At 37.3% G+C, this 144,179-nt stretch overlaps 7 protein-coding genes across 11 annotated transcripts; 3 read left to right on the forward strand and 4 right to left on the reverse strand.

The window, feature by feature from the left end:
* Window positions 1-5,607: 5,607 nt before the first annotated feature.
* LOC145805191 (uncharacterized) lies at window positions 5,608-8,106 on the reverse strand. Its single transcript, XM_082900249.1, has 4 exons — window positions 8,080-8,106; window positions 6,317-6,505; window positions 6,121-6,216; window positions 5,608-5,643 (listed from the first exon to the last, which is right to left on the reverse strand). The coding sequence occupies exons 1-4, from the start codon at window positions 8,104-8,106 to the stop codon at window positions 5,608-5,610; spliced, it is 348 nt and encodes a 115-aa protein (XP_082756375.1).
* A 5,709-nt stretch (window positions 8,107-13,815) lies between these two features.
* On the forward strand, window positions 13,816-14,370 carry MAPR2 (membrane-associated progesterone binding protein 2). The gene has a single exon (XM_028196346.2). It carries the CDS (start codon window positions 13,901-13,903, stop codon window positions 14,201-14,203), a length of 303 nt encoding a protein of 100 aa, XP_028052147.1. The 5' UTR covers window positions 13,816-13,900; the 3' UTR covers window positions 14,204-14,370.
* A 17,514-nt stretch (window positions 14,371-31,884) lies between these two features.
* On the reverse strand, window positions 31,885-37,268 carry LOC145805192 (uncharacterized). The gene is made up of 5 exons (XM_082900250.1): window positions 36,120-37,268; window positions 35,191-35,681; window positions 32,942-33,267; window positions 32,283-32,374; window positions 31,885-32,193 (listed from the first exon to the last, which is right to left on the reverse strand). The coding sequence occupies exons 1-5, from the start codon at window positions 37,266-37,268 to the stop codon at window positions 31,885-31,887; spliced, it is 2,367 nt and encodes a 788-aa protein (XP_082756376.1).
* A 6,094-nt stretch (window positions 37,269-43,362) lies between these two features.
* Window positions 43,363-50,484, forward strand: LOC114256676 (Major facilitator superfamily protein). Of its 2 annotated transcripts, XM_028196344.2 has the most exons (5): window positions 43,363-44,880; window positions 47,302-47,561; window positions 47,678-47,773; window positions 48,121-48,291; window positions 49,557-50,484. In XM_028196344.2, exons 1-5 carry the CDS (start codon window positions 44,517-44,519, stop codon window positions 50,175-50,177), a joined length of 1,512 nt encoding a protein of 503 aa, XP_028052145.2. In that variant the 5' UTR covers window positions 43,363-44,516; the 3' UTR covers window positions 50,178-50,484. The 2 variants fall into 2 exon arrangements, with proteins under 2 accessions (XP_028052145.2, XP_082757473.1); XM_082901347.1 differs by lacking the exon at window positions 47,678-47,773 and having other exon boundaries at window positions 43,898-44,880.
* Window positions 50,485-51,582: 1,098 nt separating this feature from the next.
* On the reverse strand, window positions 51,583-65,185 carry LOC114256675 (protein RRC1). Of its 4 annotated transcripts, XM_082901348.1 has the most exons (18): window positions 64,347-65,185; window positions 61,489-61,576; window positions 61,205-61,340; window positions 60,985-61,030; window positions 59,131-59,188; window positions 58,869-59,021; window positions 58,436-58,552; window positions 58,152-58,317; window positions 56,712-56,824; window positions 56,434-56,505; window positions 55,796-56,017; window positions 55,282-55,340; window positions 55,060-55,144; window positions 54,797-54,934; window positions 54,285-54,509; window positions 53,395-54,194; window positions 53,113-53,279; window positions 51,583-52,286 (listed from the first exon to the last, which is right to left on the reverse strand). In XM_082901348.1, exons 2-18 carry the CDS (start codon window positions 61,561-61,563, stop codon window positions 52,009-52,011), a joined length of 2,910 nt encoding a protein of 969 aa, XP_082757474.1. In that variant the 5' UTR covers window positions 61,564-61,576; window positions 64,347-65,185; the 3' UTR covers window positions 51,583-52,008. The 4 variants fall into 4 exon arrangements, with proteins under 4 accessions (XP_082757474.1, XP_082757476.1, XP_028052144.1 ...); XM_082901350.1 differs by lacking the exon at window positions 60,985-61,030 and having other exon boundaries at window positions 64,347-65,096; XM_028196343.2 differs by lacking the exon at window positions 64,347-65,185 and having other exon boundaries at window positions 61,489-63,730.
* A 56,745-nt stretch (window positions 65,186-121,930) lies between these two features.
* LOC114280882 (NAC transcription factor 25) lies at window positions 121,931-124,279 on the forward strand. Its single transcript, XM_028223292.2, has 3 exons — window positions 121,931-122,529; window positions 123,428-123,701; window positions 123,845-124,279. Exons 1-3 carry the CDS (start codon window positions 122,220-122,222, stop codon window positions 123,897-123,899), a joined length of 639 nt encoding a protein of 212 aa, XP_028079093.1. The 5' UTR covers window positions 121,931-122,219; the 3' UTR covers window positions 123,900-124,279.
* Window positions 124,280-126,452: 2,173 nt separating this feature from the next.
* On the reverse strand, window positions 126,453-131,197 carry LOC114280916 (enhancer of rudimentary protein). The gene is made up of 4 exons (XM_028223324.2): window positions 131,022-131,197; window positions 129,877-129,970; window positions 127,365-127,485; window positions 126,453-126,853 (listed from the first exon to the last, which is right to left on the reverse strand). Exons 1-4 carry the CDS (start codon window positions 131,022-131,024, stop codon window positions 126,763-126,765), a joined length of 309 nt encoding a protein of 102 aa, XP_028079125.1. The 5' UTR covers window positions 131,025-131,197; the 3' UTR covers window positions 126,453-126,762.
* Window positions 131,198-144,179: the final 12,982 nt, after the last annotated feature.

Genomic DNA, 144,179 nt, shown 5'->3' on the forward strand with positions numbered 1-144,179 from the left:
GCTCTGTAAAAATTGGCTCATAGTTTAGCATCCAAAATAACATGCTATAGTCTAGTACTTGCAGGGAAGCAATTGATGAAGCTATGTTGCCATATTAGCCTTCAGTACATCATAATGTGTTCTAAACAGAAACATGTATTGAAACTATATAAAGCTAGCCTTTTTAAATTAAGCAGTGAATCTAATTAATTCAAATCGAATAGTCCATGTAAATAAAACCCAGTAGCCTAAACACTTCAAGTAATTGTCTATATGCCTAAACACTTCATTCGTGACTCCATTGTTTTACTAATCCTTGGTGAATGTAGCTTAAGAAAACAAATAATTTAAAACACCTCTAATAGGTCAGATTTGTAGATTGCTGCCAATTTGTTTTCTTTAGTTTTTTCTTGATTTGGATTAAAATTTAGCAGAGTGATGCTACATTACTGAGAGATTTAACTCACATGTGAGTTGCAAAATTCCTTTCTAATCCCCCTGCTTTTTCTTTTCTTTTCTTTTGCTAGGCTAAGAAAATGCAAATTCAGGGAGGCCAAAGTTAACAGTAAATATCATATCTCTGGCAATGTTAAACATAGGGATGAGATAAAAATCCAATTTGAACCATAAACTTCCTCAACCAGTGATTTAGTAGAAACACCAAATTCAACACTTAAACTGAACATGTTTCACTGTTTAGTGAATCCTACCAAACACAACTTTGCTTTCCTAAAATGCAGCAACAAAATTCACAAATTCTGAACCACAAAACAACACCCAAAATATTTAAAAGCAAAAAATATCAAAACTTTCTTCTGGGTATTGTAGTAACCAATTGTTAAAAGCTGGGTTGCTGAGATTTCAATGTAACATTAAACTGTACTGTTTCTGTGATTGTTCATATGCATATATATGCGTGAATCCAACGAAACATAACTTTCCTAGTATGCAGCAACAAAATTCACAAATTCTGAACTACAACTGTTTGTGTGTGTCTATGAGTGAGTGAATCAATTGGGGATATTATTGAATTGGATTACCATTAGGATCTGGTTCAGGTGAACTGATCAAAGGGGCGTGAAGAGAAGGAGGGTAATATCGATCAGAAGAAGCAGTAGCAGATCGAATTTCATCGACGCTGACTTCAGTTCCAGCCAAGGAAGCTGTTGGAATTATAGAACCAGCCCTTTCCACGAACTGATACGAACTCCATCTCTCGAAGCTCTGTTTTTTTTCTACTACATCGCTCTTCTCTGTCAATCAGAACCCAAATTTACAAATCAAAACATTGGGGAAAACCAAAATTGAAAGCCTATGAAAGTGGAATTTTACCTGAGAGCAATGCCTCCTCCATTGTAGTTTGTTGTTCCATATTTCTTTGAAGAGAAAGAGAGATTGAGATTCAATTATGCAATGAAATCGTCATATAGGAGTGTATATACACTTAGTGGAGTCTGTAAGCCACTTCTGCAAACCAAATTTCATGCCAAAAGTGACTTCAACTATCTAGTTTTGAGATAATCATTAACCATGCTCAAGTCCACCGGGTATTCTTAGATTGCATCAATTTTTTCACACCATAATATCTAATATTGCATAACATAAACAAAAATGCCAGATAAAACTTTTTTAAGTTTTGGTTGGGTAGTCTTCGGTCTATAGAAGATTCTATCATTTGTGCTTTCAGAAAAAGAAATATAAACATCATGAGTTTTGCATGTGAGGGAATAGTTCCTTACCTATGTCTTTATGGGAGCTCCAATTGTATGAAGACCCTATGATATATTGATTTTCAATATAGATGAAATGCTGAGCAGCACGAATAGCCTTTACATATGCATGGCTACTAATAGAAATTTTTTTTTTTTAAAAAAAATTATAGAAAAAAAAAAGCAAAAAATCATATGCATAAGGTAACCATTCCCTTTAGAATTATACCACCGGGATTTTTGTTAACCCAAGAAAAACAAATTTAGTGATGTACTAATTTTGTTGTTAAAGTGGCAGATAACATCAAATTTTATTGCTAAGAATATAATTGAAACTACAAATATCTTCTGTTTATTCTCTACTACAAAAGTTTCTCTTTCTTTCTCCGATTCAAATCTTAGGGAAGTAAATGCAACATATCAGCCTATACCCATTTTTTATATAATAGGGATATGAAAATAGAACAGTTAATTTCATGAAATAGAGTACCCATAAATGGCACCTTAAACTTCACGAAAACATCAAAACAAACAAAACCCAGTAAAAATTATAACCCGATAGATATATATGAAATGAGAGGAGGTGAAATATGGGGTTTCATGAAACTGAGAAGAAAACAATTTATACACTGGACTATACATGAACCTGCTAAATGACACAGAATATACTGTCAATAAATTCAATATAACTGCATCCATTAACAGCTAATGAAAGTTAAGTAAACATAAAGGATAACCTGATAATCAAGAAAGAAAGAAAGAAAGAAAGAAAGAAAATAAATAAATAAAGGAAAGAATAGGTTCAGCTCTTGTACAAAATAAGAGATGATTTTCACCCAACGAAACTAAAATATATTGAGTTGAGTCACAGGGGTAAAGGGAAGAAGAAGAAAAAAATTGACTTTAACCCATCCAATCAAAATTTTAATTTATTATAATCATATTTGTTTGTCACCGGCACAGTGTAAATAATAATCTAGCGTATGCCCATGCCTAAAGGCACGGTGTAAATAATATTAAGATTAAAATACAGTTATAAAAATATATTTAACAGACTGTACTCTACAATTCCAAACAAATCAAATATAAAAAAAATTAAATATCAAATAATGCACACCAGTCAGTGCTCTGCAATTTAAAAGAAATTAAAACTAAAATGCATACCAGTTAGTGCTATTGCTGCCAATCAAATTGGTATCTTATATATATACATATATACATATATCTAATTGAAACAGGCCTAACTAAAGTTTTCATAATTGGTATCTTATATATATACATATATACCTATGGGATTGCAAGGCTTGCAATGGTGAGACCAGAGATGACATCAGACCTTAGAAGATTTAGACTATAATTGGGTCCCCACTGAAAAACAGGAAAGAAAAATTGAAGACCCAGAAGCAATTTTTGACAGCATGCTTTGTTCTTGAACCTGTGAAGAGGATCATCTGGGAAGAAAATCTCAGACAGTCTGTCTCTGAGTTTCTCAAGGGTGGTTTTGTGGGGTGGCAAGCACACTGCAATTCCCAAAGATGATATGAATAAAATTTATTGATACAAAGAAATTTTGTTTAATAAAATTTGATATGTACCAGCATATTTTATTTTATAACATATCAAATGTTGATCAGAAATGATGATAAACAAAAATGAACCCAAGTCAAGGATTTCAAAGCAAACTCAATATGTTCGCAATTAGAATCTCACCTGAAAACTTTCTGCTTTCTTCGCAAGCCTTTCAAGCCAAAATCTGAAATTTCAAGCGGAAATTGAAATCATTAGATTTTATTTTTTAACATATCAAATGTTGATCAGCAGATTTATACTATATAGCACAAAGAATCCCAATTGATGTGAATTCTCTATGGTTATTTGCATTGAGATTGTTTGTTCATCCTATTGTTGCTTTAATTGCTGAAAATTTAGTTAATTGTTTGTGGTTTTGACGATTTCTAATTGTGATGCGAAGTTCGGTGATTCTCTGTAAATTCATGTACACTATGTTTGTAAAAATATTTTGAATATCGTTTAATTAAAACCGGCTGCTATGAAGAATGAATAACGCCCCTGCTCTCATGAGTCATACCCCCAGTTTAAGGTGAGTACACAATGAAATCTATTGAAAATTTTATTACGCATGTATAGACTAACTATGCATTTTTGTGGGGGAGTATTTGAAAAAAAATGTGACAATTGTTGCTTTTGTTTTCATTTTTATATTTATTTTTTCTAAACTACATTATTTTATCATATATATTTATCTTAAAAAAATAGACGATAAGTATAATTTTAAAAATAATCCACAATTTTTTTTATATATAAAATCGCATAATTATAATTACTAAATTAATATAATTCTGTTTATGAATAATTTACAAATAACAAATAAACAAATTAAATAATTTTATGATATATCTACACCCCCACAAAGCCTCCAACTCACACAGTGGATTGGGAAGAATTCTCCCCCTACTATAAATAAGACAATAAAAGACTAATAAGGAGATTCAAACCGAAAAGCAAGTCCATTAAAATTATACTCACACCATACTAATAGATGCCGTTATTGTGTATCAAATTGTAACACCTATGAGATTACCATACTGAGCTATTCCACATAGCTTCACCTAGATGCCTCCTGAGAAAAACAGAAATGACCCAAATCCATGAATATTTGAAATTTCTACCTTTACCCATATCATAGTTTCAACAACAATAAAACTAATCATAAAATTAATCACAAAAGATACACGGGGAAAAAATATAACTACAGATATGAAACATTAGAGCTTGTCATTGAATAATTATAAACTACTACACTTAAATTTTGCCCCTCATAATTCTAAATTGTAACTGTATTTTAGTGGTCAATTCTGTATATAAATAAAACAATACTTCTCTTTGCATAGAAACCAATCTAAAAATCAGAGGCAATCGTTATATGATTAGTTTCTGTGTTTCTAAAAATCGGACATAATTTTCATATGATCAGTATATGTGTTTCTAGACTTTTTCATTAATAAAATTATGGAATTGAAATTTGAGAGGTGGGGCTACCCCTCTATTACAGCCCATCCCATTCTATTTGCTTTTGTGTTAGAAAAATGTGAGGTGCCTTCAGATGGTGTTCCCATGTGGGTTCATGACAGACCTGTCACTGGCTAACTGATTGTCTAACTGATCCAAACACCCATGTCTTCATCCCAAATGCAGTGTGGTATTGCCAACGAATTTGATTTACTGTCAATCTGGATTCTGTAGTTCTGAAAGTAGTTTGGGACAACACTAAAAACATACCTATAAAACCCATGAAGAAAAACACCTTTATGGAGTGTTCTTTCTTTGGCCATCACATCATTCACCAAACTTTAAATTTTCCCTCAGTCACCAAGTTATATTAAATCATAATTGAAAATGACAAAAATGAACAGCAAGAGAACCAAATATTGATCAGCAGATTTTTTGCCCCTCAATCAATGATATTTTTTCAATCAATGACATTTTAATGGTCCTAATCTATTATGATATTTTTAGGCAAAATGGCAAGAGAAGACAATGAAGGGGAACAGAGAGAGAAGGGGAATAGAGACAGAAATCTTACCTTGCACAGATGATATGAATAAACCGTGAACCAGAAATGATGATAAACAGAAATGAACCCAAGTCAAGGATTTCAAAGCAAACTCAACATGGCATTTTGTAACATTCTTGTTATGGCAGTTTGTGTGTTCCTGTTATGTTGATGCAGAATCTATAATATCTATAATGGCCATAAGTTATGGCAGTTTGTGTGTTCTTGTGTGTTCCTGTTAAACTACAAAATGCCATTACAGACAGGGGCCATAAGTTGATGCAGAATCTTCATAAACAGGGGCCACATGACAGGAACACACAAAAAATGTGAGCCATTATCGATCTACAGTATACCCCTAGCAACCCAATACTCCAACACCTGCAAATAATTGATTGAAATCAATCCAAGATAATGTGAGCTTTGTGATAAACCAAAGGGTTTCCAAGCTAAGGTTTTACCCAAAACTTGGCATGCAAAACCAATAACTACAGCGTAAGCTATGACGATATGTTTCATGTAAAATTATCGATTATATGAGTCAACATAGATAGCAAGTGAATAGGTTTTATGAAATTTGTAAAATTTCCACTATAATCTCATGTAACCAACCAAGATCACCTTGTGAAGGATAGTATGAAAAAGTGAAATCTGAAATTGATCCAGAATCCAGATACATAATCTCTAACAAATTAAAATTAAAATTTCTAACAAATTTCGTATACACTCGAATTTCAAATTTCGTATACACTCAAATTAAAATTAAAATTTCTAACAAATTTTGTGAAGGATACACTCGAATCTCTAACAGATTAAAATTTCGTAGAACAAATTAAAATCCAAAATTGGAAAGTAAACCTTCCAGAACTTGATGATGAATCCCCATTCTGTCTCGGCAACGACCACGAACATTGCAATCACAACTGCATAGCACCGAAATATGCCATCAAATATCTACAAATATCCACAAAACAATAAATTTACATACAAATCCAGAGGCATATATATATATATATAGAGGGAGAGAGAGAGAGAGGGAGGGGGGATTACATACATCAAATCCATCTTTGAAGGAACGAATGGCAGAGAGAATGTTGACAGAGATGCAGAGAATGGCAGCCGCAGAGGTTACGATGCTGAAGCATCGGCAAACGACCAAGAAAGGATCGGGTCTGGATCTAACTCTAATGGCGGCAGAGGGGGAGGTGGAGGCGGTTGAAGCGCTGGAGTGTTGTTTCTCGCCCTATGCGCTGTTTCTCGCCATTTTCTAGGACTTTCTCTGCCCTGAGGAAATTTTTGTGTAGCTCTCCCAAACATACACGGTAAAAGAAACCCTAAGCTTGAATCGAAGCCATCGAAACCATCACATACTGAGACGGAGAAGGAGTTGTAATTTTGAAATCAAAGATGTGAGAAAGAATGGAGGACGGCTGGAAATGAGAGTCTGAGGTGTGTTTGGTACTCTTTTCATGGGCGGGAAACCAAAGCATTAAGAACTACACATTTTGGTTAACAACACATTTTGACCATCTGATCTCGAGTCAAGAATCATCTCAGCCGTTAATGAATGCCACGTAGGACAAAAATATATGAAACATTCAAACTCACCATTCCATTGTTATATAGATTTTTTAAAAAAAAATATTTGATGGTACAATGTATGTTATAAAAGAATAGTTTTAATTTTAATTTAAAATTAAAATTAAAATTAAAGCATGGTTTTAATTATTTATTTTGATAATATTGACGCTATCATTCTATATATTTGTTATTTGAATACTTATATTTATTAATTTTAGTTAAATTATTTGTGTATTTTAATAATTTTAGTTCTATCATATTATAGAAGTGTAATTAACATATAATAATTTTTTATGATATATATTAAATTATAAAATAGTAAAATAAATACTTATTTTGATATTAAAAATAATAGTTAAATTAAAAGAAGAATTAATAACATAAAATTAAAAGTAACTCTAACTATTTAATTTTCTTTTATATTCATTTGGAAAATAAAATATGTATAAATTAAAATTATATCAACACTCTTAATTAAATTAAAATATCAATTATACAAAAGAAATTCAAAAACAGCTAATCAAAAAATAATCACGTAACATCTAAACTTAAAAAGAAAAAAATAATGAAAATATACAATCAATAGATACAACTCAGTTTGTGAAGTGATTAGTTATTTATAATATAATGTCAAAATATAAAAGAATTTATTGTTCAATAATTGAAAAAGTAACTCAGGCAGTAAATTCAAACTTTAAAGGTTCCTCAAGAATATTATTGTTGTGCAAGTTTTCTTTCTATGAGTTGTGACTATATAAAACAATATAATAAATGAAATATAATTTCATATACAGAATCACTATAAAATTTAAACAACAAATCCATAATATTGAATAATATGAAATTGGTATTGGATATAGAATAATGTACAGGAAACTAAGAAAGAAAGAAAAGAAAAAAAAAAAAAAAGGCAATTTAGTATTAAAAAAAAAATCCTAATACCCTTGAAAGAATTAAGAAGAAAAATGTGAAACACAAAATTAGTATTAGATTTGTGGATTATCTCAATTTACCATGAAAAATATATGAAAAATAAATATCTATCAAATATAGTCCATATAAAATCGGTAAAGTTAGTATAATTTAAATTAAGTTTGAATTTATGTAGAACTTAATTAAAAAATATACATACTGACGTGACTCTCTTAAAAAAAAAAAATCTTTATAACGTGCCACTTAAACATGAAAAAAACACTACTTTTAATAATATACCATTATGGTGCAAAACAAACGCACCGCAAGTGAATTAATGTCGTATTTCATTTAAAGATAACTTTGTCGTTTAAAAAGTCAAAATAATTTGATAAGCAATTTGCAACATATTATTCCCTAAGGACAAAGGTTAAGAAAGTAATAAATGACTTTTAAAGGTAAGAGAGAAATTAAGAGTGCTATTATTAGCTCTTGTTAAAATTTTTTGGACCTCTTAATTTATATATATATATATATATATATATATTTATTATATTTATAACTTAAAGTAAAATTATATTAAAAGACATTATTAAATAGAACACCCACCTATCAAATAAAAATTAATACTCTGTAATATTGGACCCCCACTCCCACCGCCACTACCAATTCTAACTCTAACACCAACTCTACGTATTCCGTATTTGTGAACCATAAACTTGTTACTCTTCATAACCAACCAACATAAACCCTAAATCTATTATTTTTCATAATCATCTTAAACCCTAAATGTGTCATCTTCATCACCATCATCAACCCTATTGAAACAGAAAGTTTTGCTTCAAGTATAACGTATACTTCATTAATTTATTTCACAGTGTAGAGCAATGGAGGACGAGGATAACAATTCTAATAAGATCGGCATTCCATTCATAAGTTTATCTGTCTTACATTAATATTTTCGGTCATTTTCAGTCGTTCTTCTTTTGTTTGAGCTATTCGGTACTGGTTTGCCGACTGTTAGGATTGTGTTCGGTAATACAATATTGAATATAATCCTTTCATTCAACAAATAAGTTCCGAACATTAATGCAAATAGTCAATACTATTGAACCGAATATAATCTTTATTTTTAACACTATTAAACTGAACAAAAGTCTACAGCTTTGTTGTGTGTAGCTCCACCACTAGCAAAAGACTGTAAGAAACAGAGAAGACAAAAAAAAAAAAAAAGCAATGAAACAGCAGCACTCTGTAAGAAATGGGTAGATTGGGTCGGTGCAGAGGAGACGAAACCAAGGAGACAGACAGTCAAGTAACAAGAAATGAGAGGGTATGAAAAATTGGATGGGTGTGCATTTGATTGTGGAAATATTGTGAGTGTTTGGGAAATGGATTTTTATGTAAGTTTTTTTAGTTGTAGGATATTATTGGATAAAAAAAATTTGGTGTTTGGAAAGATAGTTGGATTTTTTTGTGATTAGATGTGATGTGAGAGAAAAAGTGAAATGATTATGGGGTTGGATGTGATATTTTGTTTAGATTTATTTTTTTTTATTTTCCAAAAAGTTTGTCTTTTAGTGTAAAAAAAAAAAAAAAAACCCAACACACAAACTTCCCAAACACCACTGAATATGGGTAGATTTGGTAATAAGTGGGGGTGTCTAAAAAAATATTATTAAAATTTAGAATTTAGGGTGGGAGTCCAAAGAAAAAGGGGGTCCAAAGAATTTTGACAGATATTAATAACAACACTCAAAATTAATTATGATGATTTTTAATAATTAATTTTTTTTCCATATGGACATAAGTACCCTTGTTTTTTTAAGACAATTTTTTTAACAACTACTAAATAGTGTGATAAAATTAAAAATAAAAATAGAAACAGAAACTATCTTATATTTTTTATTTTATTTTATTTTTTTAACGGTTTTTAATAAGGTGAGAACCCCACCAAAATATATGTAGGTAATGTTGAAAAACTTTAGTTGCAAAATATTTTTATTCGATTTAATATTTAGAATTTATTTTTTTTAAAGTTATTTGCAAAAAATAAATAATGATATATATATATATATATATATATGAATTTAAAATATCATATGAAAATAATAGTATTTAATTTTTTTTTTCTTTTCACCAAACTAAAATAATATAAAATATTAAATTTGAAGAAAAAGTGAAGAGGCATAAAAGACCAGGGAAGAGAAGGGTGCAAAGCAAGAAAAAAAAAAGTGTTTGTCTTATTATAAATATAAAAAATTTAAAACACAAGTCTTAATTTATGAATTTATATTCTATTAAGTTTTAATTCAGATTTTTTAGATCTTCAAGTTTTAATTAATAGTCAGAATTGTCTTTCAAATAATGATTGTTCGTCATTTTTTATTATTAATAAAAGAATATGATAATTTGACATTTATTTTGATTTTTAAAACTTTTAAATGGAAAAAACTACACACACACAAAAAAATTATGTGTTGAAAAAATTGAAAAAACTTTTTTTTTTTTTTGATGTAAAACTGAAAATTTTGTGTCTATAAAGGAGCATGATGGTGGAAAATTGATCTGGCAATAACGTTCTTAGTTTTAAACCTATAAAAAAAACTAATAATATTCTCGATTTTATTGAATAGTTGAATCAAACTAATAAGTAGAAAGTCAAAAACGTTTTAATCTCATGTTTTCTTTTTTTTATTAGTTAATGAAACAATTATCTGGAACACTACTATATAAAATTGATAATATTATTAGTTTTAAAAATTGGGAAAAATTGATAATATTCTCAGTTTTATTAAATAGAGCTTATTGGTTTAAAAAATCTTAGATATGACCTAAGCTATTATAACATTTATAAATAAGATTTTTAGGTAATTAACTCAAATTTTAATTAAGATAACCTTTAAAATTATGTTATTTTCTATATAAAATGATATAAATATATTCATTTAATATCTTCTTAACCTGTGCCATAAGAACATATGTTAACAAAAAATAGGGGTGTTCGTTGTTCGATTGCGGTCGAAAAATATCTAATCTGCCATCCATCTATCGGGTGGGCGGATTAGAAAAAATCAATCCGTATCCGTCCACTGAATTGACGAATGCAGATTAAGCGGATTGGCAGATTTGATGAATAGATGCGAATTGGTTTAGCGGCTTAAACTTTTACAATTTTTGAACGTAATATAACAGCTTGTCAACATTTTTTTTTTTTTTTTTATGACAATCCAACTCAACATAACAAAAAAATTATCAAGTAAATTATCAAATATTAATAATAAATACATATAAGAAAATCATGCATTATCAAAACTATTTCATTGCTTTTTTTTTATTCAAAAACTATTTAATTTGATTTTTTTTTAAAAAGACAAAATTAAGCCTTATATTTTACAAACAAAAATACCAAATATCAACCATTTCCATTTGATAAAAAGATTTCTAAATTGAAAACAAATTGAAAACACAACAAAATATCTAAACTCTTTTTCAATTGAAAATACAAACAAAATATCTAAACAAATTGAAAACACAAAATCTTACAAATTACTAATGGTGCTTGCGGTTTGATGGTTCGGTTGCGATCAAAGGAATTTCAAATCCGTCATCCGTCCAAAATTAGGCTGATTGAAAAAAATCAATCCATAACTATCCGCTCGTCATCACATATCTGTCCAAAATATAACAGATCAGTTCGATTCAATTTGATCGGTGTGATCGGTTCAAATATTCATTACTCATCCTTAACAAAAAGTCATTTAAAAAACATTAGGCATTATTAGCAAATAGATTGAAAAACATAGGAAAAGTACGTAATTAATACAAATTTCATGTAGGGTAAATTACAAATATATCGTTTGAAGATTGCTTAAAATACGAATTGTTTTACAAATTTCATGTAGGGTACAAATACGGAAATGAGCCGTAGCTCGACAGGGGAGGCTCGAATTGGCTCGAAAGAGGGAGAGGAAAAAGAGAAGGGAGAGGAGGGAGAGGAAGAATGGAGGGAGGAGATCGTCGCGCAGCACCACCGCCGTCGCCTCGCCGCCGATCGTCGCAGCTTCAGACCGTTGGCGTCGTCGTCGCAGCACCTTTGCTCCTCACCGATCGTCGCAGGTGGAAGCTCCGCCACCGCCTCGCCCCACCTCCTCCTCCAACAGATTTTTATGGCCTCCTCCTCCTCCTCCTCCTCCTCCTCCTCCTCCCTTCTCTTCTCCCTTCTTCTCCTTCTCTTCTTCTCCCTTCTTCTTCATCTCCTTCTTCGTTCTGCAACAAAAAGACGGAAAAAAGAAAAAAAAAGAAAAAAAAAATCGACACCAAAACGACGTCATTTTGGTGTCGAGCCACGGGTTTCGAGCTACGTAGCACTACCGGTACAAATATATCCCCTGAAGATTGCTTAAAATACGAATTGCTCCTTGTAGTTTGAAAAATTACAAATACCTTCCTGTCATAATTTTTTATTTAATAGAATTAATTGAAAAAATAAAATTTCTAACTGTTTACCTATAAAATAATAAAATTATCTAAATTATTAATTAAAATAAATTTTTAACATTATTAAAAACTGTTAATTAACTTAATGATTTATTAATAAAATGATATATTTGTTATGAAATTAGAAATCTTAGGAGGCATAATGTTTTTTTTTTTTTTTTGTTACAGGAAAATCCTCCTTAGTCTCCCGCAGGTCCAAGGCAGCGCCCCTTGCAGAGATCACCAGGATGTCCTGTTAGCCGTTCTGAGCGAGGAGACTATAATCTGGAAACTTACCCCGATGAGGCATAATGTAATTTTTAAAATTACAGTGGTAATTTATAATTTAAGTAAATCTCAGAGAATATGATTGTAATTTACCCTTTTATGTAATTTGGAGAGATTATTTAGTATTTTCGGAATATAGACACAGAGTGCTTTATAAGATTTTGATTGATAGAGATGGATAAATGCTCAAAATTTATGTTGAGATAAAAGAATAATACGAGAGTTAAAAGTATGGAGACTTATTTATAAGTCCTTTTTCAGACACTTATGGTAGGCTAAGTCTTGTGTAATTTCTTATAGAGTCTCAAGTCCTATTTAGATAGGAATGTATTTCACAAGATCCTACATAAACGTAACGTGACGTGACACTTATATAAACGTAACATAACGTGACACCTACATAAACGTAACGTAACGTGTCACGTTACGTTTTGCAAACTTAATGAGTTTTTATTTTTTAAAATTTAATGTGAAAATGTTGCTGGTTTAAGTTGGTGTCACGTTACGTTTCATATAAATATGATCTATGGTAACATTCAATTTCCTATATAGGAAATTGAATGTTGCCATAGATCATAAGTGTCGCATTACATTTAAGTAGGTGTCACGTTATATATAAGTGTCACGTTACGTTTATGTAGGTGTCACGTTATGTTACGTTTATATATATATGATTTATAGTAACATTTAATTTCCTATATATGATTTTACTTTTATTTATGATATTAACAACTAATATTTAGGGTAAATGTGTCAACAAACTTCCCATAAAACTTATGGGAATATAAATTTTTTAATAGGATCATATGTAGGACAAGTCTCCCGAATAAGACTTGTAAATAATTTTCCCTTACAAGTAAGTATGATGTTACGGGATTATTAAATAATTTTCTGTAATTTGTCTTCTTTCTCATCTCACCTACCAATAATGGTACAGAGCCCGAATATAGGGGCTCGAATTTGACTCGAAATTAGAGGGAAGAAGAAGGAGGAGGATGAGGAGGAGGAGGAGAACTAGACAGAAGGGGCCAACAAAATCGGGCGGAGGTGGAGGTGGAGGTGGAGGTGGCGGCGGCGGCGGGCGGAGGCAGAGGTGGAGGCGGGGCTGCGATGCCGACAAGCGACGAGCTGGGACGCCGACGAGCTGCGACGATGTCTCTCTCGCCTCTGTGTTCTCTCTCTCAACTTTGTTCAACTCAACGAAGAGACAGAAAGAAAAGGAAGAAATAAAAAAACAAAAAAAAATCAAAACCCAAAACGATGTCGTTTTGGATTTTGAGCCAATTCGAACCCCTAATTTCGGGCCGTCAAACATTATTCTCTCACCTACTCACTCCACTCGAAAATCGAATCTATTCGATCGAGCGAGCGAGCATCAATGGAGTTCACGTTGCAGCAACTGAACCAGTACGACGGCTCAGTCCCCTCGAAGCCGATTTACATGGCGGTGAGGGGTCGGATCTTCGATGTCACCGCCGGAAAATCCTTCTACGGCCCCGGCGGCCCCTACGGCATGTTCGCCGGCAAGGACGCGAGCCGAGCCCTAGCCAAGATGAGCAAGAACGAGGAAGACGTCTGTGCCTCTCTCGATGGCCTTTCTGAGAAGGAGATCGGCGTTCTCAACGATTGGGAGAAGAAGTTCGAAGCTAAGTACCCCATTGTTGGCCGTGTTGTGTCTTGAATTCCTTAATTAACCCTATGAGAAGAAGTTATGTAATTTTGTTGAAATTTGGAACCTCTGTCTGCTACTGATGTGATTGATGATGGATTATTATGGTGTGTTGTTGGGTCAGATGTGTTTGTTTTTTTGTTGAATGGGTTGCATAAATAAATTGAGGGTTGTATGAATATTTTTAGTTTTGATTTTTCATGTCCTGTTTGCTACTCTGATCTTTTGTTTCTGGGTTACTAAAATTTGTGTGAAAGTAGAGCATCTCCAATCCTCCACCTTTTCAAAAAGTGCTCAAAATTCATGTGTAAGCCTTTCATCAAATGTTCATCAAATCAAAGGAGACATTTTTTTTCATCAAATTGAGAATTGGAGATGATTTTTAAAAAGATGAAGCATTGGAGATGATTTTTTATCATCAAATTTGATGAAGAGAAAATTTTGGGATAAGAGAGGAATTTTTAAAAAGATTTTGATGAAAGGATCAGAGTAGTTCATATCAAATCAAGTTTTTTACTCAAATTTGGAATCAAATCAGATGAAAAAATTGGTCAAGTGTTGGAGATGCTCTTATGGACTGTAACCCCTTTGTTGGCCTTGTTCTTTCTGAAATCCTCAACATACACACATACAGAGAAGACACGCATGTATGTATGTTATATACGCAGATGCAGTATGCTGAATTGTGAATTTGTGACCAACAAAACTCTGTAATTTGATGAACAGGCCTGGATCATTTGGTGTACTATTTGATGGTTTATGGGTGTTAGGTCACATTAGTGGTTTTTGATTGAATGGTGTAAGTGATTCATTGGTTGCATAATTAAATCAAGGCCTGTGGTATTTGTTGTGTCCTTAGGTTCTTGTACTTTTGTTAGAAATATAGCTTCATTGTTGCTAACACTAAATTAAGGTATTCATGAGATAAATGGAGCTTGTTCGAATCTATTTTTCTTCTTTTTTTGTGCGTACATTTTATTGATTATACATCTCTAGGTCCCCTAGTTCTTTGTAAGTGATTCCTACCAAATGGTGAAAGCTTCCTTTTTCGGCATGATACATTCATATTTGATGGTTGTTCCTTAGCTATGTTACATGGATTTGGGTGGGGTGTGGGTATGTAACTGTCGGATTTATCTAGTTCTCATGGCTAAGCATAGTAGAACACAACCATATTTTATATTCTTAAAAACTTGTTTTATTTTAGAATAAAATAGTGTTTAGAAACTAACGTTAGAGCCTTTTATGCATAATGAGAATCTTGTGCATATTTTATATAGTAAACTTGACTACTTAGGATAGTGAGTGAGTGCATGCCAAACACATCGCATAAGAGTATGACATCGCATAAGAGTATGGGATGTGTTTGGCATGCTTAAAAGCTCATAGACATGGAAAGAGTTTTTGCATGACTACCACTCTAGATAATGCAATTATAACCAAATGGTAATCATTATGAAGCACCGACACTTCAAAATAAGTGTCGTATTCATGTCGGACACACGGATATTTCGGGGACACATATGAGACACACTAGTACTACATGACGTGTCCTTTTATTTAATTTATTTATTTTCAAGGGACATGTCAAAGACACACTAGAGGCATGTCAAGTTGTTCTTTTCCCAATTTTTAGTGCTTTTGATGAATGTTGAATGTTTATTATTTTTTTCTTAAATTTAAATACTTAATAGATCATCCATTAAAAAAGATATAAACTGTAAGTGTTAATTTAAAAGTGTGTTTTTTTTTTAATAAAATAAAATTAGAGTTAGTTTTTGTTAATAGTGATTGCTTGTGCATGTAATATTAATTTAGATAGCAAATAAAAATATATGAAAACATATTTTATTGTTGCATCCATGCTGTGTCTGCATCTTCATTTTTTTGAAATCGCTGTGTCCTATGTCCGTATCCATATCCGTATCCGTATTCATACTTCTTAGATTCTTCCTGGTTTGAGATTTGCAATTGAGCATAATTTTAAGGATTTCTTGGTACATAGGAGTTTTTTTCATTGTCATATTTTGCTCCACATGATGTCTATGAGCATTTTATTGACCTCACTTGTTCTTAGTGTGGTTGCTTGTAATAATTTAGTGATTGCTTTCCTTGTATTAACATTTCTAGAATTTCTTCCTCTATCTAGTATGTATGACTTCATTAGGTTAATGAGATTTTCTTTATAAATGATGTATGCATATTTGCATGTGCTTGTTCACATGCATTTTGGATTTGGGATGTGTGTTTGTGTGTACGGATGCATAAACATTTGTTTATATCTTGAAGTAGATATGTATACCTATTTCTTTTAATTTATGATGAATACTTTTCTACTACTTTTGGAAGTGCTCTTTCGTTTTGTTTTGTAGTAAAAGATCCAAGAGGGTGTTAAGATCCTAATAGGAAAGTTGAGCTACTATATACATATATGTATGCATAATTTGGTTTGGTTTCTTTCTTAATTTATATTAGTTCCAGTTCACCAAAAAAAAATATATATATATATATGGATAATTGGGTTGTATAGTGAGTACAAGGATATGATATGCTTATTAGGGGATGGAGACTTTGTCACCTGAGTTTGAGGCTAATTTACCCTCTTATAGTTTAGGTTATGTGCAGTTTACACCTAACGTTTAGAAAGGACCACATAATCCACACGTGATTTGTGGACTAAAAGTACACCGTTAAACATTCCGTCTAACTTAACAAAAAGTGTGAAACACGTGACAGACATAAGAGGGTTATATACTTATTTTTAAATTTCAACGGGGTAAATCACATATGGAATAAAGCACAGAGGATTAAATCGCACATAGAATAAAACACAGGGGATTAAAGTGCATTTTGTTTTCCAAACAAATAACGAAATACAGGAGTGTTTTCATTAAATCGCCAATGAGCCTAATGGTACACTTTAGTCTACAAACCACGAGGGGATTATGTGATCATTTTCAAACATTAGAAAGATAAATTGCACATGACAAAAACTATAGAGTGTAAAGTGAAATTTGCCCTACATGATATGCTTATTAGTTTGAGATGCATCACTATCTACTATTTCTACTGTTTAATTTATGCCAATAGAAATTGGAGCTAAATCCATGTCCTGAGTTTCATGAAGTGTGTGGGGAGTGTAACTTTGAACCAAGTATACCATTTACTAGTTGAAGGACTACCTATATCTAGATTGCGAGTTCTATAATGCTAGAATGACCGCATTTGTATACCGTTTCATGTGTTATGATTGTGTTGGTTTAAAAGGTCCCACCACTTTTGTTTATTATTAATGCAATAATAAAACATGAGATGATTAGTAGTATAAAAATGTGGTTATTATAGCATTATTGTTGCAAGTATCACCAATTTTGAAAAGACTACCCAGATTAACACACAACTACCATATATTGAAGGGGAAAAGGTAAGTAGAATGCAATCTTCATACTCTGGTTTTTCTAGACATTAACAAAAATGAACAAGTAAATAATTATACGGTTAGTCGGGTCATTCATATTTCACGCCAATTTGGTGCTGATACAGAGCAGCCTGCTGTGGCATTGGTTTTTGTGAGGAAGTTTATCCTAATCATCTATTTCACTGGAGATTTGTACTAATATTTGTTTGGAACCCTTGCAAAGGAGGAGATCCTTACGAGTGTTGGTCAAATAGGAGTTAAAATGTGTCACCAGTATTTATAGAAGGGGGTAACAAAGGGAGATGAGTCAACTGCATTTTCCTCAAGGTTCTTTTTTCATGCTTCACTTTCCAACAATGTGATATTTTATTTTTTTTTTTGATTCAACTGAAGAGAAAAACTGTAGACGTCCCCGAACGCCCCGGGAGGGTGAGTCCCATTCTGTTCGTATTGGGGTCACTACAGCTCGGACTCAAATTGTCACGGTTCTCAATCTGAACCAAAGAGTCCAAATCCGGCAAATCGTTTTGAGAAAACAGATTTTGAAAGAAGGGCCAAACATGGACTGCTTTGCCAAATACAGAATTGCCACCTAAATATTTTATTTTGGGAAAATTTAGGAAACCCTGACTCGTTTGCCTAAGGCCACGTGTCCGTCATCACCAAAGTTGCCTCGGCTCGGGAACTTGGGTACGATTGGGGAAGGTCACTTCGTGAGCACCCCTGCTCGCCCAATCAAAGATCGGCCTCTACTAACCATGATATCTATTTTTGAAAACATTATGCGTTCTTATTCCGGTTATTAGCCTAAATTTACTATGTGATGCGCACAGCATACAAGTATAGACTGGATCGTCTGAATTGGAACAAAACATTTCATGTTTCTTTTTGAAAGTGGTTTGATGGTGCTACCCGCAAGTAGGCTAAGATGTGGATTTGCCACCCTCAGGTGGGCTTAGAAAATATGATTTTGCCACTATCTAGTGGGCTTAAAACACACATTTGATGAATTGTTCCAATTTAAATAATCCAACCTTCACCCACAGGCATTCAGGCAGTTATATCACATAAGCAATTAGCCTCATAGTAAGCATGCTATCATGGCAGTCACTCACACGCATGCAAGGATGCTAAAGCATAAAACTTACCGAGTACTCCAAGCCAAAACAGAAGCTAATTAGAAATCCATGCATGATCCTAATTATACAGACATGCCTAATGCAATACATGCAAAAGTGCAACTATAGCAGGCTCGGCTATTCTAAACATGGCATATGAAATGCTACAGCTAACATGTATTCAACTTGGAATTGAAATACAATGCAGTTAGTATGATGCGCCGAGCCCGGTGCATGCAAAACAGATGAATGAATGCAAACATGCTATCATACTGTATGCTAATTGAAACATGCCCTAATCTAACCATCATGAGCAGGTAAATAAAAGGGAGAAAGACGTGGGGTTGGAAGACATACACACACACACGCACACTTATTACAACATTGCCCTCGCGCAGAGGGTCCGAATAAATAATATACAGTCCCAAATAATTACAGTCCAAATATATACAAAACCCTAATTAATTAACAAATTAAATTAGGAAAGTAACAAATTGGCATGCAAGCCAAGGACTGCCTCAAATCTGTTCCGGGTGATGAATGATGCATACTCGGGTTGCCTTGTGCGGAGAATCCCTCGCGATGCCCCGGTTTGTCTCTGTTTGCAATTGTTCTTGGAATGCGTGCCAAGCTCCGGAAGGCTGTCGATTTCTGATTTGCTGCAACAGAGAGCAACAAAGGGGCATGGCAAAGTATTTTCACATATGTATGCATGACTACTCTTCGGGGAGTGTAATCCTCGATCCTCGTGCCACCAATCACGCATATCGATACATGATGGCCGAGGAGTCGAATTACACAACTCAATATGAAATGAATGCACATATAAACACAACAAGACCTAAACTCCATCATGGATAATCCGGAGTGTCGGTGACTGGGAATTGAGACACGTTCTATCACTCGAAGTATGAAACGTCCCCCGTTTCCCGTGCTCGGGCTAACTCCTATCCCAAACACAATGCAATATGCATGACATGCATGAATGCAATTCTAACATGCAACCTAGCATACACAATGCTATGAAATGGCATACACGATGCACGAGGTAACATGGCATACACAATGCGCTAACATACAACCTAGTATACACAATGCTATGAAATGAAATGGCATACACAATGCACAATGGACTTACACCAACATGAGTGGACCTCAGCCACACTCACATCAGTAGCCATGAGATGAAAATGAGACTCTCGAAGTATGCGCACGCATGCACGCAAACCGAGGACCGAACTTAAGACAACAAATGCCACTCTACAAAGCATGGCAAGGCATGTAATATGGTATGCAAACATGCAAATTTCAGCACTAAAATATGATGCTAAACAGCCCCAAAACATGGAAACATGGCACCCGATGCATGGAATGGCCCCGAAACACAAAACTAGGCATACGCATTGGCCTACAGCTATACAAAACATGCATTATTTTATCATGAAGCGTGAAGACAGATGCAATACAGTCCCAAAACATGCATATTTCCAGTTTATAACAAGCCTCAAAAATGAACACAAATAGGGCTAACCTATCATGCAAAAAGAGGCCCTAAAAGAGAGGTTAAACATAAAGGGACAGCATCTGGCTCCAAATGGCAAAGAGCCCTTCAACAAAGTTGAAGAGGGGCTCAAAACAAGGCACTTTACAGTTTACATCAAGCCACAAAAATAATCACAAATAAGGCCAAACTATCATGCAAGAAAAGGCCTAAAAGAGAGATAAAAGAGCAAGTGGTAGCAGGAGGCCTCAAACAGAGGAGAGCCCTTCAACAATGTTGAAGAGGGGCTCAAAAAAAGCTATTTTACAGTTTATAGAAAAGTCCAAAATAACTCAAAAATAGGCCTAAAATACTATGCAAAAATAAGGCCTAAAAGAGAGTTAAAGAAGCAAGTTGTAACAACCCTCATGCTGTTTACTGATTAATGACTGATTGATTACCGATAATCACCGATTACTGCTAAACGGAACTGATAATGACTGATAACTGACTGATAATTGAACTGATTAAAGTACTGAACTGACTGACCGAAATTTAAACTGAATTAAATGAATACATCTGTTTGAATTGCATTCTATCTGTTTGACTGTATGATTATCTGTTCATGCTTATATGTTTAAACTGCTAATTGAAGGCCTTATCGGCGGCCGAATCCGGAATTGGTCAGTGTTTTATGATCCTCATAATTAATGTAATTTTATAGTATAATTATCTGAAAACCGATTAGGTATGATTAAATTAGATTAAAATAAGCCAATTAAAGAGTTTGACATAATTACACTTTTGCCATCTAGTGAGGCCTTTGTTTACTCATATTTGAGCCTTGTGTATGCTTTATCAAAACATTTCTTCAGCCATATTTTGAGCACACCACCGAACTAGAGAGAGAGGAAGTGAGAGAGTGGAATTGTTCTAGAGAATTGGCTTGAAGAGATCATAGGAGATTTGCCTAATTGGACTCCTAAACCTTGAATACAAGCTCTAGGTAAGGATTTCATCTTCTCATTCTTGTGTTTGAACTGGTTCTTGCATGGTTCATGTCTAGTTGTAGAGCTAAGTCATGAATTGGTCCATTAATGGTGAATTGAAGCTCAATCTTTGCATGCATGTTAGTATTGTTGGATTTTGAGTTGAGTTCATGGCAAAAGGTTACATGCATGTTCATAATTTTGTAATGGTCCATGTTTTCACCATGTTTTGAAAAGAATTGGCTCCTTAGAGCATCACATTGGAGCTTCAAAATGGTTTGAATTCATGCATGTTTTGCATGTTCTTCTTCTTCTTGAAAATTGTTTGAAATTGGGTTTGAATAAAACACCCTTGGGCTTTGATTTCCCAAATTGAGTTTTGAATCATGTTATTCTATGTGTCTATAAATGTTTTCCAGAAAATGGGCCCAAGAGGATCGGTTTTAATGCTTTTGAACTTGGTTTTTGGCTTGGAGGTGCAATCTGGAATTTCCAGATTTTGCACTTCCGCTCGAGCGGAGGAAGTGCCGCTCGAGCGTAGAATTCGAGCATCCAGTATTTCTGCATTGTTTTGCAGTCCGCTCGAGCGGAGGATTGGGCGCTCGAGCGGAGTCATGTCTCACGCTCGAGCGGGCATCGAGCGGAGATTTCACCCATCCAGTACTTTTACAGTAAGCTCGAGCGGGAAAGTTTACGCTCGAGCGTGTACCTTTGTTGCATGTCCGCTCGAGGGGGGAAACCTGAGCTCGAGCGGAACTCTGTTTTTCTGAAAATGCTTTTAAATGTACATCTTTGCATCCTCATCCCATTCTAGGCATTCTTAGGCCTAGTTTAAGGCATCTTGTTGAGGATATAGATGTAGAACACACCGAGGCATTAGGAATTAAGTCATTACCGTTCCCAATTGGGTAGCTTAGCGTGTGTTCAATCTGTTAACTGTGTAGGGTTGGCGACTGGGGAGACACGCTCTAGCATACTGTAGCCCAAACTCTGTGCGTAACAATTGTGTAAAGATATGTTCAACTGATATCTTTTGAATACTGAACTGAACTGTTTACTGAACTGGTATTACTGAATGAATGTATGTCCTTTATTTCTGAACTGTACTGTGGCATCCTTAGTACCTACTGTTTACTGTTACTGTTACTGTTACAGAGATCTCTGTCGGTTCCCTCGTGGAGCCACTACTGTTTACTGACTGATGGCCATCATTACTGTTCGGTCTTTTAAGACCTACTGTTACTGTTATGCTAATGGATGTACCACATATGACTGTTTACTGTACTGAACAACTGAAATACTGATTGAATTGAACTGTTTTCATTACTGTAAGGACATTCATTCTAAACCCCTTTACGCTTTATGTTATTCACTGGGCTTTAGCTCACCGCTCATATATATATGTAGGTGTACAGGCACCAGATCGGAGCTAGGAGCGTCAGGGTAACTGCAGTTTTGTCAAGCCAGCCTTTGTGCCTCACTGCGAGGTTCCGAGTTGCCATGCTATGGCTTTGGGGTGTTTTGTTTGTTTTCCCCCGCCTGTCTTCATACTGTCTAACTGTTCTGTATGGACTGAATGTTTACCGTACTGTTATCAAGGGATTAGGTCCCTGTACTGTGTGACTGTAAATGCTGTATAGACCGTACTGTTTGTATGTATGAATGCATGAAAAATCTTTTTGGCATACAGACCGTCACAGCTCATTGGACATTGTTTAATTACTGTTTTGGCTTCCGCCAGGCCCTGTACTCTGTTTTACTGTATTACTGTTCAGCAGGCCTTCGGTAATCTCGGATTACTGGCCGGTTACGGTGCTAAACCCATAGGGCCGGGTTTCGGTCGTGACAGAGTGGTATCAGAGCGATACTTAACCACGAGTTATACCGCACACACGTGTCCAGATGAGCTATAGGGTGTCCTAGAAACGTAATTAGGGCATCTCATGAGCATGATAAGTGTGTGGTTATGTTATGACTGAGTTTTGACTGAATACATGCTAATGTGTTAAACTGTGAAACAATGACTGCTTGTGTTTAAAACTGTTATAACTGCTTATAGTGAAAATGGATAACGCAAACACTGCAAATGAACCTGAATCCTCATCTACTGAGGCCAGAATGGAAAGAATGATGGAACTGATAACTGCTAGACTTGATCAACAGAACCAACAGCCCCCACCTCCTCCTCCTCCGATACAACCGGAACCTAATGTGAATGTGAATGATGGGGATATTATTGCTCTCACCCATAAATTCAACAAGATGAAACCGCCATCCTTTCAGGGAGGCCTCGAACCGTTAAAGGCTGAAGCTTGGGTGCTTGAAACAGAAAAATTATTTGAAGTGTTTCCGTGCTCGGAAGCGAATAAGGTATTGCTAGCTACCTTCACCCTACAAGAAGAAGCTAGAAGGTGGTGGATGTTGATCCGCGATACAAGCACTGTTATGACTTGGGCTCAGTTCAAGGAGTCCTTCTTTGAAAAGTACTTCCCTCAGTGTGTCAGGGATAGAAAAGTGACTGAATTTGAACAGCTGAAGCAGGGCACAATGTCCGTTGCAGAGTATGAAACCAAATTTACTGAACTTGCCCGTTATGCACCGCACATGGTGGATACTGAATATAAGAAGGCCAGAAAATTTGAAGGTGGCCTTAATGTGGCAATACTTGACCGGATAAATGTTTTGAAACTACCGACTTTTGTGGGTGTTCTCGACCGGGCATTGATGGCCGAGTCGAACATTGCAGCAGTGAAACAATCTGAAACACCAACAACTGAATGGCATGGTAAAAGGCAGGGTTTCAAATTCAAGAAAGGCTAGCACAACCCGGCCAACAAGAAACAGAACACGGGATCAACGACTAGCCCCAGCCAAGGGAGTGGATTCATACCGCCCTGCTCTGTATGTGGCAACAAGCACAAGGGGGTTTGTCACAAATTATCTGGAGCCTGTTACAGGTGTGGCAAGGTGGGCCACATGGTTAAAGATTGTCCTTCTGCTCCTCAAGGCAATAGCAAAGCTGCAGCCAGCGGCGCAGCATCAAACGCTCCACCAAAACCGAACCCTAAGGCTACCGGGAAAGAGCCTGTGAGGCAAGGCCGAGTGTTCGCACTAGTACCGGGAGATGTGCAGAATAACGAGACCGTTGTGTCAGGTATTCTCTCTATTTGTACACAAAATGCATATGTATTGATTGATTCGGGGTCTACGCATTCTTATGTATCGCATGCTTTCTCACGGAAATTGAATAGACCCTTAGAACCCATGAACTATCTGCTAGCCGTATCATCACCCGTAGGGGGATCCATGACATGTGCTTATATGTACCCCACATGTGAAATTATTGTTGGGGATATGCATCTGTTTATTGATTTACTGCCATTAAACATTGATCATTTTGATGTTATATTGGGGATGGACTGGTTAACAAAACATCATGCCACTATTGACTGTGTGACCAAGCAAGTTGTTTTCCGTCCACCTAGTCTGCCTGAATTTGTGTTTAATGGGGTTGGAGTAGTACCTCCCCCGTATCTGATTTCATCTGTGAAGGCTGTGAAACTGATTAGAAAGGGCTGTAAGGGATATTTGTGTTCTGTACTGACTGTATCTACTGATGATAATGTTAATGTGAACTGTATTCCTATAGTCAGAGAATTCCCAGATGTTTTTCCAGATGATCTGCCAGGGGATTTGACTGACAGGGAGATTGAATTTACTGTTGATGTGATTCCCGGAACACAGCCGGTTTCTAAAGCTCCTTACCGAATGGCTCCAACTGAACTGAAAGAACTGAAAGTGCAACTGCAGGAACTGCTGGACAAGAAGTTTATCAGGCCTAGTACTTCACCGTGGGGTGCACCGGTTTTGTTTGTAAAGAAGAAAGATGGCTCACTGAGACTGTGCATTGGCTATCGTGAACTGAATAAGGTAACTGTAAAGAATAAATACCCATTACCGCGTATTGATGACCTGTTTGATCAGTTACAGGGTGCACAAGTGTTTTCTAAGATTGATCTCAGATCAAGGTATCATCAACTGAAGGTTAAACTGGAAGACATTGATAAAACTGCTTTTAGAACGAGGTATGGCCATTATGAATTTTTAGTTATGCCTTTTGGAGTCACGAATGCCCCTGCTGCATTTATAGACCTTATGAACAGAATCTTTAAACCGTACCTTGATGACTTCATTGTAGTGTTTATTGATGACATATTGATTTACTCCAAGAGTAAAGAAGAACATGAACATCATCTGAGACTTGCCCTGCAGACCCTAAGAGAACAGAAACTATATGCTAAACTGTCTAAATGTGAATTTTGGCTTGACCATGTTATGTTTTTAGGGCATGTTGTTAGCAAAAATGGAATTTCTGTTGATCCGCAGAAAATTGAAGCTGTAGTGAACTGGCCTAGACCAACAAATGTGACTGAAGTCCGAAGCTTTTTGGGATTGGCTGGATATTACAGAAGATTTGTTAAAGATTTCTCCAAAATTGCTTTACCGTTGACTCAACTGACTCAGAAGGGAATACCATTTGACTGGACTGACCAAAGCGAATCTGCTTTCCAGGAGTTGAAAACTCGACTTGTGACTGCACCAGTTTTGACTTTACCCTCAGGTACGGATGGGTATACTGTATTTAGTGATGCTTTTCATAAGGGTTTGGGGTGTGTTTTAATGCAGAATGGGAGAGTAATTGCCTATGTTTCCCGTCAACTGAGACCGCATGAAAAGAACTACCCGACCCATGATCTGGAACTTGCTGCAGTAGTATTTGCACTGAAAATCTGGCGTCACTATCTGTATGGGGTGACATGTGAAGTATACACTGATCACAAAAGTTTAAAATATTTCTTCACACAGAAAGAACTGAACATGAGACAGCGGAGATGGCTAGAACTGATTAAAGATTATGACCTACAGATACTGTACCATCCGGGAAAAGCCAATACCGTTGCCGATGCATTGAGCCAGAAATCGATTGGAAATCTAGCATGTTTGCTCACCGGACAGAAAGAGTTGCTTTGTGACCTTGAAAAATCTGAAATTGAAATTGTTTTACGAGAACAAGGTGGAACCTTAGCTGCTATTTCTGCTCAACCGGCACTGATTGAAGAGATTAAAGAGAAACAACAACTGGATGACTTCTTGAAGAAGATCATCGGAGAAAGAGAATCTAAACCGAGACCGGGATTCAAATTTGAGAACAATGTACTGAAATTTCATGAAAGACTGTGTGTACCGAATGATACTGAACTGAAAAGAAGAGTTCTGCAAGAGGGCCACAACTCAAGATTTTCTATTCACCTGGGAAATACGAAAATGTACCAAGATCTGAAACTGAATTTCTAGTGGCCGGGAATGAAGAAAGAAATTGCTGACTTTGTGTCCAAATGTCTTCATTGCCAACAAGTCAAAGCTGAACATCAACGACCCGCAGGCTTATTGCAGTCCTTATCCATACCAGAGTGGAAATGGGAGCATATCACCATAGATTTTATTGTGGGATTACCTCGCTCCAGAAAAGGTATGGATTCAATTTGGGTTATTGTTGATAGACTAACCAAATCTGCTCACTTCTTACCTGTCAAGACGATTTATAATGCAGACAAATTGGCTGTTATCTATATTGATGAAATTGTTAGACTGCATGGAGTGCCTGTGTCTATTGTTTCTGACAGGGATTCGAAGTTTACATCGAGGTTTTGGCAAAGCCTACAGACTGCACTGGGTACTGAACTGAGACTGAGTAGTGCCTATCATCCTCAGACAGATGGCCAATCAGAAAGGACCATCCAAACTCTGGAGGATTTACTGAGAATGTGTGTCCTTGATTTTCAAGGAGATTGGGAAAGTCATCTGCCATTAGTTGAATTCGCCTACAACAATAGCTACCATTCGAGTATTGGTATGGCGCCTTTCGAGGCATTGTATGGCAGAAAATGTAGATCTCCGATTTGCTGGGCAGAAGTCGGAGATGGGCCTTTGCTTGGGCCCGAGATTGTGTATGAAACAACTGAAAAAGTGAAACTGATACAACAGAGACTAAAAACTGCACAGAGTAGACAGAAAAGCTATGCAGATGTTAGAAGACGAGACAGAGAGTATGAAGTGGGTGATCACGTGTTTGTGAAAGTGACACTAATGAAAGGCCAGACTCGTTTTGGAGTCAAAGGCAAGTTAGCGCCAAGATACGTCGGACCGTATGAGATTATTGAGAAAATTAATCCGGTGGCGTATCAAGTTGCGCTCCCTCCTGAAATGGAGCATATGCATAACGTCTTCCACATTTCCATGTTGAGAGACTACCTCTGGGATCCCTTACATGTGATTGAGCCTACTCGGATAGTGTTGAGTGATGACTACACTTACGAGGAACGGCCTATACAGATTGTAAACCGACAGATCAAGAAACTGAGGAACAAAGAGATCCCGCTAGTAAAAGTTGACTGACAGAACCATGGTGGCGTGTATGCCACTTGGGAAAGGGAAGATGACATGGCCAAAAGATATCCTGAACTGTTTCCACTGAATCCTGTTTTCTTCCAGAATGAAGGTAACTCGAGTTTAGAGGACTAAACTCTTTATAAGGAGGGGAGACTGTAACAACCCTCATGCTGTTTACTGATTAATGACTGATTGATTACCGATAATCACCGATTACTGCTAAACGGAACTGATAATGACTGATAACTGACTGATAATTGAACTGATTAAAGTACTGAACTGACTGACCGAAATTTAAACTGAATTAAATGAATACATCTGTTTGAATTGCATTCTATCTGTTTGACTGTATGATTATCTGTTCATGCTTATATGTTTAAACTGCTAATTGAAGGCCTTATCGGCGGCCGAATCCGGAATTGGTCAGTGTTTTATGATCCTCATAATTAATGTAATTTTATAGTATAATTATCTGAAAACCGATTAGGTATGATTAAATTAGATTAAAATAAGCCAATTAAAGAGTTTGACATAATTACACTTTTGCCATCTAGTGAGGCCTTTGTTTACTCATATTTGAGCCTTGTGTATGCTTTATCAAAACATTTCTTCAGCCATATTTTGAGCACACCACCGAACTAGAGAGAGAGGAAGTGAGAGAGTGGAATTGTTCTAGAGAATTGGCTTGAAGAGATCATAGGAGATTTGCCTAATTGGACTCCTAAACCTTGAATACAAGCTCTAGGTAAGGATTTCATCTTCTCATTCTTGTGTTTGAACTGGTTCTTGCATGGTTCATGTCTAGTTGTAGAGCTAAGTCATGAATTGGTCCATTAATGGTGAATTGAAGCTCAATCTTTGCATGCATGTTAGTATTGTTGGATTTTGAGTTGAGTTCATGGCAAAAGGTTACATGCATGTTCATAATTTTGTAATGGTCCATGTTTTCACCATGTTTTGAAAAGAATTGGCTCCTTAGAGCATCACATTGGAGCTTCAAAATGGTTTGAATTCATGCATGTTTTGCATGTTCTTCTTCTTCTTGAAAATTGTTTGAAATTGGGTTTGAATAAAACACCCTTGGGCTTTGATTTCCCAAATTGAGTTTTGAATCATGTTATTCTATGTGTCTATAAATGTTTTCCAGAAAATGGGCCCAAGAGGATCGGTTTTAATGCTTTTGAACTTGGTTTTTGGCTTGGAGGTGCAATCTGGAATTTCCAGATTTTGCACTTCCGCTCGAGCGGAGGAAGTGCCGCTCGAGCGTAGAATTCGAGCATCCAGTATTTCTGCACTGTTTTGCAGTCCGCTCGAGCGGAGGATTGGGCGCTCGAGCGGAGTCATGTCTCACGCTCGAGCGGGCATCGAGCGGAGATTTCACCCATCCAGTACTTTTACAGTAAGCTCGAGCGGGAAAGTTTACGCTCGAGCGTGTACCTTTGTTGCATGTTCGCTCGAGCGGGGAAACCTGAGCTCGAGCGGAACTCTGTTTTTCTGAAAATGCTTTTAAATGTACATCTTTGCATCCTCATCCCATTCTAGGCATTCTTAGGCCTAGTTTAAGGCATCTTGTTGAGGATATAGATGTAGAACACACTGAGGCATTAGGAATTAAGTCATTACCGTTCCCAATTGGGTAGCTTAGTGTGTGTTCAATCTGTTAACTGTGTAGGGTTGGCGACTGGGGAGACACGCTCTAGCATACTGTAGCCCAAACTCTGTGAGTAACAATTGTGTAAAGATATGTTCAACTGATATCTTTTGAATACTGAACTGAACTGTTTACTGAACTGGTATTACTGAATGAATGTATGTCCTTTATTTCTGAACTGTACTGTGGCATCCTTAATACCTACTGTTTACTGTTACTGTTACTGTTACAGAGATCTCTGTCGGTTCCCTCGTGGAGCCACTACTGTTTACTGACTGATGGCCATCATTACTGTTCGGTCTTTTAAGACCTACTATTACTGTTATGCTAATGGATGTACCACATATGACTGTTTACTGTACTGAACAACTGAAATACTGATTGAATTGAACTGTTTTCATTACTGTAAGGACATTCATTTTAAACCCCTTTACGCTTTATGTTATTCACTGGGCTTTAGCTCACCGCTCATATATATATGTAGGTGTACAGGCACCAGATCGGAGCTAGGAGCGTCAGGGTAACTCCAGTTTTGTCAAGCCAGCCTTTGTGCCTCACTGCGAGGTTCCGAGTTGCCATGCTATGGCTTTGGGGTGTTTTGTTTGTTTTCCCCCGCCTGTCTTCATACTGTCTAACTGTTCTGTATGGACTGAATGTTTACCATACTGTTATCAAGGGATTAGGTCCCTGTACTGTGTGACTGTAAATGCTGTATAGACCGTACTATTTGTATGTATGAATGCATGAAAAATATTTTTGGCATACAGACCGTCACAGCTCATTGGACATTGTTTAATTACTGTTTTGGCTTCCGCCAGGCCCTGTACTCTGTTTTACTGTATTACTGTTCAGCAGGCCTTCGGTAATCTCGGATTACTGGCCGGTTACGGTGCTAAACCCATAGGGCCGGGTTTGGGTCGTGACACAAGTGATAGCTTCTGGCCTCAAATAGTGAGGAGCCTTTCTACAAAGTTGAAGAGGAGCTCAAAATAAGGTATTTTCCAGTTTTTCTCGAAGCCCAGAAATGCTTACAAATAGGGCTAACATATTATGCAAGAAAAGGGCCAAAAGAGAGATAAAAGGGAAAGGGACAGCAGATGGCCTCAATCTGAGAAAAACCCTTAATCAAACATGAATATTAGCTCAAAATAAGACTATTTACAGTTTGGGTTGTAGCCCGAAAATGTAAGCAAGTATGGCTTAGATACAAAGCAAAAAAAGACTAGAAAATGGAAGAAAATGACTCACCCTTGTAGAACCAAACTTCAGCAGCTTTTGGACCAAGGAAGGGTGCTCCTAAACTCTGAAAAATAGCCTCAAGTTTCTGGAAGTGGAGTGTGGATTTATAGGCTATGAGTTGGTGTAGAAATGGTGTAGGAACAAAGGTGTTTTGAGGCTTGGAAGAGAGAGAGAGAGAGATTTAATGCAAAGGCTCCAAACTAATTTTTTGTAACCCCTCAAAATACAGCTGAGGGGATGGTTATATAGGCAAAGGAGGGGAGGAAAATGGGGGAAAATGAATTCAAATTTCCCCCCAAAAGGGCACCCCCCGGATGCAGGATCTGGGGGGAAAAAGAGGTCACAGCTAGAAGGAACAGGGTGTGAGGGTCATGGCCGGCCAGGTTTTGGGGGTTTAGGTGGTCGGCCGACCACCTCCCATGGCCGGCCGACCAAGGGTCAAAGGGGTCAAGCAAAATTACTGGTCGGCCACCTCAAAAAGGTGGCCTCCCATGTGTGCACAACATAACTGTGTGGTTGAAACCCAGAAAAAGTGAACCAGGAGAGAGAAAAGACCATTTTTTAGAGGGGGTCAAAAGGGTCAAGAACAATTACTGGTCGGCCACCAAATATTGGTGGCCTCCCAGGTGTGTACAACACAAATATGGGGTTTAGGGTTCAAGAAAGTGGCTCTAGGGTGGTCAACATTGGCTTTCAAGTGAGGAAAACGGGCGTCGGAGAGCGATGAAGAAATAAAACTGGTTTTTTGGAACAATTTCTGGCCTCCCACCCTCCTATAGGCTTCCTAACTATGAAAATAAGGTCTCCACCAAAAATGAACCAAAACGGATGCAAAACGGAGGTTTGGGGACCGAAACGCGCGGCCCGAGGCCCCGAAAATGGGCTGTTAAGCACCGGAGGTGGCGTTTGACCACGAAGTTGGTCTCTCAGGCCACAGTGTTCCTCAAAAGGGAGGAAATAAAGTGTATACCAAAAACTGGAGCAAACGGAGGTGGTTAGGTGGTCCCGAACCGAGGCACACGGCCGTCGGCTCCGAAAAATTAGAAACTGGGCTCCAAATGGGAAAAATGGCCTACGACCGCGAAACGTAGCCTACGGCCACTGAGAGATGGTCTACGAGACCTCTCCCTCCCTCCGGGAAGAGAAAACAGAGAAAATAGAGCTTGGTTCGCAAACCGAGACAAGCCGCGAAAGAGTCCGGAAGTCCGGAGGCAAGGCTCGCAGCCGAGACTCTGAAACTTCTGAATGAGCACAATATCCAACATCACCAAGCGCTCAATTAGTGACGTCTGAGTCTTAAGGTTGGTGAAAAATGGGGTGTCTTCAAAAACATATTACAACACTAAAGTCATGGGATATTAGAATCCCTTCTTGAACCAACATTGATCATGTCAGTAGCTAGCAAAGAGAAAATAGAATTAGGTGGGTCTTCTAGAAAGAGGAGATGTTCCTGCTGATTCAATCCAAGATTAGCCATAGCATCTGCACTGTGATTTGCTTCCCTGGGAATTGTGGCAATAGTGCATTGACAGCTTCTGAGTATGAAGTTTGCGTCTTGAATAAGTGCTCGATAAGGCGAATTCTCTCCAGTTCCGTCTCGGATGAGTTCCCTGGACAAGTGGGAGTCAATTTCGATTTGGATGTTAGCCATTCCTTTCTGCATGATTATGGTGAGCTCTCTATATATGCCCCAAAGTTCAGCTTCAAGACTTGTACAGTTGCCTAAATAGCCATAATAGCCCAAACCCAGGTACCTATTTCATCTCGAAGTAACCCACCAAAACCAGATTGGCCAGGATCACCCTTGGAGCATCCATTGGTGTTGAGTTTAAGTTGACCTGCAATAGGACAAGACCAGAGCATTAGTGTAGGATCTTTAAAGTTTGGGTGAAGGATAGCTTGAAAAGCTTCCTAAGTTTCCATAGCCTTTTGGAGTATGGTATTAACACTGATATGAGGAGGTTAAGTAAAATTCTCGAACACTTCTTTGCTCCTGTCTGTCCAAATGATCCATAGGGCTGTTAAAAAAACTGTGGACCGGTGAGTATTGTTGAGATATTCCTTGCTTTGGATATTGGTTGTGATCCAATCCTTAAAGGTAGCACTGTTGCTGTGTTTCCACTAGGTAAAGTTCTGCAGATTCAGCCAGATGGCCTTAGCTTTTGTGCAGCTTTTGAGTAAATGTTGCATGTCTTCTCTGGATGAATGACATCTGGGACATAGATCTGTGTCTGACAGATTCCTGATGAGTCTCATATGATTAGTAAGTAATCTTTCATGCATGACAAGCCAGAGAAATGTTCTCAGTTTGTGAAGGGCCTTTAATTTCCAAATCCATTACCAGTTAGGTCCATCAGAATCTTGGATAGATAAGGCTTGGTAAGCTGCTGCAGTAGAGTACTTACCAGTGAGGGAGCTTCTCCAATGAGGAGTGTCATTATAGAGCACATATCTGGGTCTATGGATTCTTAGAATGGTATCTAAAGTCTGTTGAGGAAGTAGGTTATAAAGTGAAGTGAGGTCCCAGTTTCCATCATCATCAAGGATGGAATTGACTTTGGTTAGATCATCAGTGTGTACTCCCTGATTTGTCATGCATAGAGGTTGTTCACCACACCACCAGTCAGTCCATAGAGAGACATGCTCTCCAGTCCCAATATCCCATTTAATATTTCTATCTAAGACATCTCTGTTTTTAATAATGCTTTTCCAGGTATGAGAGGCTTGTCTCCTAATGAGCCAGTTGGATATAGAATGGGTTTTTAGTAGGGGTGGGCAACGGTTTATCCGAACCGCTCAAACCGCCCCGCAAACATAATGCGGGCGGATGCGGTTTGAAATATGACAAATTTGCAGGTTGCGGGCGGGTCACGGGTTAAAACCGCAACCCACAAAAACCGCCGTACTTTAATTAGTATTATTATTTTTTTTTTTTTATATACCAACTTTGTAACTTTAACAGGAGCACAGGGTTGCAGCTCATATGCTCTCCCATTGGAATGATGACACAGCTCATATGCTTGTCTACTGAAGTGTTGATATAGCTCATATGCTTATCTGTGGTAGTGTGATATAGCTCATATGCTTATCTGTTGAAGTACTGATATAGCTCATATGCTTATCTGTGGTAGTGTGATTTAGCTCATATGCTTATCTGTTGAAGTATTGATATGGCTCATATGCTTATCTGTGGTAATGTTGATATAGCTCATATGTTTATCTGTGGTAGTAGTGATATAGCTCATATGCTTGTCTATTGGGATGTTTGTTTAATTTGATATAGCACTAAAATGTATATCATCATCGTTTGTGAAGTATGGAAGTGGTTTATGTGTTTTTGATACAACACCAAAATGTGTATCCACCTTAAATTTTCGAAAGTGTTCTAGTGGTGAATTATAATCACATCAAAGGTTTTGGCCAGAGTACTGAGCCTTGTTTTCAAACTCAATGTTGAATAAGAAAAGGAAAGTGAATTGTAATTTAGACTTGATTGTCATGGAGTTATAATAAGATGTAAATGGATGTGTAAGTGTTGACCATGTATCTGTTGCTAATCTTTTAGTCATTGTTCATAGTTGGTTTAGTGTATTTCTACTGGGCTGTGGCTCACCCTTTATGGGACATCATTTTCAGGTACAGGTAGCGTGCCACCTCCAAGGACATAGCTTGGGAGGATAGAGGCAGACAGATTTCACTTGTTGTTTAGCTTTCTTGATATATTACCTGTAAATTCAAGTCAAGGGCTTAAGATGTATGGAGTTAGTACTTTTCTTTTTGTAACCAAGTATGTACTTGGAAAGCTGTAAGCCCGTAGGACATTTATTTATGTTGATTAGCATGTAATATTCTTGTAAGAACTACTCTGACGAATAGAAGTGTGGTTGATTTTCTCTTATATCTTGCATGTCTAATTGATGGGTTTTATGTATTATTTTGAGGGCGTTACAACAAATTTGCGGGTTGCGGGCGGGTCACGGGTTAAAACCGCAACCCGCAAAAACCGCCGCACTTTAATTAGTATTATTATTATTATTATTATTTATATACCAACTTTGTAACTTTAACAGGAGCACCATTATGTTCTCTATGACACTAGGATCCTTATTTTTAAGTATTTCTCAACTTTCTTAATGTCATAGAATTATCAAGTCCTAAACTTGGTTTCTTATATGATTTTCATTGATGATTCATCCACTTTTTCCTAATAAAATTTTTCTTCTGGTGATCGATGAAGCTTCTAGTTTGATTATTGATTATTGAATTGACAATTCTAATTGAGTACAACCTTTAATACATTGATATACATTTTTTTCATGACAAAAATGCTAGTGATATTAAATTTTTATTTGTAAACTCATCAGAAAATTGTTATCAAATGATCACAAATATATTAAATGAATCTAATACTTAAATTCGATGGGAAAAAAAAAACTTAAAAATTAATTTTTAAAGAAAAAAGTGTAAACCGCAAACCGCCCGCACATCTACAAACCCTATCCGCACAAACCGCAAACCGCACTGCGGGCGGTTGCGGGTTGACTTTTTCCTAAACCGCATAGATGTGGGCGGGTCAAAACCGAACCGCAAACCGCACAAAATCGATCCGCGAACACCCCTAGTTTTTAGGTACTTAATTTTGAGGACCTCATACCACAGCTCATTTGAGTTAGTGACAATTTTCCAACCAGGCTTAGAGAGAAAGGCAGAATTTTGGATTCTGGCTTGCTTAATACCTAAACTCCCATGTTTCTTACTTTTGCAGACCTGCTGCCAGTTTACTAGATGGACTTTTCTCCTAGTTTCAGTACTACCCCAGAGGAAATTTCTATTGAGTTTGTCAATTTGGTCACAAACTTTCCTAGGGATTTCCATAGTTCGCATAAGATGGTTAGGCATAGCAGAAGTGACAACCTTAATGAGGGTTGTTCCACAAGCTAGGGACAAGTTTTTTGCTTTCCATCCAGATAGTCTGTGGGCCATTTTATCAAGGATGGCAGTAAATTGGGATTTGGAAACTCTGCTATGGAGAAGGGGGGTACCCAGGTATTTACCTAGATCAGCAGTGAGGGAAATGCCAACATGAAAGTTGAGAGAAGTGGCTTCCCTTCTAGGGACATTAGAAGAAAAGAACAGCTTGGATTTCTAAAAATTGATTTTTTGACCAGACATAGCACAGAATTCAGAAAGAACATCCATGATACAATCACAATTTCTTTTAGTAGCTCTAGCAAATAAGATAAGATCATTAGCAAAAAATAAATCGGAAATGGGAGGGCTGTTTCTAGATGCTTGAAGGCCTGTCCATTCACCATTTTCAGATTTTTTCCTAATCATATTGGACGGATTTTCCATGCAAAGCACAAATAGGTAAGGGGATAGAGGATCCCCCTGTCTGAGTCCTCTGCCCATACTAATGCTGGGTAAGGTCTTACCATTCCAAATGATGGCCGAGTTAACGTTAGACACACAGTTCATAATAAGACTGATCCAATCAGGATTAAGATTAAGCTCTTTAAGCGAGTGGTGGATGAAATCCTAGGAAATGCGATCATAGGCTCTTTCCAAATCTATTTTGAGAACCATGCCTCCAACCTTGCCTTTCTTACCTCTAAGGGTGTGGAGAATTTCTTGGGTTATGATAATGTTATCAGTGGTAGTCCTCCCAGGGATAAAACTGCTTTGGTTGGAGCTGATGAGGTCAGAGAGAAGGGGCCGAAGGCGGTTGACAATAATTTTAGTAATGGTCTTGTAGGTGACATTACAGAGGCTTATGGGGCGAAATTGTTTGATAGACTCAGGGTTTTGAAGTTTGGGAATAAGGACAATTTGTGTTTCATTGATCTTAGTGGGGATAGTCTTGTGCTGGAAACAGTCTTTGACAAAATGGCAGACAGAATTACCTATTATGTTCCAGTTATTATGGTAAAAGACAGCTTGGAGCCCATCCTTACCAGGGGCTTTAAAAGCTTTAATGCTTTTAACGGCATTCCAGATTTCAGTGTTAGTCACAGGTAATTGAAGATTGGCATTATCATCTCTAGAAATGTCATTTCTAGCAAGATTAACCCAATTATCAAGCACATGAGTTTCTTCATAATGGAACAAATTGGTGAAATGGTTCAAAATATGGGCTTTAAGATCATCACTGTTAGAGATCCAGGTGCCACTCTCATCCCTTAATACTTGGATTTTTAATTTTCTTCTCTTGGTAAGGATAGAGGTGTAAAAGAATTTTGTATTCCCATCACCCATGGTGAGCCACTTATTACGGGATTTCTGGTACCACAAAATTTCTTCCTGGAACAGGGTCATGTTAAACTGCTTAATGAGATCTTTCTCAAGAAAATGAAGGCTATGAGAAAAATTACCAGCTTGGGATTTTTGTATGCCTTCAATACGAGCCAAAAGATTTCTTTTTCTTTTGAAGATGTTACCAAAAACTTCTTTATTCCATATTTTAGTATTGTGGGTGAAGTTGTCAATGGCTTCAAGAAGTTTAAACTCCATATTAAGCCAAGATTTATGGACAACATCAAAAAAACCAGGATGGCATAACCAAGCACCTTCAAGACGGAAAGGTCTATTAAGAGGGGTTGATGAATGCATACCTTGGGTATAAACCACCAGTGGAGAGTGATCCGAATAGGTTCTGGGAAGGGTCCGCACAGAACCTTCAGGGAACAAAGCTTGCCACTGCTCATTGCACATGGCTCTGTCTAGCCTTTCCATGGTGTTAGCCATGCCTTGTTTGTTATTGGTCTAAGTAAACCGAGGCCCTACACTTCCCAAGTCAATGAGATTACAGTTGTTGATGCGTTCTCTGAATCTTTGAGTTCTGTTCTGGTTCTAAGATTGTGTGAAACTCCTCCTCTCATTCTGGTGAGCATAGTCATTAAAATCTCCCATAACAAGCCAGGGTTTTTTCATATGGCTAGCTGTGTCCTCAAGGTTTTCCCAAAGAGTCTCCCGAGATAGAGGGTTGGGGCTGGCATAAACTGCATTAAGAACCCATTCTTCGAAATCCTCTTTGTGAATAGTGGCTTGAATAAATTGATTTGAGACTGCGGAAGCCCGAACATTAACCTGATCTGTATCCCAGATCAACTAGATGCCACCAGCACGGCCAGTTGGGTTAACAATGGTGGAAGCTGAAAAACCCATGTTGGTGAAAAAAATTCCCATAGAACTAAAAGGGACTTTGGTTTCCATGAGGTTGATGATCCCAGGTTTATGGATGTTGAGGAGTTCACGCATGTTTCTTCGAAAGGTATTATTACCTGCCCCTCGGCAGTTCCAAATCAGTATTTTGAGGGAATCCATAGACAATGGGAAGGGTAAAGGTTCAGTGGCAAGTTGGGGCAAGGTACTACGTATCCTTCGATGATTCTGATCGGTGGACCTCATGGATGCCATCTGGACAGAATGGACTGGTGTCCCTGGAATTTTGCTCCACCCTAGTTCGATTCTCATGCGTAGTTACTTGATCCACCAGATGGTGTCTATGCTGTGAATGGCTTCTGATCCTTTCTCTATCAATAGGCCCCGTGCTTCGCCTTCCATCCTGTGAATGGACGCTGTCTGTGGGGCTGTTTCTTCGTCCCCAATGTCTATTAGGAGGGTCAGGAGGTTTTCTAGCTCTGGATTTTTCAACTCTAAGCGAGCTGTTGCGATGTGAATTCAATGGGTTTCGGGATGGGGATGGAGAGCAATTTGCTTTTGGCTCTTCCATCGGGATTTCTGGGGATACCTTGAGTGGTTCCTTCAGACTAGGCTTTTCAGAAATTAAAGTATGAGAGGTCTCCATGTGTGAATTGTCCGTTGTGTTTTTGGCAGCTAGACCCACAGGGGATTGGACGTGTGAGACTGTAAGAGCATGTGAATTGGGATTTTCTTGGAGATGGGCTGGGTCAATGCTGTGGCTTGTGAGCGTAATGGTGGCGTTTATATGTTGTGGATCAGTGGGTATTTGTGGTCCAGTATGTGTTAAGGGAGTGGAGGAGGGAGAGGACGTATGTACGTTGACCATTTTAATGGATTGGGCTTCTATGTTGTCTAATTCAGCAAATCTATTTGGATTAGGCTGTGGCCCAGTGGTTTGGGGTTTTCTATGGGAGGTGGATCTGCAGTTCCTACGGGTGACCATCATCCAAGGCCCAAAATGGGTTTCGCCTTGCTCCAAATGTTGCAGGTTACCGTTGATTGGGAGCGATGTTGGCTGCGGGGTGTCTGTAACGGCTAGTCCGTCACCGGTCGGCGGTGTGTTTGGAGTAGAAGCCACGTGGGGGGTTCGAGCAGCAATTTTGTGTCTACATAGTTCTTTACGATAATCCACCCTATCACAATGGAAACAAAAAGAATGGATGGACTCGTACTCGATGGCGTAGCTTTTCTTACTAGTAAGAACCTGGGGCAGAGAGGTTTATTGAGGTCTATTTCAATACAAACTCTGGCAAACTTGCCTCTTGTAGCCATGGCTGTTGTTAGATCTATCTTGAGAGGTCGTCCTAATTGTTTAGCGATAGTATACAGAACCTTTTCTTGAAAATACTCAATCGGAAGCCCCGGAAACCTAACCCAAACCGCGGTTGTGGTTTCGAAAGCTTCCGATGCCTTGAAATCAGGCTCCCACTTGCAAACAGTAGGATAGTGGTCCGAAATTACCCACGGTCCCCCTGAGTACACATGGGCGCAGTCCTCCTGAGAGGAGAATTTGAAGAGAAAGTAATTGCTACCTAGATCTATAGCATTGAAGTCGTCTTGTAGGGCCCATAGATTTTTGACTTTAGTACAGAGCAATCTGTACCCAATGCTTTTGCCCAAAAGCCTTACAATAAGGGAGTTTGTCCACGGTTGTCGAATCTATTGCAGGAGCTTCTTTGGGAGGGAGATTTGAGGTATTCCATTTTGTACATCCTCAGGCATGAGGGTATCTCCATCAGCGTCGCCTTCATCTGAAGTTATGGTGTCCGTTATCTCATCAAAGTAAAAATCACTACTTTTCGGGGCTGCTAGCGCTTCTTTGAACAATTTTACCTTAGGACCTGCGGCTGAGTTTTCCACAGAAGGATGAGTGTCGTCATTCATGTCTATTTCTACTGGAGCGGAGAGGGTGAGATTGGGAACGACTCCAGATTCTACACTGGTTACCATGTCTCAATTCTCCAACGCCTCCCTACCCTTGATCTTTTTAGTGCTGCGTATCAAATGATCTTCCTATTCAAGAGAAAGACTAGTAGAATCGCTGGTGTTTGCAACGCTGGGCTCGCTGGTGTTCATTCTTTCCTCTCTTGAATTCGGTCGAATCCACTCAATGCCCACCTCTAACAATGTGATATTTAAGCTGCCCTAGCAGCTGCACATTGAGTTCAACATGAATTTCATGCTGCCAAACAGAACATGAGAAAATTAACCTGGGAGTCCTTGATCTCTTATGTTGTGTTTGGTTGGGGAATTTGAGAAAAGATTTGGAAAGGAAAATAAAAAAGATAGGTAAAATATGAATAAAACATGTCTATATTTTACTTAATTTCACATATTTTTTCCCTTACTCTTTTCAATCCCTCCCCAAAATCCCCAACCAAACACAAGTAGAGTAAGATCAGGTTTGAAGGTGAAAATGGAGAACCCGATCAAGTTTGGATTTAATACTAAAAATGTAAATTATAAGCCGAATTGGGGCGATCAAGAGTATAAGAGGGTAGGGTCCTAGTGGGTACGAAACAGGGCAATGTTCACTAGATAGAGATGGATAAGATTCTCCCAGTCCACAGCCCTATTATCATCTCTAAAAATGCATATCTTGATCTGCTTCACCATTTTGTAATCAACAATGCTAGAGACCTCTAAAAAGGCATCTCTAAACCCACCTCTAATGAGGTGAAAAAGCAAAAAAAAAAAACAAAAAAAAAATCAAGACACATGATTGGCTGTGGCAGTGGGGGACCCACTGCCACATCACTAGTGCTACCTCTAAATTAGAGGTCTAAAGCATTTTTGTTTTGTAATTGGTAGACCAACTCCAACTCCAACTCCAACTCCTAGAGACATCATATGAGCTTTTGACTAAAAGCTTGGTGGTTCACCAGATCAGACTATCTTAGATTGACCTACCTTGTTGAGCAGCAAACCTCAAGCCTAAGGCAACCAATAAATTATAGATCGAGGTACACCCGGGGTGTTAAAATAAAACAAATACACTATGACATAGTTGTTGAAATTTTTTAATTTTTTTATGACGTGGAACTCTACTCACATTCTACATATGCTATTTGCATACAAGTCATACCACACATAATATCAAGAAAGTCAAACCTAAATGTGTTGTTTGGTAATGTTTACAATTTAATAAAATATTTTTATATTTATTTTTTGTGTAAATAATAATAAAAAAATGTTTGGTATAAATGTGTTTCAAAAACTAGTTGGCAAAGGGTGGTTTTCTAATTACTGGAGGAGCTAGTAATTAGAGGTTGTTATTAGAAAAGATCACCAACGACGGTGGTCAAATGTGGTGGTCCGTAATAGTGGTGATGAGCAGTGGATGGTGGAGGGGATGGGAAAAGAAGGAATGAATGATTTTTTTTATTTTCTAAACAAGTAAAATTACCTTCTTTTTTTTTTGTTACAATAATTTAGTAAATTTTATAAACTATTTACAAATTTTAAAAAATAAAACCAAATATCAAATGAGTTTTTGTTTATATTTTTAAAATAGAAAATTGTAAACATAAATGTTATCAAACAAGCTCAAAACATTCCAATGTATTATTGTGACAGTTTTAATTTCTGTTATACAATTGCACAATTAATTATACTTTTTGGGTAAATACAATTAATTATAATTAAGCTAATTAAGCAAAGAGTTAGTTTAATTCACGAAAGATCGATGATTCTATTGCCAAAGAATTAGTAACTTATTTCAAAGCAATATGAAAATAATTTGAGGGCATGTATAGTTTGACAATAGCAATTTTAAACATATATATAATATTTTAAAAAATTATCAATTAGATAAGTGGAAATTAATATATACTACTGTATAACCAACCTTAAGTTAAATCTCATTCCGATTAGATTTAGATTGTTCAAGTTTGATGCAATTGTAATCCTAGTTTTTAATTGAAATTAAATTTCAATCGATAGATACAACTTGAAATTATATAATAATTTTTTAATTAAGTTTAATTTAAACTTGCAATGACATATGAACAGAATAGATATTGAGTGTAATGGTAATATCATACTTAGTGCTATCAATAAATAAAAAATCACAAATGAAATTAAATCTCATTTCCCACTAGTCCAATGATATAATTCCCATTGTTACGATGTTAAATTTTTCATTATTTGATAATATTTTTGACATGATATCACTATTATACTCAATATATTTATTCCGTGACATAAGAATCTATTCAATGCTTTCAATTTGAACTTATAATCTTTACAATAATATTTGTTATGCCATAAGATTCCAAAGGTACCCAAAAGTCCTTATCTATTGTGTCTTTTCTATATCTTTTATTTTTTGTTTTTTTGTGTTTTTTGTTCTTTGTTTTGTTTTTTTCATCCCCATGTGTTACGGCAATGCATATGCACCGTCACAACTGTGGTGTATTAAACGTCTTGTTGACTACGCCATTCAATTATTAAAACAAAAATTAAGCACAAAAATAAAGGTAAATATTATGAAATTAACATCATAAATGCTATTTAATAAAATTATTATAAAAAAATTAATTATTACACTTAAAGCACTCTAAAGGGTTCTTTATCATTACTCGTTAGTCAATGTTAATAATAAGAATTTTATTCAAGTATTTATTTTTTGTGCATATTTTAATTAAACAAAATAATAAAAATACCGAACAATATGTCATTTTCATAATGCCGTAGTAGTTGGTTCTTCATATTTATTAGCTTCATATTGTGGTCATTGTTTTTAGATGGGATTATTTATTTGTTGGGTTATTCCACCCCCATTGTTTTTGTGGGGAAAAAATGTTTTTTCAAAGAAAGTATTTTTCACATAATTTTTTTTTTTCTTACATCTAGTTATTATTCTAAAATTGATGTGCTAGCAGTTGTAGTAAACATGGTGTTAGTGGCAAAAATGGTGTTGTTGGGACGGCAGCGAGTGACAACTACAACAATGGTGTGTATGTTATGGAGAGGTGACGATAGTAGTTGTAGTAGAAAGGTGATAGTGATTGCAGTGGAAACAATGATAATGATAGTAGTGGTAAGGTAAGTATCAGTCAGGAATGACTTGCAAAAGTAGAGTTCAAGTCCCATGAGTGTGTTTGGTTTGAGTTTTTTGAATTAAATTTTTTGAAAGTTGAGTTTTTTAGTTTTCGTGTTTTTTTGTTTTTAGTGAATATTTTTTTAAATTTTTTGGATGCACCCCACTTAGATGTATCTAAAAAGTAAAAAATTTGTGAAAATATATTTTAAAAAATTAATAAATATATAAAAATACAAATAATGTTCATATTTTTTTTTGTATTTTTGGTATTTAGTGAATTTTTAAAAGATTTTTTCACAAATTTTTTACTTTTTAAGTATATTTATGTTAGGTATGTTTAAAAATTAAAAAAATTACTTAAAATATTAAAAAAAATAGTAAAAATAAAAAAATACGAAAAATAAGAAAGTAAATTTTTTTTAAAAAGTGTTTTTAAAAAACTCTAACCAATCGATTTTTTTTATTATTTATTTATAGCAAATCTGTGCCAACTTGACACAGAGACCAAACCTTAGGCCCAAGTCTTATCCAGCAGGCTTGGCCGAGTATATAAGCTCAAGCTGAGTGATGATGGACAACGGACCGGGCAAGCTTTGAGCCGAATGGTAAGTTAGTTATAGAGTGGCACTGGTAATAATTGAAGTGATGTTGATAAAATTTTAGTTTAAAAAATATTTTTAAATTTAAAAAAAAAAAAACATTTAAGCTTAAATAAGTTTTTATTTTTTATTGATTATGAAAAATATTTTTTATTAATTTTTATTTTCAATCATACCAAAAAAATAGAAAATATTTTTTAAAAATTATTGTTCTACCGAAACAAATATATCATTCATATTTATTAATTGTTTTGTGATTAGTTATTTCTAGAGAAAATTACAAATGATAGAATCTTTCTAAAAAAAAATCAAATTAATGAATAACTTTATTAACTTTAATTATTAAAATTATAAATATTTCATGAAGACACATTTGCAATTTTCCCTTATTTTTAGACAGAACATTTTGATCATTTTCCTGATTCCATAGTTTTTTGATTTAAAAAAATAAAAATAAAAATAAAAAATAAAAAGATTTCTTTGATACTTATCCATTTATTTGGACAATGGAAACCATAACTATGATGCTGTTGCAAGGAAAACTATTGTCTGAATACAAATTAGATTTGTCTATTGTTTATTTGATTAGTCAAATTATTCTCTTCTCTTCTCTTCTGGTTCTGGTTCTGGTTCTGGTGTTGGAGAGTCTACAGTTACCTACTACTACCTTGGAACTTCCTCATCTCTAGCCTTCCTTGAAACATTCTCTTTTGTCTTTGATTCTAATCTTCAGACACAATTCCATTTTTTCAGCTGCAAATTGTTTGAGGACTTGCTTAAAATATTCAAGTATTAGATAACAATACACACAAAGTCAGATGTGAAATTTCAAATGTTAGCCATTTGAGGATACATGGGTTTTCTTGGAGATTTTCGAGTTCAGGGTGAATCGAGCAAAACCCTGAACCTGTTTAATTAGAGATCTGAAAGTTTTTGGAGCCAGTTTATATGTGATCCCCATTTTAGGGAATATTGTTCTGTGAAATAAATGGGTTGTTGTTGTCATTGAGATATTCAGTTCATAGATTCAAGATTCTCAGAACAACTTGTGTCAGCATTGAAATACCCAGTTCATGAAACACTGATTTGCAAACTGGGTTGTTCTTGATTTCTGGAGATTTTACAAGATCAGTGATGGTGGAAGAAGTGGAACTTCCAACCCATGGTGAGATTGTGCAACAAAATGAACCCAGAAAAGGGATCTGTGGTTGTGTGTGGGCTCCAGTCTATTGGTTTAGAATGCTTGCCATGGAAATGCATTGGAGTTTTGTTTATGGTGTGGTGGTTATTTATGGAATAAGCCAGGGATTGGGTGGTGCTCTCAATCGGGTAGGCACCGCGTATTACATGAAGGATGTGCAGAAGGTTCAACCTTCTGCAGCACAGGTCTACTCTGGAATAACCGGCATTCCTTGGATTGTCAAGCCTATTTGGGGCATCCTCACAGATGTTGTTTCCATTTTTGGGTATCACCGGAAACCTTATTTCGTTTTAGCAGGTAATTTTACTATTGTGTTCTCTGTTTTTGTTCTCTGTTTTTCTATAGTTTTGATTGCTGCTTCAGATTGTAACTTTTCATTTTAAACAGTTGAATGAATGTATATGTTCTGTGTCATGGATGCTATTGCATCTTTCTTGTATGTGGTAATATTCATCCATATCTTTCGACATAAATTATTGATTTACAACACCTGTGTTTGGCATTGTGGAATCCAAGCCTTGGAATTGGAATTCAAGAATCAAGACTCTTAAGTCATGGCTGCCAAATCCAATGAGTTTTTTTGTTGGTTAAACAATTAACCTTTGCCTACTTTTTATGTTCTATTGGATTGTACTCAATATAGAGCCTGTGCAGTTTCAAAAGTTTGCTGGTAAAGGTCCATTCAATAATATCCTATTCTCAATCATTCATTTGAGGTGTGTGAACCAGATAAAGATGGAATGATGACAATGTGGTTCTAGAATCTACTTAGGAAGAGTGGCATACTCCACATTGAGGGTAATGCTAGGGAACAAGGAATACCAAAATTAATTAGTTTGTGGTTTAATGGACCTTGATTGAGCGGAATAGTGAACCTAGATTCACATAACCAATCCCAAGTAGGACGAGACCTTGAAGTTTGCACAAGAGGGAGTCACCATTGTTAACTAGTGGTTATCACCATGAATATGGACTTTCTAGGATTTGATTTCTGTTCTCCCTTTTTGTGATTAAGATCTACATGATTAGGTGAAAAACAAAGAGAAAAAAAAATAAAGAAGAGTGTTAGGGGCCTAGGTAGGGTTGTCACACATTGGTCACCCCGTAGAAAAAACGAAAGAGGCATAGAATAGAAGAAACTAGAAATGAAGAGAAACAACATAGCAAATCTAATAAATCTACACAAGAATAAGTTTTCAAAACATCAGGAATTTTAATTTAATAAATGTATCCTCTGCAATTTCATATAGGGAAGTTATATGGAGAATTGATGTTGTCCTTGTTTAAGTTCAGGAACATCTTCTGGTCTAGACAGTAGATAACCTTGAAGCGTTGCTATTTCAAACTTAGTTCTTTGTCTTAGTTTTAAGAAACAAGTGAGATATATATAAATTTGTCACACACTTCATTGGAGGACAAACTTGGTAAATCATATATCACACTTTACTTTCATGATCCACGAACTCCCGGCTGCATTTACAGTTAAATAACATTGAAGAGTTTGAGCATCAACAAGACAACAATAGCAATACAGCCCATCGACCCCAACTTGTGCTAGAGAGAGAGAGAGAGATTTGCAATGATAATTAAAGTTGTACAGCTGTGAAAATTCATGACAGTTTAGGACAGGGAAAGACGGCCGGCAAGCAAACTGAAAACCGCATTAATACATTATATAATTCACAAGTATATATACATACATCTAATAACCCATATTTCTAACCATAAATTAGTTAAAATCAACCCCAAAAGAGCTCCATTCTACGTCATGTTATCAAAGCTGGAAGGAGTGTGGCTTCCACATTTGCCTCAAATGACTGATAGGCCAATAACCGATGGTATGTTCATTTTAAAGTATTGCTTCGCCCCTAGATGAAATAGTGGAAAGGTTTTTGAGTTGCAGTGAACTTTCAATACCACTTTGGTTATGTCCATGTAAATTGGTGAGGCATTTGTTATTATGAAAGGACAAAATTTTTGTGTAACTATAGCGCAATCTATACCAAGAACAAATGGATTTAATATGAATATCAGACAACAATGAAATGAATTGTTATCCAGTCTTCTACATGAATAGACAACCTAGCTGACAGAATATGGTTAATGGATAACAAACGATCAAATTTTAACAGCTACTTGTTCATCCAAACAGGTTCTTTTTGACAAAATTCTGTCACCACAATTACTTCAGGTTAAAGACCAAAAATCTTGTGAGCTCAGCATTCTAAATAAGGTAAGGCAACAAAACCAATCTGAGGAGATGAGAACATGAAGGATGAAGCAAAATTGGTAGATGAGGGAATGCACCTTTTGTTGGGTAAATTGCATTGACCTCCCCTGCCTGAGGTTTTGAGAAAATATAGTTAGCCCCACACTTTTGACATAATTACACCAACATCCCCTAATGTTTTAATTCACATAACACTTAATTCCCTTTTCATCAGTAATTCGTTAGTTGTATATATAAAAAAATAATGATGTCATTTCTTTTATACTAAAATATATATTTACCCTTGTTTATTGTTGTGTACACCTCTACATTAGTTTTGGTAGTTTTAGCCTTATTAAATGGTTTGTCAGTGTAATTATGCTGAATTTGTGAGACTTATGGGTGATCAATGTAATTTACCTTGGTTGTTTGATGGGTTGAAAAAAAATATTGAAGTTGTTTGACTGATGCAGTTGTTTGATTGGATAGTTGCTTCATGTTCATTTCAGGTGTCATGGGTATTATCTCCATGCTCTATCTATCATTGCACGAAAAGCTGCATCTCTTCTTGGCTCTGTTGTTTTTAACAGGAGGAAGTGCCGGGGTTGCAATCGCAGATGTGACCATTGATGCATGTGTGGCACAAAACAGTGGTAGTCATCCGTTGCTTGCAGCTGACATGCAAAGCTTATGTGCCCTAAGTTCATCCATTGGGGCACTAGTGGGATTCTTGCTTAGTGGTATCTTGGTTCACTTAATTGGTCCAGTGGTTAGTTTCTGCTCCTTCATTTTGGCCAAAACTGCATATTTTTTGTTCAGTTTTAGTTTTGTACGATAGAAAATATGATGATTTACCTTGTGGAACATTTCTTCCTTTGCTCAAAGGGTGTGTTTGGCTTGCTGGCAATCCCATTTGGGCTTGTGTTGTCTGTTGGAGTTTTGCTTAAGGAACCCTACACAACCGATTTTACATGCAGACAGGTATTCCTGGTTTTGTGGTGATCTTTCGGTTATATTTGTTGGATAGCATCATATATAGCCCATTTCCTAACAGCTTAAGGTTTTGGGACAATTGGTGACTTAACACGGTATCAGAGTTCAGCTTGGGAGAGGTCTTGGATTCAAATCTCTCTGTTTGCATTCTTTCTTCTCATGCTTGCATCTTCTCTTGCAAGACTTTGCATGTGAAGGAGACAGGATTGCACATGAGGGTGTTGGATAGCATGATATACTTTGTTGGGGTCATGTCCTAACAGCTTAAGCTTTTGGGACAATTGTTGACTTGACAACATTAACATTCACGTTCTAATGTTCTATTCTGGTGTCAGGTAACCCAAAAGTTTACTGATGCTTGTAAGGCTATGTGGACAACCTTGAAATGCCCTGAAGTGTGGAGGCCATGTTTATACATGTATATATCCCTTACCTTGAGTTTGGATATCTATCAAGGGATGTTCTATTGGTTCACGGATTCAGAGGAAGGTCCTTCTTTCTCGAAGGTATTTGTCACTTCTGTATTCTAGTTGTTAACAACTTAGAACCGTCTGACAACTTTGTTTAAACAGAGCATACTACTAGGCTTGATGTGTGTATCTGGGTCCATGTATGTGTCTTTGTTTGGATGTGCGTTTGTATGTGTGCGTGCAGAGCTTGGGAGTCAACCAGGAAAATGCCATGAAGTAGTTTACTTCAGTATATCCTCTGGTACTGCATTGACAACAGCCAAGGCGAATCCAGGATTTGATTTTAAGAGGGCCAAGAATTATAATGAAATTGAAAAGTCTCATGCAAAAGCATAATTACGCCTCGTTTAGGAACAATTTATTTTAGTAACTTTTTGGTTTTTTGATTGAAATATGAGATTAAAAAAAATAGTATATTTGGAAAGACTTTTTGAATTTTTACGAAAAGATGTGCAAAAAGTAGAAGAAAAAAAAAAAAAAAAAAAAAAAATCTTTGACTTTTTTGTATAAGTTGTTGGCTTTTTAATTTTTTTGGTGACTTTTGACTTTTAGGCTAAAACAGTGAGTTGCCAAACGAGGCCTTAGTAAATGAAAATAAACATTAGTATATACATTAAATTTTTTAAAACAATGGGAATAAATCATTAAAAAGTTTTTTATGAATTCATATCAAGTGTATGTTCATGATAAAGACATCAAATAACATAATCGATATGCAATCATCAAATAATCATCCACAACTTTGTCCCTTAAAATATATAGACATCAAATCCCCTATGTCATGACAAGTAAGTTTTATAAATACCTGTCGAAACTTTCCTTAAAAACTATTTACATTAAAGCATGGATAGTGGAATGTCATTGTTGTAATACAACAGCAAAGCCTTAAGTCACTACTTGGTATTTATCATCTGAACTATATTTTTGCATTTTACTTGGGGCCATATGTGCTGTTGTATTTCAAGTGATGATATCTTTTCTCACTGCCTTTCACGAGTGCTTTCCCCTGCTTCCACTTGATTTTTCCGGACCTCCAAATCATACATTTACTTTATATCTCAATGCAATTGAGAAATAAACATTTGCACAACACAAAAATGAAGCATATGGTTTCTAATGCAATGCTGTACAACAAGAATTTCTCACTGAGTTCATTGTTTATTTTCAGAGGTTTTTGTAATTGTATTATATTATTATATGAAACAAATATTGATTACACTTAGTTCCAGTGTTGCACGCGACTTACAGATTCGCATGACTCTTGTAATAATGCTTGTACATCCTTTGATTGCTTTGTGCAGGAGGCTATAGGTTACATATGCTCAATTGGTTCAGTTGGCTCCCTTTTGGGGGCCATACTATATCAGTATGGTCTTAAAGACTACCCTTTTAGGGACCTATGCTTCTGGACCCAATTGCTGTTTGGTCTATCTGGAATGCTGGATTTGATGCTGGTGCTACGCTTAAATTTGAAATTTGGCATACCTGATTCTCTCTTTGTGGTAATCGATGCCAGTGTTTCTCAAATGATCTTACGGCTCAAATGGATGCCCCTTCTTGTACTCAGTTCCAAGCTTTGTCCCCCTGGCATTGAAGGCACGCTTTTTGCTTTACTGATGTCAATTGATAACGCGGGACTTCTCACGTCATCGTGGGGTGGAGGTCTTCTGCTCCATGTTTTGAAGGTTACTCGAACAGAATTTGATGAACTATGGCTGGCCATCTTGATCCGAAATATATTGAGAGTCTCTCCGCTTTGCCTTCTATTTTTGATTCCTGGAAGCGATCCCAATGCTTCCATTCTTCCAACTGAAATGATGCTGAATGCAGAAGAAGTTTCCGAAACTCCAGAACCTCAAAATATAGAACTTGCCCCCCTTGTTGATAATGTCGATGGTAGACACGATGACAAACCACAATGACACAAAGCACACATATATGCAAGAAAAACCAAGGCATTCCTCGACACTGAAAGGGGTTGATATTTCTATGAAGAACTTGTGCAGCATCATGGTCTCCTCTATGATTGTTTGTTGTATCTTCTTATTCTTTCCTTAAAATTTTCTAGTGTAGATGTTTTGTATTGTTGTTGAACAAGGTATTGTTCATGGAGAGCCTAAAATAAAGAGGGAAAAGTGATCAAAAGGAGAAAATATATTGCTTAGATAAACAGATTTTACCTTTTTTACACACAAAAAGTGGATAAATTTGTGTTTTGAATTTGTCTCATTAAAGTTCCACAACAAATGTGTTTATTAGAAAATAATGATGAGATTTTTTTTTTTTTTTTTTTTTAAATTTTATTATTATTTTAAAAATGACGAGTCTTTTATGTGGGTTTGTACATTGATTGCTATATATGCATGTAAGTGTGAAGCCAAACCCAATTCTATTTTGGAATGAGTGGTGTGGCTGCTGAAACCTACTTGCCCTGTCTTGAGCATAGGATTATAATTCATGTTCAGTTTGTTAGAAGTTTACTTGAGATTGCCTTACTATGTAAGCTATAAATAACATATTTTAAAATTTGTTACTCCCTCTATCCTATTTTATTGGTCCATTATTTCATATTTTGTTGTCCTAAAATATATACACTTTGAAAAGCCAAAACTTTGATTTTAAAAATTTTAAAAATTATCCTTTATAAAGTAATTATAAATGTATTTAAAAATAAGAATAGATGGGTAATTTTGAAATTAATTTTTTAAAATTTGCATTCAAAATGTAATAATTATATTTCTTTAAAAAGTTTGAATTTTCAATAGTAGTAATATGAGACGGAGGGATTATTTTTTTTTATGCTCGACTCAATAAATTTATATACATCTTAAAATTGTACAAAAATCTAAACTTCATATTCAGTTTGTTATCAGATTGATTGAAACTCAATTGTGATCAACTTGAAAGAAAATCAAACCAAATTTAGACTTGCTGAATTACCCTACTTGAGCATCGGATCACTACACTTTTTGAATGGCAAGTACAATGCTACTTGAGCATCGGATCGGTAAACTTTTTGAATGGCAAGTATATTGCTTTGGTTTGGACAGATTACAAGGTTAGTTTTGTTCACCCCCCTAAAAATTAGACACTAGTAACATTTTGAATTATGAATCATGATCATTATTTGCTAGGGTTTAAAATGGAGCATCTTGGTAAAAATAAAACAAATTTGCCACGGTAACTTCCATTTTCAAAGTGATTGTGCAAAAACCCAACCAAACATGTTGAAAATCCTACAAAGATTGGAGAAGTGGGACAATTATAATCTACCAAAATAAATTCTAGGAGATATAGCATAAAGCATGATTTAACCTCTTGGAAGAGTTGAGAAAATTGATGTGCATTAGAGGGTAGCAATGTGGAATCCTGAAAAGAATTTCACAATAGCATACAAGTAAATGAAAACTAAAATGCACATGCTTTGAACATTTTAGCATTGCAACACAACCAACATGACTGAAATTAAAAACGCAGAGAACAACATGCAACTGGCTAAAATACAGGCTTGTGGGAACTATATTCTGTCTTACAGACTTGTCCATCGAAAAGATAAATGTCGTTCCCAGTAAATAAACCAATCTCCCATGGTTTAATGTCCGAACTCAAGTCCATCTTAAGGAGATTAACTGAAATATCTTTTCATCATCAAACTATTCCAACCCAGTTTGGAAACCCACACCGCCAAATAATTTTGCTAGTGAGAAGCAAGTTCTAGGGCACTCAAGCTTTAATGTACTGCCATCAACAAACTCATTTCACTCTCCTCCTCCTATCCCTGTCTCTCTCTCTGCCTCTGTCGTGGTCATCCCTCTCCCTACTACCACTCTTCTCACGATCCCTTTTTCTCCCACTTTCTGAATCATGAGCTCTATCCCGGTGCCTTTCTCGATCCTTGTCTACATCATTTTCCTTCTCCCTATCTTTGCTGGATGATTTGCGCTGTGGGCTCTCACTTCCACTCTGGCTGCGGTGCCGTTTTCTCAAACATTCCCGGGAATCTTTTCTGTCCCTTCTTTCCAAAGATCTCTCTGCAGTTCCAAGGATTTGTAAGAAAATCATCTGACATTCACACTATGACACAAATACAATACTAAGAAGAGCAGTACACGAGACATGCACACATAAAACTGAATTAAGATTCTCAATTTTTTCTACGTCACCACATCCTTAGATATAGCATGAGAGCCCCAAAACACCTTAAAGATATTCGAACAGAACTGAAATCAGGACTGTTATGGCAATCAAAATCATAAAAAACTTCCCATACAACGAAGTCACGCTTCTCACAGAAGAAAAGGGAGGGGGGAAACACACAAACACCGTAACAATACCTACTTTAAAAAGTCTACAAAAAATGTAAAGAACACAGTGGGAACTGCAAGGACTAATTCCATGTCTCTCCTAGGTCTAGTTTATGTCCAGAAATGTGCTGGTTATACGAAAGGAGTAATCAGCTGATGCATCAACAATACATATAACATTGATAAAGCGCTTAGGCCAGAAAAGAGGCTAGTTGAGCTTTTAAGTCCTTCGTTTTTATGGGTTTTTTCTGTCGATTTTTTTCTTTTTTGCATAGCCGGACTTGAACCCCACACCTCCAACTATATAGTGGCAAAAGATAGAACTCTAGCAAAGAACACCCATGAACTAGAAATTAAGAAAAACAAGCGGAAAAAATTTTTGAAAAAAAAAAAAAGAAAGACAATTTTAAAAGCAAAAATCAAAGCCGCTAGAACTAACAAATGCATATGAAGCGAATGCTAGAAATGAGAAAGTAGATAACACATCAGTTCAATATATTCCAATGCTATAATTGCACTGTCAATCTTAAAGGTTCGCAGTATTAGCACTTACTGTTGGCTGTAACATTGTCATTAGAGTCCAATAATCCATATTCAGCTTCCAGGCGTCTCCGATGTATTGCAACTTTCTTCTCAATTTCCTCCAAATTTTTCAGTCCACGCTCTTCTAAAGATTCACGATATTCCATCGAAGCAACCTCAAGACGCCTCAACTTTTGTCTGTTCAAATTAACATATTCAACACAAGTTGATAAACAAAAGCTATGGAATTGTTTAAAATCCATCATCCTGAGAAAGAATACAACTATTGAATCTGTTGATAGTGACAGCATACCTCTGTTCCTCATTCATTCCACTATCAGGCAGCGCCGCAATGCTTGCTTCAGCTGCAAACTCCACCTCGTCAGCCCTATTAGGACCATCACCAGCATTTTCACTCCCAGAAGATGAGTAACTTAACCCCAGATCCCTAGGACTTTTCTTTTGTTCATCATCACTTCCTTCATCCTCTCTGGCCCATTTAGAGGCTGGCAAAACAGGATCATTTTTCCCTTTATTAGTAAGGCCTTTTAATTCAGGCTGTGGGGTAGGAATGGTTTGGGCCAAAGGTACTGACACACTGCCTTGTGAATGCATTTCATCCTCCCCATAACGACTCCATCCTGACAACCCCACTGGCTCCATTTCAACATTTGTTTCTTTTCGGCCACTTGAGTAACGACTTGAACTTGATTGGCTTTGTGCATATTTCAAGTCATCATCTAGTGCATAGCCCCTCTGCTTTTCTGCCTCCTCTAAATAAAGCAATCGTGCAACCATCGTTTCTCTACCACCAACAAGAGATAAGCCATTGTGTCTACATCGTCTTTCTAGCTCTGCAAGGGGAAGACTTAATAGCTCCTTCATGGCTGCTCCTTTACCCATTGCCAATGCAGCATCTTGATTAATTCCACCATCACTTGCATCCTCAGAGCTAGTCTTCTTTTCTATTTCTGGTGCATCACCACACACAGAATGAAAAGAAATCACACCAGAGTTCCCAGATCGAAGAAATGTAGCTCGTAATCCATTCATATAGGCATCAGAAAACAGAAACCAGTCAGCCCATACTTGGAGAACTTTCAGAACACGTTCCTGCAGAAAGTCAGAAATAATTTTAAATGAGAAACCTGTATAGGTAGCCAATACAAGGATCTAGAAACATGCCTTCAAATATAGACTTACCTTAAGGGCTTCAGCAGTGATTCTTCCAGTTATACTACGATACAAGTCATTAAAACTTTCAATTATGTCAGGAAGAGTTGCTTCAAATTTCGTGCGGTATGCAGATGCATTCTTTACAGGAGCACTACTATTGTGAAGAATGTCGGAAACAAGCATGAGCCTTGCAACTTTAGTAGGTATGGGGGTTTCTTTGAGCGTCAAAGACTCGGTTAAAACTTCAACTATCTGCAACACAACAGACCAATAAAGCACTTCAAATTCAAGAATTACAAAAATTCAAAACCCTAAAATCAATTTGCAGATTCAAACCTTCCATATTTCTTTTATTTTGTCTTACCTACTTTGCTAGATAGTATGTTTGTTAAGTTGAATATAGCTCTATAAACATCATATGTAAGTAACAACATAAATGAACATATTGTCAATAATGGGCAAAGCACAATCCATTGTGGGTTTTAATTATAAATAAATATGTAGCTCCACCCACGCCTAGAATACCAAAGCAGCATTACCTCCCCAGCTGCATCAGCATTATCTAAAGCAAAACCCATAGCTTCCTTTATCTGACTCCTCTCTAATGTCAAGGCACGGAGCATGTCCTCAAATTCATCTCTCTGTGCATCAGTAAGCGTTCTCTCTAGCTCCAAACGCTGCAAAGTTGATGAGTAAAAGGAACATGTTAAGAAGGAAAACACCATCTTCATTCACAATGATACCACGTCTGAATTTAAATGAAATCACTGAAGAGTGCAATAAGACCAGGATCAAAAAGTACCCTGCTTCTTCCTGCAGCATATGTAGATCCAGACTCTTTTTCGAGCTCTGGGCTTTTTGCCGTTGGTAGTGGGGGTGGCATCCATCTGGATAAACATGCATGAGTATCAACTTAGACATGAGGGTCTATTAAACCATCTTACATAAGAGACTGCTAGGACATACAAAATAACTAATTCCACAGGCAAAAACATTCGAACAAGATATAATCTGCATGCATTACCTCCCGCTACCAGTAATCATGATGAAAGGCTCTGTTCGCCACCGCTGAAGAGTATCACCCTGCATTTAACATGCATCAAAACTCTTTAGTTGTTTCTTTCCACCACACATGGATGGAACAAGACAAATGAGAAGAATTGATCTCAACTCTGAACTGATTATTAAGGATCTTAGAAATATATAATTTTAATTGGTGCTATGACCCTAACCCATGATCCATAACACCATTTTTTTTATATATAAATATGATCCATAACACCATATTATTAGTATACTCATTACAGAACTCCATCTGTATCGTGCTCAATGTTTTTAGTCACACCATATGAACGTATTGAGTCATGTCTTTACAACAACAAAAATGTTGAAATTCACTTGTTTACCGAGGACAAAACCAATAATAATAATTAAAGAAATAAAGGATAATTGCCAAATCAAACACAACTGCATGCAATAATAATGTAACAAAAGAAAAGTAACAGATACCATTCAGTTAGGCCTCGAATAGCATGTACCTGGGCAAAGGAATACAGCCTCCAAACATAGTAAGTATGCTCCTTTGAGCCAAGCTCAAACAAAAAACTAAAAAGAGGATTCCCACGGCCTCTTTCCATTATAGCTTGCTCAAAAGCACAGCCTCCATCAAGAACAAACAGCGCCATTGTATCAATTACGTGACGAAGATGACCATCTTCAGGTGGAACAACCGTTATATCAGGAACATTTGGAGTAAGTACCTAGGCAACCAGGTCAAGCAATCAATCAAATCTCGTATGGAAGTAAAAGTAAAACTACATGACCATTTTGATAAGAAAGCTTAGAAGCCAAGATTACAAGACATCTCATTTTCATGCAAGCTTGGGGTAACAAATGAAGGAAAGAATGAAATATATCAAATGATAGAAGGAAGCGCAAGTCCTTTCATGTAGTTCTGAGGTTAAATGTAGGAAAATATTTTTTGTACTGTATACATTCTATATACATGGGTTGTTTCCCTTGGTGCCTACACCTTTTGTCCATAATAATATTCACCTTACTGTCAAAAATAGATAAATAAAACTGCATCACAACAGCATTGCTCAAACTGAATTCTAAAATGCATTAATCAAAATGAACTCTAAAGTAAAACTGAGAGAATATTAAGTTGACCTACCAGCTCTGAATTCTGGCTTGGGACAGATGTAACTGGTGGTCCAGATGGACCAGACAAAATAACAGTGCTGCCCTGCCAATCACAAAATCATATATGACCAACTTGTATCATGAATCAAGGAAAGACTGTTGAATTTTCTATTTGAAGTATTAAGGAAATTATCCAACCATCTCTGAAATAAGGAATTAATCTTTAAGCAAGAGAGAGAATTCATGCTCATGCCCAAGATAAATATATCTACATGATTTCATTGCTTTAATTGATGCAATGTAACGGACCTCCTTGCTCCTGATGGCCATTTGTCCTGGAGGAGGAGCAGGCAGAGCTTGTGATGGAAGAGCCACAGATTTACCCCACCCAATCTTCAACTCATACTCGTAAACAACAACACCTGGAACACAAAAATTATCTTCAGTCCCTTTATCCCATTGCTTTGCTCAGCAATACACACGTTATAGATACAAAAATAAATGCTAGTACCCAGCGATAAGAAGATTTACACTAATTCAGAAATCAAACAATTGCTCAATTACGGTGAATTCAGAAGCTGCATAAAAACTAATCATTCATTGTGTTTTGGGAAGAATTCAAAATAAGCCCATTACTTCAGGGCTGTTATTTCTAAAGAAGATTGTGATTCAGAGTTCATTATAACCACCAGTTACTGACATCACAGTTTCATCATTTTCATGTACCAGATTTCACATCGCTTTCCCCCCCCCCCCCTTTTTTTATGAATCTTTTGGTGATAATCCCTTGTAACATTACTATTCAGAATAAACCCTTGGCTGCAATCTTCCCTGAGACAATATCTAAAAGGTGCCGTTATTTGAGTTTTGACTATTGTACCCAACTTGAACTAGTCCTCATCTGGAGAAAAAAAAAATTTGTGGCAAATAGATGGAAGTTTCTAGAAAAATTCTTTTATTTATTTTTGTTTATCTCCTCAATAGACAAGCAAACAAGGGAAAGGAAGTGATTTTAAAGATCTTTCACTTCTATCATTCTCTTCTCACGTACCAAACGGACTCTTAGTTCTTGAGGCTTAAAATGGAGACCACCATTTTTTTTGGGTACATGACTAATCTTCCAAACATTCCTGATCTGGAAAAAGGATTGTGGCAAATATAGGAAAGATTCTAGAAATATTCCTTATTTCTTTTCTTTTATCTCCTCATTAGACAACCAAACAAGGGAAAGGTAGTGATCTGAAAAAAAACTTTCATTTCTATCATTCTCTTCTCACGTACCAAATGTACTCTTAGTTCTTGCTGCTTTAGATGGAGGCAATTTATAAGAGCTCATTTCTACTTATTCTAGAGAACCTGTTTATGCCTACATATTTGCACGATGTATAAATATGAAACCATGATTAAATTCATATTCTTTTGAAGCTCCTCTTTGCAAATGGAAATCTCATAAAAAAAATGGAAACTTAATGGTGCATTAACTAATTCAAAGGCTTACTCATGGAAAAAGGCACCACCTGGATGTGACAAAACTTGATAAAGTTTCAGCTATTTTGGCAAACAATGAAAAATGGAAATACAAGTTATTCTTGCAGTAAAATATAATATGAGCAAGAAGAATATAGATTTGCTGGAGTTAATTGCCCAAGAAAGAAAATATCATATTGATTCAAACATATAACAACACAAATCAGTTAAGAACAACCATCCAAAGATTCATAATGGAAATGAAATCCCCAAAGACTAGACCTTGCATTTCATCCTTTGCAGCCTGTCCATCAGCTCTGTTCATGAAGGCTACAAAGCCACAATTTCTTTGCCGCCTACGTTCCTCCTCTGTCCTAGGCCACATTATTTTCACACTAGCAATAGGCCCAAACCTTCCAAAAGTCCTCAAAAGAAAATTCTCATCCACCTAAAATATCCAAAATCAATATAACAAGGTCAGCCTCGTAGTTCCTCAGACCAAGAAGCTAAAAAGCATAAAGAGCCAAACCAATTGGAAATGTAAACATTCAAAACCACAATCTAACCTGAGGAGACAGATTTCCAACATACAGGTTTGTAGTTTGTGGATCTCCATCATCAAATGATCCAGGCTTTCCACTTGGATCAAAATCATCAGGCAGTTCATCGAATCGGGTAGATGGCTGACAATGAAACATTCATAAAAACATGCTTCCAATCCAAGACAAAAACTAAAGATGCAAAGATATAGCCTATGAAAATGCTGCACACAACGTAAATTAACTAGATAAAAGAGAGAATGAAATCATTATAATATATATAATTAGCTCCCGCGTGTCATGTTAAGACCCCAGAACTAGAAATGCTGATATCAGTGTACAACATGATGTTCATGTGCATATGAGCTATGCTCACAACAGCAATAATCTACATATAAACCAATGCAATTCGAATTTTTTTCAACACATCAAGAAGTTGTTGAACAAAGAAGCCACTTACAGCAGAATTTTCACTATGAATCCCATCACGCCAGTGTTCACGCTCTTGATTCCGCCTTTCCCTCATTTCTTGCTCATGCTTCAACTCCTCCATAAAATGGTCTATATTCCTTGACTTCCCTTTCTCTTTCTCCTTCGGCTTCTCCTCCTCTTTCTAGAAGTAATGAGGAGAAAAAAAAAAAGAATAAATAAGAAAAGAACAAATACATCGATATTGAGAACAAAAGATGAATATGATAATAACTTTCGTCAGGCACACCAACCTTCTTCTCATATTCTTTTCCCTTGGTTGAAGGAGGTGGTAAGAAAGATGGAACATATCTGCAAAAGAAATCTCACAATCCAATTTCTGAACTATAAAAATAATTTTCTCAAACAATATACAAAAATAATAAACAAAAACGAAATGAAAGAACATGTCACAGTAGACAATTTACTAAGTTTGGTGCCTGACTAGACAAGTTTATTTCTCAAACAATTCTAAGTTAAAATTTGACAGCTCAGTACAAAAAGAATCACCTTAAAAAAAAGGCTAAGGTTATGAAGGTTGGGGAAAGAAATGGAATTTGATGACTGAAAATGAGAGAGCTCCCTATGTGGAATTGGGGGAACTTGTTGAATCGTTTCATGTTGATGGAATGGCTAGACTGAACATTTACATTTTTAAGAGTGGTTAAATCAAAGAAGCATGCTAGCGCTTTTTTGTCTTCATTGAAGAGTTTCGGAAGTAATTCAAGAAGAGACATTAAATCTTCGTAAAGCTGGTTAACTCCTTTCTTCACCAAATACTTCCAAATTATGCAATTTGACTTTATTATTTAATGATATTTCTTCACCAAAAAGCAAGAACTTCCTTCCAAATGAATTTAACAATAGAGAAAAAATCTAATCACCGAAAGATAAAGTTATAATAAATTTTAAAAAAATAAGAAAAGAGGACAAGGGAAACAATACACACTTTTCTTCCATAAAAAATTCAGATCAGCAATGTCAAACCATTTATTTCGCATGAATCTAGTAATATATATATTTTTTAAAATATCCACCAAAAACATATATATCTAGCAGAGGAGGAATGATCAAATTATTTTCTATTGAATTTGCCATCTAACAAGAGAGAAGATAATGAAATCAGCATGCAGAGCAATCCCCATGAAGACACCTTTCTCACACAGTTGCTTGATAAGAAATTGAACAAACATATAAAGTGCCTATTTGGTGCACTCTATAGAAAGCACCCTTTCTATTTTTTGCGATAATTAGAAAGCAGAAGCTAAAAAGTACCCTTTCCTCAACTCTTAGAAGATCAATTTTTTCAGCTTATTGAAGTTATTTTTGTCTTACGTTATAAATAGAAATCGCACCAAGCACTTTGGCAAATAAAAATAAAAATAAGCTGCACACCAAGCAAAGCCAAAAAGAAAAAAGAAAAAAGAAAAAGTTTCCAGCTCACAAACATCATACCCACAAAAAAACAAATCTATCTACCATAGGAGAAACAAATCAAATATTTTGCAAATTAACAAGAAAAAAGGTAATGAATGCAATCTCCACAACTGTATCCTTTTTCACTATAAGAAATCGAACAGACAAATGAAGGAAAAGAAAAAAGGATTCAGCTCACGCAATGTTTGGAGCAACATCATATGCTAATATAATTTGGGTTCAGTCGGACACAAAAGTGCATATTGAAGAATAGAAGAAATGACCTTGAAGGCTATTAAATTGTAAACACACGTATACTTGAATTTTTCCTTTCAAAAATCTTTACCCCATCAATTTGAAAAAAGAAAATGTTGACATCTCTAGCAAATTACCCTTATATTGAAGAGAAAATAATGCCTTTCATAAACTCCATAAATAATTGCACTTTCTCCAAAGTTCACATCATAATTCAATCTTTTGTATAAAAATTACAAAATGCCACCATAAAAAATACATTTCAGATAATGCAAAATCTGTGACTAAATACACAGCATATGCTCCCTAATTTTTTCATACTCACAAGCCTAAGCAACAAAAGCTACATTTAAAGATATCTCTATCATATAATATCCCTAATCAAAATGCCTTATTACATAGCATTGTAACATGGTTATTCAAAAGCATTTATTTACCTACTCCCCTTCTTTGAACCAGACACCCCATCTTTAGAATTTCCACCTGCCATCCGCGAATGAATAGAAAGGCCCATATTTTTATTAATGCGTCCATATAACAGAAAATTATTATTAATCCATAATGTATAAGAAAACAAGAATATATTAAATGAGCAATTAAACATAGAAAAACTATCTAAGAAAGGATTTATATAGAAAGTCCCTTAGCTGCACTGACCTTCAGAATCAATCTTTGGTACATCATTGACATTGATTGTCCCTCCTCTAACAAATACCTTAGACCCTGGTATGTTTTCCCCTTGAAATGACTCCACAAACTCTTGATACAAACGAGCTGTTTCATCTTCCGCCCTCTAAGAAAATAAAAATACAGTAACATGACCAACAACAGCACTGTTTTCTAGTAACCAACAGTTTTTAAATTATATACATACATATATGTGTGTGTTTGTGTTGGGTTAGTAAACCAACAGGTTTTAAAGGACCTATTAAAAGCCAAACCTTTTTCTTCGCCTCCTCCTCCTCTCTGTGCTTCTGAAAAGGCGTCTTCTTCCGCGTAACAGAAAACGAAGTCATCTTTCATCAAATGCTGGAGAAGCAAATCACAGATCCAGTTTGGTTCAATAGTCACATTCATAAATCTCCAAAAATAGGCATCAAAATTCAGAATCCATATGTTAAATATAAAGAAATTAGTGTCATTATAAGCAAAACCCAAGCCCAAGGCACTAGGGCCCTAACATATGTCCGAGAGATAAAAACTAAGAAGCTAAACTTCAAAAAGAATCAAATTTAAAAGCAGAATTTTGAACAGATTGGGTGGAAAGAAGGAGAAGCAAAAATCAAACCCAGATGCAAAAGTTTGAATATCACTTCTTTACTTTCAACCAAATTATGATTTGGGCTTACAATTTTTACAGCATTTTTCGATTGGGTTTCAACCAATTTCAGTTTAATACTCTCGATTCTATCAAAAAATGGTAAAATGATTCTAGTGACGGTGCAATGGCTTTCTTGTTCCGCATATTGAATAAATTGAGTGCTAGGGAATATTTTGAAGAACAACACTTCCAAACTTGGTTTTTTGTTTGAAGGTGCAAAACCTCAGTATCAATTACAACAGTGCAGCGATACTTCTCATCTCCAACAAGAAGGTAGCAAGAAAACTCTTCAATCACCATCTATCCGTTGCCATGGTACTCACAAGGGTTTAGACAAATTCAATAGGAAAACAAGAATAAGTGATTTTAGCTCACTACTTCCTGCTTCTCTCTTTCTAAATATATTTTTAAACTCCATTAACTTTTAAGTGTTTTAGTTGTTCAAATGATGTGGGCACTAGGCACAGATGATCCGTTAGATTTAATGAACTATAATGTGCCAATCTGTCAAAAACAGTCTAGAGGATCATGGTGCTTACAGGTCTGGAGGGGAACTGGTCACAGTTGCCCTCAACAGCAAAAGATGTGGGTTCAAATCCCAACGTGATCTATAATCATATGAACTGGATGAAACAATAATCCAAGATCCATATAAAAAGTAAAAAAAAATCAAAATTTAAAGTCACCAAAGTTGGATAAATATAGCAAGAGACGTGGGTTCGAATCCCGACGTAATCTATAATCCTATGAACTGGATAAAACAATAATCCAAGATCCATACAAAAATTGAAAATTTTCAAAGTTTCAAATCACCAAAGTTGGATAAATTTAACAAAATATGCATTCACATATTACATATCCATCATAAGATTCACAACTTCACAAGTTCTGAACTTTTGTCGTATTTTGTACCAAAACTAATCCAAGATCAATACGAGAAGTTAAATAATTCGAAATTTCATGTCACCAAAGTCAGAAAAATTTAACAAAATATGAATTCATGTATGATATTAATTATGTCCACAACAAGATTAACAGCTTCACAAATTCCAAACTTCAATTGTATTTTGTACAAAACTAAACTCTATATAACCTATATCAAGAAAAGACCAACTTCCAAGTACAATCAATCTATACGTGTGTCAAAAGAGGACCATCCAAAAACATGAGTTAGGAGAAAAAAATACCAAAAGTCTATAGTTCTTCATTTCTCAATCTTCATAAAATTTTTACTAAGTCAATAGTAAAATTTTACAGCTCAAGTAATCCTACTCACCTCAAGTGTGTCAAAATACCCAAATTACTACACCTCTCAAACCTCTGACTATATACAAATACCAAAAGATTCTTTGGGGGAAAGTATAAACATGTGGATAATTGAATACATAAAGTAAACATTGTAGAAAGGGGGAAAAAATTGCTGTACGGAGTTTAGGGTTTGAGAGTACTAATAATAAAATAAGACAGAATTGAAAATGTTGTAAAATAACCATAAACCCTAAATCTAATGAGAACAAAAAAAAAAAAAAAAAAAAAAAAAAAAAAAAAAAAAAAAAGAAAGAAAGAAAATTAGGCAAAAAATCAAAATTACTATATTAAGAATTTAAGATGCTACATTAGATCATGAGAAGTTAGTATTATTCTACCTCATTCCATTTACTTCTTCAAAGTTTTTCAATTTGGTCTAGCAATGCATATTATCTATATCTATACTATTATTAAGTAAAGGCCTAAATTGGTTTAGTGAAACCTTCTTCTCCTTATGCACCACGTGGCAACTTTATATATGCTAAAATAAAAAAATTATTATATACAGCGTAAGCAAGTTTTACCAAGACCTTGGTTTCATTAAGAACATACTTATCACTCAATCAAGTAACATACATCTTATAATATTAAATTCTCCATTATTTATTTTTATTATTAGTTATTTGAATTGCACCCGTATGTGCCACCCGCTAGTATGTTTGATTGAAATATTTCAATGTGAGACTGCTTTATACAATGTTTCAAAATCGGGTTCAGCTTTCAGATCAACCAAAATCGAATCTAACATCATTATTACATCATAAACATAAATCAATTCAAATAAACAATAAAGATATAACAAAATAACACCAACCCAATAATTGTTTTTTTCCCTTACAAACTTTAGTGTAAGAAAAAATTCCAATTTCAGGAATCTTCAATATAATCTCATTGTTTACAACACAAGACTCCAGACAAAAATAAGTCAAGAATTAGTAGTTAACACATTAACCCACGAACAACTAATTTCTCCTCCAGTAAAGCCGAATCTAAAAGTCACAAGCAATGAATAAATTATCCGTACGCCTAATCTTCTGAAGTGAGAATTGACAAATTCTATTCAAAACCCAAAACTACTATCACTCGATTCGAAGATAATGATGAAACAGATATCAAATCAAAGATAACATAGAAATGTGTATATATGTATCACAAGCTAGCAAGAGAGACCTGGAACAGAATGAGGGTTTAGGGAAAAACGAGCAATCGTAGTCTGGTTCGGAATCAAAGCTTTGGACTTTGCAATCAGACCAATCGAACTGGATTTCCAATCCTCTTCTTTCGTGGAAAGTAGGGCAAAAAAGTGATTGTCGAAGAGAGAGAAAGGGGGGTTATTCAAGGGCAATTATTCATAGTCCCAAAACAATTACAAAGCCTGGCGGTTCGATATTTGTTGAACGGTTTAAGGGGCTTTGCAAAGGGGTGGCGGACCGGTTTCGACCGGGTGTGTACGCATATGATTATTTTTTTTATAAAAAACAAATTATCATGATTTAAATTTACTCTACACATTAATTCCGCCCTACATACATTTCTGCACCACACAAACCGCCTACTACCTATTTTATAGAAAGAGAAGATCTGAATCTAATGCTCAAATATAATATATATATATATATAACAAATCAAAAGAGAGAGAGAATATTCCAGATCTGTGAAGCTTGGTCGGTGATGGTGGCGGATCGGCGAAGCTTGGTCGGTGATGGTGGCGGTGATTCGGCAAGCTTGGGAGGATGGAGATCGGCGGTGGGAGAGACGTTGGAGTTGTGGGAGGATGGAGTTCGGTGGTGGGAGAAGGGAGATCGGCGGTGGGAGATTGAGATCGGTGGTGGGAGATTGAGAGAGGGAGACCGAGAGAGATGAGGGCGTTGATGATGATGAGTGATGAGTGTGAGATTGAGATCTGCGTTGATGATGAGAGATGAGGTCCTAAATATTATAAATATTATAATATAAATATTATAAACACAGTGAGGTCCTAAATATTATAAATATTATAATATAAATATAAATATTATGCTCAAATATTATATATATATATATATATATCAGGGGTATAAAAGTAATTTCATTTCGGGGAAATTCGGGGACGGGACCGGGGACGGGGACGGGGACGGGGATCGGGCCGGGCCGGGGATTAAACACTGATCACCGTTCCCGGCCCGTGACAGATCGGGGATTGATTTTCAAATACCGTCCCCTCCCCGTCGGGGGTATTTTTCGGGGAAAAACCGCTTAAATCGGGGTCGGGATTGGGGATCCCCGTCGGGTCGGTTTCAAATTGCCATCCCTAAAGTGAATATGTCTGGATTTTATGCTTTTTCAAAAAAATAAGATGTTATTATTAGGTTTGGCATCTCTTAAAAAAGTCAAAAAAATATTATTTTATTTAATTCACATCATATTTCTACCACATCATTTCAAATTCAACTCATATTTCATAAAAAGTCAAAACATGTACTTATTTAGAACATCTCAAACAACCCTTATAGCTTTAAAAATTACAAATATTTATTTGTTATAATTTTTGGGATAATAGAATTAACAAAAAAAGTAAAATTTCTAACTACTCTTCTATACAATAATAAAATTATATAAATTATTAATTGAAATAAATTTTTAATAATATTAGAAAATGTTAATTGATTTAATAATTTATTAATTAAATATGTAATTTGTTATATAATTAGAAATTTGAAGAGATATGATGTAATTTCTAAAACTACAATAAGATATTCGTATTTTAATCAAATCTCAAAAACATATTTATAATTTACCCTTAATCTTTTTAAATTTTAATAATATTTAATATTATAAATATTTACGAATTTGACTTTGTTTTCTTAATTTTTCAATAAGCTTTTTAACTTATACAAATCAAAATCGTCAATTTTTCATTCTAACTAAAAATTATTTTCTTCTTTTAGTAGAGTAATAATCAACTTATTTGGTTTGAATTTTTAAGATTTATTTTTCAAAAATTCAATTTTTTTGTTTTTAATGAATTTTTTTAACATTCTAAGTAATTTTTTAAATTTTTAGATACACCTAACATAAATATACTTAAAAAGTATAATATTTATGAAAAAAATCTTTACCAAAATTCACTAGATACCTAAAATACAAATAAGTAAATAAATAAATAAGGGAATTCAATATATTTTTCGTATTCTTGTGCATTTATTGATTTTTTAAAATATTTTTTTACAAATATTTTACTTTTTGGATACATCTACGTAAGGTGCATCTAAAAAAGTATATAAAAAAAGGTTTAAAATTTTTAAAATATTCACTAAAAACAAAAACAAAAAATATGAAAAACAAAAAATTCAATTTTCAAAAAATTGAAATCAAATATAATTTGAATATAGAAGTCTTTAAATACACTTGGCTGAAAGAAAGGAAAAAAAAAAGGGTAAATTTTGGGGAAATTTTTTTAAGGTCCCTAATAATAGTAATTTAGAGGATAAAGGACACCAAAAAAAGGGGTGATGCATCAAGTCCCTCAACTATTATCACGCGCATTTTTAATTATTTCATTGACCAAATACCCGTCACAAATCAACACAGAAACTGAACTGAACTCCGATGACTGAATTCCATTCCAAACATCCAACCATCTTCATGAGCAAGAGAACACTAGAATTAGGGTTTCAATATCATCTTCACCACCAACATTAGAATTTCATTATCTTCTGCAAAAATCTTTCTCAGTCCTTCCTCACAAATTTCTCTAGCCCTGTTTTCACTGTTCATCGCCATCTCAGTTCATCTTCGTCACATTGCATCTTCATGTCACGGCATATCAGTTTGTAATTAGCATTTCATCCTAACTCTGATAAGTTTTTCTACAATCCCACAAGTTTTTCTCTGGAAACACAATTAATTGTATTTTATATTAACCTTCCATTAATTAGGGTTTCAATTTTGTAATAAAAAACTACATGAATTTAAAAAAAGTTATTTCTCTGTATTTTGAACTTATTCTTAAACATGTTTATGTGATTTTATCTGTAAATTTCTCTGGCATTTGAATTTCTCTAGTATTTGCTTGATGTATATTTATTCTTTGAATTTTCTCTAGCATGTTTATTTTGAAAAAAGTTATTTATGTGTTTTGATATTATTCTTGAACATTTTGTGTGATTTTGTCTATAAATTTTTCTACTCTGTAAGTTTCTCTAGAATGTCTATTTTTCTCTGGAATGTGTAATTTTCTCTAGCATTTTCATTTTCTGTGCTTGCCAGATTTATGCTTCTTTTTTGAATTTTCTCTGGCTATATTTTACATTTATATATATTATTACTCTCTTATCTGTCTCTAAGTTTTTCTGGCATTTATAATTTTCTCTGGTCACATCACTTTTCTCCCTTGTGTGTCTCTATCATGTTTAATTTTCTCTGGTTGTGTATGTAAATCTCTCTAGCATTTTAATATTATGAATTAGAAATTTTCTCCGGAATGGAAATTTTCTCTAGAATGTGTAATTTTCTCTGATATTTTTATTTTTTGTGCCTGCTAGATTTATGTTTCTTTCTTGAATTTTCTCTAGCTATATTTTACATCTATATGTAATTTGTAGCAATTTTTAAAAATTTCTCTGTCATATTTATGTTGATTTGGTTATTTTCTCTGCGAATGAAAATTAGTTGTGGCCACATGTATTCCACACGAAAACACCTAGTATTCTTTTGTCAGTGTCTAAGTTTCTCTGGAATTTATAATTTTCTCTAGACACATTAGTTTTCTCCCGTGTGTCTGTCTACCATGTTCAATTTTCTCTAGTATGTTTATTTTATTCAATTCTTGGTTTTAATGTTGTATAGTTTTCTGTGGCATGTTTACGTTGCTTTGTTTATTTTATCTTACTAATTGTGGAATGAAAATTTTCTCTGACTTGCCATGTTTACTTTTCTCTGTCATATTCATTTTCTGTGCTTGCTAGATATATGTTTATTTTTTGAATTTTGTCTAGCTATATTTTACTTCTATATGTAATTTTAACAATTATTGAAAATTTCTCTAGCATGTTTATGTTGCTTGTTGTTTTTTTTTTTGGAATGGAAATTTTCTGTGGCTAGATATATTCCACAGGAAAACAATTAGTACTCTGACATTTAATTTTCAGTGCCTAATTTTCTCTGACATTTATAATTTTCCCTGGTCACCTTAGTTGTAACGACCCCAAAATACGTGTCACAATTATTTTTATTTAATTATGCGATAATACGAATTAATTTGAAAATATCTGATGAGGCTACAACTTCGGGACTGAAATTGACGACCATAATGGGTTCAGAAATCGAAATTAGGTGCATGGATATGCTAATGGGAATTTTTAGAACCATTTGGGATGTTTAATTGAAAACTGGTTTCGTCTGATTTGCTAATTTTAATAGGATGGAATTAAATAATTGTATAGGAATTAGAGCTTAATACACATTAGTATAATTTAATTTAGTGTAATTGAGATTTTATTGTGATGAGAATTAATTTAATTTGCGTAGCTTTGATTTTTATTTAACTTAATTAGAATGATTTAACTTAATTAGAATGAATTAGTAATGACAATAACCATGTAGACCACTACTCAGTATGTGAGATAGGAAGAGAGAGAGTGTTTGGTTGCTTTGATTTTTATTTAACTTAATTAGAATGATTTAACTTAATTAGAATGAATTAGTAATGACAATAACCATGTAGACCACTACTCAGTATGTGAGATAGGAAGAGAGAGAGTGTTTGGTTGCTTATTATAGTGAGTTGTTTATTATATTGAGTCTTTCATTTCATATACCAAACAAGACCCACGAAGAGAGAGAGAGAGTGAGGAAAGAAATAGCCATAGAGCTTGAGGTCAAGAAGAATTGAAGGAAGAAGAAAGAAGGGGATTAATTCATGCGCATTAAATCATCAAATTAAGGTAATTTCTATCTCCTAATTCATAAAATTGAAATGATACACTGTTAATTCATAGAATCTAGGTTCAAATAGGAAGATCATAAGCTTAATTGAGTTGAATTTATAATTAATTAGAAGATTTGCCCATGTAATTAAGAGCTTAGGACATGCATGTTTGCAAATGGGTAGAATTGTTCAAATTAACTCCTAATCTTTACATGCATGATATATTTTTTATTCTATACTTGTTCTCGTACATGATTCATGGAGTTTAAGGAGAAATTAAGCATGAATTAGAGCTTGGGTTCAAGAAAATTGATGTTTCATGAAATTGAGTTTCAAAAATGGAAAAATAGGTTTAATTTGATATTTAGAGCCTTATAAGAATTCAATTAAAGCTTTGATTTAGGTTCATAAAATTAGATATAGTCAAATTAAGCCTTAATTGAAAATTAATTAAATTCAATTGAAACTGAGTTAGGCTTAAGATTATGGAAATAAATGTGAAGATTAATTATTTGGTCCTTGATTTGCTTGAAAATGGAGTTGAAATTGCAAAATGTACATATTTATGAGTTTTTGATTCAGTAATTTAAACATGACTGAATAATTGTAATTTAATATGTATGAGCCTAATTTAAGTTTAATTGTGTAATTAGTGAACTTAATAAGGGTTGACATATGATTAGATTATTTATATTTAATTAGTTTGGTTAATACACAACTAAACATGCTTTAATTAGAGATTAAAGGAATCAGTTGCTTGGTGGTAGCTGCATCTTGCACCTTATCAAGTAACTTGTATGGGTTTTCGTAGTTGTCTTCATTTCTTTCCGTTTTATGGTGTCATTGTAACTCTAGTTTTTTCTCTATTTCCTACCTCTACAGGCTGTGTAGGGAGTTTTATTTTTGTTTTGCTTCGGTTGGTAGGGTGAATAGGATTCAATTGGTTGCTGAATCCTGTTCTGGTTTGTATAGCTATTTTGGGTGCAGGTGCTGTTAAGTGGCTGCCTTGTTTTGATATGGATGGCTGGTTCTTATTGTTGTCTACATAGTGTTGGTTTCTTAGCCTTAGTTTGTGTTATAGTTTGTTTTTCATTTGTTTTGTTTGTGTTGGTGGTTTGTATAGTTGTAGTAGGGCTTGGGGCATGCCCCTTGTAAATTTGTAATTTTCCTGCTTTATTTTATGTCTTATTCACCCAAAAAAAAAGAGATTAAAGGAAATTAATAATCTAATTAATTCATAATTCTAGTCATTTATATTTAAAAGCTTAAGTGAACTAAATATGTTTAAGATGATTGTGTATCGTGCTATGCATATTTGTGATTGTAGGTCATGAGTCAAGGACTGCTTGACCAACCGTTCTGGAAGCCCCCTGTGAGTAGCATTTCTGTAAAGATATGTTGATATAAATTATGTTTTAATTGTTATCGATAAGCTATGGTTTCTTGAAATGCTATCTTGATTATGTGAATGAATGTCCTATTTGTGAATCTATTACGGTATCCACAAATAGTCTCAAGTCATGGGGGGACGACATGTAAATGCGGGTCCATGACATATATGTGATACGAGATCTCGTTAGCCACTTCATTGTGGTGATATGTGTTTAATCGGTATCCGGAACCGATTACTCTAGTCGAAAGACATATGTGATATGTTTTGTGGGATGTACCATTATGTTATGTTCTGATATGAGACAGATATGAATGATTGTGTCATGATTTGTTTTACGGATATGATATATTTGGAATTCGTTCACTAACCCCTTTACTTTAATGTTATTCACTGGGCTTTAGCTCACTGTTTATATATATATATATATATACATGTATAGGTAAGCGTTCTGGAGGACAAGTCTAGAAGGAGTCTTTAGCAAGCCATCGTTTTGAAGCCTACCGCATGGTTTTGAGTGCCTCAGAGTTTAGGCTAGGCCTAGAAGGCCTTTGTCAAGCTTTTGATTGTGAAGCACACTTTTGTTATGTGCATATGTTATGTATAAGATGTTAAGTTATAAATTATGTACTACATATGGGTAAATTAACATTTTTGTATGTAAATATTTGTTCATATAGATGCACAACTCATTGGGCCATTGGTGTTTTTGAATATTGCTTCCGCTAGCCCCGATTATTTATGATTGTACAGGAAGACCTTTGGTAATCTCAGATTACTAGCCAGTTACGACACCAAACTTATAGGGGCGTGTTTGGGTCGTGGCATTAGTTTTCTCCCTTATGTATAATTTTCTCAAACATGTCCAATTTTTTCTAGCGTGTTTAATTTTTTCTAGGATTTAATGTTGACATCTTTATGTTTTCATCATTGTCTAGAAATGATAAAACATAAAAGCAGCAAGACACTAGAAACACCAAGTAAGAAACAAAGGCTCTGTTTTGTTGTGTTTTTAAAACGTGATTCTATATCTACATTTGCAAATGATGTTTGGAACGAGTTTTGGAAACACGTTTCCAAAGCTCTGCAGAGAACTCTGAGACAGATGCAAGTTTCAGAATTTTTGTTTTGCAAATTATGCCTAACCGGTCGTCCCACCGGTTGACCGGAATAGTGAATTTTTTTTATTTTTTTTTTATTTTTTTGCAATTGATATGTTAATTTTTATATATTCGAAAAAAACATTTTTTGAATTTTTTAAAATTTTTTATGTGCTTTAAAATAATTTTGAGTTGTGTATTTGATTATGAGTTATAATTTTTTGTATCAAATATCAAATGTCACATCAATAATTTCCCACTCAATTCAAAACTATTTTAAAAACTCTTTACCAAACAAATTTTTCACACTCAAATCATAATTCCAAATCTCACAAACTCAAAATACAACTCATACTCTCAAATCATAGTTACAAAGCTCTACCAAACGCAACTAAAAGCTCTCTCAGTCTTCTTATGATCTAAGATCAAAAAACAGCAAAACACCACAAACTCCTTGCCAAAAACACACAAGTCCAAGGTGATGAAGCAACTAGCATGGAGATGAATACCCCAACTTCAAAAGACTCAAGCTTAAGGGGGAAAAAACCTGTTAAACTCCAAAGAAAAAGAGCTCATTATAGCATTCAATACCGATCCAACCTCTCATCTGTTGTTTTCTTTTTTCAAACACTTAAATTCAATTCAAACTAGCTTGAAGAGCTTCAAAAGACCCCATTTTTGGTATTTGATCCAACCTCTAACCACTGGAAGGATGGATCCAAGAAAAGGAAATCTGATAATGATATAGTTGCAATAATCTAACGTTACAATGAAAAAACAAAAGCATTCACAGTTGATAAAAAGAACTTGACCTTTACAACCAATGACATGACCTTGAGTTTTGGTTTGCAATGAGGCAAAGGAGTCATGTCATTAAGATACTCTAAAAATTCAAAATCTACATTCCTAAGGAGAAGATTCCCAAAGGACACAAGGCTCACTGGTTCTGTTCTTATAAATGCCTTCGTCAAAGCAATGAAAGGCAAACAACCAATTAACTTCAAAGATGTAGCAATCATTATTACCTTGTACTTGTGTCTCACCCTATTTTTTTGCAACAATTGGGAATTCAATAGGGTGGGTTTTTATAAAGTAGGTGGAACCTCCTGAATCAATGAAGCAGTATGATTGGCCAGAAGCAATTACATCAACATTAATTGATTCTATCACAGCATTGCACAAAACTCCAAAAAAAGTTACGGGGTGTATCATTGCATTGCTCATAAGTATAATTTCTATTCAAATTTACAGTTATGAAACTTACAAATTTGTGTGTTTAGCAAAATTTAATTACTTTAATTTCCATCATAGTATTGGCTATGTGAACATGCGAATATCATTGACTCAGAAGACAGTAACACAACTGACTTCCCAAGATGTGCCAAATGGAACCTGCAAAGCTTGACCAATCAGCTACAGAAGACACCAGTCCACTCTCTTGTACCTCGACAGGTTAGATTTCTATCGCCACTGAAATCTCAGTGAAATTCCAAAATTTCCCTGACCACTTGTTTGTTTCCCTCCTTGTAACTTCATTGATTGAAATCAATTTTCTTTGAACTTTCAATTTATGTTTTTTCTTTGATTACCACTGGTTTATTTCTGTCATTGTAATGAATTTTTTCTACAATCCAAATTTCTCTAACCACAATTGTAACACATTAACTTATATGCCTTGATTGATTTTCTCTAATATCTTAATTATGTTGGTTGTTTCATAATTTTCTTTGGCCTATAAAATAATTTCTCCTTGTTTGTTATTTTTTCTGACCCATAACTTATGTGCTTTGATTGATTGAGATCAATTTTCTCTGAAATTTCAATTCATGTTGCTTCTTTGATTAACACTGTTTATGTTTGCCATTGTAATAAATTTTCTCTGAAATCCAAATTTCTCTGACCACAATTATAGTGACATTATGTAGCGATCTCAGTTTTGCCACTTCGCTGAGTATATCAGGGATCGAGCTGCCCGGCCAGCTTGCGGGGGTCCAGGGGCCAGTGCCCCTTGGCGGGTCCTAGGGCAATGCCCTAGCGGGATTGAGGGGCAGCACCCCCGAAGCAAAAATGCAAAATGCATTCAAAGTTGCTTGTCCGCTCGAACGGGAAAGCAAGCCACACGTGTGGATTTCATGGGAGAGCAGCTTGCACACTGCTAAAAAGGCAGGTGCGGAATGGAGGTGCATTGGGTTGGTGAGATCCAAAATTTTTTCCCTTTTCTTCTCTCTTTGGGCTGAAGTTGAATCACTTTTGTATATCTCTCTCTTTCTAAAAACATTTCCTCTCCCTTCTCTCTACATTTTCCTATGCCAAATTAGATCAAAACCTTGATTTTTCAATATCCCTTAGAGTTCTGCCATAGGTTCTTCATCAAAGTTGGTTAATTTCTCGAGAGCTTCGTTGTGTGCGGTGAAGATCGAGTTTCGACACCGTTGATTTTGGGGGTTTCATCTTATTTCTTCTTTAAAACTTGAGGTAGGGATTTTTTTAGAGTTATATATATATTTTTGCAAGATCTAGATGATTTTTGAAATCTTCATTCGATAGCTTTGAAAATTGATTGTTAATTCAAGAAATTGAACGATTTTGAAAGTGGATTTGTCTCTTGTTCTTTTAAAATGATCTTATGGGTTTTGATCTTCGTTGATTGAAGAAAAGATGATTTTGAAAAGTTTTCTTTCAAAATATTTGAGTTGTATAGTTTTCGTGAGAAAACCTAGAATTTGGAGTTTTTCTTAAAGAGACTAGAAATCCATGAATAATATTGTTATATTTATTTTGTGTGTCAAAATAAATGGATGTTTGAAAATTTTCTTATTTATATTTATATAAATAATGAATTTCAGGGAATATGAGAATTGTTGTTCATTTTGGAAATTATTGTTTAAAACGTTGAAATAGTCTTGAAATGACTAATTATTGAGGATACTTGAGAAGATGGAATTGTGTTATTCCTTGGATGACGAATTGGAATAAAAATATTTATATTCATCTTGTGTTATTGGCATATCAATTCATTTGATTACATTAAATTTTGAAAGTTGATTTGAAAACTTGCATTGAGAAGAGAATGTTGAGAAACAAGTTTCCATGAATTAGTTTTGGGGTAAATACGGTGGTGTAGACACCCCATTTTTGACCGACCTTAAGACTCAGACGTCACCGATTGAGCGCTTGGCGATGTTGCATAATGTGCTTGTTCAGAAGTTTCAAAGTCGCGGCCGTGAGCCCTGCCTCCGGACTTCCGAACCCTCTTCTGTGCCTTGTCTCGGTTTGCGAACCAAACTCGGTTTTCTCTGTTTCTTTTCCTGAGGGAAGGGAGAGGTCCCGTAGACCATCTCTCAATGTCCGTAGGCTACATTTGGTGGCCGTAGGCCATTTTTCCCATTTCGGAGCCCGGTTTCCGGTTTTCGGAGCCGTCAGGCCGTGTGCCTCGGTTCGGGACCGCTTAACCATCTCCTATTGCTCTGACTTTTGGCATACATCTTATTTCATCCCTTTTGAGGGACACTGGGGGCTAAGAAACCCACTTCGAGGTCGAATACCATTTTCGGTGCTTAACAGCCCATTTTCGGGACCCCGAACTGCGTGTTTTGGCCCCGGAACATTCGTTTTGCAACGGTTTTCGTTCATTTTTGGAAGGTACCTCTGTTTTATCACAGGGAAGGTCACTGAAGGGTGGGAGGCCAGCAATTGTTGCAGCAACCAGTTATTTCTCTTCCGGAGCCTCCCGGCGCCCGTTTTTCGCACTTCCGGGCTAATGTTGAATACCTTGGAGCTAGTGTTGCCAACTTTCAACCACATATCTGTGATCTACACACTTGGGAGGCCACTAAAAGTTGGTGGCCGGCCATTAAGGTCACCTGACCCTTTTGACCCCTTTCTTCCGGGCTAATGTTGAACCCCTTGGACCCTTTTTCTTGAACTTTGAACCACATATCTGTGATGTACACACATGAGAGGCCCCTAAAAGTTCATGGCCGGCCAGTAAGTCAACTTGACCCTTTTGACCCCCTCTTTCCGAGCCATTGTTGAACCCCTTGGGCCCACTTTCTTGGAATTTCAACCACATGGTTGTGTTGTACACACATAGGACTACCTCCCCAGTAGCTTGCCGGCCAGAAAATCACATTGACCCTTTTGACCCCTAGCCGGCCGGCTAGGGGGTGTGGCCGGCCGGCCACCTCCAGCAAAAGTGAGAGGCCGGCCGTGTTCCTCCCACTGTGCACTTTACAGCTGTGGGGCAATATCCCCCAGATATTTTCTGTATCCGGGGGATATTTTGTGGGGGAGTTTTGCTCTCCTTCTCCCCCACCTTTACACCCCCTTTTTGATCCTTATAACCAGCTGGTGGCCTTCTCTTTTAGGGTTAGAAAAACTTTCCTTCAAGCTTCCATAGCCAACTCCATCTTCTTCCTTCTCAACTCTTGAAAAAACCCTAAGTCCCTAACCATTATTCCTTCTACACCACCAAGCTCTACCACCACCATCTCATTTCCAGCAACAAGGAAGGATTCTTGAAGGCTAAAGAAGCTGCAAATCCATCCAAAAAGCAACAAAAGTTTGAATCTTCAAGGGTAAGTAACACTTTTACCCTTTTGACCCTTTCTCTTGATCTATTTCTAAGCCTCACTTCTTTTTGGTTTCAAGCTCCGGCCCTAACTGAAAAGGGCCATCTTTTGAGCTCATCTTCACTTCTCATTAAGGGCTCAACCCTGTTTGAGCCCTCCATAATACACTTGCTTCAATGATCCTCTTGTATGTCATGATTTTGCATGCTATTTTTGGCCCATGAGAAATTTACTTTCGAGCATGTTGTAAACTGATATGAGGCTTATTTTGAGCCCCTCTTCAACATTGAAGAAGGGTTCAACACCATTTGAGATTTCCATGTTGCACCTCCCTTTATATCCCTCTTTTATTCCCCATTCTTGTATGTTTAGTTAGCCTACCATGCTTTTGTTTTTGGCCATTTTACAGTTCTATAAAAGTGCTTATTTTGATCTATTCTACATGTTTTATTAAGGGTCTTTGGCTGTTTGGTGATTATTTTGCACACTTCATGTTATAGCACCTTTTGAGCCTTGTTTTGCATCACATTTTTAGCATGTTTGTATACTGATTTGAGTTCTTCCATATACTGTAAATGTTCATATTTTTGGTCCATCTTCAGTGTTGTAGAAGGAAATTTTTCAGTTTGAGTTTTGCTTATACCACTTGCTTCATTACCCCTCTTTTGGCCCCTATTCTTGCATGCTATTTTTCCCCTACCTATACTTGCTTTTTGCCCATGTTTATAACTGTGAAAGTGCATATTTTGGGACTGTCTAGCTTCTTTCTTTGCATTTCATGTCTATATTGTGCATGTTTGGCATAGCTATAGGCCATTTCGGGTGCCTAATGTTGCATTTCGGGACATTTCCTTGCATTTCATGTCATTTCGCTTCATTTCGGGACTGTTTTCCCCCATATTTTAGTGCTGAAATTCCATTAGTATGCTTGCATATCATTTTTGCCATATTTCATCACATTTTAGCATCGCCTCGGTTTGCGTGCCCATGTGCACGCATTTCGAGGCATCTCATTTTCTGCCATCGGCATCTCATGTGAGTGCGGCTGAGGCTCTCTCATGTTAGTATAAGTCCATTTGTCATTTTCCATGTCATTTGCATTGCGTATTCACCGCCTCGGTTTGCGTGCCCGTGTGCACGCATTTCGAGGCATCTCATTTTCTGCCATCGGCATCTCATGTGAGTGTGGCTGAGGCTCTCTCATGTTAGTATAAGTCCATTTGTCATTTTCCATGTCATTTGCATTGCGTATTCACCGCCTCGGTTTGCGTGCCCGTGTGCACGCATTTCGAGGCATCTCATTTTCTGCCATCGGCATCTCATGTGAGTGCGGCTGAGGCTCTCTCATGTTAGTATAAGTCCATTTGTCATTTTCCATGTCATTTGCATTGCGTATTCACCGCCTCGATTTGCGTGCCCGTGTGCACGCATTTCGAGGCATCTCATGTTCTGCCATCGGCATCTCATGTGAGTGTGGCTGAGGCTCTCTCATGTTAGTATGAGTCCATTTGTCATTTTCCATGTCATTTGCATTGCGTATTCACCGCCTCGGTTTGCGTGCCCGTGTGCACGCATTTCGAGGCACCTCATTTTCTGCCATCGGCATCTTATGTGAGTGTGGCTGAGGCTCTCTCATGTTAGTATAAGTCCATGTTGCATCTTCCATGTCATTCGCATCGCTTTTGCACCGCCTCGGTTTGCGTGCCCGTGTGCACGCATTTCGAGGCACTCCTTTTTTACCCGCAGGCATCCTATGTGAGTGTGGCTGAGGCTCACTCATGTTGGTATAAGCCCATTTGTCATTTCCATGTCATTTCATCACATTTTACCATTGCCTCGGTTTGCGTGCCCGTGTGCACGCATTTCGAGGCACCTCATTTTAATAGCATCATATCATCGCCTCGGTTTGTGTGCCCGCGTGCACGCATTTCGAGACACATATCATCGCCTCGGTTTGCGTGCCCGCGTGCACGTATTTCGAGACACATATCATCACCTCGGTTTGCGTGCCCACGTGCACGCATTTCGAGACACATATCATTTTCTCGGTTTGCGTGCCCGTGTGTACGCACTTCGAGGCATATCATTTTCTTTGCATTCGTGCATTTTCTCGGTTTGCGTGCCTGTGAGCACGCATTTCGAGACACCTCATTTTCATAGCATTGTGTATGTTAGGATTGTATATTAGTTGCATTTCATGCATACCATGCGTATTGCATCATGTCCGGAATAGGAGTTAGCCCGGACACGGGAAACGAGGTACATTTCGTACTCCGAGTGACGGAATGTGTCTCAATTCCCCAGTCACCGACACTCCGGATTATCCATGATGGGGTTAGGTTTTAGCTGTAGTTTCATGTGCATTCATCCTATATTGAGTTGTGCATTTCGACTCCTCGGCCATCATGCCTCGGTATGCGTGATTGGTGGCACGAGGGTCGAGACATGCATATATCTGTGCAAATACATTGCTATGCCCCTTTCCTGCTCTCTGTTGCAGCAAAACGCAGAATCAGCAACTTTTCAAGGCTTGGCACGCATTTCAAGAAACAGGTGTAAACAGAGGCTAATTGGGGCATTCCAGTGGATTTCCGCGCAAGACAATCCGGACATGCATCATCCACTAGAAGCAAGGCAGTCCCTGGCTTGCATGCCAGTTTTACTTGTTTTCTTAGTTAATTCTTTAATTAATTAGAATTTTGTAATATTTTTGGACTGTAATATTCTTTTATTTGGGGACTGTAATATTTGGACTGTATATTTATTCGGACCCTCCGAGCGAGGGCACAACTGTAATAAGTGTGCGTGAGTGTGTTGTATGTCTTCCAACCCCACGTCTTTCTCCTTTTTATTTATCCGCTTACGATGGTTAGATTAGGGCATGTTTAAATCAGCATACAGTATGACAGCATGTTTGCATCATTCATCTGTATTGCATGCACCGGGCTTGGCGCATCATACTAACTGCATTGTATTTTCGATTTAAAAGTTGAATACATGTTAGCTGTAGCATTCCATATGCCATGTTTAGAATAGCCAAGCCTACTATAGATGCATTTTGCATGTGTTGCATTAAGCATTTCTGTATAGTTAGGATCATGCATAATTTCTAATGAATTTCTATTTTGGCTTGGAGTACTCGGTGAGTTTTATGCTTTAGCATCCTTGCATGCGTGTGAGAGCTGCCATGCATAGTATGCTTACCATGAGGCTATGTGTTTATCTGATATAACTGCCTGAATGCCTGTGGATGAAGGTTGGGTTATCTGAATTGGAATAAATCATCAAATGTTTCAAGCCTACCTGCGGGTAGCAAACCATTTTCAAAAACAAGCATGAAATGTTTCATTCCAATTTGGACGACCCGGTCTATATTTATATGTTGTGAGCATCGCATAGTAACCTAGGCTAATAACCGGAATAAGAACTCACAATGTTTTCCAAAAATTGATATCATGGTTAGTAGAGGCCGGTCTATGACCGGGCGAGCGGGGGTGCTCACGAAGTGACCTTCCCCAATCGTACCCAAGTTCCCGAGCCGAGGCAACTTTGGTGATGACGGACACGTGGCCTTTTGGCACCGAGTCAGGGTTTCCTAAATTTCCCAAAATAAAAATATTTAGGTGGCGACTCTGTATCTGGCAAAGCAGTCCATGTTTGGCACTTCTTTCAAAAAAATCTGTTTTTCTAAAAACGATTTGCCGGATTTGGACTCTTTGGTTCAGATTAGGAACCGTGACTACAAAGTCGAGTCCGAGCTGTAGCGAGGTCCCCCGCGGGCTTGTTACAGTTTCTGGCGACTCTGCTGGGGATTTAGAGAGCTTGACTCGAACTCATGATATCTGTTTTTGACTACACTTGCGTGTTTCTTTGCATTGCATTTGCATTGGTGCGCCTAGGACACCGTGTTTGCCATCTGCTATTCCTGAACGGTTTGCCGGAGGCTTGTCTTGTCAAGGCATGACCATAAGGCTGACCGGTTATGGGCTCTCCCAGTATGGGAACACAAACCCCGGTTTTACCGGGGCACCCTCTTTGACCATTCGACCTAGTGCATATTCTGATCCATAGTGACCATTCCAAATTAGGACAGGTTGCTTACCCGTTTATAGGTTGTTTGAAACCGCTGCGTGCGTAGTGAAACCCTAGCTCCTGACACAATAGGACAGGGAAACCTTACCCCAACATAGGGGTGTTTTGGCTCTCACTTATCTGTTATGTGCTTTAGAGTGCGTCTCTACAGGAATGCATGTATCAGTATATGAGTTTGGGCATCAAGCCTGCGGGCTTCAGTTCAGAATTGTCAGTATCAGGCCTGCGGGCATCAGATCAGTATATGAGTTTGAGTATCAAGCCTGCGGGCTATGGTTCAGTATTGACAGTATCAGGCCTGCGGGCATCAGTTCAGTATTGTCGACATCAGGCCTGCGGGCATCAGTTTGGCATTACGGGTATCAAGCCTGCGGGCATCAGCCAGTATTTGAGGATTAGTTATCTGCGGATATCAGATTCTGTTTCAGGGAACAGTGATACAGGGATAATAATCAGTGTTTAAGGACAGTGTATATTTCAAGCTTATTGACTGTGTGTTGATTATGCCCGACTGTGTGTCTTGCATTTTATTTTAAGCTGTTATGCTGTCCGTTTATCTGTTTATTTATTTCCTTTTCTCTTTATTTATCTTTTGCTAGGTCAGTTTTAGCACGATTGCTTCCAACCCAGCAGGCATTCCCCAAGCACCTTGGACACGAGGTCGTCGACTCCACCGATCTGAGGATCTAATCGACGGACAGCCAGTGTTCCGTTCTCTACCCCCTGTTACCAGAAGGAAGCCAAAAAGGCGCAGTACGTCAGAACAGAGGTTGTCAGAACAGTGGGTTACTTTATCAGAGGACTACAGGATTGAGGTCTCAATTACTGCTGTAGAAATAGACATACCGGTTAGACAGATGGATCAACCGAATACATCAGGGATGGAGGCTTTGATGCGCCAGATGCAGGAGAGTATGAAGCAAATGCACGATGATGCCGCCCGTCAAGCGGAATTCTCCAAACAGCAGGCCACAGTCATGGCCCAGCAGGCTGAGTTGATTGCCAGACTGCAACAACAGAATACAGCGTCTCCTTCACAACAAATCCCTCCTCCGGCAGGAGCCCCAATACCTGAGCAGGTACCTGTTGTTCAGAATATTCCTTCGAATACCCAGAATACCGTACCAACTGTCCAAATTTTACAAGAGGACACGAGTCTTCCAACGGGGCCGGCTCTGCCCCCGCTCCCACCACAACTGTCCAAGGTTCATACATCCAATCACCCGGACTCTCCATCCGAGGTCGAGGTTGATCATACGGCTCTGAAATTGAGCAAACTGGAGAAGCTCTTCAAAAAATCCCAAGGGGCCAAGGCTATGCCGGATATCGGAGATGGGTATACCGAGGAGGCCGTAACACTCCCCGATAGGTTCAAAATGCCACAAATCGACCGTTTTGACGGGACCGGCGACCCCATGGTCCATATCCGACTGTTTGCGGATGTCTTACGGCCAATGGGCCTTACGCGACCACAGAAGCTCTCACTATTCGGCCGAACCCTGTCGGGTGTGGCCTCCCATTGGTACGCAAGATTGCCAGATGAAGTGAAGAAGAATTGGGATGAGATGGCTGAGGCCTTTGTCACACAATATTCATACAACACTCAGATCGAGATCACAACCCGTGATCTTGAAACGACTAGACAAGAGCCCAAGGAATCTTTCTCGGACTTTGTGATCCGATGGAGGGCAAAGGCGTCAACGATGACTTTAAGGCCTACTGACAAAGATCAAATTCGGATGATTGTGCGCAATCTCCACCCGAAATTAATGCAGAGAATGATTGTAGTCCCCTTCCCTACTTTCGCAGATTTACATGATATGGGGGTGCAAATAGAAGATGCTATGAGGCAAGGTCTGTTTGACCAGGACAGAGAACAACCGAGGAGGACCTTTAACCGTAACAACAATGCGGGCCCGAGTGGCGCTGCAAATACGAGAGCCTCGGAAGTTGGTATGGTCACCACCACTTCCCCTCCCCCTCCAAGACCTATGACTGCCACACCATTCTCCGGCGCGTCCGGAAGCAACACACAAGCCAACAACCGATTCCAACCACGAGGCCAAAGAACCTTTACCCCACTATATATGCCTCTGACCAAAGTTCTAGGAATACTGATCAGAAAGAATCATTTAAAACCCCTAGAACCAAAGCCATTACCGAATCCACTCCCCCCCTCTTACGACCCATTAAAATACTGTGCATACCACCAACAACACGGTCATGACACCGACCGCTGTTACAGATTGCGTCATGAGATCCAAGATCTTATTGACAAACAAGTGATCGCGCCTCCTGATCAACCCAATGTCACAACCAACCCTCTCCCATCACATAACCAAGCTCCTCCTCCCAAAAGAATTAACTTTATCCAGACTGGGGTCGCACCTTACGATCCTAGCATATATATTACGCCCACCCACCTACCCAAGCCGGAGGTGCTCCTCCCGATTGCACTGATTTCTTGTGCATGGTGGACATCTCCAAAACCCAACCAGAACCAATGGTGGTGACCGTCGAAGACGGGGCAGGGCAGATTTTGGGAGGAAATGAGATTGTTGAATCTGAAACTGGACAGAATTTTGTCGGGGGAGTCTATGATCCAAGCAAGCACATCCTATCAACGAGCTGAATTGGGCTAAGTATAGAATTGCCAGAGACAGGAGAACTATGCATGATCCGGGGGGATAGATCTGGGCTATGGGCAGATGAGCTGACAGCCGCAGGGGAGGACTTTGCCAACCTGCAACTTCTTGATGACCAGGAACTGGGGGAGGCGTCAATTAATTGGTATGATTATGAGGAATCAGAGGAGGCCACGGGATGGCTCGAAGATCAACTGGATACAGTGGGGGAAGCCCAATCAGAACAGAGCCCGGTAGGGGTGGAAATGTCAGTTGTGGCCGGAACGGCCGAAAGTCAAGTTGTACCGCCGGAGAGCGCCGGTGTTAAGAATTCCGCTCAGGACATGGGCATTATGGATATGGGAACTGTTGAACAAACAGCTGTACTGACGCAGCTAGAACCAGAAAAGTTTGAGGAGGCTGAGAGAATTAGAAAAGCTAAAGGCCCTGAGGGGACCGAAAGTGCTGTGTGCACGAAGACAGACAATGCTGCGAGCATATGGACAGAGAGCACTGAGAGTGCGAGTGGACCGGAGCCAGACAGGTGTCTGTTGGCCGCCAGCGGGATGTGGTGGGAAGATGACGACTTGTGTCTTGCCCACACGGATGAAGACTGGGGGAATAACCAGCCGGATGATACTTGGTACCTCGATGAGGTTGACCATATGACGAGAAGTGGGCGGTACTTCAAGCCCCCACACCTAGATCAACCCGAGGCATCCGGGAAAGATAGAGAAGCGGAGAGACAGAAGGAGAAGCAGATTGAAGATGAAGCTGTGCTGAAACAGTTAAAGAAAATACAAGCAGACATCTCCATCTGGGGACTGCTAATGGCATCACGAGTACACAGAGAAGCTGTCCTATCTGCTATGGACAAGTCCAAACTCTCCATAGATACCACGCCTGAACAGCTGGTTGGGCTGGTTTTTCCGGGAGGAGGTTCCCTGGCATTAACCTTTTCGGACAAGGAGCTACCGCCTGAGGGCACAAACCATAACAAACCTCTCTATATTTCTGTGGAATGTAGAGATAAGTGGATACCGGTGGTACTTGTTAATACCGGGTCTGCAATTAATGTCTGCCCAACCAGAACGGCATATGCAATCGGGTTGAAACCCGTGGACTTCGTCCCAACTACCCAAGTGATCAGAGCATACGATAATACCAGCAGAGAAGTGATGGGGACTGTTAAAATTCAAACCAAGGTTGGTCTAGGACAACACAGCATCGAATTTCATATCTTGGACGTTCCCGCAACCTTTAACCTACTTTTGGGGCGATCGTGGTTGCACCAGGTCAAAGCAGTCTCTTCCACTCTACACCAAATGCTAAAGTACCCCCACGGGAAAGGGGTAGCGATTGTTTTTGGGAATTCATCAATCCATCCGCCGCCGGAGGTGTCCACACCTGTCTTGGAGATTGAGCACGGCACAGAGGATGTATTTTTATCGGGGTTCACTTTGGCCGAGGCTCAAGTGGTTCAGAATGTCATGGCTGTGAATGAGGGCATGTATGTCAGTGCACAATCCATCTACCTCATGAACAAGCTAAAACATACCCCTGGGATGGGATTAGGGAGAAGTGGCCGGAAAGGCGTCTCAGTGTTGGCCGAAGTGCCACACAACCCTCACGCTTTTGGACTGGGTTATCTGCCCACCAAGGAAGATTGGGTGAGGAAAGGAAAAGAAATGGCCGGAAGGGCCAGGGCAAAGAAGGCCGGGAAGCCATTTGATTTAATGCACAGGCCCATCTGGGGTACCCTAAAGGGACGTTTCGTCCGGGAGGGGGAAGATTTTCCGTTCTGCGGCTTCCCGGAGCCATGGCTAAACGCGAAGGGGGAGCGCGTGCCTGGTTTTGAAATCTTCTTCGATATACAATTATCTGGGGATGACGTTGCCGAAGCGCAGACAGACCCACCAACTGAGACTGAGCAGTGTGAAGCAGTGGATTCTGAGAGCACAGAGCTTGAAATGGGGGTAGCACTGGCGAGTCTACTATCAGATCCTCCGATCGGCCAAGAGTGCTTGGGGGATAACTCTTTGGTTTCTGTGATTGGAGATGAAATAGCTGCGGGCTTTCCAGCGCCGATCTTGGATGCATCTATCGCACCTTCTCTCATCTGGCAGTATGAAGAAGGCTTTTTATCTAGCAGTTCCGGGTCAGGTAGTGAGCCGGAATCTGATTCTACCGAATCTTGTGCGTCAGAATCAGATTCCAGCTCGACTGAGTCTGAGTCCGGTATTCTTGGGGATGATAACCCGGATACCACAGTCCTGTCTAGGTCGTCTTTTTCATTTTCTTTTGAGTCTGTTGTAACAGAGGAATCTGACGGCTTGGAAGTATTTAATGAGAATGATGTGGATGTGGTTTCCGAGTATTTTTCTGTGCCTTTGATTTATTGCTTAAATCAGGATTTTCAAAATGTTAACGAAAACAGCGAGGAAGAAATTCCCCCAGTTTTGCAACGATTAATTGATCAAGAGCAGGAAAGATTTGTTAAACCTTTAATGGATGAAATCACTACTGTGAATGTTGGTACTGAGAAGGACCCGCGGCTGGTCCAGATCGGGTCCACGTTGTCTTCAGAGGAACGCGAGCGCTTAGTCGCTTTATTAAAAGATTTCAAAGATGTTTTCGCGTGGTCCTATGAAGACATGCCTGGAATCGATCCTGAGATTGTACAGCACCGGATCCCTCTTGATCCAGAGGCCCGCCCTGTCAAACAGAAACTCAGAAGGATTCGCCCGGACTGGGCCCTTAAAATTAAGGAAGAGGTCACCAAGCAAATTGACGCAGGGTTCCTGCTGGTATCTGAATATCCGACTTGGTTGGCCAACATAGTTCCGGTGCCGAAGAAGGACGGCAGAATTCGGGTCTGTGTAGACTTCAGAGATTTGAACAGGGCCAGTCCGAAGGACGACTTCCCCTTGCCGCAAATTGATGAATTGGTGGATTTCACGGCAGGACACGCCTTGCTTTCATTTATGGATGGTTTCTCAGGCTATAACCAGATAGTAATGGCACCCGAAGACCGGGAGAAGACTGCGTTCACTACCCCATGGGGTACATATTGTTATCGAGTGATGCCATTCGGGTTGAAAAATGCTGGAGCTACGTATCAACGGGCAGCGACTACAATATTGCATGATATGATCCATAAGGAGGTCGAGGTGTATGTGGACGACATGATTGTCAAGTCCAAAGATAGAGAGGGCCATTACACCGCCTTACAAAAATTCTTTCAAAGGATCAAAGAGTTTCGGCTGCGACTGAATCCCCAAAAATGCACATTTGGTGTTACAGCAGGGAAGATGCTAGGGTTTCTGATCACACAAAGGGGCATCGAGGTCGACCCTTCCAAAATTAAGGCCATCTTAGAAATGCCACCACCAAGGACTGAAAAGGAGGTGCGAGGCTTTCTGGGTAAAGTGCAATTCATAAGACGGTTTATTTCTAAATTAACCTTGACTTGTGAACCACTTTTTGGCCTCCTGAAGAAAGGAAAGAAATTCCAGTGGGACGGCCGATGTCAAGCAGCTTTTGAGCAGATCAAAGAATATCTACAGAACCCACCCGTGTTGTCACCGCCAGAGCCGGGGAGACCGTTGATACTGTACCTTTCGGTAACTGAGACTACCATGGGTTGCATGCTTGCGCAGGAGTCAGAAGACAAATTGGAAAGAGCCATCTACTATCTGAGCAAAAAGATGCTGGATTACGAGACCCGCTATACGCCGCTGGAGAAGGCTTGTTTGGCCTTGGTATGGGCAACCAGGAAGCTGCGGCACTACCTGTTAGCCCACTCTGTAATGTTGGCTTCGCGTTTGGATCCCATCAAATATCTCTTCGAGAAACCAGCACTTACGGGTAGGCTAGCTCATTGGCTACTGTTGCTCTCCGAATTTGATTTGAAGTATGTAACGCGCAAGTCAGTAAAAGGCAGAGCGGTAGCGGAGTTCCTTGCCGACCACCCGGTTGAGGGGGATGAAGCGATTGAGTATCTATTCCCAGATGAAGCCATTCTGCACGTCGAAGATGAAACTTGGACGATGTACTTTGATGGAGCGTCAAACCAGTATGGATATGGGATAGGGGTATTGCTGATAGCGCCTGACGATTCCCGTATTCCTTTAGCATTCAAGCTCCGGTTCAAGGTTTCCAACAACGAAGCAGAGTATGAGGCATGTATTGCTGGCCTGGAAGCGGTCCTGGAACTAGGGGCAAGACGAGTGGACGTCATTGGGGACTCGAACCTCGTTGTGTCTCAAGCAAAAGGAGATTGGAAAGTCAAGGAGGAAAGGATGATAATATACCACCAAACCTTGGATTCGCTAATTCCTCGGTTTGAAAAGCTAAAATTCACCCACCTCGTAAGAGAGAACAACAGGTTTGCAGATTCATTAGCAACTCTATCTTCTATGATAGACATCCCGTCCGGAGTCCGGATGCGTCCAGTCATTATTGATCAGAAGTTCGTGCCAGCATACGAGTCAATTTCCACCATAGATGAGGTTCAAGACGGCAACCCCTGGTATTACGACATCTGGAACTTCTTGGAAAATGAGACATATCCACTAGGGGCAAATGCCAAAGATAAGAGGGTTGTCAGAAGAATGGCTGCTCAGTTCGTTATCTGCGGGGGAAATTTGTACAAAAGGGGCCATCTGGGAATGCATAAGCTCTGTGTAGAAGCTGAAGAGTCAAAACGCCTGATGGAAGCCATCCATGGGGGAGAGTGCGGTGCACACATGAATGGAGTAATGCTGGCCAGAAAGATCCTCAGACAGGGCTACTACTGGTCAACCATGGAGGAGGATTGTATTAGCTTTGTTCGGCGATGCCACAAGTGTCAAATTTATGCAAACCGCATGAACATCCCGCCGTCAAAACTGTACAACATGACTTCACCATGGCCTTTTTCAGTCTGGGGAATTGATGTGATCGGAGCTGTTACCCCGAAGGGGTTCAACGGGCATGAGTTTATCCTAGTAGCGATAGATTATTTCACAAAGGGGTCGAGGCCCAATCATACGCGGTGTTGAAGGCGTCGCATGTCGCAAAGTTCATCAGGAACAACATCATCTGTCGCTACGGGGTGCCAAACGAGATAATTTCAGATAATGGTTCCCACTTCAAGAAAGAAGTGATAGACTTGTTGGAGAAATACAATGTGGCTTTTCACAAGTCATCTACATACAGGCCGCAGACCAACGGAGCGGTTGAGGCCGCCAACAAGAATATCAAGCATATACTACAGAAGATGGTGGAAACCTATCGAGATTGGCCAGACAAGCTGCCATTTGCTCTGTGGGGCTACAGGATTTCAATCAGAACTTCTACTGGAGCAACTCCATATTCATTGGTCTATGGAATGGAGGCTGTTCTACCCATTGAGATTGAGGTTCCGTCGTTACGAGTATTGGCTGAATGCCAGATAGCCGAAGCAGATTAGCAGCAAAGCAGATTCGAAGAACTCATGCTCTTTGATGAAAGAAGACTGAAAGCACTGTACCACATCCAAGGCTATCAACGCAGAATTGCCCGGGCTTTCAACAAGAAAGTTAAGTCCAGGAATCTGAAAGAAGGAGATTTGGTGCTCAAAGACAACCGAGCTCCCATCCACGACCCAAGGGGCAAGTTCAAACCCAATTGGACTGGTCCTTACATCATCAAAGCTATCTGGTCAGGTGGGGCTGTGGTTCTGATGGATCTAGATGGCTTAGAGTTCTCACAACCGATCAATATGGACAAGTTGAAGAAATACTATCCTTGAGAGGCTCGCTAGGCCGAAAACCCAAAAGGGCGACCTAGGCAAAAGTCAGAGCACAAAAAATTAGAAAATATAAAAACTGAGCTCGCAAGGTTGAAAACCCGCAAAGGGCGGCCTTGGCAAAAGTTAGAGCGCAAAAGGAGAGTGAAAATACTCGAGCGAACCTTAGCCTGAACTACGTAAGGCTTGATTCCCATCTTTGGGATACGTAGGCAACTTCACCTTGAAATTCAGCCATAAACTTTTCCCCGATCAACTCTGTCCATCTTGATCATCTCAGTCATCTCTATCCATCAGCATTTATCGCGATCTCCGGTATAGTGCTGTTCAGACTAGGGGCAACTTTCCGTTGCCGCGACGATGCAAAGTTACTCAGACTAGGGGCAACTTTCCGTTGCTATGAAGTGCCGCATTGTTCTTCAGACTAGGAGCAACTTTCCAGTTGCAGGGATCTGGGGTTGTGCATCTCAGTGACAGATCTCCGACGTGTCCAATTCTGATCCACATCGAAAATAGTTTTGAAAAGTTTTAATAAAAGTTGACTTTGTTCAAATCAATCTTTTTACGACTAAGACCATTTTTGGACCAAAAACGGAAAATTTTCAGTACCATAACTTTCAATTTCATTGATTTCAAAAACTGAGTTCTTCTGCTCTTGCATACAATCGGGGTTGCTTTTTAGTACATTCATAAAGAAAACTTGAAAATGCTAAATAAGCAATAAATTTGAGGCATAGTTGAATCAAGTATCTCCGCGTCCCCTCCCAGAGCTGGACGGAGCGTCTGATGCCAAACTAGGCCCAACCTGTGCCTCCTCATTGAGCCAATCCACGCACTCATCGGACAAAGTGCAACTGAAAGAAGAAGCAGGGGCCAGGAGCTCTCTCGTCCTCCATGCCGTGGCATATCGGGCAAGCTGTGCACCCCGGATCGGGAAAGCAGCTGGATACTCAATCCCCTCCGGTGGGCAGGTCTGATCATGGCCAAACTGACGCAGGAACCGGAACGGAAAATAGAATACACAATGGGTTAGACCAATCAGTTGGATCCCAATCTGCCGAGACATACTGTAGCTCATTGCCGGGAGGTTGAGCCAAGGACAACGCCAAGCAATGCCGTCTGTGGACAAATTGCACATCCAATCGAACCACCACCTTTCGTCAAGAGCATTGACTAGGCGCTGTCGAAAGAAGTAGCCTCGAGCTGAATAAACGGGGCAAGAGTCCACAACCTGCAACTTATCCATTAACCATACCTAGGGGAGGGATGGAAAATGAGAGAATGAAGAATAGAGAGATGTACGATGAGAGAAAAGTAAGACAAGGGTTTTGTGAGAAAAACCGAGCCTGAGGGCCGAGTGATGTGAGCAAATATATATATGTGAGGTCGGGTGGGAAGCATTACCTGCAGCAGCAGTGGACTCCCGGCGAACCTAGTTGCCTCCCGGCGATAGACAGAATCTAAGCCCATCAATGTCTCGGCCAAGGTCATGGCAATACAGCTCTTTCCTTCTCTCAAACCTTGGGCGACTTCAATCAGGCGAATGCTAGCCCCGCCGAAGCCCGAGGAAAGCAGAAAGTGAGACAACATACACAAGCAGAGGGCGTGTTGCCGAAAACCCTGCCAATAATGGTTGCTGCGGTCGCCGGCGTCGGAAAAACGATGGATCAAGCCGAGGATGTCCAGCTCTCCACTGCAGATCAGAGATCGAGCGTCATGCGCTGTGAGCCCACACATCCGCCCTAAGGCCTGGGCGTGACCAAAATGGAGCTGGGGCAAGATCACTTCAGAGCATTCAGACTCCATCAAAACCTGAAAATCTTCGAAAGTGGGACACATCTCTTGGCCGCCAAAGCTAAAAACATGCGTCACTGGATTCCAGAACCTTGCCGCGGCATGGAGAAAAGGGAGATGTAACGGAGTACGGCTCAGCGTGAATAGTGCATTCAAGCCGAAATCCCGGAAATTCAACTTTTCCGAGCCATCTAGAGAAGAGATCCAAGATGTGATATTTTCTTCAAGAAACGCCTCTATCTTTGCCTAAAACTAAGATGAAATGAATGTTCCCGAAGTTGAGGCTTTTATAGAAGGAAAAACACTATTAACGGGGACACATGTCAAAAATCTGGAGGCTGCAGGACTGAATGGCCGGCCAGCCACCTTTTCTGGCTGGCCAGCCATTTACTTTTTCAGAAATGGCTGGCCAGCTATCTCTCTCTACAAAAAATGGCCGGCCGTCTCCCAGGGATGGTTGGCAATGCTGCAGTGTATCTCCTTGGTCCTGTTTTACCCTCGAGGGAGAATTCCAAGCATTCCCATGAAACGGGAGAGTCAAAGGCCTTCAATCTCCCTCCGTTTCGGATGCGTTCCGATGCCCAGATCATCAGAAGTACACATTTGTTGTTGTTAAGTTTTGTTTATCGAGTTGTCGTTTTGCTTATTGAGTTGTTTGTCGAGCGGACGTGTTTTGTGTTTTTGAGTCATTGCTCTCTGTTTAAGCAATTTTTGTTAAAGTCTGGTTTATTTGTGTTGTTGTATTTTGCTTATCGAGTTGTAAACTTTCTAAGGTCCTGTTATATCTTAGTAAGTTGAGTTGTTTAGTTTGTTGCGTCGGTTCACTACCTGACTTGGTGATTACACAATGCGCATTTCCATTCAATTTTATTTTTTGTGAAAAATAAATTGATGCGATACGATGCCAAAAATACAAACATCTTTTCAAAAGCTATTTCATTTCATCATGTTTTACAACAAACAAAGGTACAAGTTTTACAAAAAATAAAACTGCCTAACAATGTGCAAAGTGCTACAAACTACTAGCAAAAAGAAAAATAAAGCAGGAAATAATAACATCAAAGTCCTCGGGAGCGGGAACGAGAAGCACGCCTAGTCCTCTTTTGCGGGACAATCTCCACAGCATCATCATCATCTGAGTCAGCACCGTCATCCTCAGAATTCCCCTCAGCCTCCTCCTCCTCCTCCCCGGCGAACGTCTCGGACTGACGATCTGTGGCCTCCTCTTCCTCCTCCTCATCAGGCTCCACCTCCACAACGTGAGCCCTGCGTCTGCGGACAGGCCCCCCTCGAGCTCCTCGAAAAGGCCCAGATGGCCCAACTCCTCGGGAAGGCCGAGATGACCCCGCTCCCTGAAAAGGCCCAGATGGCCCAGCTCCCCAATGAGGCCCGGATGGCCTAGCCTGCGGCTAACCTGACCATGAAGGCATCTGAAAACAAAGAGTTCAATTCAAATACATCAGTCCAAATATATACATCAGATGCAGATACAAGCAGAGGCTACATGAAGTGAGTGCATGTAAATGTAGTGTACAAGAGGGGTGTGTGTCAGATGTGCTCTACACAAATAGTCTATCGATGCAATAGAAATCAGCATGTCATCAGAAGTATGATAAATGCCAGAAAACTGAAGGGTACCTGAATGCCCGCGACAGACAACTGTGCCTCCCTACGCAGGACCATGCCCTCGAGTGTGGCCACCAGCCCAACCACCTCCTCCATGTATCCTCGCGATGGCTGCAAAAATGAGTTCATAATCATCAGTGAACAGAAGAGTGTCTAAACATCTGAATGATGAATGAAAAGAAGTGGAGCATACCGGCGGTGAGTCCGGATCAATGGCGTATCGATCACTGGGCATCGGAGGCTCTAGTGGAATCAGAGTCGGAGAGCTAGCCCCATACTGCCACGCCATCAACTCAGTAGGTATATCTGGCCATCCGACATGAGGATGAATCGACGGAGTCGGAGGAACCGGTCTACTCCCACCCCTAGATGTACCGGCCCTGCTAGAAGAAGGGACGTTTGCAGCCCGAGCCCGAGCCTGGTCCGAGGATGACATACCGGCAGGCCTCATCATCGGGATACGAGCTTCCGTCAATGGAGGCATCAAGTATATGTGACGATAAGTGGCGTAGTCCCCCTCCTCAACATGCAGTAAAGCATTAGTGCCCAGGATGGCGCCGACTACCTCTGAGTAAGAGAGTCTGTCAGCGGTCCGCATACTGGCTGGAGGTACTGCGGGAATATCCTGAGAAAGATACCCCCATACCTGGCGCAGAAAGCGCTCCCCCAGGAACCATGCCCTGCCAACCGGCCCTTCGAGCAGGACCCTGTACTGGGAGATGTCCGATGCCCCGGTATACTGAAGTCGGAGGCCGTCACCCAGGGACACCCAGGGCTGCCATGTAATCTGCGGATGATGAGTGCATAAACCAATCAGAAATCGAGAATGTACAGAGCAAATCAAAGATGAAAATGAAAAGAACTGAAAGTTCTGATGTACCTCTGAATGTCGCACCGTGTCGAAATACTGTCGCAGACGAAGGAGGGTCTCTCGAGGCCTCGGCCGGTGCGGGCCCTCGAATATCAATGAATATGGGGTCACGGGAATCCCTACTACCTCCAGCTCTGGGGCTAATGATGGGAAGTATACATAAACCCATAGCTGAGAAAAGCAATGCAGAATGTAAGTACGAAATGCTGAGAGCAAAATATAGACTGTAAAAGTGCGCTGTGTGTGTGCAATGTACAAAGTAATGAGAAGCAGAAATGTAAATCAAGGGGACAGAAAGTACCTCCCAGGCTCTCCAGTAGCCGCCAAGTAAGTCGCCCCGCCCGCGGGAGGTCGCGCTCATGTAAAAGTAAAGGGTAGCCAGGCCGGCGCCACCCCAATCATATCTATTGACCTGTGATAGGTCAACCAGAGCGCTCAGCAGGTATAGCCCAATGGTGTTCCCTTTGTCGGCGAACAGGGTAGTCCCGAAGAGGAACATCAGGAAGCCAAGAGCATACTGCTCTGTCTCCTCGGGAGTCTCGGGCACCATCTCCGCCCGCCGAAAATGGGAAGAGAACCAAGTGTATCGGACTCTCCCAGAGACCCTGTCAACAGGTGGGCGAGCCCCCAACAGATACATCCAGGCGGCCTCCCACTCGCCCATGTCCTCATCGTAGGGAATGGACCAACCTCCGACGTCAAGGCCGGTCAATACAGCGAAGTCAAAAGGGGTCATGGTCATGTCCCCGGTAGCAGAGAAATGAAAGGAATTAGTGGTGTCCCACCATCTCTCTACCAAGGCTGCTATCAGCGTCCTCCTGGCAGGACAACGTGACAACCCGACACAGAAGGGGCCGAACCCCGCCAAATCTACCAAGTCTCTGACGCCCTCCGGGAGCTCAGCGTACCAATCCCTCGCGGCAGTGGAACCATACCCCCGCACACTGCGGGAACTACCCTGCATTCAGAATGAATACATGTGTCAATAATGAAATGAAATGGGCTGTGTGCCAATGAAATGAAAAAGGGCTGTGTGCCAATGGAATGAAGTTTGGGCTGTGTGCCGATGAAGTGAAATAAGCTACTTGCAAAATCTACCTGGGCTGCGTGTTCAGAAAATTTGAATTTTGGGCTGCGTGTTCAACTTTCAGTTAAATTGTGGGCTGCGTGTTCACTATCTACCTGGGCTGCGTGTTCAGAAAATTTGAGATTTGGGCTGCGTGTTCAACTTTCAGTTAAATTGTGGGCTGCGTGTTCACTATCTACCTGGGCTGCGTGTTCAGAGAATTTGAAATTTGAGCTGCGTGTTCAACTTTCAGTTAAATTGTGGGCTGCGTGTTCAACTTTCAGTTAAATTGTGGGCTGCGTGTTCACTATCTACCTGGGCTGCGTGTTCAGAAAATTTGAAATTTGAGCTGCGTGTTCAACTTTCAGTTAAATTGTGGGCTGCGTGTTCACTATCTACCTGGGCTGCGTGTTCAGAAAATTTGAAATTTGGGCTGCGTGTTCAACTTTCAGTTAAATTGTGGGCTGCGTGTTCACTATCTACCTGGGCTGCGTGTTCAGAAAATTTGAAATTTGGGCTGCGCGTTCAACTTTCAGTTAATTGTGGGCTGCGTGTTCACTATTTACCTGGGCTGCGTGTTCAGAAAATTTGAAATTTGGGCTGCGTGTTCAACTTTCAGTTAAATTGTGGGCTGCGTGTTCACTATCTACCTGGGCTGCGTGTTCAGAAAATTTGAAATTTGGGCTGCGTGTTCAACTTTCAGTTAAATTGTGGGCTGCGTGTTCACTATCTACCTGGGCTGCGTGTTCAGAAAATTTAAATTTTGGGCTGCGTGTTCAACTTTCAGTTAAATTGTGGGCTGCGTGTTCACTATCTACCTGGGTTGCGTGTTCAGAAAATTTGAAATTTGAGCTGTGTGTTCAACTTTCAGTTAAATTGTGGGCTGCGTGTTCACTATCTATCTGGGCTGCGTGTTCAGAAAATTTGAAATTTGGGCTGCGTGTTCAACTTTCAGTTAATTTGTGGGCTGCGTGTTCACTATCTACCTGGGCTGCGTGTTCAGAAAATTTGAAATTTGGGCTGCGTGTTCAACTTTCAGTTAAATTGTGAACTGCGTGTTCACTATCTAATCTGGGCTGCGTGTTCAGAAAATTTAAAGTGTGGGCTGTGTGTTCACTTTCGAATTCGGGCTGTGTGTTCGAAAAATCAGTGTTTGAGCCGTGTGTTCTAATGTGGGCTGTGTGTTCGCAATTAATTAATGAGCCGAGTGTTCAGAAATTCAAGTGTTGAAACTACATGTTCGAGATGCAAGCAAAGTACTATGTCATAAGCTAAACTACATGTTCAAGCATGGCAAAGGTGCGAAATGTAAAATACAGAAGATAAGGTAAACACCTCTCGGGCCTCGTGAGAGAGATGCTGTTCCGGCTCTCTGAGAAGCAGATCCACGGGTGCTCGCTCGTCAAAGCTGGTAAAATGACGGAAGACGGCACGCGGGAGGACGTGAGCTGGCGGACGGTACCTCCCGGGAATGAAAGGTCGGGTCCTCGGAGGTAGAGTCATGGGATCGAAATCATCTCCGGCACCTGGAAAACCTCCGCCATGGGAAGAAGTACCCGCCATTTTCAAGAATCTGCAAAAGGGGAGCAAAAATGAGCAAAATGGGCCAAAAGTGGAAAAAGTCAACAAAAAGTCAACTCTCGGGAAATGAAAAGTCAACAAAAGTCAACCCCCGAGAAAATATTCCAAATATTGAGACAAATTTACCTCAAGTGGTGAAAATGCAAAAAGAAGCTTCGAAGTCGGAATTTAATCGCTCCAAAATGCTTAAAACTGAGTGTTTTTACGAAAACAATTTGCGCGGGGCGTTGGGAAATGCGCGTGAAACTTAGATCTGGAGAAAAAAGTGTTGAAAGAAGCAAGAAATGAAGTGAGGTTCGGCTGCCTTTTATAAGCCTCAAACCTTGGTTGAAGAGGCATGCAAGAAGGAGGGAAAAAGACCGAAATACCCCCGGAAAAAGGCCATGGCCGGCCGGCCTCTTTTTCTAGCTGGCCAGCCATCTGCTTTTTGCAGAAATGGCCGGCCAGCCATTAGCTTTTGTGGAAACCGGTTGGCCACCTCCCATTGGGAAGATAAACGGCCGGCCATCATCCCCACATGCTCACCTAGCTCTCTGCAAATTTTGAGGAAGATCGGAGTTCCCGGGACCTGAAAAAGTTCAAGAAAAGTACACTTCCGGTCGCGAAATTGCTCCGTCGGGACTTCGGTTTCAAGTTCTGACATGTGGCTCATCGTCACTCATCAAAATCAAAGTGTATCCTTTTTGAATGAGTTGTAACCTTTCAAGGAAGCAGATCGGAGGCCGTGGTCGAGTCGTCCTCGCCGAAACGCGCATTTCCATACTCGTTGTTTCATGACAAACAAGCGCCCTGATTCCTGCTCGTGTTACATTATCTTACATTTTCATGAACATACCTGCATTAACATGCACGTTTCTTGATGTTAATCATACTTCTGTGTTTAAGCATGCGTTGTCACGCATGTTCTACTTTTGCATTGCGATACGTTCACTCACTGGCACTGCGTGTGTCGAACTTTCGAAATTACATTAAATACATATTGTTAGCATATTATGCTTGTTGAGTTTCTCTCTTTTGCAGGCACGATATTGTATGTACGGTTCAATTGAAGCTGGTGCGACCAGACGAATCGCGCAGGTATCGTATCTTCTCCGTGTGAGACGTGGCGGGGTTTGAATAATCCTCCGCATTCTTAACTGCATGAAATGTAGTTGTTGCTTTGCATTCTTGCTTAAAACTGTTGCATCTATTTGCGAATACTTGCTTCATTACAGCATGCTGCATTTGCACGATCATTGGGTTATCTTAGGCTTCTTGCATATCATTTGCATTTCGCCCCCTGCCTGCGGGCATGCCTGCGGGTGCATCTCTGTTTATCCTGTATGTTTGTCTAAGTCTTCGGCCTTGTCAAAAATGGGTCGTCTCTGGGCTTTGACATTCACTCCCGTCACTTATGACTTTCGAGTTCTGTCAAAGAGGGGCAACTGTAGACACCCCATTTTTGACCGACTTTAAGACTCAGACGTCACCGATTGAGCGCTTGGTGATGTTGTATAATGTGCTTGTTCAGAAGTTTCAAAGTCGCGGCCGTGAGCCCTGCCTCCGGACTTCCGAACCCTCTTCTGTGCCTTGTCTCGGTTTGCGAACCAGACTCGGTTTTCTCTGTTTCTTTTCCTGAGGGAAGGGAGAGGTCCCGTAGACCATCTCTCAATGTCCGTAGGCTACATTTGGTGGCCGTAGGCCATTTTTCCCATTTCGGAGCCCGGTTTCTGGTTTTCGGAGCCGTCAGGCCGTGTGCCTCGGTTCGGGACCGCTTAACCATCTCCTATTGCTCTGACTTTTGGCATACATCTTATTTCATCCCTTTTGAGGGACACTGGGGGCTAAGAAACCCACTTCGAGGTCGAATACCATTTTCGGTGCTTAACAGCCCATTTTCGGGACCCCGAACTGCGTGTTTTGGCCCCGGAACATTCGTTTTGCAACGGTTTTCGTTCATTTTTGGCAGGTACCTCTGTTTTATCACAGGGAAGGTCACTGAAGGGTGGGAGGCCAGCAATTGTTGCAGCAACCAGTTATTTCTCTTCCGGAGCCTCCCGGCGCCCGTTTTTCGCACTTCCGGGCTAATGTTGAATACCTTGGAGCTAGTGTTGCCAACTTTCAACCACATATCTGTGATCTACACACTTGGGAGGCCACTAAAAGTTGGTGGCCGGCCATTAAGGTCACCTGACCCTTTTGACCCCTTTCTTCCGGGCTAATGTTGAACCCATTGGACCCTTTTTCTTGAACTTTGAACCACATATCTGTGATGTACACACATGAGAGGCCCCTAAAAGTTCATGGCCAGCCAGTAAGTCAACTTGACCCTTTTGACCCCCTCTTTCCGAGCCATTATTGAACCCCTTGGGCCCACTTTCTTGGAATTTCAACCACATGGTTGTGTTGTACACACATAGGACTACCTCCCCAGTAGCTTGCCGGCCAGAAAATCACATTGACCCTTTTGACCCCTAGCCGGCCGGCTAGGGGGTGTGGCCGGCCGGCCACCTCCAGCAAAAGTGAGAGGCCGGCCGTGTTCCTCCCACTGTGCACTTTACAGCTGTGGGGCAATATCCCCCAGATATTTTCTGTATCCGGGGGATATTTTGTGGGGGAGTTTTGCTCTCCTTCTCCCCCACCTTTACACCCCCTTTTTGATCCTTATAACCAGCTGGTGGCCTTCTCTTTTAGGGTTAGAAAAACTTTCCTTCAAGCTTCCATAGCCAACTCCATCTTCTTCCTTCTCAACTCTTGAAAAAACCCTAAGTCCCTAACCATTATTCCTTCTACACCACCAAGCTCTACCACCACCATCTCATTTCCAGCAACAAGGAAGGATTCTTGAAGGCTAAAGAAGCTGCAAATCCATCCAAAAAGCAACAAAAGTTTGAATCTTCAAGGGTAAGTAACACTTTTACCCTTTTGACCCTTTCTCTTGATCTATTTCTAAGCCTCACTTCTTTTTGGTTTCAAGCTCCGGCCCTAACTGAAAAGGGCCATCTTTTGAGCTCATCTTCACTTCTCATTAAGGGCTCAACCCTGTTTGAGCCCTCCATAATACACTTGCTTCAATGATCCTCTTGTATGTCATGATTTTGCATGCTATTTTTGGCCCATGAGCAATTTACTTTCGAGCATGTTTTAAACTGATATGAGGCTTATTTTGAGCCCCTCTTCAACATTGAAGAAGGGTTCAACACCATTTGGGATTTCCATGTTGCACCTCCCTTTATATCCCTCTTTTATTCCCCATTCTTGTATGTTTAGTTAGCCTACCATGCTTTTGTTTTTGGCCATTTTACAGTTCTAGAAAAGTGCTTATTTTGATCTATTCTACATGTTTTGTTAAGGGTCTTTGGCTGTTTGGTGATTATTTTGCACACTTCATGTTATAGCACCTTTTGAGCCTTGTTTTGCATCACATTTTTAGCATGTTTGTATACTGATTTGAGGTCTGCCATATACTGTAAATGTTCATATTTTTGGTCCATCTTCAGTGTTGTAGAAGGAAATTTTTCAGTTTGATTTTTGCTTATACCACTTGCTTCATTACCCCTCTTTTGGCCCCTATTCTTGCATGCTATTTTTCCCCTACCTATACTTGCTGTTTGGCCATGTTTATAACTGTGAAAGTGAATCTTTTGGGACTTTCTAGCTTCTGTCTTTGCATTGCATGTCCATATTGTGCATGTTTGGCATAGCTATAGGCCATTTCGGGTGCCTAATGTTGCATTTCGGGACATTTCCTTGCATTTCATGTCATTTCGCTTCATTTCGGGACTGTTTTCCCCCATATTTTAGTGCTGAAATTCCATTAGTATGCTTGCATATCATTTTTGCCATATTTCATCACATTTTAGCATCGCCTCGGTTTGCGTGCCCGTGTGCACGCATTTCGAGGCATCTCATTTTCTGCCATCGGCATCTCATGTGAGTGCGGCTGAGGCTCTCTCATGTTAATATAAGTCCATTTGTCATTTTCCATGTCATTTGCAATGCGTATTCACCGCCTCGGTTTGCGTGCCCGTGTGCACGCATTTCGAGGCATCTCATTTTCTGCCATCGGCATCTCATGTGAGTGTGGCTGAGGCTCTCTCATGTTAGTATAAGCCCATTTGTCATTTTCCATGTCATTTGCATTGCGTATTCACCGCCTCGGTTTGCGTGCCCGTGTGCACGCATTTCAAGGCACCTCGTTTTCTGCCATCGGCATCTTATGTGAGTGTGGCTGAGGCTCTCTCATGTTAGTATAAGTCCATGTTGCATCTTCCATGTCATTCGCATCGCTTTTGCATCGCCTCGGTTTGCGTGCCCGTGTGCACGCATTTCAAGGCACCTCATTTTAACAGCATCATATCATCGTCTCAGTTTGCGTGCCCGCGTGCATGCATTTCGAGACACATATCATCGCCTCGGTTTGCGTGCCCACATACACGCATTTCGAGACACATATCATCGCCTCGGTTTGCGTGCCCGCGTGCACGCATTTCGAGACACATATCATCGCCTCGGTTTGCGTGCCCGCGTGCACGCATTTCGAGACACATATCATCGCCTCGGTTTGCGTGCCCACGTGTACGCATTTCGAGACACATATCATCATCTCGGTTTGCGTGCCTGTGTGCACGCACTTCGAGGCATATCATTTTCTTTGCATTCGTGCATTTTCTCGGTTTGCGTGCCTGTGAGCACGCATTTCGAGACACCTCATTTTCATAGCATTGTGTATGTTAGGATTGTATATTAGTTGCATTTCATGCATACCATGCGTATTGCATCATGTCCGGAATAGGAGTTAGCCCGGGCACGGGAAACGAGGTACATTTCGTACTCCGAGTGACGGAATGTGTCTCAATTCCCTAGTCACCGACACTCCGGATTATCCATGATGGGGTTAGGTTTTAGCTGTAGTTTCATGTGCATTCATCCTATATTGAGTTGTGCATTTCGACTCCTCGGCCATCATGCCTCGGTATGCGTGATTGGTGGCACGAGGGTCGAGACATGCATATATCTGTGCAAATACATTGCTATGCCCCTTTCCTGCTCTCTGTTGCAGCAAAACGCAGAATCAACAACTTTTCAAGGCTTGGCACGCATTTCAAGAAACAGGTGTAAACAGAGGCTAATTGGGGCATTCCGGTGGATTTCCGCGCAAGACAATCCGGACATGCATCATCCACTAGAAGCAAGGCAGTCCCTGGCTTGCATGCCAGTTTTACTTGTTTTCTTAGTTAATTCTTTAATTAATTAGAATTTTGTAATATTTTTGGACTGTAATATTCTTTTATTTGGGGACTGTAATATTTGGACTGTATATTTATTCGGACCCTCCGAGCGAGGGCACAATTGTAATAAGTGTGCGTGAGTGTGTTGTATGTCTTCCAACCCCACGTCTTTCTCCCTTTTATTTATCCGCTTACGATGGTTAGATTAGGGCATGTTTAAATCAGCATACAGTATGACAACATGTTTGCATCATTCATCTGTATTGCATGCACCGGGCTTGGCGCATCATACTAACTGCATTGTATTTTCGATTTAAAAGTTGAATACATGTTAGCTGTAGCATTCCATATGCCATGTTTAGAATAGCCAAGCCTACTATAGATGCATTTTGCATGTGTTGCATTAAGCATTTCTGTATAGTTAGGATCATGCATAATTTCTAATGAATTTCTATTTTGGCTTGGAGTACTCGGTGAGTTTTATGCTTTAGCATCCTTGCATGCGTGTGAGAGCTGCCATGCATAGTATGCTTACCATGAGGCTATGTGCTTATCTGATATAACTGCCTGAATGCCTGTGGATGAAGGTTGGGTTATCTGAATTGGGATAAATCATCAAATGTTTCAAGCCTACCTGCGGGTAGCAAACCATTTTCAAAAACAAGCATGAAATGTTTCATTCCAATTTGGACGACCCGGTCTATATTTATATGTTGTGAGCATCGCATAGTAACCTAGGCTAATAACCGGAATAAGAACTCACAATGTTTTCCAAAAATTGATATCATGGTTAGTAGAGGCCGGTCTATGACCGGGCGAGCGGGGGTGCTCACGAAGTGACCTTCCCCAATCGTACCCAAGTTCCCGAGCCGAGGCAACTTTGGTGATGACGGACACATGGCCTTTTGGCACCGAGTCAGGGTTTCCTAAATTTCCCAAAATAAAAATATTTAGGTGGTGACTCTGTATCTGGCAAAGCAGTCCATGTTTGGCACTTCTTTCAAAAAAATCTGTTTTTCTAAAAACGATTTGCCGGATTTGGACTCTTTGGTTCAGATTAGGAACCGTGACTACAAAGTCGAGTCCGAGCTGTAGCGAGGTCCCCCGCGGGCTTGTTACAGGTGGTAAATCTTGACAAGTGGGGTAGATGAAATTGAATAGGTGTCAAGCCTTCTGTGACAACCCTCACCTCTGATTAGTGCTAATCTCTGATTAAGCATGACAAGTATTGGATCATACTGAAATTCTGAACTGATTGCATGAGTATACTGTTTTAAATACATTTCTATCTGTTAGTCATTAAATGATCTGTTCATGTTTTATCTTTGAATAACGAATTGAAGGTCTTATTGGCGACCGAATCAGAAATTGATTGGTATTTTATGTTAATTAGAATTTATGTGATTTTATGGTAGGTTTAATTAAAATTTGATTTGGAATGATCAAATTAGATTAATTAATGTTAAATTGCATTAGTTCAAGTTATTTACGAAATTGCCATTGAGTGGATTGACTCAAAAACCCACCCTTATTATGCCGTATACATTCTTGATGCATCATGTTCTTTTCCTCTTGAGGCCAAAACCGAGTGAGAGAGGGAGAGTGAGAGGAATTGAGTTCAACAAGAAATTTAGCTTGGAGACTAAGAAGATTTGAAGGGAATTTGCAAAATTGAGCTTGTATACTTTGAATTCAATACATAAGGTAGAGAATTCATCTTCTTACTTGTGAAATTAAGTTGTTCTTGCATGGTCCATGGTGAAATTAGTGATTAGAGTCAAATATTGGTTTAAAGTGTTGAATTGAGGCTTAATCCATGTATGCATGTACATGTTCTTGAAATTTGAAGTTGTTTGCATGAATTTCCACATGCATGTCCATTTTCTGGTTGTAGTTCATGAATTCATCATGTTTTTGGAAGGATTGACTCATTTGATCATATGTTAGAAGCTTTGAATTCAATTGAATACATGCATGTTAAATGTACATCTTGTTCATGAGAGTTTCTTGTGTTCAATTGGCTTACCTTTGGGCTTGATTTTACAAAATTGATCTTCAAAACATGTTATATTATGGGTTTAAAGTGTTTTTCCAGAAAATGGGCCCAAGAGGTTGAGTTTTGAGGTGTTGAATGCTTGGTTTGAGCTTTGAAGGCAAATCTGAAAATTCCAGAATTTGGCTTCCTCGCTCGAGCGACCATCGTTTGTTCAGAGCTCCGCTCGAGCGACGGAATGCTGGCTCGAGCGTAAATTGCAAGCTCTCAGGTTTTTGGTGCACACAGATGCACGCTCGAGCGAGGACTGTACCTCACACTCGAGCGAGCGTCGAGCGAGCATCGAGGGGAGATTTTCAACATCCAGCACTTTTTGCATTTTTACAGACCGCTCGAGCGAGGAAGTCCACGTTCGAGTGACCCTACTGTTTTGACAAGCTTGTTTGAGCGAAGAAAGCCACGCTCAAGTGAAACCCCTGTTTTCTGAAAATTTTGAAAAGTATTTTAAAGTACATATTTGCATCCTCATTTCATCATAGGCATTCCTAGGCCTAGTTTAAGGCATCTTAATGAGGATATTGACGTAGAACCACACCGAGTCAAGTTAAGGGGCTAGTTTGTCTATCCCAAGTGTGTAACTTAGTGTGTGTTCATTCTATAACTGTGTAGGGTTGGCACCCGAGGACGCGCACTAGCCTATTTGTAGCCCAGTGCTCTGTGAGTAACAAAGTTGTAAAGATATGTTCAATTATGAATATTTTCTGAAAGATCAACTGTTCTGTATGCTGAAACATTATTGTTTAATGAATGAATGTTTGTCCTATTTGTAAACTGTATCCGTGGTATCCATAGCAATTTACTGTTACTGTATTGTTACTGCTACTGTCACAGAGATCTCTGTCGGTTCCCAAGTTTGGAACCACTACTGTTACTGTATGATGGCCATCAACTGACTGTTTAGTCTGTTAAGACCTACTGTACTGTTTTGCTATTGGATGTACCATATATAGCTGCTATGGTTTCTAAATGACTGATATGACTGTTTAATGACTACAAGGACATTCATTCTTAACCTCTTTACACAGTTGTTATTCGTTGGGCTTTAGCTTACTGTTTATATTTATATGTAGGTGTTCAGGCACCAGATCGATGCTAGGAGAGTCGGGTTAACTCTTTTTTTGTCAAGCCAACCACTGTGCCTCACCTCGAGGTTCCAAGACTGACCAAGCTAAGGCTGCTTTAAGGTATCTTAGTTTCACCCTTCCGTCTTTGTTTTGTAATACTGTTTAAGACTTGTGCTGTACTCTGAATGTTTATACATATGGTGTACATATGTTATGCTTATGAATGTGAATATGTTTGGAAAAGTCTTTTTGCATACAGACTGTCACAGCTCATTGGACATCTTTCAGTACTGTTTTGGTTTCCACCTGCCCTTGTACTCTATATTACTGTCTTTACTGTTAAGTAGGCCTTCGGTAATCACGGATTACTGGCTGGTTACGGTGCTAAACCCATAGAGACGGGTTTGGGTCGTGACACCTTCCAGTTAATACTGGTAAAAATGACAGATTATAGGTGTCGAGCATTTCAATCAATGTTGGTAAAAATAACAAATTAGTAGTACTTGTATAGTCTACTTGCAGACAGCAACCTAGGGATTACCAGAGTCGTATTTACCGCTCTTGAAATGAATTGTTAAGTTTTGAAGAATTAAAATTGCATGACATCATTAAGCATGATGGTTTTCAAAGATGAAGATGTGATTTTCTTTCAAAAAGGCATAGCATGGCATGTGCATTTCATCTCTTGAGACTTGTATAAAATGTATACACTTTGTTAAGGATTTCCTACTGGGCTTTATGCTCAGCCTACGGGATTTTTGTACACGAAAAGATATAGTGATGCCGCCTAACTAGAGGGGAGGAAATGTGTGTTGAGAGTACGAGACTCTCATGTTGCTGTGACTTTGTGTGTAAGTCAAGGGTTGCATGTGTGTGGGTTTGCATAACCATTTTGTATAACCAGGCTCAAACCTTGGAAACTTGTAAATCCCTTTGAGGTATTTATTTGTTTATTTACTTCTTGTTGGATTAATGTATTGTTGCATGAAGAACTATTGTATCATGTAATGTAAGTTTGGAGATTTATATTCGATTTTCCTTGAAAGAGCTATGATTGTTTTATTATCATTTTCGGTTAGAAATTTGGGGCGTTACACATTATTTTATTTGCCTTGATTAATTTTCTTTGATATCTAAATTATGTTGCTTGTATCATAATTTTCTCTGTCCCATAAAATTAATTGTCATTATGTGTAATTTTCATTAGCCGATAAAATTTTCTCTGAAATTTGTATCCCATTAGTGTGATTTAGATTAAGTTTATCTGGTCCATAACTTATGTGCCTTGATTGATTGAGATCAATTTTCTTTGAAATTTCAATTTATGTTGCTTTTTGATTACCACTATTTATTTCTGCATTTATAATGAATTTTCTCTAAAATCCAAATTTCTCTGACACAACTATAGTAACATTAACTTATATGCCCTGATTGATTTTCTCTGATATCTAAACTATGTTTCTTGTTTCATAATTTTCTCTAACTCATAAAATTATCTCCTTGTCTGTAATTTTCTTTAGCCCATACAAAAGTTTGTTTCCCATTAATATGATTCAGATGAATTTTATCTGCCTTATTGAATTTTTTCTCTCAGTGAATTTTGTAACATTTCTCTAATAAAAGAGCCTCTTGTTACAGATGAATAACAATGAGCTAGTTAAAAACCCATCAGAGGAGTTTTGTCTTGGTAAAAAGAAGAAGAAAGAATAAAAAATGGCAATTGTCAAATTCAAGGAGACATTAGAAGATTCAACTGAAGAAAAAGGAGGGAATGAAAAAGAAGAAGGCAACACAGAAGAACAAAAAGCCAGCAATGGAGAAGAAGATCAAGCAAGCAGTGCAAAAGTGGAAGCCAGAGAAGAAAGTGAAGAAATAGAAGTAGAAAACAAAGAAGAAAATGAACAGAAAGAAAAAGAGAGTGAAGAAAAAAAAGAAGTCACTGAATCTAAAGAGGAAGAAGAAAACAATAAGGAAAGTGATGAAGAAGAATATAATGAGCCGATGGACCAACACTATGATAGCATTCGTGGCTCAACAATGCATCAGCCTCGAGAATCTGAGGAATCAAAGGATGCTCAAATTGCTGATCTACATCAAAGACTAAAGGCACTTTCTAAATCCAAAATAGAAGAAGAGAGAAATCGGAATGAATTACTTGCAGAAAAGGACATTGCAATAAGAACCTTGACTTCACATAGCTCAGAACTTCAAGCAAGAGGCAGCACAAACCAAATGAAACTAAGGATGTTGGAGGTTCAACAACAAGATGATACAAAAACAATTCAATAGTTGAGGTATTCAATTTCAGAGCTTGAAACTGAAAATGTTAGATTGCATGAACAAATTCAAGAACTATCCGTCAACTAGCAACACAACCTTACCGAATACTAACACAAGTTCATCCCCAAGGTCAGTGAAAATCCTGAGCCACAAAAAGTTATGTTTTTGTGTCAACATAGCTCAGAAAAATTTCTATTTATTACAATTTTCTCTGTCAATGGTAATTTTCTCTAGAAGTTAAATTTCTCTGACCGCATTAGTTTCTACTGTTTATTTCTATTGATTTCTGCTGCTTATTTGATTTTTTCTATCTATTTGCTTATTTGATTTGTTGGGCTTGTTTGATTTTCACTGTGCATAGTTACAATAGAAGAGGAACAATAACCAACAACCCAGTAAGAACAAGTGCCACACAAAGAACAACCAAAATAAGAGACAAAAGTCTATGGTAACTAGAAAATATTGAATCAAATAAATTTACATATTGAAATATGATCTGTTACTTCAGAGAAATTTAAATTTTACTGATATTTTCACTAGTGAAAAAAAATCCTACATCAATGATAAAGAATTTAAAGGCAAAAGAAAGGAAAGAAATGCGGCAAGATCCAAAATTTCAATATCCTAAAGTTGCGAAGGTGACTAAAGGTTCAAAGCAAGCTGCAAAGTAAACAGAGCAAACCACTAAACACAAAAAAGTACTTGATGTTGATGAGTACGTCTTGTCTCAACCAATAAGCATAAGAAAATCTTGGGTTTTTCTATAAACTCTACCGGTTTCAAAATTAGTAAAAGAACATGTAAAAGACATCTTGCAACACATATAAAATGTGTCTGGACTCGAGTAAGTACAACAAATAAAATAAAAGATAACAAATAACAATTTACTAACTTATATTGCATTAACAACTATTAAATCCCTTCTTTGTTATTTTGTAAGGCTTTAATCTGGACAACTGAGTTCAATCTCATTACCTTTGAAGCTATTGGAAACCTAATAAAGTAAAAAGAAATTGCCAACAATGTAAGTCTTTCATCAAAATTTCTCTACGATGTTCCATAAGCCTTTATAAACCAATGTTACAATTATAAATGATTATTTTCAGGTCATTGATAACTATAGAGAGATCCTATTTGCTGATCAAAGGAGAAAATGACAACAATCAACTTCATTTTTTTTTTCACATGCATGAGCTTAGTATGTTACTACTCTTTTATTTGATTTTCTCAGAAATTTACTTGCTACTTTCTCTTGTTAAGATACTTTTTGAAGCCTATTGTGTCACTAGTCTGATTTTCTCTATCTAGTTGTGTGCATTTAAAATTTCTCCGTGTGTATATTTCTTAAATTCCTGTCATTTCAACTTTCTCATAACAATTTTTTGATTTTCTCTAACCGTAGAACTTCATCAAGATGACAGAAAATCAAACTTTCCGAGTTTCATTATTTGACAAGCATCTTGAAACATTTCTCCATTTCCCAATAAATACCGGGGGCAATAAGAAATCAACAGATGGAAATCACTGGACCTCGCTAGTCTTGGCAAACAAGACAATTTATAGAGGTTCTACAACTCACTAAGGCCAATGAGGGATGATGCACAAGACAAATATATCAAAGATACAAAACAATTGGTAACGAGTGCAAATTTCTTTGATCCATGATAATGTTTATGTGATAATAATTTTCATAGAATCCCATTGATTTGTGTATAAATTTTTCTGTTATTTAAAAATTATTTTTTTGCAGCAAGATTATGTGGAGAATTTTTGAAAACTTGCTTTGAAAGAAAGGCACAATCACAACCCTCTTTTAAATTGATAGACTCATAAAACACAAATTATGACATTGAATATGTCAACAATGCTCCACAACAAGACAATGATTCCTAAGTTTCATACAACATCTATAAATAAGATAATCTAATGTGAATGGTTTTTAAAACTAATTATATCTATAATTTCTATGCAATGTGGATTGTGGCCTCTTTGTATGCTACATAATGAGACAATATAGCAACCATGAACCTATCAACTTGAAATTGTCGACACAAGACGTAAGGTTGATAAGGGCAAAAATCATAGAGAGATTTGTGACCGAAGTTGGCCGGTCATGGACAGAACCAATTCAAATACCACCAGAAGAAGAACCAAAAGTATAATAATGAAAGCACACTAGTGAAAGGAAGACAATGCACAAAATGTAATTACGAATAACCCTTCAATTTGTTTTTCATACATTGAAGGAATGATAATGTTTTACATATATTTATATATCTTTTTTTGACTAATGTAAATTTCAAAGCTATCAATGGTTAAATATGTATTTTTTTTTTATAATGCATGCTAAGTTGTGATTGTCAACACAATCTACACAGAGAAAATTGTCTGTAGAAATTTCTCTGGTATGAAGTTACCAGAAATTCACAGAAAAATTTAACTCGTATCGTGCCAAGAGGGTACCTATATGATCATGTAATCTGTAATGCACTGTGTTGGTACAAAACAATCATCAAATTCAAAAAACACAATGCGCACAGTAATTTTCTTTGCTATTGGCAAATTTCTCTGGATGAATTTTACTGGTATTATAAACACACTGTCTATAGTATGAATCAACAAACACAATGCACACTGTAATTTTCTTTACTATTGGCAAATTTCTCGAGATAAATTTGACCTCACAATGTACATTTCAACAAAAACAAAACATATGGGTTTAAAGATAAATTTCACAATGTAAATTTCTTTGCTTTTGTGTCACGACCCAAACCCGCCCCTATGGGTTTAGCACCGTAACCGGCCAGTAATCTGTGATTACCGAAGGCCTGCTTGACAGTAAAGACAGTAATACAGAGTACAGGGGCTGGCGGAAGCCAAAATGGTAATGAAAGATGTCCAATAAGCTGTGACAGCCTGTATGCAAAAAGACTTTTCCGAACATATTCACATTCATAAGCAAAACATATGTATACCATATGTATAAACATTCAGAATACAGTACAAGTCTTAAACAGTATTACAAAACAGAGACGGAAGGGTGAAACTGAGACACCCTAAAGTAGCCTTAGCTCGGTCAGTCTTGGAATCTCGAGGTGAGGCACAGTGGTTGGCTTGACAAAAAGGGAGTTAACCCGACCCTCCTAGCATCGATCCGATGCCTGAACACCTACATATAAATATAAACAGTAAGCTCAAGCCCAGTGAGTAACAACTGTGTAAAGAGGTTAAGAATGAATGTCCTTGTAGTCATTAAACAGTCATATTAGTCATTTAGAAACCATAGCAGTTATATGTGGTACATCCAATAGCAAAACAGTACAGTAGGTCTTAATAGACCGAACAGTCAGTTGATGGCCATCATAACAGTAACAGTAGTGGTTCTAAACTTGGGAACCGACAAAGGTCTCTGTGATAGTAGCAGTAACAATACAGTAACAGTAAATTACTATGGATACCACGGATACAATTTACAAATAGGACAAACATTCATTCATTAAACAATAGCATTTCAGTAAATAGAACAGTTGATCTTTCAAAAAATATTCATAATTGAACATATCTTTACAACATTGTTACTCACAGAGCACTAGGCTACAAATAGGCTAGTGCGCGTCCTCGGATGCCAATCCTACACAGTTACAGAATGAACACACACTAAGTTACACACTTGGGATAGACAAACTAGCCCCTTAACTTGACTCGGTGTGGTTCTACATCAATATCCTCATTAAGATGCCTTAAACTAGGCCTAGGAATGCCTAGGATAAAATACGGATGCAAAAATGTACTTTAAAACACTTTTCAAAATTTTCAAAAAACAGGGGTCTCGCTGGAGCGTGGACTTCCTCGCTCGAGCGGTCTGTAAAAATGCTGGATGTTGAAAATCCCCGCTCGATGCTCGCTTGACGCTCGCTTGAGCGTGAGCTACAGTCCTCGCTCGAGCGTAGGTTACCTCGCTCGAGCATGCGTCTGCTTGCACCAAAAACCTAAGAGCTTGCAATTTACGCTCGAGCCAGCATTCCGTCGCTTGAGCGGAGCTCTGAACAAACGATGGTCGCTTGAGCGTGGAATCCTTCGCTCGAGCGAGGAAGCCAAATTCTGGAATTTCCAGATTTGCCTTCAAAGCTCAAACCAAGCATTCAACACTTCAAAACTCAACCTCTTGGGCCCATTTTCTGGAAAAACACTTTAAACCCATAATATAACATGTTTTGAAGATCAATTTTGTAAAATCAAGCTCAAAGGTAAGCCAATTGAACACAATTTCAAAGAAACTCTCATGAACAAGATGTACATTTAACATGCATGTATTCAATTGAATTCAAAGCTTCTAACACATGATCAAATGAGTCAATCCTTCCAAAAACATGATGAATTCATGAACTACAACTAGAAAATAGACATGTATGTGGAAATTCATGCAAACAACTTCAAATTTCAAGAACATGTACATGCATGCATGGATTAAGCCTCAATTCAACACTTTAAACCAATATTTGACTCTAATCACTAATTTCACCATGGACCATACAAGAACAACTTAATTTCACAAGTAAGAAAATGAATTCTCTACCCTATGTCTTGAATTCAAAGTATACAAGCTCAATTTTGCAAATTCCCTTCAAATCTTCTAAGTCTCCAAGCTAAATTTCTTGTTGAACTCAATTCCTCTCACTCTCACTCTCCCTCTCTCACTCGGTTTTGGCCTCAAGAGGAAAAGAAGATGATGCATCAAGAATGTATAAGGCATATTAAGGGTGGGTTTTTGAGTCAATCCACTCAATGGCAATTTCGTAAATAACTTGAACTAATGCGATTTAATATTAATTAATCTAATTTAATCATTCCAAAGCAAATTTTAATTAAACCTACCATAAAATCACATAAACTCTAATTAACATAAAATACCAATTAATTTCTGATTCAATCGCCAATAGGACCTTCAATTCGCTATTCAAAGATAAAACATGAACAGATCATTTAATGACTAACAGATAGAAATGTATTTAAAACAGTATACTCATGCAATCAGTTCAGAATTTCAGTACGATCCAATACTTGTCATGCTTAATCAGAGATTAGCACTAATCAGAGGTGAGGGTTGTCACATTTTGGCAAATTTCTCTAGATGAATTTCACTGGTATTATAAAGGCACTCCCAAAGTTTGTTTTTAAAAAACACAATACAAAAAGTAATTTTCACTGATATTGAAAAATTTCTCTAGATGAATTTGATTTGTATTATTATATACACATTGTCCAAAAAATACATTTCACAAAACAAAATACACAAAGTAATTATCAAACGTATTATTCAATCAATAAAATATATTATCCTCAACTATTTAACAAAGGTTCATTGTATGTCCTCTTATTATGGCGGCCAATAGTCTCACATCGACTACACTTAATTACCCTTTTAAACTCTCCAGTAGAAGCAATTATGTTCTTCTTTGGCTTCCTAGCTAGTCTCTTACTCAATAGAGGTAAAATTATAGCATCATCAATGCTACACACAGGTTTTTCAATAGTTGGAATTGGGCCAATCGAAAATGAGTATGCTTGACAATACATATCAGCATGAAAAAATGGTTCAACAAATGAATTCAAATTCCTTGCACTCCTAAAAATTGCAGCAACAACATGTTAACATGGATACCCATTTATTTCTCATTTTCGACATGAACAAGTTTTCAACCCAAGATCAACCATAACCGAAGGAAAACAATGCACTTCAAAGACATTATCAGATGATAAACTCACATTCCATATCCTCCCATCCATGAAAGCCTTCTCCAATACACTATCCATACGAGGACAAAGAACTTTATTTTATTTACTAGAGAGCAGCCTCCTATCAGACCTCATATTCATTATTTGCAACTGTATCATGTCCATCAAATTTGTTATTGGCAAGTGTCGAGCTTCTCGTATCCATGAATTGAATGACTCAGCAACATATGAATACATCTCACCATAACGTTTCCCCTCAAAATATGCATCACTCCAATTTTCAAATAGTAAATTTCTCAAGAAAACATTCACAATGTCTCCTCTCTCACTTTTTAATTCATTTAACTTGAAATGTAATGATGCCTTTGTTGGCGCATATGCACATTCTGAAAACTTGGATACAATCGTCTCCCTAACTAAATTTGTGTTTCCACATGACAATCTATTACTCAAATTTCTCTTTAGATGTTCAAGACAAAATCAATGAAAGCAATTAGGGAAAAGCCTAGTAATGCCTTCCACAATACCACAATGTCGATCTGATATGAAACTTATCACCCTCTCCAATCCCAATACTTCACATAAATTTTCAAGGAACCAACACCAATTGTTTTTATTCTTAGCATCAACAACAGTAAAAGCTATAGGAAAAAAACCTACAAAACAAATAGGAACAAGCATATTAGACATACACATGTAGAGAAAATTAGAATAATAAACAACCAGAGAAATTTGACACTGCCAACATCCAAAGAAACTTCACATAGTGGCCAAATCCAAAGAAAATTCACATAATGGCAACATCCAAAGAAAATTCACTTAGTGACCAACTCCAGAGAAAATTTACACATTGGCAACCTCTAAAGAAAATTCACTTAGTGACCAATTCTAGAGAAAATTCACACATTGGCAACATCCAGAGAAAATTCACTTAGTGACTAACTACAGATAAAATTCACATAATGACAACATCCAGAGAAAATTCGCACACAGACCAAAATTCAGAAAAAATTCACACAGTGGCCGTAACCAGATAAAATTCACACAGTGACCAAAACCAGAGAAAATTCAAAGTGTAAAAAAAAATCACATTCACTCAATTCCCACATGTATAGAAAATTCACATACTTAGATAAAATTAGATATATTTACAATTACCTTCATTCTCATCTTTGCCCGTCGCAGTAAGCATAACTCATTTGTATTGTCCTTTCAAAAATGTTTCATTAAGAAACAGCAATGACTGACAATATTTGAAACTAGCAATGCATGCATGAAAAGCCACAAACACTCTTTTGAAACGCTTGTTATCTTCAAAATCTAACTCAAAACGACTACCTAGATTGTTCTTTAATGCCTCATCAAAATACCGCAGTAATTGATCGAATGACAAACAAGAATCCCCATATGTACTACATTTTTGTTTTTCAACTCCCAAACAACCACAGTTATAACTGATTGAGATCCCATACTTGTCTTTATTTCTTTGATAACATACACTGGATGAGTTAAAGGTTTTACACTTACCTCTTCAAGTATCAGCCCAGAAACTAAGTTGGAAGTCATCTTAGCATGTTTACTAGTACGAATCGCCACACCACATGTATGTTCACTGTTCAAAGTTCTTATGTAAAAGAACCTATTTGTTTTTTCAACTGAAGCATGTACACACCATATACATCTCCTTGATTCCTTATAAGCACATTTTGCTGTAACCCTCAGCTTGTCATTTTTAACATACGTAAACTGAAAACCAACCTCAATAGCATACTTGCATAAAACAATACGGAACTCAACCATACTACCCTCAAACTTTTGTCCAACACTTTAATATTATTTTGCCAACCAGCTGACAATAACACCTTTTCTTGGTGAGAACAAAACTTAGAGAGTGAATTCCTTTCAATATCCACCAGCCTATCACATTTACCATGCACAACATCTACCCAATTAGAACCCACTTCATCCTCTTGATCATAAATACTACACCTAATAACTGAAACATCAACTATATCAACACCACGTGTACAAACAACCCTCAACATATTTAGAAAATCAATATTATTTCGAACCATACAATTCGGATGACCCATAATTGTCACGACCCAAACCCATCCCTATAGGTTTAGCGTCGTAATCGGCTAATAATTCGTGATTACCGAAGGCCTATTTAGCAATATTGACAATCATACAATATAACGGGGCTGGCGGAAGCCAATTAATAATAACATACATTGTCCAATGAACTGCGAGGACCTGAATGGAGATATACTTTCATGTACATAGCCATATTCATAACCATTTATGCCCATAAGCATATATATACAAGACAAAACATAAGTTAGGGAATCAATCCCATCATCTAGAACAGTATTAACATTAGCCTTAAAACATTCTTTTCACTTAACAAACTCAAAAGGGTGAAGTCAAGCCACCCAAAAATGCCTTGACACATGCTAGTTCGAAACCTCGCAATGAGGGGCAATAGCTGGCTTGACAAAACAAGGGTTTAGGTCAACGCATCTAGCTTTGATCCGGTGCCTGGCTACTTACATAAATATAGTAAACTGTGAGGTAAAGCCCAGTGAATAACAAATGTGTAAAGAGGTTAAGAATGATGTCCTTTACAGTCTTTGAAACAATCGATTAACATTAGAACACTTCAATCACTATCATTTGTCAATCAATCGTTCAATTCAATCGATTCAATCAATCATATTCTTATAGGTCATATGTGGTACATCCAATAGCAACAATACACTAGGTCTTAAAAGACCGAACAATCAATTGATGGCCATCAAACAATAACACTAGTTCCAAGATTTGGAACTGACAGAGATCTCTGTAACAATAACATTATCAATAACAATAATGATAACACTACGCTATGGATGCCACGAATACAATTCAAAAGAGGATCATCATTCAATCGATAGAAAGTAACCATTTAGAAACAATGTAATATATCATTCAGAAAAGAAATACAATTTGAACATATGTTTACAACATTGTTATTCATAGTGGGCTCCTCGGTACACGTACTAATGGTTTCGCGTCCGACCTAAACAAATAAAGTCAAGAACAACACAATTACAATTAAAGAAAGAGAATGAAAGAAAATCTGGAGAGGAAAAAAGAGTGCTTGGGAAAGAGAGGAATGAAGAGAGGGAGAAGAAGAATCAAAGAAAATTGAAGGGAGATCAAGCAAATCTTCTCCAATTAACCATCTAAGGTAAGAATCTTCTTCTCATTTATTGCAATAGGGTTGATACACCCATGATTTCATGGAATTGAAGTTGAATGAGGATGAGTTGTGTTGTATTTGACCCTAGAAAGCATTTATAAGCACACATGGCAAGAATTGAAGGAGATTAACTCTCAAATTCACCAAGCATGGCATGTTTTCTTGAATTTCATGATCATACATTTATTTTCTTGCATGGTTTTCAAACTTGAAGGGGAAATTCATGAGTAATTAAGAATTCATGGAGAGAAATTAGGGTTGAGAATATATAACCATAAATAATATTTTTTTTAAAAAAATGAGAAATTAGATGATTTAATCCATAAAACTCAACATGCATGGCTTGATCTTGTTTATATACATGATATTATCGTTTTATAAATAATTTATTGCATGAGTCTCATGAATTTCTAAAGTTGCCTAAGGATTTCTTCATGGGTTTTACAATTGAAGCTTCACAACACATGATTTACGCTTTATAATTTCATTGAAGTTTTAATCTTTCTTTAAATTGGAAGATTTGGGAGTTGATTTCAAGTTTGATTTCTATTTAATGTTTTCAACCCAAATTCCAGCATGATTAATTGAGTTTTGGGAGTGGATTACATACAAATGGATGTTTCATGAAATTGAGTTTCAAAAATGGAAGAATGGGTTTAGTTTGATATTTAGAGCCTTATAAGAATTCAATTAAAAATTTGATTTAGGTTCATAAAATTAGATGTAGTCAAATTAAGCCTTAATTGAGAATTAATTAAATTCAATTGAAATTGATTTAGGCTTAAGATTATGGAAATAAATGTGAAGATTAATTATTTGGGCCTTGATTTGCTTGAAAATGGAGTTGAAATGGAAAAATGTGCATATTTATGAGTTTCTGATTCAGTAATTTAAACATGACTGAATAATTATAATTTAATGTGTATAAGTCTAATTTAGGCTTGATTGTGTAATTAGTGAACTTAATAAGGACTACTTTATGATTAGATTATTTATATTTAATTAGTTTGGTTAATACATAGCTAAACATATTTTAATTGGAGGTTAATAATCCAATTTATTCCTGATACTAGTCATTCATATTTAAAAAGAATGGAAGAAAAATAAATAGGAATAACCGAATGACAGATTAGAATCAAATGAGAGAAACTGAAAGACAAACAAGTAACCGACTTACGTACGTCATGTGTCTAGTGGCTTCAATGTTATCCTCGCTATCATGGGATATGTGCATGAATCTGCTTTAAAATTCTGATAACTTCTGAATGACTGTGACTAATTGAATAAAGAAATGGTTGCTTCTGTGTTACCGCATTTTATAGTTAAATCTATGGGAAGTGTGAATTATGAACATCATGCGATTGATTACTCCTGCGTGGTATTACCATTACTATCATGAAACTGTTTGTTTAAGGGAATGATTGTTATTGTGTTATTGTACTGGGAATTTGATGCTATAGAACTTGTTGACAATAAATTATTGTGATTATAAACCCTAACTACCGGGGAATATATGAAATTTTGTACGTCCTACGATTAACTGCTACAGTATGACCTTAGTTCATACATGATTCTATGGGGTCTATGGAGTATGGACAATATATGATTGATTGCTAAATGGATTATTGAACTAAATGACCAAATTGAACTGTGAATTGTTGTATAACTGCGAGATGCATTAACCATCTGTGATGGAACTGAATAATGATATGAAATTGAGATTTTTGGGCCGGACTTGTCACAGGGTAAGATAAGTTTGGAGGACCAAACTTCTTAAGGTGGGAAGACTGTGACGGCCCTAAAATGCATCGTGATTATATTAATTGAATTATGTGTTAATGAATGATTATATCACTTAATTGTGCATATCTGTCCAAATTGGGAAATTATCTATTGTGATTATGGTTAGATATTGAAATTGACGGTCTAAATGGATTCAGAAACTGAAATTGAATACATGGATATGCTAATTAAAATTTTTAGAGTCATTTGGGAAGTTTAATTGAAAATTGATTTTATCTGATTCGTTAAGGTGTACTTAGGTTTCATTATTGTATTAAGCCATTTAGATACTAAAATTGACGGCCTAAATGGATTCAAAAACTGAAATTGAATATATAGATATGCTAATTGGAATTTTTAGAGTCACTTGGAAAGTTTAATTGAAAATTTATTTTGTCTGATTCGCTAAGGTGTGTTTGGGTGGTTTAATTGTAACTTTACACTGCAAATTGAAAGCCTTAGAGGCTTCAAAACTAGAACGGAATACATAATTAGAATCAACATGATTTTTAGGATTTAATATGAAGTTTTATAAAAATCTTATTCATAATTAATTAATTTGATTTAGTTAAATAATATATATATATATATACATCTATGAATATGAGCCTAAACATCCAAATCAATTAATCCATGAAACATCCATTTACATGTAATTCACTCCCAAAACTCAATTAATCATGTTGAAATTTTGGTTGGAAACATCAAATAGAAATCAAACTTGAAATCAACTCCCAAATCTTCTATTTTGAAGAAAGATTAAAACTTTAATGAAATTATAAAACATAAATCATGTGTTGTGAAGCTTCAATTTTAAAACCCATGAAGAAATCCTTTGGCAACTTTAGAAATTCATGAGACTCATGCAATAAATTATTTATAAAACGATAATGTCATGTATATAAACAAGATCAAGCCATGCATGTTGAGTTTTGAGGATTAAATCATCTAATTTCTCATTTTTTTAAAAATATTATATATTCTCAACCCCAATTTCTCTCCATGAATTCTTAATTACTCATGAATTCCCCCTTCAAGTTTGAAAACCATATAAGAAAATAAATGTATGATCATGAAATTCAAGAAAACATGCCATGCATGGTGAATTTGAGAGTTAATTTCCTTCAATTCTTGCCATGTGTGCTTATAAATGCTTTCTAGGGTCAAATACAACACAACCCATCCTTATTCAACTTCAATTCCATGAGATCATGGGTGCATCAACCCTATTTCAAGAAATGAGAAGAAGATTTGCTTAATTTCCCTTCAATTTTCTTTGATTCTTCTTCTCCCTCTCTTCATTCCTCTCTTTCCCGAGCACTCTCCTTTCCTCTCTAGATTTTCTTTCATTCTCTTTCTTCTTGTTGAGTCAAAGAGGCTCATATTCATTCGAGGTGCGCACGGGTCGGTTGTAGCCATGGAACCTCCAATCCGCCATCCGTCCACCAGATTGGCGAATTAGAGAAAATCAATCCGCATCCGTTCGCCAATTCGGCGGATGAGGATTGAATGGTTTGGTGGTTTGGTAGATGGATGTGAATCGGTTTGGCGGTTTAAAATTTTATAAATTTTCAACATAATTAAACTTGTGCACTTCCTCAAAAAAAGAAGAAGAAGAAAGTATTACAATCAATGACTTAAAAAAAATTACATGCACTGCATGCCTCACCCAAAGCAAGAAAGTTTGAAACTTTAGAATATCACAATCACTGCATGCCTCATCCAGATACTACAAGCACAGCATGACTCATCCACATAAAGTATTACAATCTGTGATTCTTAAAATAGAAAAATAATTCAAATCACCAAAACCATGAACAGAGCAGTAGTAGATATTATATGTTTCTGTATTGTTACATCTATATCTGTTTTTGAAAACAAAAACCAACCAGCATATATCATATTTTCTATTTATTATTTTTAGAGATAAATTTAAAAACCAAAAAATATAGATAAATAATACGTTTCTTTTTTTCAATTCAAAAAAGATATTCAAATTGAAAACTTTTTTTCAACAGAATATTTAAACTCTTTTTTAATTGAAAACATAAACAGAATATTTAAACAAACTGAAAACACAAAGTCTTATAAATTACTAGGGATGCTCACGGTTTGGCGGTTCGGTTGCGGCGAAAGGAATCTCAAATCCACCATCTGTCCACCAGATTGGCGGATTGGAGAAAATCTATCCACAACCGTCCGCTCGTCATCACGCATCCGTCCAAAATGTAGCGGATCGGTTCAGTTCGGTCGGTTTTGACGGATCGGTATATCCGTTGCTCACCCCTAATTCATATATATATATATATATATAATATTTAATTAAATCAAATTAATTAATTCTGAATAAGATTTTTATAAAACTTCATATTAAATCTTGAAAATCATGCTGATTGTAATTATGTATTCCGTTCTGGTTTTTGAAGCCTCTAAGGTTTTCAATTTGCAGTGTAAAGTTGCAATTAAACCACCCAAATACACCTTAACGAATCAGAGAAAATAAATTTTCAATTAAACTTTCTAAATGACTCTAAAAATTCCAATTAGCATATCGATATATTCAATTTCAGTTTCTGAATCCATTTAGGCCGTCAATTTCAGTATCTAGATGGCTTAATACAATAATGAAACCCAAACACACCTTAACGAATCAAATAAAATTAATTTTCAATTAAACTTCCCAAATGATTCTAAAAATTCCAATTAGCATATCCATGTATTCAATTTCAGTTTCTGAATCCATTTAGACCGTCAATTTCAGTATCGACAATGCTACGTATCTCAAATTTTGTGGCTCAAAAGTGGCTCAAATGGCCAAAACGACGTCGTTTTGAGTACAGAACAACATAAAAATGGCCAAAACGACGTCGTTTTGGCCATTTGAGCCACTTTTGAGCCACAAAATTTGAGCTACGAGACATTTTCCTTTCAGTATCTAGCCATAATCACAATAGATAATTTCCCAATTTGGACAGATATGCACAATTAAGTGATATAATCATTAATTCACACATAATTCAATTAATATAATCACGAGTTGCATTTTAGGGCCGTTACGACAATAGAATATGAAATACACATCGTCATAGGTTTCAAATTCTCCCATGTTTTACACAAAATGCTAGCTAATTCCTCAAAATTCAATTCACATGAAACATTAATGACAATAGTATCATTCTCATATTTGCACAGTAACAACACTGCATTGTCCATCGAAACTAAAGGAAAAAACAAAAAAAATAATTTGTTCAATATGAAACACTTCACAAAAACAACATAAAAGCCCAAAGAAATTTATAATAATTATAATATTACTTCTGCATTATAATAACAAGTTTATAATTTTCTCTGGATTCAAATAAAAATCCAATCCAGAGACATTTACAAACTTATATTCACCTTCAAGATAACAAAAAAAGTTATAGAAAACTTAATGAATCAAGAGAGAATCACAGAGAAATTTACTGCTTACTATTAAACACAATCATAGACAAAAATCACACAGAAGATCTGTTATGAAATTATAAGCTTCTCTGTGATTTTCACTGAATTACAGACTTACAATTTTCTCTGTGTGATTGTGCAATATTGCACTCATATCAAAATCCAGAGAAATTTACAAACTTATATACACCTTCAATATAACAAAAAGCATTGCTCTGTCCATGTAAACTGAAAGAAAAAACAAAAAAAAAAATTATTTTTGCTCAGAGAAACAAAAACTTATATTCACTTTGAACTACAAACTTATAATTTTTTCTGAACTACAAACTGAAAGTGAACAACAAACTTATAATTTTCTCTGAACTACAAATACAAGTCCAAAGAAATTTAAGAACTTATATTCACTTTTAAGATCAGAAGAACAAAAACACATTAACATCAAATTGACAAAAATGCGAACAATTCCATACAAACGCGGAGAAACTCATAGAGAAGATCTATTATGCTCACAAAACATTCAATTGAGAAAAATAAGAAATAAAAAATAACAAACTTATAATAACATGTCCATAACAAATTACAATTTTCTCTGCGATTTTCACTGGACTACAAAATTATAATTTTCTCTGTGATTTTTGTTGAATTATAATAACAAACTTACAATTTTCTCTAGACTATACCAACAAAAGTGCAGAAAAAACAGAGAACAAAACTTATAGAACAATAAATGATAAGAAATTTACACTTATCTCTGGTTTAAAAAAATGGAGAACAAAACTTATCATTAATAAGTATGTTGATGAGAAACAGAGTACGAAAAATGAACTCTAAACATCAAAACCTACTCCACTGTCAATTCTTTTTGAAATTGATCAAAAAACAGAGAATGAAAAATGAACTCCAAAAATCAAAATCAAAATCAACTCTATCAAGTTGGTCTCTCTCTAAAATTAATCAATAACAGAGAATGAAAAATCAACTCCAAATATCATAAATAACTTCACTGAGCTACCCTTTCTTTTAAATTGATCAAAACTGAAAACAAAAACCTAATGCAAAAATACTCTCGAAAACTAACATGAAATCGTAATCCTTACATAAAATTCAAAATAAAAATCGAAATTCATGAGGAATCTCCATCGAAAACATATTTGATTCAACTCCACTAAAAAACCTACACGATCAACACACTATAACACCTACACGATCGTAGCAATCTCTATCGTTAAGTCCACAGCAACACTTGCAAAATCTCTACGAAATCTCCACCGCGAATTCAGTTTCCAAACTCTCCACCGTGAAGTCAGCAAAAGAATATTCAGTTTGCCAAAATCCAAACAAACTTATTATGTTATAAAGAAGAGTAAATTAGGTATTTTATAACATAAAATAAGATTAAGAGATTTTAGCCATCAAAACATATTATTGCGGATCTCTCCCCCAAAAGTTGAGAAGGGATCTTACCAATTTTTCCTAAATTTTATTGCACGCCCTAAATAATTCCAAATACTACCTTTATCTACTTCGGCCAAGATTTTATTGCGGACCTCTCATACTTCTGACACTGTTCAATTTACCTAAATCTAGATAGCTATTGGCTACAATTCGCCTAAGCCTAGATAGCTATCGCCTAGATGATTGACTTCAAAAAGAGTAAAACCTGAGACATCGAGTACAATACCAAGCTACTTTCACAAACCAAGCCCGTTAAACTAGTTTGAATATGCTTTGGAGGGACAACAGAAATAATACTTATGCAGCTAGAATAGAAGGTTTTCTTGTTTTGGCAAAAGCACCAAATTGCCGCATCTTAGTAGTTCCCTAAACAAATACTACCATGATTGTTTACTTCTTCTATTGTATAAAAGCACATACGAGTTCTTCTTCTACCTCTGTGTTTTGCATTGTAAGCTCTATCTCTCTCTCTACAATGGATAAAGAGTACTCAAGCCCAACTCTTTATGAGATCAATGTTGATCAAAACGGTAAGCAACTGATTTTGCCATCTGGGTACAGGTTTAGCCCTCTTGACTCAGAGCTTGTGGTTCACTACTTGAAGAAGAAGATACTCAATCAAGAGCTTCCTGCTAATATTATTACCACCATTGATGTCTACTCTTATGACTTCCCAGATCAGCTTCCTCTTAGTAAGTGTTGTTCTGTATTCTGTTTTGATTGGCTTATGATTTCCAACCTTAAAAGTCACAATTCAATATTGTGGAGTTAGTCTTTGTAAGCGTACCAGTGGCGACTGTAACCTATTAAATAAATTCACAAGAACGGTCGAGTTGCTACTCATGATTTTGATTAGTATTATGGTGTTTTATTATGGATCTTTTTGGCGTAATTTCTTGTAAGTTGAAATTCATAGTTGTTGAGTCGCTACTTATGATGGTGATTTGTTTGGTGTAATTTTCTTGTAAGTTGAAAATTAATAATGAGAAACATAAGCTAAAAGCATGCCTTTTCATACTTCTTAATAATCAATTTTTTTTTCTAGTTTATTTAAACAATCTTTTTATTTTTATTTTTTATTGTAATTTTTTTTAACTTTTTTTCGAAGAAAAATTGAATATGGATTATTGGTTTTGAAAAATAGTTTGTAAATTGCTCCATATTCAATTGTTTGGATTTTGGAATGGTGAAAATAGGAAAGTGTCAGAAATCCAAACACAACTTAGAGGGCAACCTATGAGATGGTTGTGATAGAATATTTTTTTTGTTTAATTCTATCAAAACTTTTGTATCAGAGCTTGAATATTTTAACTTTGAAAAACAGTTTAAAAATGTGCTTAGGTTGTAGCTCAACTTTAAATTGTTTCATATTCAATTGAATACGTATATTGTTTCAGATTTGAAGAAGCTATACATTGAATTTGCTAACATATATTGTGTACTCGAAACATATTTATGCAATAATGCTGAGAATTTCCCAACTCTTGAATTTTTTTTATTTTTTATTTTTTTCACGCCATTATAACATGAAAATACACATTCATGTTTTTACATAATCTAACATATAGCGATCGAGCAATGATGTTACAGGTGAATTCAAGTATGGGTTGACAAATGAGTGGTATTTCTTCACCACAAGATCACCACATAATCTCCTCCTCGCAAGCAATGGCGGTGGTTGGATTGAATTGTCTGACGAAACAGTACTTGACAATGATGAAGTTGTCGGATACAAGCGAAGGTTGGCTTTCTATTTTGCAAAGCCACTTCAAGAGATGAAGACTGACTGGTTCATATATGAATATAGAGTCAACCTTACTAGTTTTGCCCTGATGAACTTCTTGACGACACCATTAAAGAGAAGGTGAAAATTTATTAAAACTTGAAAACTTGACCACCCAATGAATAAAATTTATCCTTTATAAGGAATTTTTTTTTTTTTTTTTTGAGTAAACCTTTTGTAGACAATAAGATTCCTAACAATGTATTATCCTTGTCTTCTCTTAGATATCAAGCTTTGTGGTGTGTAAAGTTTGTTACAAAGAGAAAGATCCTAGCATGACATCAAGTGATGGCATCACTGATTCGAGCCAAGGAAAAGACAAAGTAGAAATACTGAATCCTCAGTACACACAAAACAATGAATATTCTATTTTTCTTCAAATTCAAGGTTCAGACACAATTAAAAAAAGATTAAAACACGGTTAATGTCCAAATAGTTAGAAGGCTATTTTTGTTTTCCTTATTGAACATTAGTTTTGCTATTTTTTAACTTTTTTTTAGATGGAAAAAGTCCAAAGTTAGGAAATATGCAGCTTGGTTGCATTTTTTTGAAATTTTTTTTTGAAAAAATGATTTGAAAACTGTTTTTTGAAAAAAAATCCTTGTTTGGTTTTCCAAAAAATACATCATTAAAATGTCAAATTTCCCTCCAAGTTAATGATTGAAACAATTAAAAAAACATAAAAAATTCACATCAAAACATTCTCTCAGGTACATTATATATATATGTATACATGCTTGATTTTATGAAAATATAATGTGACATGTACTAATTTATGGATATATATCTTACCATTAACTGTATCACTTTTTTATAAAATTTCCACTAATTGCAACCATAGAAAAGTGATTTTTTTTTCTAAATTGGCATTCCAAAATTTATTTCGTATAATCAAATTTTCATAAATGTTATGCACAAAATGAAATCATAAATTTGTATTCACAAAATCGTACGTTTGGCAAATTTATGTACAAAATTTTCAGAATAACCAAAATTTATTTACAAATTTGCTTAAATGGTAAATTTATACAAATTTCCAAAAAACATAAATTTATACAAGTTTCCAAAACACACAGGTGAATTTATGTTCAAATTTCCGGAAACCGCAATTTCAGAAAAACGCCCAATTATTTCAAATTGGCATTAAAAAAAAAATGTGAATCGATGTGTAAATTTGTTTATGAAATCATAAATTTTTTTACAAATTTACGATTTAAAACATCATATATTTATGTTTATATTTATTTTCGAAATCGTAGAATTTCCATGAAATTTAAATAAAAAGTCAAATTGAAAAATAGTTCTAGGTTGTCTGTGTAAATAATAAAAAACAAAAAATATACCTATATGTAAATAGGGCTGCAAACGAACCGAGCCGAGCCGAGCTTTGCTGATCTCGAGCTCGGCTCGTTTACTTATTGAGCTTGTTTATTGAGCTCGAGCTCGGCTCGATAAGGAACTGGGCTCGAGCTCGGCTCGGCTCGGCTCGTTAATTTTAATAAAACTCGAGTTCAGCTCGGCTCGGCTCGATAAATTTTTTTTAATATTATTTATATTATTTAAATATAAATATTTAAATAAAAAATATTATTTATATTATTTAATATATAAAAAATGTATTTATATTATTATTTTTATATATATTTATATATTATTTAATATATAAATAATGTATTTATTATATAATTTAAATAAAGATAAACGAGCCGAGCCTAACGAGCCGAACACATGCGAGCTCGAGCTCGGCTCGTTTACTAAACGAGCCTAATATTCAAGCTCGAGCTCGGCTCGTTTACTAAACGAGTCGAGCCGAGCCAAATCCTTAACGAGCCGAGCCGAGCCGAGCCGAACTTGTTCACGAATAGCTCGGTTCATTTGCAGCCCTATATGTAAAGGTAATAAAGAGGCAAGGCAGAGGCTACAAGTAGATTGTACTAAAGCCTAGGCTATTCACATCACGTGAGGAATCAGATCTTACATATTTTTTTTTTGAAAACATAACTCATTTTTCAGAATAACCAAACAAGTTGTATAAAATTTTCTAAAAACCGTGTTCAAAAAACCACAACCAAACACAATGTAATTTTTCTATTTATTTAAACAGTATCTTTTAATATAAAAAAATTGTTTTGTTTAGATGCAAGTTCCAGACCGTTAATAGTGTACGAATGCCACATATTCAGTACAATCCTAGAGGAAGAATCTGACCAGTTGCCATTTTTTGTTTTTGGGCAATTTGGGCCAACCATAAATTTGCCGTTAATGTTCCTAGCGACACAAATTTGAGTCGCAAAAACAATCCCTCCATAAATGGAGGCAAGACACATCAGTGCCACATGGGCTCCATGTAAAAGTGAGGCTTTTTTATTTTTTGTTATTTTGTTCAAATACCAAACTTGAGCAGAGGATTGAATCAAATTGAAACCAATAGCAAGTATAAAATCCAGTTTGTTGTAATTGAAACTTTATAAACATGCAAGGTACAAGAACCAAACAAGAAGCTGTGCTATTTCCGAGAATTTCCCTATCTAAACATGCAAATATAATTCATAAAATCTCATGTAGAAACAAAATGAAATCGAAAACACAACCAAATCAACACATCTTGTTATTCCACTAGTGTTGCATGAAGCCCTCCCAAATGTTTTTTTACCATCACTACTGTTTTCTTTTATTCCATGTGCACCAATAAAAGTTCCAGCAGTTGCAAACCATGCACTATATAAGTTGCAGTCTGATATGTGTATATATATGTATATTCTATAAGAGTGTATTAACAACGTGGAAGGGACAATCAGCCACGAAAAGATTAGTTGGATGGCAAAAGCCTTCTTCAAAAAATAACCCAGCAATTATGTTTCATAAAAGCAAAACACCAACATTCAGATTCCAGACAAAGTGCAAAACTACAAGACACACTGATTCAGCAACCATAGATGACTTCCACCACCTAGAACTAAGTGGAATGCCACCGTTACATTATATATGCATAGGGAGGCAACTACTACACACTTTCAATATAGAACCTAGAGAGCAGAGTGATGCCATGTACTCTGCACTTCATACCATTTTCTTTCCAAATAAAAAAAAAACCCATCTAAAGATTCTCTGAGAAACAGTCGGAGAACAGGGGACTAGCATATCAATGCGCCAATTTCTTGAGGTGTTGAAATGTCCTCTGCTTAATCCACTGACGGTCACATGGTAGGTAAGCCTGAATCGAGTGGTCATAACTGCAATCCAGAATGAATAAAAATAAAGGTGTTAATTATATCATCCCACAGAGGCATTGTGATGCCTTTCTTGTCCCCATGCATGTGTCGTGTGTGTTTGTGGAAGCCAAATCAAGAGTGTAAACAGGAAAATAATGATGTATCTCAAAAAAGAAGATACCCTGATCAAGATTGTAAACTAGTTGGGACTGAAGGGAGTATTGCAATATAAATTTCACTACGCATGCAGGAATTGGCAACTGGCCCTTCCCCCCAATCCTGGTCAGAGTCTTGAGCAAGAGATCATGCTAATAATAGGGAGCGCTAGTTATATTCTTGAAGGTCATGTTCGGCAGAGTTTTTTTTTTTTTAATTAAAAAAAGCTCTATTCTTTAAGTTGCAAAAAACACCCACTTTGCATTGATTTTTTTTTTTTGGTGTGCTTTTGTGTGTGTGTGTGTGTGTGAGAGAGAGAGAGAGAGAGAGAGAGAGAGAGAAAGAGAGAGAGAGAGAGAGAGAGAGAGAGAGATACACTAGTGCACTCATGTCAGCAAGGCCATCAATGAAATTGTAGAGATCTGCAATATCATAAGTAATGTTTCTGATGGCTGGATTTAGCTCCTTAAGTTTCCTTTCATAAAGTCCACAAATACCTGTACATGGCCAGCAATACAATCACCTCTAATGAAACACATAATAGTGCATCAAAAAATAAATAAAGAAAACAAAGGTTGCATTCAGGACAAAGTTATGGAAGCCATTCATTAATTTGTAAACCAAACTATCCAGCAAAATATAGACATTGGTACTTAACAAAAAAAATGTATGATCATTTAGTCCAAATTATTTTCCTAACTGACCAATTAAAGCGCACCCTTAACTCGAAAGAACACTTAAAATCACAAGTGCAAGTAACATTATCAAAAGATAAAGATAAAACTAAATCATTTCTATTACTTCCATCTCTATCCTTCGCTCTAGCTACTTTTGTCCCATAATAAAAGCACATTAAGACTGCAAGTTCAGACAGGCAATCATAACTTCATAAGCATGTCATTTCCATTAATAGTCTGAGTAGGTTGTTTAGTGAAGTTGAGTTTTTGGATGTATGTCCTCACCATAGGTAAACATTTATAAGTAACCACATTTATACCTACAACACTGGGATTAGTATAGATATACATATCAAATGCTAGGTGACAACTGACAAGTGTCCAAATAGGGTATGTTAGATTAGGTGATATCAAATGTAAGGACATATTTAAAGATCATTTCAACTTTAGTTTTCCATCTGCTTTATCAGGTGCCCCCAAAAAGCTCTGTGTTTCCAAGATATGGCATTAGCTTTCAAATTCCAATGGAAATAAGTGTGAATTTTCTAATAGCTTATAAGCTCTCTATGGGATAGCATGATTCAATACTAACCCTAGTATGATGCTTGTATGGGAATCCAAGTATGATGTCTAGCTTCTTTTTGTAATTCCTTTTTTCCCTTTATTTTTGGCACTCAAAGAGCCTTTAAAAGCCCAAAACAAGGTTTAGCCAAACTTTATTAGAGGTGTCCATTAAAACCCCATGGGACAAGCCAAATTGATGTCTCTCAATCACTCAATCATAACACTTGAACACCAAAAAGTGTTGTTCATAAGTACTCTTCAAAGCACCCAAAACTGCCTGGAACTCTCTCTTTGCCTGGTGTTAACTCCAACCTATTACTCCTTTCTTATATCTACAAAGCCTTAAAATTCATAACTTTGCTCACCATCAATGACGAAATTTAGCATAATTACCTTCAGAGAATCCCTTCTTGCCACAGCCTTGTATCGATTTTGGTTTCCAAGCTTGTACAAGGGTTTTCTCTGAAGAGATGGAGCATGAGGAATAGCAAAAACAATACGAAGAGGAGGTGGCAATGGTTTTAATAATGGAAATTCTAGTACAAAACATACTTCACCCCTAGTTATGAACTTATGACTCATGATATGAGACATATCTTAGCCGCCCCTAAAGTTTAAGAAATTAACAACGTTGTTCAATTAGTCAGATCTATTCAACCATTCAAATCTTGGATCATCAAAGGGATATATATACTTGTAAATTTGCATTGACAGAGGTAACATCGACAATGTGGTTTTCACATCCAAAGTAGGGCAAAACTACCAACTAGCTACATCCTAAACCATCTTAAATGGCACTGTCAACAGCACTTCTATCCAGCTAACAAAGTAACACATTGGTTTCTTTTTCTCATTGTCATTATAATGATGCATGTCCCTGTGGTGTTATTATTGTGACTTACACACCTCCGCAAGGAAAGAGCCAACTCCAACTGAACATCACCACACCATCTATAGCTCCAGAATCTAACATTTTCCCATTTCTCATTACACATTGAATATGGCTGGAAAAAGACCATTCTCCATTACTTCTCCCTTTCACAAGCAAACTTCCATAACCACCTCCGCAAAAGACCTTGAATAAAAATGACAAACTTTTGAAAACCCAGGGCCTCCTCCCTCAACAACGGGGTACAGACTCTGTCAAATCCACCAAATGATAATTAAATTGCTCCCCCACCCCCTCCCCAAAAACAACCATACATCCAACAAAACCAGCGCGTAAATTCGTGGTCATCAAATTAATGAAATGCCAGGGCAGATATGGCACATAAAACCCTTGAAGTCCTATCATCACAAAGTAAAGGTATTTAGAGGGGGATACAGAGATAAAGAGAAAAAGAAGGAGGGGGGCGAAACCAGAACAAAAAGTAAGAAATAAGTGACCCGTTTGTTCTGTTGTCAAGCTGGGAAGCACCAAAACGTGAAGAAAATGGAAATTTGGCTCATAGCATCTATACTCTAGAATCTGTGTATTGTAGTCCATTACAAAACCACCAGGAATTCTTAATGGCAGCCCTCAAGCTACTAAATTCACAAAGTTCATAATTACTATCAAACCAATTAAAATTTCACAAAAGCCAAATCAGTAACATGTGTGATTTCAAAACTGATTCCATTTACGAACAATGATAGTGTAAAATATACCATCCATTGCCTGGCTTATTGAATCATAATCCATAAAAGTTCTGGTTGCTCTGCTTTGAGAAGTTTGCATCAGGATAATGGTGTGCTTGTTTGCCTACAAATCAACACATGAAAAAGGTGAAAGCAAATTAAGATTCAAGGTGAAATCAAAAACAAAAAATCTAGTAAAATGCTTCTTTCTTTTTCCTTTTTTTGAGGGTATAATTATGTCTGCCTTGCAGAAGGTTGAGGCAAAATTTTTGATTGGGTTTTCCTACTGGTGAATGGTGATGACAATTCACTTTATCAATAAGCGGGTTTAATGGCGATTGAACAATTTAGTCATGGATTATCATAAAGTTGTTATCTGATGGTGTTTGTGAATTATCATTTCTCAAATATTGAAAGAACAAATGAAAATGATGATGGAATAATTACGTGTGTACATGTGTTTCTATTGCCGTGCATGCGTCCTATTACCAATAATTTATCAAATTGATATGATAGAGTCATGTCGTATTCCTGTCCCCTAACCATTTCCATTAGACGCCTACACATTTTTCTAATCATTGTATAAACATGAACTCAACTACATATATATAGTTGAAAATGAAATTGCACTTGGTGACAACTTACAAGGCTCATTTCCGAAAACAAAAACCCTTAACTACCAATAAGCCATCTCCACTGAAGATCAATTTGACATGATAACTTTTATTCATTTAAATTCAACATCTTCCTCTCAAAACAGTCCAAATTGCACAAAAAACCCTATTTTGCAGACCAGAACCTCCATGTGGAATATGTAAATTAAATACACACAAAGGCTCAAATTACTGAAATAAAGAAAGAAATAAGGGCGTTTTGAATAAAGAATCAGATAAAGCATGTGCTTCTTCTGAAACTTTAAAGACCCAGAAACTAAAAATCCTTTCTTGATGTTTGGGGCTGTCAATCTTTTCATTGAGGCCTAATTCCATGACAAACCCTTGTGTGTGTGTGCAACTATATAGCCCTATACAAACAGTAACAAAACCCTACTTTCTGTAAGTAGTGATTTCAATAATAATAACTGTACCCATATATATAGAGAGAGATATATGTATATATATATATATATAGAGAGAGAGAGAGCGAGAGAGAGAGAGCGAGAGAGAGAGAGTTACCATGCGATGAAGCCGATGATCAGAGCGGTGCGAATTTGTTGTAGCAGAGTTTCGAGGTCGAGATTGCAGTGTGTTTTCCTGGGTATCTTCTCTTTGATGCAAGGTCGAGGGGTGTTCCTATTTACACCCCTATTTTCTCTCAACACCCACCGAATAATGTTACCCTACCCACTTCAATAATTTTTATTTTTATTTTTTTTTTAACGGCTACCAACGTCTGATCAAAAGTGCTTTTCAAATGAATAGTTGTTTAGAATGTATCATATTAGAATGTATCATATTAGTGTATTTTTTAATTTTTTTGATTAAAAAAATAAAGAAAAAAAATATATATGTAAGATAATTTTTTGACTTTTTATGAAAAGATATGTAATAAAATATTGTAGTAAAGTCAAAAATAACAATTTTACCCTTTTAACTTTTTAAATTTTTTGATAGTTGAATTCTGACTTTCCTCACAAGTTATCTTTGAATAGTACAAATTTTTTAATTTTGTTAGTGACTTTTTGACTTTTTTAATTTATTCCAAACAATCACAAGGCCTTGTCTGTTTAGGGAGTTGGAGTTTGGATTGAGATTAATATGGGGTGAGATTGACTATATGTTTGTTTGTTTTGAGAGATTGAGAGGGGATTTCTAATCCTTTGGTATTAGGATTAGACTTAGAATGAGAATTGAGATAGAGGTGCTATTAGAAAAATAATCCGTCGGACTATTTTTTTTATTTTTTATCTTTATTTTTTACATGTTGGACATTTTTTTTTGAACATTAATGTTTAATTTTTTGTATTTTTTGTTAAATAAAAATCATTAATTTATTTGTTTTTATTTTTTTATTATTTTTATTTTTTACATGTTGGGTATTTTTTTGGAACATTAATGTTTAATGTTTTTGTATTTTTTTGTGTTATTATTTTGTATAAAAATAATTTAACAATCCCTACTTTAACAACTATTATCAAAATAAACACAATTTTACTTAATCTCTTCACTATCAATCCCCTCACTAACAATTCTCTCACTATTAATCCCCTCACTATGAATTTCATCTATTCTGCATCTGAAAATAAACGGGGCCCAAGAGTGGTGGATTAGTGGAAAGACATCATTCTTCATAGACGTGACTTAGGTTTGAATTTGAGGGAGATGAATTTATTATTTTACAGTTCGTTTTTTATGGAGATCTTATTCTGTACTCTGATCAAAATTTGAACTCGTCTGTAACATGTGATTGTGCTCCATTAGTGCCTCGGTGGTAGGTTCTGGCCCTACAGATGCAGTAATAACATCTCAGAGTATCTTTTTTTCCGAGTTAAAAAAAAAGTTCCTAAATTGGGTTAGATGTAAATGAGACAATTGATAAATAATTAAATAAGATATGAGATAGATTTATCTTAAGATATTTTAAATGATTATCACATTATTATGTTGTATATTAATTATTAATAAAATTAATAATCTTCATATTTTTTTTTTCTCACATTAAAATCAAAAAGAATATCTGTACTTTTACTTTTTGAGAAAATTTAATTTTCCATTTTTCTTCCATGCACTTTTATTTCAAAATTTAGCTTGATTTTCACGTTGAGATGTTGAGCAAATTGTTGAGTTCTTATCTCTTAATAGAGAATAACTTTTCTGGGTATTGTTTGATTTGTGATTTGAGATATTAGTTTAGGGTAAATTATAAATAATTTTTTTGAGATTTAATTAAAATATGAATCTCTCTCTGTAGTTGGGAAAATTACATTTCACTTTTGAAGTTTCTAATTTCATAATAAATCATCTATTTTATTAATAAATCATCAAGTCAATTAACAGTTTTTAATGATGTTAGAAATATGTTTCAATTAATAGTTTAGGTAATTTATTATTATATAGGAGAAAAATTATGAATTTTATTTTTTTAGTTAATTTTGTTAAATAAAAAATTCTAACAAGGTGGTATTTTGTAATTTTTTAAATCACATGAGGCAATCTGTACTTTAAGCAAACTTCAAGAGTGTATTTGTAACGTACCCATTATTTTAAAAATAATTTTTTTAAAGAGAGTTTAAAAAAAATTAAAAATTATTTAGTTATATATTTTAATTCGTTTGGGAACAGGCTAATTTAATAATTTTTTGGCTATTTGGCTAAAATATGAGCTAAAAAAACTAGTATGTTTGGGATGAATTTTTAGATTTTTACGAAAAGATGTGCAAAAAGTAGAGAGAAAAGAGAATCTTTGACTTTTTGGTATGAGTTGTTGGCTTTTTGGCTAATTTAGTAATTTTTTGGCTTTTTAGCTAAAATGGAGGGTTCCCAAACGAGGCCTAAATATAGTTTTTGAGTTTTTGATTGTTTGATAATTTTTTTATAGTTGAATAGATAGGTATGAGAGAAAGAATAATTAATTTATTGATGTGTAATAGAGAGAGAAAAAAAAAATATTGATTATTTTCTTATTTTCAACCAAACATATTTTTAAAAAATTTCTCTAAAAATATATTTTTAAAGACAAACTAAACATATCCGATGTAAGAGCATCCATATCAAACTAGCTAAACTCATTTTTTAGCTAGATTAGTGATATTGTTCATCAAAAATGGTCTGCATTAGTCTCGCTACTGTTCATCGTTAATATACGAGTGCTACAGTACCTCGCTATAACAAGCGAGGTACTGTTCATCACTAGTTGTGTGTTACCAAACGTCCACTCAAAAGTCCGACAAGTCAACCCGCCGATCAACCGATCAACGCCAATTTATTTATTTATTTATTTTACATTTCCTTCAGTTTTACCTTTTGTAAAATATAAGAATTGTTTGGTTCATAACTCATTAATTTAATTATAAAAAAAATAACAAATATGTTAATAAGATTTAGTTAAAATAAAGAGTTTGATATAGTAGAGTGATTAGCTAAAATAGAAAAATAAAATTTTAAATTATAATTTGACTAGAATTTTGTGAAGACTAATATTAATGCTCTAAAGTTGATCTCGTTAAAGTTTGAGACATGTTAACAGTTGATACAGATAGAGGATGAACTTCGTAGATAGGGCCACTATCCAATGCTTCCACCCTAAAAATGTTATAGGCCTCTAATGAATTATTAAATATTTTAAAAAATATTAAAGACTTTAATGAATTATTAAATATTATTCATAAATTAATAATTACTCTGACGTCCCTAAAATTACTTAGATTTCAATCCGGTTTGTGTTTGCTTTGGTTTCCAGAATCAATTTTGAAAGTTAATTTGTTCGTAAATGGTTTTAAAATTTTATTTGATTGTATATTTTCAAAATTGTTTTTACAAATTTAGAGTTTTATAGTTTGGGATGATTTGTGTGGGACATATTTTGTGAATGACAACACGTGGCTAAGATGGCACCGGAGTGTCAGCCGAGGTGCCACGTGTCTTGGTCATGTGCCCGAGGTGATCTCGGATAAGTCGAGGTTATCTGCAGAGATACCGAAATCCGAGACGAGTGGATAAGGGACAAGAGTCCTAGAATGGGGGAGGACCTCAGTCTGAATAAAGATAAAGCTCTTAAGGAGTTTATCTTTATCTGACTGGGAGTCCAAGATGAGCATTGAGCCAGAGTCCATTAAAGCTAGGCTTCTATAGGGATCAGGTTAGTGCTGGCTATAAAAGTAAGACACTCTCGTGGGTCTAAGGTACGCTTTTTGTATTCTAACTAGTGAATTAAACACTATTTGCTATCTTTGAGAGATAACGGAGTACTGAGTCTTTTCTTTCTATGACAGGTTGTTCGGGCGTAATCTGTTCTGCCTATGCTCTCCAGTTGGGTATATGTTTGGCAATGTGGTCTGAAATCAACACCCACAATTTGGCGCCGTTTGTGGGAAGCGTGAGGAGAACAGATGGCCAATGACGGGCAGAAAGAAAAGATTGGGGGGGACATCCCTAATAGGAATGGTAAAAACGCTGATCCTAACATAGAGGAGGACAATTGTAACGAAGAACCTCGGGATAATAATCCCTAAGAAAAAGACGTCGGCCAAGAGGGAGACGTACCGAAGAAAGCATGTCAAGGCAGGTATTACAACGAAAGCGACCTTCAGGTATGGAAAAATATATGCCTGAGGAGGGACGGCGAGATGTAGAAGATGGCAAACAAATTGACAGACCTGTAATCGGTTGTCAATTTCATGATGCAGAACAACGTCATGCAGCCATCGTTCCCATTGGAGGACACGTTGATTCCAGCAGCCAAGAATGATGCCCAGAAAGGGGGGACATAAAGCAATCCCCGTAGTCCCTTAGCATAATAGGGCAAAGAAGCATTCGTATCGGCCTTCACGGGATGTCGGGCGAGTAGAATCGATTAGAGGAGAGTCTTAGAGGACACATCGTGCCAAATAAACCTACATCAAAGAACATCGGCATATTAAAGGGAAGAAGCTTTGTTTTGACACGATGAATGAAGGGAGCCAAGAGAACTTATAACGACACAGGGAACAGCGTACCAAAAAGGCTAAAATTCGTTGACAGCAGAGCTCCTGGACGGACTAGGGAAGATTTGAGGGATTATCTGCAGAGAAAGTGACAAGATACTGAGGTAACATCTTCGGTCAAGCCAAGAACGCCGTTCTCTGTAGAATTGGACAAGTTTGAGGCCCCGAAAAGGTTTCACATGTCAAGATTCTAGATATACAACGGTAAGTCTGATCCAAACTTTCATGTCGGCTTATATTTGAACTCGATGGCATTGTATATCGGGAACGAGCTGCAAGGTGCTTCCTCCATCCTTTGGAGAAATCGCATCAGATTGGTTTCACAAGTTGCCTAAAGGAATTGTGAAAAGTTGGGAAGGCCTAGCCGAGATGTTTGTGGCCAGGTTTGTTATAAACAAACTGCAGCCGTTGAAAGAAGACTCCTTGATGGCTTTAAGAATTGGCGAGGATGAAAGCCTCAAGGCTTATGCCAAAAGGTATTATGAGGTGTTTAACCGAATACCAGGGTGCAACTAAAAGGTGGCGGTCGTATCTTTTAAGAACGGCCTGAACGACGACTGTCTGTTTCGAAAGTCACTGGCAAAGACACTGCCAAAAAGCATGGAGGAATTTATGGCGAGAATCGAGAAATATGTGAGAGCGGAGAAAGACATACTAGGAACAAAGGCATCAAAGCAAGAAAAGAGGAACGTCTCGCCGAAACGAGGCCGAGGTAATATAAACTTTAATAGACAAGAAACGGGACTAAGGGCTGCACAGGCAGTTACCATAGTGTTCCGGATCCCGGTTTACAAAGTCTTGGAAAGGATCAGGAACCAGCCTTACTATAGAGCACCAGAGAAGATTCTTGGTGAATTTATGGGAAGAAACCTTGGGAAGCACTATGCCTACGACAATGAGGATAGGCATTTGAATCAGGGGTGTTGTCACGACCCAAACCCGCCCCTATAAGTTTAGCATCGTAACCGACCAGTAATCATTGGATTACCAATGGCCTCTTAAAATATAACATATAATTAGGGACTACGGAAGCAAATAACAATTATACAACATCCATTGAGCTGTGCAGACTTGTATGAGATAGAAAAATTTTAAACTTTATATACATACATATGCACATCATCATATATACATATATAAGCTAGACAACAAGGGGCTTAGCCCTATTTACAAGATACACAAAGACTTGTCTAGCTGAACAGGAAAACAAAACTTCAACTTATGCACTTAGCCATAACCACTAGACATGTCCGGAACCTCCACGGGAGGCACATAGGTTGGCTGTCAAAAACTGATTCTAGGCGCCTCTAAGCTTGGTCACGCCCTGATCACCTACATACATACATATAAACAGTGAGCTGATGCCCAGTGAATAATAACAAAATAAAGACTTTAATGAATGATGTCCATAACTTGTCTCATAACAATTCAGGATCATAAACATATAGTGAAATAGAATCATAGTCTTGTCCTTATTCAATCATGTGTGCTACATCCATTAACTTAAACATGTCTCTTTGGTCAAGCATATCAAGTTCCATAAAGGAACCTCCGGTACTGGGTAACATATCTCATACATTGGCCACGGTATTATTTCCCCCAAGCGAGGGCCTGAGCCACGGTATTGTTTCCCTCGGGCGAGGGCCTGGGCCACGGTATTCTTTCCCCTGGGCAAGGGCCTGCCACGGTATTCTTTCCCCCGGGCTAGGGCCTCATGACCATAAGCCACAGTATTATGTCCTCTGGGCAAGGGCCTCTGCTAAGGATACCACAATTACGTTTCAAAGAAAATTGAACAATCATTCATTCATACAAACATAGCATTTCAGAAACTCATCATCTCATATCATCAGAAAATAATTAAAGTTAAACATAACTTTACAGAGTTATTACTCACAGATAGTAGCAGAAGCAGATCAGGCAGATCAAGCAGACAATAGCGCGTGACCTACACAAACACATAACATATACACATTGAAGCACAATATTACTTCCTTAATCAAACTTGACTTTCTTGTTTTCTGTCTAAATAATTCGAAGGTCCACTACACTTATTCTTTCTTTAGTCCAATGAATCGGGTTCTCATTTCACAAACCCGTTTTATTACTAAATCATTCTTTTCTGAATAAATAAATTCTCACTCGGCTTCTTAATCAAGTACTACTAAGTTAATGACTTATTCTTTTAATCAACTAATTAATGTTGATGGTTAGCTTATTACTCCTTATTAAGCCATAAATCATGTCTAGAATGCCTTGGAAAAAGATGAGAATAAAAATATGAACTAAGTGCAATTTTCCAAAATATGTTGAAAATAGGGTCTTCGCTCGAGCGCCACTTTGGTCGCTTGATCGAACTGTAAAATTTGAAAAACTTTTGGGAGCTCGGTTTTCATGCTCGAGCGAGACTTTCCTCGCTCGAGCGAACAGTACAAAGTTTGAAATTTCCAGAATTGTAATTGAAGTTTAGATTTGATATTCAAGCCTCAAAACATGTATTTTTGGTGCACAAATATGGAGAACCAATGTTTAATTTAGTAAACACTCTCAATTAGAATTTATTTATTCAAAATCATGCTCCAATGGTCTAAATTTAGTTTTAACTCATTCCCTCCATATCAAGCCAAATTCCAAACCCAAAGTGATTAATCTCTAAATTAATCGTCATAAATTGAACATGGCTCTAATTTCTCATTTTCTTTAGTTACAAAAAAATTGACTTCAAGCTCTTTCCATTTTCCTTCAAACACATGAAATTAAAGTCATAAACTCCTTATAAAATCATTCACTTGTATGAAATTGATATCAAAATTACTAATTTTATATTCTTATAAATTTTCCAACTAATTTCCATAATCTTAAACTTAACTTAATTGTAGCCTCAACTTAATTCATAATCATAGATTGTTCCAAAATATGTTTAATTTAAATAAAATCTTAGATTACATTACATGCATGGATTAAAAATCTAATTATAAAATCAAAACTTTAACTAACATTAGGATTAATTCTAAATTTCCATAAACTTGATGTTCATAAAACATTTCCTTTTTCTCTTTAAATATGAACTTGAATTAATTCAAAATTTTCATAATCCATGAAACATATTGTAATTAGATTACCAATTTGCTCATGCATGTAACAATGAGGTTTATTTTCATACAAGATCACAACATCAAATTCAAAATAATTAATCCCTAAATTTATTCCATAATCATCCACATGCATGTAACCCATTTCATGTTTAGAACCCAATTCCAAATTAACTTCCATAATCTTATACTTAAGTTAATTTTTCTTCATCTTCTTGCTATTGATTCCAATTTCACCTTTAATTTTAAGCATAATGTAAAGATTCTACACAAATTAGTATAAATTCCACACATTGAGTTTTAATTTCAAAATATTTAGTTGAATCCCTCCTAATCCATCTTGGGTTCCTTCAAAAACTTGAGCCTTCCTTTAAACTTTTCTTTCTTTTCTTCTCTTTTTTGTTCCTTCCAGTAACTCTCTCTCTCTCTCTCTCGGCTACAAAAACAGAGCTTCCTTTCCTTTCCTTTGTTTGTGTTTCTCTTGAGCTTCATCAGGTTATACACTCACACACACACCTCACTTCTTTGTCATCAACACAACACACGTGCACTCTTCTTTGATTTCCAACACATCACTCACATACACACACATACACAGATTTCTCAATACACTCACACCCATTTACACCCCCAATTCTAATTTAGTCCATAATTCAATTTTTGTCTTGGATTAATTTAATTAATCATCACCTAATCTTAATAAATTTTAATTAACACAAAATTAGTTAATTATAACTAATCTCAAATCCCACATAATTTAATTAGTCTAATTGACTTCCATTAGAGCCTAATTAAATATATTTAAATTTATCAATCCAAATCAGATATTTAATCAAACTTCCAAAAGGCTCTAAACATCAAATTAAACTTATTCCCAATCATCAATTTTGGTTCCTCAAATCATTAAGGTCTTCAATTTTGGATTAAATTTCAAAATCTTCGCTAATAAATTACATATTCAAATTGGACACCCCATAAATAAATTTAATTCGTAATAATCACAATTCTCAATCCTCATAATTTAATTAACTTAATTAACTCCAATTAGGACTTAATTAATTGAATCTCAATTTTACTAAGCTGAGCCAAATATTTAATTAAACTCCCAAATGGGTCCGTAATTAAACTTAAATTGACTCATCTTCTCAATATTACTTCCTTATGCCGTTTGGACCCTTAATTTCTAATTTCAAAATTAATCTTCAATAGAATCATATATGAATCAATTCCCATAATTTTCATGAATCCCAGATTAAATTATAATAATTGGCAATTAAATTCCAAATCTCCTTAATTAATTAAGTGCTAATCGTTATACGTAATGGGGTCGTTACAGGTGTAGAGCCCTAAAGACACATCTGGAAGATCTAGTAAGACAAGGTCACTTAAGGGACCTAGAAGATGAGGCCAAGACAAAGAAAGAGCAAGCAAGGCTGCCCCAAGCACTAGCAGCATCACGTCCACCAGCACCACAACCGCAAGTAGACGGACCTCGAGTGATCAATGTGATTCACTCGAAGGTCAATGAGAACGAGGTACGCGGGGAGACTCAGAGGGTGAAACACTTACAGCATGTGTACCAAGTCCAGCAAAAGAGGCATAGGCCAGACGAGTACCAGGGACCAATGGTGTCATTTACTGAAGCCGACCTAGACATGGTGCAGCATCCACACAATGATGCTCTGGTAATATCCCTCAAGATTGGAGAGTGCCAGACAAGGCGCATTTTGGTTGACCAAGGCAGCTCTTCTGACATCATGTATGTTAGATGTTACAAGAAGCTCGGCCTTCACCAAGATGATCTGGAGCAGTCCAACAGTCTAATGGTCGGGTTCAATGGAATGCCGACGTGGCCCCTGAGAGCAATAAGTTTGGAGGTGCAGGCAGGCACCAAGAAGGTAAGCACGAAGTTCACAGTGATTGACACCCCCTTCCCTTACAATGTTATCTTAGGAAGGCCATGGTTACACGCAATAAGGGTTGTTCCCTCAACACTGCACCAACTGTTGCGATTCCCAACAGAGCATGGAATTGAGGAGGTTAGAGGGGATCAGGTGCAGGCAAATAATTGCTCCATGGTAGCAATGAAATCCACTTGTAACGTGCGAGAGGCAGAGACAGTAGAGATTGAGAACGAGGACATGGATGTCCTGGATGACGTCAGCAAAGAGCCTGCCGACAAAAACGAGGAAGCCTTGAAAAAAAAATTTGGTCCAGCAAGGGGATGAAGAACGCTTCTTTTTTCTCGGCTCAGGCTTGATCGAGAAAGAGAAAAGGGAGTTAGAAGCATTCTTGCAAGCAAACATAGAGGTGTTCACCTAGATGCCATACGAGATGCCAGGCATTGACCTTGAGGTCACATGTCATAGACTGAACGTAGACAGGTCGGCAAAACCGGTCATTCAGCCAGCAAGGAGGCCAACGTTGGTTCATGTGGAGGCAGTATAGGAGGAAATGGACAAATTATTAGAGACCAGAGCCATCCGAGAGGTAAACTACCTTACCTGGCTGTCAACCACTGTGGTTATGAAAAAGAAGAATGGAAAGTGAAGGGTCTGCGTGGACTTTACTAGCCTGAATAAGACTTGTCCCAAAGACAGTTTCCTACTCCCCAAAATCGATCAATTAGTGGATGCCACTTCAGGACATGGAAGGATGAGCTTCTTAGACGCTTATAAGGGGTACCATCAGATAACAATGTACCCCCTGATGAAGAGAAGACTGCATTTATCACCCCAAAAGGGGCTGTATTGCTACAGAGTGATGCCTTTCGAGTTGAAAAATGCAGGAGCAACGTACCAGAGGTTAGTGACCAAGATGTTTAGACATCAGATTGGAAAAACAGTGGAAGTATACATCGACAACATGGTCATGAAGACCAAGGAATCTGAGGATCATCTGGTCGACTTGAAAGCAATCTTTGACATCCTAAAAACATATCGGCTCCGACTCAATGCTTCAAAATATGCATTTGCAGTTGGGTCTGGTAAGTTCATGAGGTACTTGGTTACTAGAAGGGGCATTGAGGCATGCCCAGATCAAATCAAGGCCATCCTAGATTTGAAAAGCCCAAAGTCAGCAAAACAAGTGCAGATGTTGACTGAAAGGGCCTCAGCCCTAAATAGATTCATAAGCAGAAGTTCGGATAAGTGTAAACTATTTTTCAGCCAATTGAAAAAGGCCACCGACTTCTTGTGGACAGAGGAATGTGAAGTCACCTTGGCCGACTTGAAAAGATACCTAACCACAGCCCTAGTTCTCTCAAATCCAGTACCTGGAGACGAGCTATTCTTGTACTTGGCGATTTCAGAGCATGCAGTGAGTGCAGTGATAATTAGAGAAGATAAGGGAGAACAAATGGCAGTATACTATGTGAGTAAAACCCTAGCGGGTGCAGAGACCAGGTATTTACCCCTGGAGAAATTAACATTGGCCTTAATGATGGCCTCTAAGAAGTTGAACCATTATTTCCAAGCCCACAAGATTGTGGTATTGATTGAACACCTTTTGAAGTCCCTGCTACAGCAAGGAGATCTAACAAGCAGAGTGGCCAGATGGGCAGTGATATTGGGCCAATACGATTTAGAGTTTAGACCTAGAATAGCAATCAAACACCAGGTTCTGGCTGACTTCGTGACCGAGTTCACACCTGGTGCCATCCCACATCGGGCTCTAGTGAGCCGCGGCTTAGGATGTCCAGGAGAACAAGAAGAGACCCAGCTGGGAATGAAAAACCCTACAGCAGAATAGAAGAAAGAAGAGAGACTCAAGCCTTGCGACATATACATCGGTGACTTATTCCGCCTGTTTGTTGATGGGAGTTCAAACCGTCAAGGAATGAGGGTAGGAGTAGTGCTAATATCGCCAGATAGGGGGAAGCTAGAACAATCTATTCGACTAGGGTTTAAAACCTCAAACAATGAAGCAAAATATAAAGCATTGACCGCAGAATTAAAGTTGGCAGTAGCAATGGAAGCCGACGAGGTGGTAGTCTTCTGTGACTCCCAGCTTTTTGTGAACCAGGTAACATGCGAGTATGCAGCTCGAGACGAAAGAATGATAACCTATGTCAAAGAGTTGTTAGACTACTAGCCTTGTTCCAAGACTGCTGGCTACAGCAGGTTAGCCGAGATAACAACAACCATGCCGATACCTTGGTGTAGACAGCCCCGAACTCCACTCTGCTCCGCGCGCAAGGGCGCGAATCGTTGTTCTTTAGCTACTACAGTTCAGACTCGTGTCATGGTTCTGAATCTAATCTCACAAAGTGTAATGTGAGACCAATAAATCACCAAAGAGTCCAAATCTAGCAAATCGTTTTAAAAAATCGATTTTAATAAAAAAGCACCAAACATGGACTGCTTTGCCAGATTTCAGAGTCGCCACCTAAATATTTGTTTTTGGAAAATTTAGGAAACCCTGACTCGTGCCTAAGGCCATGTGTCCGCCATCACCAAAGTTGCCTCGGCTCGGGAACTTAGGTACGAGAGGGGAATGTCATGCAATGAGCACCCCTGCTCGCCCGATCAAAGATCGGCCTTTACTAACATGATATGCTGTTTTTGAAAACACATGCGTTCTTATTCCGGTTATTAACCTAGAATTACTATGTAATGCGCAAAACATACAAGTATTGACTAGATCGCCTAAGTTGGAACAAAACATTTCATGTTCGTTTGTTTGAAAGTGGTTTGAAGATTGCTACTCACAAGTAGGCTAAGTCGTGGTTTTGCTACCCTCGAGTGGGCTTTAGAAAACATGATTTGCCACTTCAAGTGGGCTTAAAACTCGTATTTCGATGAATTTTTTCAATTCAAGCAATCCAACCTTCATCCACAAGTATTCATGCAGTTAATCACTTAAGCACATAGCCTCATGGCAAGCATGCTATCATGGCAGTCACTTACACACATGCAAGGATGCTAATGTATAAACACTCACAGTGTACTCCGAGGCAAAAAAGAAGCTAGTTAGTAATCAATGCATGATCCTAGCTATGTTAAGATGCCTAATGCAACACATGCAAAATGCAACTAAAAATAGGCTCGGCTATTCTAAGATGTCATATGAATGCAACAATTGATACATATATTCAAATTGGAATTGAAATACAATACAGTTTGTATGATGCGCCGAGCTCGGTGCATGCAAAACAAATGAATGATACACGCCTGCATAGCATAAGGATGCTTATTGAAATATGCCCTAAAACTAACCATCGAAAGCGGTTAAGTAAAAGGGAGAAAGAAATGGGGGTTGGAAGACATGCATCACACACGCGCACGCTTATTACAACAATACGCGCTCTCGACGGAGGGTCCGAATAATAAGCTAACTAGCTAGTCTAAGCTAATTAAACTAATTATTACAGAACAAGGCTAATTAACTAACAAGTTAACTAACTAGTTATTACAACACAAATTGAATAGCTAAGTACATTAACTACTTAAGTACAAAAACAAAGCATTATCTAGCTAAGTAAAGCAAATAGAAGGGGGCCTCGGAGCGAGAAGCACATGCATGTTTGGTCGCCTCGTTTAGAAATCTATCGCGATGCCCCAACTTGCCTCTGTTTTCAATTATTTTGAGAACCTTGCACA

The sequence above is a fragment of the Camellia sinensis genome, chromosome 13 (genome assembly GCF_055761805.1).
Source record: "Camellia sinensis isolate YWXY chromosome 13, ASM5576180v1, whole genome shotgun sequence".
Taxonomy (NCBI): domain Eukaryota; kingdom Viridiplantae; phylum Streptophyta; class Magnoliopsida; order Ericales; family Theaceae; genus Camellia; species Camellia sinensis.

Bases quoted from the DNA above. Each gene is read 5' to 3' on its own strand.
- LOC145805191 (XM_082900249.1), bottom strand. From the start codon at position 8,106: ATGAAATACGACATTAATTCACTTGCG. The intron at 6,506-8,079 runs GTGCGTTTGTTT...AACAGCGCATAG, and splicing joins ACGACATTAATTCACTTGCG to GGCGAGAAACAACACTCCAG. The intron at 6,217-6,316 runs GTATGTAATCCC...GGATATTTGTAG, and splicing joins CCTTCAAAGATGGATTTGAT to ATATTTGATGGCATATTTCG.
- MAPR2 (XM_028196346.2), top strand. From the start codon at position 13,901: ATGGAGTTCACGTTGCAGCAACTGAACCAGTACGACGGCTCAGTCCCC.
- LOC145805192 (XM_082900250.1), bottom strand. From the start codon at position 37,268: ATGGAAAGGCTAGACAGAGCCATGTGCAATGAGCAGTGGCAAGCTTTG. The intron at 32,375-32,941 runs GTAAGTACTCTA...GTCCTATTGCAG, and splicing joins TTGGAGAAGCTCCCTCACTG to GTCAACTTAAACTCAACACC. The intron at 32,194-32,282 runs GTTTGGGCTATT...ATAATCATGCAG, and splicing joins GAGATGAAATAGGTACCTGG to AAAGGAATGGCTAACATCCA.
- LOC114256676 (XM_028196344.2), top strand. From the start codon at position 44,517: ATGGTGGAAGAAGTGGAACTTCCAACCCATGGTGAGATTGTGCAACAA. The intron at 47,562-47,677 runs GTTAGTTTCTGC...CTTTGCTCAAAG, and splicing joins TTCACTTAATTGGTCCAGTG to GGTGTGTTTGGCTTGCTGGC. The intron at 48,292-49,556 runs GTATTTGTCACT...TGCTTTGTGCAG, and splicing joins AAGGTCCTTCTTTCTCGAAG to GAGGCTATAGGTTACATATG.
- LOC114256675 (XM_082901348.1), bottom strand. From the start codon at position 61,563: ATGACTTCGTTTTCTGTTACGCGGAAGAAGACGCCTTTTCAGAAGCAC. The intron at 59,022-59,130 runs GTTGGTGTGCCT...CATTACTTCTAG, and splicing joins GAAAAGAATATGAGAAGAAG to AAAGAGGAGGAGAAGCCGAA. The intron at 55,145-55,281 runs GTAATGCATGCA...ATGTTTATCCAG, and splicing joins ATGATTACTGGTAGCGGGAG to ATGGATGCCACCCCCACTAC.
- LOC114280882 (XM_028223292.2), top strand. From the start codon at position 122,220: ATGATTGTTTACTTCTTCTATTGTATAAAAGCACATACGAGTTCTTCT. The intron at 122,530-123,427 runs GTAAGTGTTGTT...ATGATGTTACAG, and splicing joins CCCAGATCAGCTTCCTCTTA to GTGAATTCAAGTATGGGTTG. The intron at 123,702-123,844 runs GTGAAAATTTAT...GTCTTCTCTTAG, and splicing joins ACGACACCATTAAAGAGAAG to ATATCAAGCTTTGTGGTGTG.
- LOC114280916 (XM_028223324.2), bottom strand. The intron at 127,486-129,876 runs GTATATTTTACA...GGCCATGTACAG, and splicing joins AATAAGCCAGGCAATGGATG to GTATTTGTGGACTTTATGAA. The intron at 126,854-127,364 runs GTATCTCTCTCT...TCTGGATTGCAG, and splicing joins GCTGACATGAGTGCACTAGT to TTATGACCACTCGATTCAGG.